Raw genomic sequence first — 144,179 nt, forward strand, 5'->3', positions numbered from 1 at the left:
CTGCAAGAATGTAGATCCAATTGTGTACTGGAACTAGTACATGAGAGCAAGATTAGTTAGATCAATTTGCGTGAATATATAGATTTAAAAACTACACGTACTCAATCGAATACGCCACAACCTGAGAGGTTAATGAATATGACACACCATAATTGAGCATTGAATAGAATCACCATCATGTTTTATGCTATCACAGACAGATAGCTTGTCCAAATTTAAAAAATTTCATGCCGTTACATTCCTCAAGCAATGTGTTTATTTTGACTTACGAATTGTCCTCAATGTCGTTATCGACTACAATATTCTTTCCTTCCCCTTTTACCTTCTACTATATCTCACATCACATCCATAATAAGACCTTCTTAGTGTCTTACTCCAACCTTTCTCAAACTTTCAAATTAGCATTTCTTTCATTAGTCAATGTGTTCTAAGTACCACCCTACGTTGTCTCCTTCCAAACATAATTTATTTTTCTTATGTTTTGAGCATATATTAATACCAGCATACTTATAATTTATTTTGAGCATAAGTTAATACCACTATGCTTATATTTTAAAAACAGTATTAAAATTCTCTTAATTTTATCTTGGTATTAAAAGATGAAAATATATATATTAGTTTCTTTTAATAATTGAAGGCTATTAAGAATATTTTATATAGTTAGGGTAGTAAATTTCAAATTGTCAGTCCTGGGACAGAACATGTAGGACACTTGCCTAATGTAATTTCCAACCTCTGTTTGAGATTCTCAACTATAGTGTACGGTAAGAAATTCATTTTAATTTTATTTTTAATTTTTTGGACTGTTGATCAATTTAAGGAACCACAAGGGAAGACTTCGAGGAGTATTTGTGATCCGCGGACCACAATTCGAGAAACGCTGTCCTAATCAGTTTTTTCTCCCACTTTTTAACATTATCATCACTCTTCCCTCCTCACCTTTCACTAATACTTCGTGTTTTTAATTGTTCACGAACTTTTAATATCATATAAAGTTGCTTCTTTAATAATTATAATAATAAAAAGGAACTATTGTCAATGTTAACACCTACTAGTTACACATTTTAACTAGTAATAAAAAATGAGGGGGGTTTACTTTGGTGGTTATACTTTTTTATATGAACATGTCAGTCTGAAAGTTTCAGAGTTTAAAATATATCGATATAAAAACATAGAACTCCCTATAAAGTACATATGAAGTAAAATGTATGAAAATAATTATTTATATCAAGCAGTAATATCACGTAAGTAAAATAGCTTGCTGCGAAGACACAGTTTTCCACTTTACAATTTTTGGAAACATGTAAAGAACATTTGGAGTAAATGACTGGAAGCCTGCAGCGCTTGGACATTCCGCACAAATGGTGCATCGTATATTGTTAAACCAAAGTAATTTTAGACGTATGTTTAAAACAAGTAGTTATGACTATATTTACATGAAAAGATAAATGTAAAAAATAGAAAGCACGCAAATCACTAATAGCTATTTCTGTTTTAAATGTTTTTACATACCCTACATAAAGAGTGTATGTGTTTGACAATAAAAGGTACACGAAAGTATTCACAGTAAGAAGAATGTGTATTCTGAAAAACTGTGTCTTTACTTTATTGTTATCTGCTATGTATTTAAAGTTGCGTTTTGTTCGGCAAAAATGTTTATATTCTGAAGAATACAGATCTTAATTAATATACACTTCAGTTGTGGACATGGGTGCAATAGTGTTCTAACCAACAATAATTTAAAACTAAGAAACACAGCCTTCAAGTTTCCCAATCTCTTCTGAAAATTATTTTACAGAGCTTATATCAAGTAATTTAAAAAGTACTTAGCCTTTTGTTCACGAGATTGCGTTAATGTTCCAAATAGCAGGGCATATGAGTCGCAGCTGGTCATTTGACAGCAACAGTTGAAGCTAGCAGATGTGCAAAACGTAATGAAATTTTTAAAATCAGACTAAGATATTGTGCCGCCGTGAAGTTCAGTGAACTTTCTGCAAAACTGCGCTACATTTTACGATTTTATTTTGATAAAAACGCAAATGCTGAGCAGACCAATGAAAACATTTGTTCTCTTTATAGATAAGATATGTTACCGAAAGCAACAGACATAAGAAGGTTCAGTAGATTTCATTCTGGAAATATCGATGTTCAAGACGACTCTCGTACTGGGCGACCAATCACAGCACAAGTGGATGAGATTCTGGCAAAAGTCGAGCAACACCAGCATGTGAGCAACATCACCAAAAACCGAAACAGTGTTAAACCATTTGGGGAAAGCTGGCCACAAAAAGAAGCTCGAGTGTTAAACCATTTGGAGAAAACTGGCTACAAAAAGTTCGACATTTGGGTGCCACTTGACTGATTCAAAAACATTTACACTATCGAATTTCTATCTATTAAATCTCTAACCATTAACCTAACGAATTCGAGTTATTTCTGAAGCGGTTGCTCACAAGTGGATAACAATGTAAGAAAAAGACCGTGGTCGAAGCAGAAAGCAGCTCCAGTCTATGGCAAAATCACACCAACGCCCAGCAAGGATATCCTGTGCGTTTGGTGGGACTGGAAGAGAATCGTGCATCACGAGTTGCTCCCGCTGGACGGAACGATAGACTCGGACTTGCACTGTCAACAATTAGCGCGAGTGCACCTAGCAAGTCAAATGAAACGACCAGAACTGGTCAACAGGGAGTCATATACCACGCTGACTTAAGACCGCATACATCTTTATTGACCTGCCAGAAATTGCGAGCAATTTGTTGGAAGGTTTTAATGCATCCATCGTATAGCCTGGACATGGTATCGTCGAACTATTTTATTTGTTTCGGCCTTTGTAGAACTTCCTCAATGGTTTAGTTAGTATAAAAAGAGGTCTGTAGAAATTACGTGTTTTAATTTTTTGACCAGAAACCAACACTGAAGTTCTACAGTGACGGGATTAAAGTACTGATGGAAAAATGGCAGATCATCGAAGAAAGTGATTCATATGTAGTTCCATAATGTATCACAATAAATGCATTCTTAATTTTGACTACAAAAGGCTCAATACTTTTTACACAATCTGATATCTGGTAGCTAGTACAACGAAATTCTCAATTTGTATGCTGTATTGTGATTTGTACTAGTTGAAATGTATTTCGCAATTTGTTGTTGTTGTTATTATTATTATTATTATTATTATTATTATTATTATTATTATTATTATTATTTATGTTGTAGACTTAGAAATGTGGATGTTAGATCACTATGCATCCAGGTCCATAGTTGTCGACGCACTATCTGATTACCGACCTAAATTCGTTTCCAGCCTACAGCAGTTTATAGAAGTATTTTTCGTACACATACTGCAGACTTTTCATTAGGCCTCAGTAAAATCGAACATACTTAAAGTATTTCCTCAACTTACTGAAATAAGTTGCTATATCTCATATTACTGGTTGCATTTACCGAACCACGATTAAAAAAATCACTTTACAACTGAATTTAATGATTTGTAGTTTGATTCATTTTATACATTTCTGATGTATATCTTCCACTTTCACCCTACGAAAGGAGTTCGGAAAACAAATGCTAGTAACAATACTGAACATGTCGGACCCGGTTCTCAATCGGTGAGGAAGGGGTAGGATGTGAAGAATAGGTTAAGTACAAAATCACTAGTTTACCTTGGCTACGGATAATACTTCAAGCACAGCATTCACTGTACTTGACATTTAGTACAACGGTTTGCCTTCTTTTATTAACATTCAAGGTTTCTCCCACAACATACATACATAAACACGCATACACACATACACGGTTTTATACAAAACTTCGGGATAGCATATTTTATTATAGTAAGGCAAAAGAGTATCTTGCACTTTGCTAAGAGACGCTCACCTTTGGGATTAAAAACCGCGGTATACTGTGTTTAATACAAACTATTGAGTCTAGGGTAGCTAATATATCATGTGTTAACAAATTAATAAAGCCACTTAGATTCTCCACAGAATTTCTTCACTACAAGACTTAATATTTACGCCAGATCATATTTCTTCCTAAGTATGAAATATATCAGTTAACTTCCCTCGAGAAAACTTGAAAATGATTCTATTAAGGTACATATTATATTTTACCCATCTTTTATACTTCAAAGCTTCCAACTACTTGTGCAAGTACTTCTTTCCAATACAACCTGCTAATTAATAACGTACCACGAAGAAAGCAGATATAGAAATAAGGCCACACTGTGTTGTAACCTCATTCTTACGAAACAATCCATAACACATTGAAGCATTTGGTTATCGCATCATAGTAAAAACTTCAGAACATTTATACCCATTAAATCCATACATTCAATTTGATTATTGCTTGTTTCTCACGATAAATATTCACCCATTAACGTACGTATGACTGACGGTAGTATTGAATGTATGACTGAACCTCTTTATATATATTATGAAATTATTTTGTTTTCGTTTGTATGTATTTTATACGCTTAAATGGAAACTTCTCGGTCGTGATTAATTATTGTTTTCGTACAAAATCTCTTCTATATATTCTATAACTCTGCTCTGGACAGCCAACCTTTAAAATTAGTGCGTCTTATTTTATTTTCCCTATGTTTCATACTCAAAAATATATAGTACCCATGTTTATCTCATCTGCTCGTTGATATAGTACTATTTGAAATAATTACCTAGTAGCCTTTCTTTTATTTCCATGGAATGGTTTACAACAACGCACAAAAGAAATAGGAACAAAATATTAACAGATGATAAAATAATCATCATCATGCGAGGCTTACGTGGAATAATGTTAATTCCAACACGTTATTAAATAAAGCATTTGAGTAAACAATAAATAAAAACAATAGTCCCTATAATTTCTTGGTGCGCTTCTAATATCTCACATCTACTCTCGTGCTTTGGCTAATGTTGACAAGGCAGTCTAGATACAGAATTAGTACCAGATAATATTGCATTACCTTCTTCACAGCAATTAAGGATACCAATAACTAGCCAATCAAGCACAAAACTACAAAACATCGTAGTACTGATCGTTGCTACTTTTGCACAGTTCACAATATGTATTATATTTATACATACAAAACAAAAGTTCAGAACTACTGCCTCTCTGTATCTTCTTGTTCAGTTTTTGCAGTCTCACTAATCTGGCACGCTGCCATTGTACTTGGTAATGATTGCCATTGATTGTTCGTTAAAACACTAGATGAACTACCTTGATTGCCACTGGGAGCCTGCAAAGAATATCCGTATTTCTCCGTAAGACTCAGTAATGCGGAATTATCATATTCAATGCATTTGTCTTCCGCTATTGGTTCAAACGTGAAGTCACCATGGGTTCCCTGAGCGAAAAGGGAATTTCCAACAACGTCCGTCGGAAGAGGAGGTAAGATCTGTTGTTGCTGAGCAAGTTTATACGAGGCCTGTCGTAAAATATGTGTTCGATTAATTACCTGAGATAAAGGCGTGCCATCAGTCGACAAACTAGATTGCTGGAATGCTCCCTGTTTCTGAAGATAGCGCCTTTTTTGCTGAAGACGGTGTTGCATGAGTTGCTGCTGCAATGCCAGTGGTTTTACTATTCCTACATTTGCTGAATTTCCACCGCTGGCAACTCCCACACTTTCGTTTCCTTGTTGCACTGTTTTTCCTAAAAGAAGCAAAGGATCATCCGGGAAATTCATTTTCTTTGATAACAATTGGTCGTCTATAATGCCCGCATCCAAACGTTCCTGTTGATATTGAGTATGTTGGAGTTGTCTTTGCATAGCTTCGTCTTGAGGCAGGGAACGCTGATATAAATTTTGAAGAACCTGATGCTCCTGATGAACTAAATGAAGCTCCATCACTCCTTTTGCTTTCTCTGTTTTATATAATCTTTCGCTGAATGCTGCCTCTCCTCCTCCTTGAGCAACAAGACCATCAGAAGCCCTTCGCCCTTCTTTAAAGTCCACCGGAGATCTTGCTAGACTTCTATCATACAAGAGAGGGTTGTGCCTGAAGAAAGGTCTTGAAACATGCGAACTTGCATGAATTGCACTTGTGCTTATGACTCCTTTTTCTACAGGTTGTTGTTTGCTAGGGGTGGTGCATGAGGGAAGGCTGGATGCAAGCTCAGAATCTAACTGTGAATCAAAGCTACCTTCAAAGGTTGAGAAAGTACCTAAACCACTATCTAGGGTAAATCTTGCCGAAACCTCAGATGACGAAGTGGAGTCCATGTGGTTACTATAGGATTTGTTCATGCCAATAGAGGAACATGCATATGAAATTCGTTGCGAGAGTTTTGATTGCACTGACAAGGAATCAGAACCAGCTGAGTCCTCCATATCTGTCTCTACCCCTTCATCAGTGCTTGTGCTAGATAAGTATTGCAAAGTAGGTTCAGGTTTATTTGCTATCAGTCGACTTGTTGATATGGCATTACTTACTAGATATCCTTGGTTGCTCGAATGCTTTTTGCTTCCGTTACTTGCCTGTCCGCTAGAATTAAATATATCTACCATCACATTCTCAGCGCTAGTCGTACTTGTTGCAGCACCATGAGTTGGCCTGTCTCTGTGGGTTAAATTCTGTAAAAAGAAATTATCAGCTTGTAATCCTGTCATTGGATTAGTCCTAAAAGTAGTGTGCACATGAGATTTTGAACTTTCTGTAGGTAACAACTGATTGCTTGCAGTACTCCAAATTGGAGTTTCAATAGCGCTGGTAACTGGAGGAAATACATCGGTACTGCATAGCTGCTCTTCCACTATATCCTGTATGGTATGTTTATTCACGTCACCGCACTGCAAAACACATCTAGTAAAATCTCTGGCCGTAACAGGTACTGCGCTTGGAAGTCTACTATTGCATGCTTCCGATGAAGAATAAGTAACAGAAGATGAAACGGGTAGTAACTTTCTCATAGCCTGTTCAGCAATGGTGCTTGCTCGCCGCTTTCGTGCCTCCACTGCTTGCTTCTCGGGTAATGGCAAACTACTTCGATGTTGTCTCAGTCTCTCCAATAATAGAAAATAGATAGCCGCGTGGTGGTCATAGCTTTCATTGCGAAGGGACTGAAAAAAAAAAGAAAGAAAAAAATGAGAAAAATAGTATGTTTCATTTTCTGTGGCATATCACAAAAAATAAGAATTTGTTGCATGTCTTATATCTATAATTATTCAATTGTCACACTTTACAGAACACAATAATAATAATAATAATAATAACAAAATAAAATAAATAGATAACATTAATATATAGGTTTCGAGTTCCAATACAAATTTCGGGTGTATGTTTGTACTTAAACATATACACTGCAATATTATGTATCAAGTAATTAAACAGCAGGTTGTTGAAGTACAGCTTGATTTATTCTTGTTTACTTTTTCTCATTCATTACGCTCTTGGAACATTTTGCTCCGTTTATACGATTAATATTATATGCATTGCTATGTTCCATTATTGATATAGGACACTACTGCTTCTCTTCCCATTTTAAATATTAAACTCGTATTATTACCGTATTAAATATTAAACTCGTAGAAATTATCAAATGAGAAATATATATATTTTTAAGAAATTAACAGATTAAACATGAACACACAAAATCCTGTCAAGTATATCATGAACGCTAAACTCGTTGATCAAATTAAATATTCTGTATGAAAATAAGAGGCCAGAAAAAAAAATGTTAGGACTGATGCTTGACTCAGTTAAACATCCTTGTCGGTCATTGTCCTATGTGGCAGGAAGTTTGGTCATTTTTATTTATCACATCATGTCTATGAGAGACTACTGAAAATGTAGCCCAACCCAGAAGAAGTGGACGTAGACTGATGAAATTTTACAGTTATTGTATAATGTAAATACTCCCCTGAAGTTCAATACTTCCTTGTACGGTGCTCCAATTTTTGCAGACCAGTTGAAAATAATGTGAAGACTGCTCCTTGCACAGCTGTTCGGTAGCACTAATCTCGTCCTTATCAGATCCAAAATGGCGTCGTTTCAAGTGTTGTTTGAACTTGTGGCATAAGTAATAGTCTGACGGAGCTAGATCTAGGGAGTAAGGAGGATATCTTGACACTGAAACCCTAGATTATGCAATGTTACTTATGTCTGCAGTGCTTGATGGACAGGGGCACCGTCCTGAAGAAAAAGAATTTCTTTTTCCAATTTTCCGCGACATTGCACTTTCAATTTATCTTTGTTTTGTGAGTAATGCAGAGTAATGCTCTGCATTAAAAGTATCACCTTTCGGCAGTAATCTATGAGTACGAATCCATCCTTATTCCAGAAGAATATTGCAAAACGCTTTCTTAGCCAGCTTTTGTCTCTTGAACTTCTTGGGGCGAGGAGGACCTGAGTGCCGCCACTCCACTGACGTGTTGTTTCGTTTCAGGATAACAATGTTTCGTCCATAGTTACTATTCATGACAGAAATTGGTCGACATTGCAGTAAAAATGGGAGGTAACTTCCCTTGATTACCTCATTCTTTCACGCTATTGATCTGTTGACAGATTTTTGGGAACCCATTTTGCCGAGAGCTAGCGTATGCTAGTCATAAATTATGCTACCGATGTGTGATGAGATTCTGCAATTTTCATTACTGTCATGAATTTCATCTATGATTTCGGAGACAGTCGTTTTTGGTCCTCCTGCACGTGAAGTATCATCTGTTGAGAAATCACCATGTTTAAACAGTGGCACGTTCTTCACTATTGTATATGACGGAGGAGAGTCCCGTAGTGTTTCATTGTTTTCCTCATGAATTTGCTTCAGTGACTTTCCTTGGTGGAAGGAAATTTGATGATAGCTCTGATCTCGATTTTGTGAAATTCGATGGTTGGGCATACAAGAGCACCTCAGGGAGCTGAAAAAAACAATAAGAATTTTGTCTTTAATATGAAAATTTGCATTTGTACATCCAGAGGTATGTTCTTTAAAAGTGTAAAATTTCACTATTCTACCTGCATTTCTTCTGGGTTGGGCTACAAACTTTTCAGCAGCCCCTTGTAGGCACTGAATCCATCATGCGAAGCATGCCTGTTGTTTACATTAAATACGGTCAAGCCCTGTCATCCTAACAGTAATACATCTGAACAAGTTGCTATGAGGTTTCTATTTTAGGCTCAGAAACTAAACAGAGAAACAAACCAAACGAACCGCTTATTACTTTGTGAAGAACTCACTTCTACATTTATACAAATTTAAAGAAATTAAATTACTTATTGTATTCAACCGTAATCTGATCACTGTCGGTATTAATCTCTTAGTTGCCAGCATGATCATATAATCACAGCAAAAGATCAATATGCCAATACTTGACTCGCTTCCATGGTTTAAGGCATGTGACATATTATGAGATCAATTCCTTGAAATCTCGATTTTCTGTATGTCTGAACACTTGTAACGTCTCGTGCCAGTTTGTATTATTTTAACATTTTAAATCTGGAATCAGGATATAGCACATATTATTTTCTTTATCTCTTTCCTTGTACATGTGATGTAGTATTCAGGGATGTAGCTACCGGGATCATTTCCTCTTCCTTTCCCAAATATTTTAGCAGACTAGTTCTTTGACAATACTTATCTGTTTTATCTAATGATACACGCAAAAAAGCTATAAGTTTGAGATGTATTTCAAGAGCTAGAATTCGTTGTACTTATAACAAGACTATAGAACTATTACATGAGACAAAGTCCCCTTCCCCGTAACGAAAATTGTTGGTTACACTCGTGATAAATGTTATGTACTAAAGTTTCAAATCAGTGTTAACAATTCACAGTAGAAATGTTAGGTCATGTTTATTGTAAAAATAGTAACTGTATTGTGTGTGAATGTGCTGGAACTTTACGAGAAATTTTCTATAATTTCGTAGTTTCTTGATAGTAGGTCTTTTTGGAGGTTCTCATCAAGTACTATCTGTGGGAAGAACATTGAATTTCCAAAATAAAATTTGAATTTATGAGGAAGTGAGGATGTTAAGTATCGTTTCATGAACGGGAACTTATGGTACATGTAATAGAATATGGCTTACACTGCCCTATATACTGTATATATACAGTCATTCGGGAAATGGCTATTGATTTGATGTTGATGGCATATATCTGGTTACCTACAAAATTTTGAAGGTTATCAACGTGCTCAGAAAGCCAAGCACCACACAAATGTTAAAGTGGAAGTAAGGAAACATACAATGCTAAGAAATGATAATTATCATGTTTGCATATACGTCAGTAAAGGTATACAAGACAATATATATCGTGTAAGTAGTTGGTCCAATCAACACTTTGTTAGATGTTTCGAGTTGTATTAAGGCGGAATAATCAGCGTGAAGATTCAAATTATTATGTAATATTGATGTCTTGTGATGTATGCGTCGAGCTATGATTACAAATTACGATTTGTAGTAGTGTTAGAATTTTGAGTACTTAAAAAAAGGTGATGTTATCGTTAGCAACCATTAAGATAGGAAGATTTTACACCCAATGAGTATGCCTAGATAAGGAATATTAAAGCTAAAGTTTCCCTTCTACATATTACCTATAAATCGCTTGTATAACAATAATTGTATTTCATCACTCTTTATTATATCTTTATTTGTATTTGTGGGTAGAAGTACTTTTAAATTATGCCAAGCTGCTCTAGAAAGGAAGATGATGATTATGAAAAAAAGAAAAGATATAGATGTGATTTATTTTCTAGTTGTCATAGCAACGAAGAATATATATATATATATATATATATATATATATATATATATCTTGTGTACACTGCATGTACAGTTTTTGAAGAGTGTAAAGGTTTTTCAGTTGTACAGTTTTTGTGTCACATACTATAATAAAAGGTAATGTCATGACGCAGCGCGTAAAATGAATTTTGTTAAATCAGTAGCCTTAGTTATATATAAATATATGAACTGGTGATTTCGATATACGTTATATAAATTTGGGGTCCTCGCCGCAGGATCGTCGTTATACTTGTAATATCAATTAACAGACAAATTCTGACCAAAGCATATATTAACTAATAAATAATAGCGTTACAGTTTCGGCAAATTAACTTTGCCTTCATCAGACACATTATGAAATACACTTTCTAAGATTACAGCTTATATACTTCTTAAAATGAGAGATCATTCCATGAACCAATCATATTCGTCCTTTTCTTTAACAATTTTTAATTAATACATATGCAACTTTTAATGATCAACTTTCACTTAAGAGATAAATTTTTAATTGACACACCTGTGACATCTTAGAAATTGTATTTCATAATGTGTCTGATAAAGGCAAAGTTAATTTGCCGAAACTGTAACTCTATTATTTATTAGTTAATATATGCTTTGGCCAGAATTCGTCTGTTAATTTATACAAGAAGTTCCAAAGCTAGAATGAGTGTTATTGTAATATCAATTTTAAACTTAATATAATTGGCGCAGTTTGGAGACATTCCTATGCAAGGCAATAAATGTTACCCTCTGTACAAAACAACACAATTAGGCTACATTCATAATATTTAGAGCTACAAAAACGTGAGCTTGAAATAACATTACTAAAGAGAAAGGTTCTTCAACTACCGCTGCAATTAGAGCAAGTAATTCAAGCTTAAGTATATGTAACAGCCATGCAGGTTATTATCAGAAGGAAACTAGGAACAGATATCCAGCTAAGTTTCGATATTGTTACAAATCTATTCAAGTGACACAAGTACAGCAATCTGTGGTGTTAATGAGGAATCAGAAGTCTACATGAGTGTCAATATCATTAAACGAGAAGACGGCTTGGATGATGCTAAACTGAAGTGCCAGCATAATATACATCATACCATCAAGTGTGGCAAGTGCACTTACTGGCATTGGAATAAGCAGTATTGTCTTGCCTACCAAACAATTTGCTGGTCACGTGGATATGTTGCTCACTTAGCAGTTGCACGTAAACGAAACAACAGATATAGAAAAAAGAAATAAAGAATTCCAGAGACTATGAATTTCAACCTAGCACGGATAAACAACTGTAAGTCTACGTCACTAGTGAAATACAAGCCAAATATTGCAGAAAACTTAGAGCAAGAGTAGCAGTAATCAATCAGTTTCTAACTCAAATTTTCCGAAGACATTTATAAGAGCAGTTCATTCTTCTAATACTACGAAAATTTGTGACAGAGAATTTATTTGGAAGATTGTGTCTCACTGTGTCACTGTTGTAGATAGTACGATTGAGTTAGGTCAGGAAAAGAAAGTCAACATCGACAGGGAGCCATTAGTCACGGAGTGTTCAAACTTGCAAGGGAATGAAGTTACGAGTAAGAGATGTATGGGTGTAGGTTGCTATGAGTATTTACACCAGAGAATGCGTGATGAACATAAAGAGCATAATAAAGGTGTTAGTGTGATAGAAATAAGAGAATCAAATCATAACGAGAGAGAGATGTTTATTTAAGTAAAAAGTATATTAAAAAAAGTTATTAACGTTTTTGAAAATTAGATGTTAAGGGGTGATAAGCAACATATTTGTATATAGGCCAGAAATGGTATAAAAGATTATACATGTCGTGTAAGTAGATTGTCCAATCAACATTTTGTCAGATGTTTCGCGTTAAGCAGCGTTGATATTCATATTGGCAAGGGTAAGTCATGTCTTGCAATATTATGGTACACAACATACCTGTATTTATTACAGTACAGTGAAAGCACGTTAGCATTCAAAATATAGACCCTCGACCCTCATGTTGAATAGTCTGTAGTCACCCTCTTGCCAGTTTTTTGATTCCACATCGATACCACGTCTTGTCCTTAGAGGCAGAGAGTCAGTCACTGTTGTCTCCACCTCTTGCTGGTTGGTGAAGCATCGTGATTTCAGGAAGTGAGCCATGGACCGAACCAAGTAGTAATCCAAAGGGACCAGGTCAGTACTATATGCTTGATGCCATCAAGTTTCTGAATTTTTTAATTACATTTTTCAAGTGGAGTGTGGTTTTATGTTATCTTGTCGCACGAGAGCGCGCTTTCAATGTAGGATATTTTAAGTGTAGTGCAGGATACGTCCGTTCCAACTGATCGTAATAAAGGTCGGGGTTGATGATACGACCGTTAGAAACGAACTAATATGAATTATTTCCTCGTAATTCCACATACAGAGCATGATTTTTTATGCTCGAAACGACCCTGTCTGACGACTGGTTTTGGAAGTTGGTTTTTACTCAACTACTGTTTCTGCACATTCAGATTTCTGAAAAACGCCCACTTTTCGTTGTATGTGACAATCTGTTTTAGGAAATGCACATCACGCGGATTTTCCAGCATTTGTGGCACATATCCACTCCGTCCTAACCTAAGCTGAGGTCAACTTATGTAGAACAATGTTGCAGCTCCTGATGGTTTTCCTGAGTTCATGATGGTGACACAATGCACTGAGACATACTGAGTTGGTTTGATAATCGCCGTATGCTGATGGATGTATTTTCCCCAATGGCGTGTCGTATGACCCCAGAATCCGTTATCTGGGTGACAGGACCTGGGCTGATTTTCGACATTTTTACAACCTATACGCACCAACGAGTTGCTGTGCTGTGGTTGACTTTAACTTCCCTGTTCGCATGACAAATATTTTGGGTTTCTGCCGCAGCGTTATGCCCAAGTTCGAACTCGTACAGTAACAGTTCACGTATCAGATGTTGCTGAGCACTCATTATCAAAGCCACTAAAAAATAACTCGATATAATGACAAAGTGGCGGCCTCCGTGTTAAATAGTCCACTTGCCACAATGCCTCTTGGGCCAGTTTGACCTTCTACTTATTGTCGATCATGGTCTATATGGATGCCTGCTGTTTGGGTTGTGAAAATATTACAAGACTTATGACTTACCATTGTATAATATTGATGTTTGAGAGAAGTATGATGTATGGCTTCAGCTATTGATAGTCAATGATGAGTTGGAAAGAAGGTATTATATGGAAAATAATGCAGCGTAATGATTATATCAATCCAATGCTTAAAGAGGTTTTATCATTAGTAACAATTATTAAGATACATTAAGATTGTAGATTTTATCCGTATTGAGCACGTCTACATAAGGATGATTGAGTACGTCTAGATAAGGAGTATGCTTAGATAAGGATAATGATAAAGTTTCCTTACTATATATTACCTACAAACCGCTTGTGCTACCACTTTCAGACTTACAGATACAGTAATGAACAAAACAATTTGATCATATACAATTGATAGATATTCGGCTAAGAATAAAATGTCGATAATTATCAATAATGATGAATTATTGGTAAGTAATCAAGAAATCTATTTATTCCATAATCGGTCGATATCAGAAAGCGACAAGAGCAACTGAATGTCAATCAGCAGTTAAATGTATACGAGATGAATACCAAATGCAGCTAGACGAATACCCTGAACAACAGATCTGGGCGCTCTATTCCTCCGCAATCGTACCACCAACTTCACCAGAGGCTATATTGACTATTTAGCAAAGTACAACAGACCATAATACATGATAGTTCCATGTAAACGCAGGAAAGCCTCAAATTTATTTAAACCTTGGAATTTTTTACTAGTCTTTGAATTAGTATGACACGATAGTCATACCCTATTAACAACGAGGGTAATAATAGTACAGAAGAAAATTTTATTCTTAGTATTATTTGAGGCAAAAACAACGAAATGAATCTAATTTTGAATAATAAAAAGTTACAAAGGTTAATTGCGCATTCTTGCTGTTTTCTAGCTTTGAAACAGCTTAATTAAAACTCTACAAAATGATATCATAAAGGAGTAATATTTAAGGATTTTTTCTACCTTCTTGCGAAAGATCTTTAGAGAGCTCATTAAATTCGTTCCTAAGTAAAGTATTGTGAATAATGAACGTGCTCGCATATTCAAAAACATTTGCGTTATTAAAATTTCTGTTTGTAAGTTTAATTTTTATTCCTTCATTGCCGTAATCTATACCCTTGTCGGTAAACGATGATTTCTGACAGCTTTGCACAAGGCCACGGCGAGAGAGCAGAAGACAGCAAGTCAACCAACCTTAGGCTCAGAACATGTCGTGTCTCCATGATAACCACCGCACATTGCTAAACTTTCACTCACCCTCAACGAGGAAGCACCCGATTCTTCCCTTGCGCGAGAAGCACATGGCAACACCGCATTCCTCAGTCGTCCTTGCGAGCTGAGGTGTCAGAGATCATCGTTCGCCGACCAGGGTATAATAACGGTGTTTCCGGAAGACTAAACATGGTTTATCTATACTGATAGTAAAGAGTCAGGCAGGCAAAAGGATAATTAAATGAACACTCAGCACGCTTCACAACTTTCACCAAAAAACCTTGCATGTTTCAACTCACAATCTGGGCCATGCTTTAGAGACAGTTAAGGTCAAGGAATAAAAGAAGTATGCAGAATACAATAGAGGTGAAGGTTCTCCATGTTTGGGCTCAAGTCAATGTTGACATCATATTATATTAAAGCAAAATATAACGGTAGAATCATCACTTTACCTTCAACTTTTATTTATTAATTTATGCTAATGGTAACCTACATATAAGTTCGTACTTCCACCAAGAAAAAACAGAGCCATGTATACGATCTTTGATGGCATATTCAGTCTTCCTCTACACTATCACCACCCAAGGGTGTCGTCGAACTCCCAGCGATGAATCATTTTCGGGGTACCTTGATTGTAGAAGTAGCATTTTGGATGCCTAAGAAATGTTTCATCTCAGAAATCACATGTTCATTGTTCCGAAAATGCCCACTAAGAATCATAGACTTCATTTGGAAAGAAGGAAAGTTATTGAGTGCCAGAACAGAGAGTATGGGGGTCAGACAGCAATTCATAGAGCAAAGAGTTAGTATCATTGTCTCGCGAGAATTGGAGAGAGGTGCACCTTCCTCGATCCGGATTACTCTTCGCAGCATTAGTGAGGAGATCACAATAATTTTTCCGGCGATCGTCTGCCCTTTACGAGCACAATTTGTCATAGTAACAGAGTGAGTCTAGAAAACACTGAAAATCATCTTCCCACATGACTGAAACACTTTTACTCTCTTTGGGCACAGATAACATTCATCGTGATTCCATCGTGTCTTCATTTCTACTCGTAATGGTATGTGCTGTAGTGATAAATTACAAAGAAATTGTCCCTATCGACATGGTATAGTGTCAGTGTTTCCCGAAAACTGTCAGGTTTCTGCTCCTTTGAAACTCGTCGGTAAGACACTCATCTACAAATTATTGTGACGTGAGCGGACTCATAACTGATGATTTACATGATCTCATTTATAGTAATAGAGCAGTCTGCGAGTGTTAGGACCTCCAATTGGTGATAATGTTTGGTTCCTCAAAGAGTTCCTGGCCGGCTACTTTGCGGTTCCTTTCTACATTTGTTTATCCACATTTGCTGTCTTGCTTATTTTACCACTGTCTCATATCTTGATACGCTCTTTTTATATACCTCGATCATCTTAGCATAAATATCCTTGGCGTTAATCGCCATCAAGCACAGGAAAACGAATCACCGAACAAACTACTACTTGCTGCATGGGTGAAGAATTTGTTCATCAAGCGGTACTACCAAATTACTTTTATCACGTATGGAAGTCGAAAAGACATATTTCACGGATTAGTGAAGTCTAGTGCTCGACTCTTTTATTTGAGGCCATGGTACGAACTTTATGCCCACTCCTCACACTTCTTATTACCTTCTATTTTTGATTTTTAACTGCCTTTGAAAGATGGCTCATGTTACGTTTGTGGCGAAATTTTATGAAGGCATTGAAGAGAGTTCACAGTTACACATAGCTTGTATTGGGAAAACTCCAGCTGTTCATACGGTTTACGATTTCTTTTCCAAAGTTTGAAGACACATTGCAAAGTAAATACATAAAAAATGGAGAAGCCTAGTGGGGTAATTTGATAACATTATAACATATTTGATTTAAGAAACTGGACATATTATTCCTGTGTAACTAAATAGAATGATATATCACGAAGTGGTAGTGTTAGGTTTTTTGATTATACGACAAGACAAAAGGCCAGATTATTCTAGCAAATTATTAAGATATAACGAAATAGCACGAACAGACAATAGAAGATGAAAAGGATACTTACGAAAGTTGAAGCCACGCAAGTAACTTATTTTTATAAACTTTTCTAACTTACTTGACTAACTTACTTAATTTTTCTTAATTTCATTTATCTGTTACTACCATCAAAATAAAATTTGAAATTCCTTAATCAGGAATCACCAGTAACATATTTTTATTAATTTTCCTTAGTTTTATTTCTTTCTTATTACAATCAAAATACTTAAGAATTTGAAGTTTCTTAATCAGCAATTGCTTATCTTCAGATTACAAACAAGAAGAATAGCAAATGAAAAATAAAGGATCCAATAATCGGATAATCTAGAATACGATCTAGGGTATTTAGTGGTTCTTTTCTTCATAAACGATAAAAAGAAAAACTATATCCTCTATATATTTGTGTATGCAAAATCTTCCTCATCCTTTATGACGAAGATATGATGAAAGAGACGCTATGATTACAGTTTTTGTCTTTCTTAGAGAGAGAGGAGTGGAAAATGAACATTTAGAACTGCATGGTAAAAGTTGTTTCAATCCAGACGATACTGTTTGATTATGTTGACTATTAGCTGCTCAATGTTTCCAACTATTGTGGTTAAATATATATATCTTGTCTAAATTATCTTGGTTTAGATATAACTCCATGAAAACTGAGTCAAAAACTGCTATGTGTTAGGATTCCAACTTAATATATATTGAATTATTTTGCTTTCGCAATGGATACTTCCATTTCCCCACTTTTAGTACGCAGTTCTCGAAAATTTCATTAGCAAACTTTTTAACTGCTAACAAACTTAATATAATATTGCATATTACTGTTACATGGATGACACAATGCTACTGTATACAAATAAAGAACTCCATTTTCTGTTCCCCTTAAAAGGTGAAGTTACTTAACATGATCAACCCTAGATTAAAATTTACCACTGAACACGATTGACTGCAAGACTATACGAGACAGAATCCGGAATACTTAAAGTGGGAATTCGGTTGTTGGTTCAATTGGAATTCAGCGTTCCTTTCAGCACCGAAGCTACGTAAGAGTGGACCTACCAATCAATGTGAAATCATCAAATGGAACCCAAGTCTCCCGTACCAAAGACGCGTACAGTCACGAAAAAAAGTATTCTTAAGTTGACAAAATTTCTTTTCCTAATAACTCAAGAATAAATTAATCTATTAGAGTACCGATTTTAAAAGTTATCAAATTATAACTATTTCAAAGATAACGACAAAAAGATCCAGATTAATTCATTTGTTTCCGAGTTAATGAGAAAAAGAAAATTTTTCAACTGAAGAATACTTTCTTTTCCGTATGTACACTAATCATATAGTTACAAGGGAGCTCGAACTATTACTCAGATTTCTATCCAAGTGAAGCACCTACTCCAAGAATAGAAAAGAAATTTCTAAAGGCTAAAGAGACTAATAATTATTTATGACTGAGATTATTGCTGAAATGTGAATGTGGGAGGAAACGGGAAAACCAGAGAAACCCATGACATGATGTTATTCACCACAAACTAGCGTGGCCGGGAACAGAACCAGGAACTCTTCACAACAGAAGTGAGCCACACCAGGAATTGAAACAGGAACTACACGCATATAGTGAAAACAATGTTCTATTATATTTTTGAATTTATACCCCTATAAAACGAACAATACATTCACTATCCGAATTCAGTAAAAGACCATCGAAAGAGAGAAATATACCCGTTTTGCCTTGGCTCATTTTCCGACAACGAGGGGAAATATTTTTTTCCCCACGGGACTATTAAACCTTCCTCCGATCAGAATGATTTATAATTATAAATTGAATATTTGTGTACCTATGTCAAACATCGGATATATATATATACGTATATTTTCGGTCATATATATGAACTTTACAACAAACTTTTCATTAATACACGAAAAAAGTATAAAATTGAACTTAGACACGAAAATCTAGATTGAGTATGGATATCATTTTTTAATAACTACAATTTACACATAAAAGTAAACACAACAGTTGAAAACACTGAATGTCTAACTGTAAACTTCTTCGAACAGTGCTAATCTGGATTACAATAGTTTTACACTAATGTATGAAATTATCATGGCTCACTTCTCTCTCCAAAATCTTACCACAAAACCTCATCAGTATCAGTGCTAATGATTTTTAGCTGCCCAAACATTGCAGAAATTACATTTGCTATCATACAGAGGATATAGTACGGTTAGACCTTTATTCTTTTAGTAAGATAAATATTTAATATTTTAAAGGATTTTAAAATACCTCACGAGTTTTCGCCGAATCAATGCCCAAACTCTGCATCAAGCGAAGAATTTGTTCGTTGGGTTCTGATTTTGTGGCACCAAGATCAGGCACTGTGGAAGGAAGAAGACGAGGCGGTCCTTCATCTAACATCCAGCGGTGACGTTTTATTTGATCCACTGAATACCGTTTCGAAGGATCTAACACCAACATTTTGCGGATCAGTGATTCACAACCTGAAATATTTTAAAGTACCTCTTTGAAATTTTTTAACTTCCACCGTAACCAGGCTAGGAAGTTATTATGAATGGACTCAATAGTATTTACAAAATGTGTGGTTTCATTGTTCCGAGTCACCGCACCTTATTCCAAATGAAAACACACATTACACATGTACAGAAATTTGCAAGTATTAATACTTGAGAACTTACGGCAAAACCACTTTATTAGCATTGCTAAATTTTTTCTAGCCTTAGATAGCCTATAAATGCTTTTGAAATAATAATTTGTTATATTATTTCTAGACCTTTAACGTAAGTTCCAAATTCAAATTCAATTTCCTGATAACCTATTATATATTTATAAGACAAAAAGATTAGTTTCTCTGAAAATTTATTCCTCTGATTAGTTTCTTTGATTGTAACTTGAGTTTTAACAATATTCTAAGGTTGGAAATTATTCTCTGACCATTTAGTTAATATATAAATGTTTTCATGAAACATAACTTAATCTTGAACAGTATTAATTTCATCAAAGATTTCAATGTCATCAGCATACATAAAATATTTATAGGTTAACTTATCAAGTAAATCATTTATATAAGATAAAAACAGCAAACAGGACCCAGGTTAGAACTCTATGATATTCCAGATGTTATGTTATAAATAGAGGAAGTACAGTCATTAGACCTGACTAAATGATACGAATCTAGCCATTTTATACGTAAATATGAATCTAGCCATTTTATTATTTGATTTGACAATTTGTACTAGTACAGCTTACTTATTAATAAATGATGAAGTGGTTTATCAAACACTTTTGCAAAATCAAAGTAAATAACACCAGTTTGACTACCAGAGCGAATAACAGAAAAGAGACTGCATGAAACTTGCCAAGTTTATGATAACTGATTTACCATTCCTAAACCCATGTTGATTAAATCCAACTGATCACAGTCAACGCTATACAAGTACAGTAATTGCATATTATCTTTTCAAAAACTTAAGAAATAACATTCATTATAGAAATAGTCATATAATCATTTATATTAGCACCTTAGTCTTGTGTACTAGGTGTTATGGCTACTCGCTTCCAAGCAACAGAATATATATATATTCATATATTCATCTAAGCTCCAACTAAACAAGAATGCTAACACTGGTGAAATTATTTCAGTCACTCCTTTTATAATGAAAACAGGTATTCCATCTATACCAGATGTAGATTTAACTATTAAGATTTCTTAGATTCTCTTACATTTTAAATTGTAATCAGAGGTAGTTTCCTCTCACAGAAGATCTCTGATGTCAAATAATTATTTGTATTACTAAAAGTTGTAAATGTCTGATAAACTGATGTAAAGTACACAGCAAATAAGTTTGCCAATGGCCTACAATCAGTAATCAAGGAATTATTTTTAACAATTCCAGGTGAAACTTCGTTATTATTGTTAGATATATATATCCACAATTTCTCAGGATTACTATTTAATTGATTTTCTATTTTGCTATGATAAATACGCTTGTCATCTGTAAGTTGAATCTTAAAGGTTTTAAGATAACTGACAAATAATAAATAATCTTCGTAACTGTACGTAATTTTGTATCTTTTATGAGCGAAATCTTAGCTTTCTGTAAAGATGGATATGAGTATCATTGTCATCTCCATGTCCATGAGCATCATCGTCATGTCCACCGGAAATTCAAAGTCATCTTTCTTCAGAATGGGTTTGTGTGTTCATATTAGCTCACTGGTAGAGCGCGGGATTCTCGATCCTCAGATCTTGAGTTAAAATTCTGCAGACTTCTTTATTCGTAGAATTGCACAAAAGTATAATACAAATAGTAGTTGCTACGAGAAAAATTTTCAGAAGTAGCCTGAAACGGACTATTTTAGGAGTTGGGGTCGGGACATTAATATCGTGTCCAAGACCCTTCTACATTTATTCCATGTTCCATTCTTCTAGAAATGGAATCCATTATTAGATGGTCAAGAAATCTATCTCCTTCCCCAACCTCCAGCCATGCCTCGGAAACAAGACCCCACAGGTCATCCCGAGTTCTTAGTGGATTTCCCTCAGGACAACTGTCCCTTACAATACTCTACACCTCTGTCTAAATATTATTTTCCATGGGATTGAGGTCTGCTTCATAAGGCGACCAGTCTATTAAATCAATTCCAGATTGCCCTGCGAACCATTCCTGAACCACACGGGAAGTATATATTGTGGATTGGTCTTATTGAAACAGAATTACACCATGCGGCTAAACTACTCGTACTGATGCCACGATGATGATGTTCATAATGTGTAAGTGCTCAGCACTGTCTAGGTGTTCTTCAATTCTGTGAAACTACCCTGCATCTCGACTGGAAATCCAACACCAACGTGAAATAGATACACGATTCCTCGATTGCAAGCAGTCATATATCCATGGTATATCGGGTGCCTCTTGCACGATACACGAAACCGTGGCCCTTATTCGGTGTTGTGAACATGGATTCACCTGAGGAAACTACGTTTTCCCAGTTACGATCCACATTCACATGTGGAAATGTGAGACGGTAAATTTTGTGTTTGTCTGAGTTTTTCCTTCACAGTAGCAACACGGCTACATAATGTAGCATGACGAAGCCTTCGGAGCGCTAGTTTGCGTACTACCAGGAAAGTGGAAAGCTTCCTTTAGCTGTCTAGACGTCCTTGGTGGGTCTAATAATATATATATTTATAATATTTTATATATATTTAATATATATATTAAAATATCAAACCGTACTATCTTGACCCTGTGGTCTAGGACTAATATCTCGGAACTGGCATTACCCGCTGCCCGTCATCTTGAGTGACGTTTTCTAGAATGACACCTTAACTATACACATAGCACAGAAGATTCTAGGAATATCCCGTTTAGATCCAGCGTTGAATATCCGAGATGTTTTGCGCCACCCCTAACGCACTTACTTTTGGTTTCAGATTCACAAAGTAATCCTGAGGGAAATCATCGCAAATTGTAAGAGGTAACTATTGAAAGCAGTATCCTCGAAAGAGTACAATCATCAAGAGATTTCTGCTAGATTGTGCCAATAGACTCGAAGAACTATTTGCATAGTAGAAAAGGTAACTACATCACAAGAATTCCCAACGGTGTGCTCGTGTTAGATCAGCAGACTACTAACAATTTCATTAGATTCGTCGCTTTGATCAGCCATCCAGATTCACTAGTGTGCAGCGGCACTCCGGTTCATTACTGAAATAAGTGCATTTCTAGGTGTAAGAGAAATAGCCGATTATCCATCACAGACGCTTGCAAATTGAATTAGACAGCGAAACAACTCAATGCGTACCACAGAAATTTATTGTGCGAATAATGAGATGACTGTTCTGTAGAGAGGAAGTTTTGAGCTAAATTTGGAACCATCAATTTAACGTAGACAACGAAAACACTTGTGTCCCTACCGCATATTGAACGCGACACCCTTTGGAAAATGACTAATGAGGAACAATACAGCTGGTCTCTTCTTTGTTTTGGTTAGTGTGAGACATGACTGTCTCACTATCTTAATTTATGATTCCATTTTTAATATAATCACTCTGAAACTAGCAGGTCCTTTCCGTTTGTTCACTTTTTTGCATTTTGAGAATTTACCCATGAGCCAGACCCCTAAAATCTGGACAACGATACCATTTGGGAGGGCAAAATCCCCAATACTTCCTAAGCAGATACGTGGTCCAGTATGTCAAAAGTGCTTGGTGGACTTTCGACCGGCACAGCTTTATGCCAAATATGACATCATCAATATGGCCGCCTACTGATTTTACCATACCAATTTTAAACGAATATAATTGCATTATCGTTCAAGAAAGAACTTAATTCTTGCTTTATTGTCGAGAATATACTCCAAGCCTACATTTCAACACCGAAACTTTTCTAACCGTTGCTGCCATTTTGAAATCTAGAACCTGAAAGTGGAGACATGTCATGGTCACACATTTAATCGCAACTTTTAAAGGTGAATAACTATGAAACAGCTATATTTACACAAAAACACCATGCAATAAGTACAGTTGTGCATTTTCAGAGCTTTCGAACGACACCTGAATCATAACTGTATCTTTACAAATAACGGAAATAAAATTTATTTTATGCATTGCTAGAGGAAAGTTTCTAAGAATTTAAATATCAGAAATACTACGTTGTCAACATATGGCTCTGACTTTATTATACGATATGAATGAAACCTTGTGATATTGATTTCGGCTGAAATACGTAGCACTGACTATGTAGTTATCATTTATTGCATTCCTAGATTTACAATTGCAATCTGCCGTAAAACATTAACAGCAAAATAAGCAAAGATGCATACACAGTAAAATTTAATAAGCGAGTATGAATAGATTATGTAAACGTAAATGACGTAATTACTTATATATTGAAGGTACAAAATATTATTTCCGGGGCAGTATTGAACAGTATTTATATTTTATATTGTGAAGCATCTATGTAGTAATAGTGATGTAACTGTAAGATGACTGTAAACTATTAATTTAATTTGTTAAATTCCATTTCATTATTTTTACGATTATCTTCGACAGTATCATAAACTCTTTAAAATCCAACGGAATAAAAAACCTTTTATTAATGTTGTACATTTCGAGACAGTTTCTGTAATCATGTATTTGTTAATTCTCGCTTTTAAAATTGTTAATAAACACAACTAATTTCCTTCTTGATTTTCCGCATAGTTAATATTTCACCGTTCTCTAAATGCCAAACTCAAGACTTTACAGGCAAACAAAACCACGGAGGACATATTGACAAGGGGTATTCGCCATGAAATTTAGGAAGATGCAGGATCATCGGAGGTAAGTATACCGCACCATTGGAGGACGACCGACTCCATGTCCCAAAAATACCATTCTGTTGGTTTATCGCCGCAAACACATTTGAGTTGAGTTGATTTTAGTTTAGCGTCCCTTTCAGCAGCGAGGCTATATGAGACGTGGACCTACTGATTAACGTGGAATCCGAACCACATGAGCTCCCGCCGGGAATCGAACCCGGGTCTCCCACGGCAAACACATTTGAGTTCAACATCTAAGTAGTGGCATGAAGGTGAAGAAATACATCGTAGAAGGCACATCGCCAAGAAAGAACTCGACGCCCCTAGCAGATCAACAAAATAGAAATCCAGATATTGATTAATTCCAGCATTTCCAGAATTCCTCCAGAAAAAGACATTCATCGTTCCAGATAACCAAAACGACGCCAGTCTCGTTCAAATATCAGGCTAGTGCTCATCCTTTATCTTTTAATCACAACCTATCTCTCTCTCTCACCTATTTCCCCAACTAATCATTTTCAAAATTAAAATATTTAAATTTTATTTAAATTCAACCATAATTTCGCAGTTACGTACCGTATTGTGCATCAGTTTCATCCCCAATTGATACATTAATTTAATAAATATTTTAAAAATTATTCTAAGCTACAACTATCGGCCCAACCTTAAATAGGACCGGAGACTTTCGCTTTGGGGGAGTTGGTTGCAGCGAGTGTGGAAGTGGTTGTTGGAGTTGGATTGCGAGCTGGAGGATGGCTGTTGCATCTGGCCAGTGGACGAGAGTCTGATTCACAAGAGGGAACTTCGACAACGGTTCGAGACCAGCTGACGATTAGAGCCTTTGAGAGAGTAAGGAGCCGAGCCTTTGGATACCGGTCTTGATCATCAAGGAGTGACAGCTTTGCACCCAGACGTCGTAATGAAGGTATTCCCATCACTTTCCTAATCTTCTTCTCAAACCCGTCTCTCATTTCTAGAAAATCATCTTGCTAATTCCTTACTGTATAACCATGCTTTTTTCTCAGAGGACAGCCGTTCGATGCTAGTACCTGTCATCTAGAGCTAGATTCCCCACTTATTTCTTCTGACGGCTAGTGGTGTAGGAGGCGTTTTTTTTTTTTTTTTCAATTTTTCCTCCCTCTTACACACCCTTTAAAAATTAAAAACATTTAAATTTTATTTAAATTCAACCATAATTTCGCAGTTAAGTACCGTAATGTGCATCAGTTTCATCCCCAATTGTTACATTCATTTAAGAAACATTTTAAAAATTATTCTAAGCTACAATTAATGGCACAGCACCGGCACAATATGAATAAATATAAACTCTACAACTCTGTCACACACGTAAACTCATCAATATATAGGCTTAATTACACTGACAAAGTACATAAACGTTTCATTTCAAGTCGTGTGTTATATTGTAAGGTATACATACTATTTTAAAACTATTTTTCTATATTTTGTCATAAGCTTGTTTATTTATTACTCTTACACACATACTACTTTGTATGATGATACACGCACTAAACCCAAAATATTTTTACAATGTGAAATAAAAATTTAACAGTATTGAAATAGTCTTTAAAGTATACGGTAAAACTTTCTGTATTTAATTTACCATGCATTGTATTATTTGAACGTAACTATACTTGGTTTCACACTCTATTTTACAGGTTATTCTATCGATACGTATGCTACTGTACGAAATTTTATCTACACTTTATTTTTATTTTATTTTTTTCATTCATTTGGATTGCCTCTAAGTGAACCATGTATACACTTTAATGCACCTTTCTGTCATGTTACATGTCTTCATCACTGTCCTCATCTGTGTTTTCCTGAATGCAAAGATGATCATCTTCTAATATGTTACAACATGTCTGAAATTTACAGGCAGGTGTGCATTTCAGGTTGTTGCTAATACAATGACAACTAGTAGGTCTACACTCTTCGGTACATTTGCACACCTGAAACTCAAAAATTGCATCTGGAGCTGTAGGACCTTTCATCTATTCAATCTGTAGCTGGTCATCTTCGAATAGCCATCCGTGGCTATCTGATCTGGAAATGTTGGGATACTTTTCGAGGCTTGTCTTCCAGATAGCTGCCTGATAATTAGCTCTTTTAGTGTGAAGGTACAGTGTATCCGCACAAGGTAGCAACTGCCCAGATTCAATATCACCTTTCTTCAGCCTGGACAATTGACGGAGCTCATTGACGTTGGTGATAGATGGATTCGGTGTATATACCCTAAATGTTTGCACATGTAAATGTATTATGTAAATCCCTGTAGCTTCTGACAATTCTGATGTAAGATGCCATTTTTCCCCACGAGCTACAGTTGCTTTTTGGAGTTCATTATCAGTATTTATAAATTTAAGGCCTCAAATCTTCCCACGAGCACTAAATGTACGCACTGAATCACAACCAGTGAATGAATGGAAACCAACAAGACTTCTGCATTTATCTTTTCCCAATGAGGAGGCAACCCGTTTCACATCAATGTAATTTTCTGTTTTTAGTGCCACACTTTATGAATACATTACCAGTATGTTCACTGAAGAGAAGGTTGAGAACAAGAACAGCGTTGTCATCAGAAACAATGATTACAAATGGATGATCGACACTTGCGTGTTTTGCATGCAGAAGCATTCGGGTGTCAGCTTCTTCCTGATACGTCTGAAGATCTTCGCAAGTCATACTTTCTTTACAAGTTAGTCTTATGCATTCGTCTTTCAATGCGACATAAAACTATTTATCAAGTTTCTGGAGATATGTAGGAGATTTCCAGTTTTTAACAGGTTGACTGCCATGAGCACCATATATGATCCTTATGCTCGATATCACAAATTACTAACCTATTCAGGTTCTTGAGCTCATTGTCACAAATTATTGAGACCATGAGCACGACATATGGTGCTCGGCTCCCATTGGTACATTTTCGGGAGAAGCAAAATATCGCGACAAAAATGTGACATGACTATCCATAACTGAGCCAAAGGTAAGAAGAAATTTATGGCCTCCTGGGAGCAGTACCCTCAAATCACCTTGGCAGTCAACCTGTTAACAAGAAGCTCGATAAGTGCTGTTTTACTTGCAGAACAAGCAAGTAATCTTTTCTCCTGTTTGATTTTTTGATTAGACATTATGTTTTTGTACAGCAAACTAGATGAACCCTCAATTAATCCTCTGCATTCGTTATGGATTTATAATCGCGTACATCGAATACAACGTCAATCCTGTCGCTGTCTGATTCAGCTAGTAAGGCTGCTGCAAATATGCTGCTTGGTACCTCTTCGAAAGTCTTCTGCTCTCCGTTTATCCTGTGAACAAGACACATCCCATCAATTATACAGGCTGACGGTTTCAGTATGTTTTCTGCTGCGGACTCTTTTTTCTCAAGATACCTGTGAAGAGTGGCCTTGTTTGTTTTCTTCACGGTTTCATCACAATTAGACAAAGCTCATGGAAGTAGTCCTAATGGATATTGTAGAACTAATCTTATGTCTAGTTTTCTCTTTCCAGCTACTAAGATCATATGACCAATTAGCTTATTATCAGCTCTCAAAACAACTTCCTTATTCGAAATTCTCAACTTCTTGGACGTTTGCATATCACTGAAAGTCATAAGCCTTAATATTGCTGGAAGCGATCATGGAATTTGGTGGATACTTCATTGGGTTTCATTCTGTCTTGTTTAAAATTGATGAAAGCAACTGTTCCCTTCTCTTTGACATTTTTTTTTTTTTTTTTTTTTAAATTTCGGTAGTAACGACTATGCCAGTCGATAATGACAACATTTCTCTAACTGTTCTCCACTGTGTAAAGAAGTGACTGTAAATTCTTTTCATCCTTCTGTATCCTAGAAGTTTCGAGATTAGCAGGTGACAAACCACCTCTTTTTATATCAGTCATTATACTTAGACTCCTAAGGCATGCGCACCTGTACTCTGCTGTTCTGTAATACCTGGCCACTGCACCTGTACGAAAACTACATTCTTTAACTCCACCCGTGGTTTGAGTGTCTGTTAACAGTTTCCTCTATTGCCTGGCCAACTGGAATTCTTGCAAAAGGACTGTTTTCTCCAAATTGTACAGAGAATCCTCCTCTGGTGAAGTGATTATACAACTGCGAGTGGTCAATTTCCAGCCTAGTCATTTCAAGGTAGTAAACCGGTAGGTATCTAGAGAAATTTTGCCTACCATATGCAAAACACCATGGAATCATCTCTTTAATCATAGCAAGATGAAAAAACCAGTTTTCTTCTCTGGAAGCTCTAACTAGGCCAAGAACAATCTATCATATCAAAATGAGAATAAATCACCATTTTCGTTTCGAAGAAATTTCTGGTAGTCCTTGAAGAGATTCAGAATGCGAATACTGAATACATTCTCTAATACACCTTGTAACTTCTCGTAACACACACTGAAGTAATTCAATCTACGTGATAGCGTTGTTAAGATCTTGGATGGCATTTTGGTTATTTATTTCCATCCATTTAAGAAAGCTTTTCCACGCCAATCTCACCAAGGCTTCGTAGAGCAACTTAAGCAGTCTAATTCGCCTATTATAATGTATACACTCCAGTATTGCAGGTAACATGTTAAAAGACTACTGTACCGTGAGCTACACAACCTCTTGCTGTCCTTCCAGTGAGGGTGTATCAAGTGATGTTCATTGTACAAGGATTCCCAATCTAGGGACGTATATTGTAAGAATAATGCATTTTTAAAATTAATATATGCTTCACGCCAGTATGAATATTGTAATGCAAATCTAGAACCACAGTAAATGATCAATTCATATTGAAGGCCGTGTTTCTCCCGAAATCAATATCACCATGTCTCATTCACATTGTATAATTAAAGTCAGATCCACATATTGACAACCTAAAATTTCAGAAGACTCCCGCTTGGTGTAGTGGCTAACACGTTTGCTCTCAGTGGGTGTGGTCCTGGGCTCGATTCCCGGCAGGGGCACACTTCAACGAAAAAAGTGGTTCGGATGTCACTATAATCAGTGGGTCTATGTTTTCTTTAGCCGCCATTACATAATAACCGTGGGAGGCTAAAATCAAGCCAAATCAAAATCAAAGTAAAATTTCTAATATTTGAATTCTTAGAAATTTAAATCTACTAGCCCATAAAATGAATTTTTCCGTTATTTGTAAAGATAGTTATGATTCAGGTGTCGTTCGAAAGCTTTGGAAATCCACAACTTCGCTTACTCCATGGTGTTTTTGTGTAAATATAGCTGTTTCATAGTTATTCGCCTTTAAGGGTGGCGAGCACCAAACTAGTGTAAATTACTCTAGTAGTAACTCTTACTTCTTTAGTCTGGACTACTTTAGTAAATTACTTCCGAAGTAATATACTATTTTAGTAACTGTTGGAGAGCTCAATTTCTATTTACTTCTTTAGTTATAACTAAAGTAGTAACGCCTTTTTACTAAAGAAGTAAGCAATTTCTGCCCGCTGCTGGCACGTGCATTTCGTTTCCTATTGGGAGCTGAAGCTTATCAGAAGTGCCCATGAAAAAAGGCAGAGAACATGCGGTTGTAGTGAAGAACAGCAAGTTGTTGGAAAAAGCAGACGAGTTTCATTCGTTAAAAATGCGTTTAATACGAGAGGAATATAATACAAAAATGTTGTTAATTGAAAGACAAAGAGAAATCCATAGAGACAAGTGGAAGACCATAACCTTAAAATGGAAGTTATGAATAAGAACGAATTCAAGAACGAAATAGAACAGACTTCAGGTTCCGGTTCTTGAGGCAATGTGCTCCAGAAATTTATGTTTTTATAAATGAATGTGAATATATTTTATATGTATGACACATATTCTCTTTGCTTGATATATTTTCCAATGGTTAATATGTTCTTGTTTTTCACATGACATAATATTTGTGTTTAAGCATCAGTACATTTAATTTTTTTAATTACCACATTCTAATATTTATTTGTATCAGCGAAGTTATAAAAGTAGACATCTTATTTTTCTTAGAAATAATCAAAACATCTTTATTGTATAACTCTGTGTACTGAAGAAAGAAATAAAATGAAAATCTTAATCCCCTAATTGCAAAATAAAGAAGAAAGAAAGAAAAGAAAGAAAAAGAGAGAAACATAACTAAAATTATACATAAATAAAATGGGTGACATTTCACTGCAGTAGTGACGATCCAGTGCCTTATTTATTCATTTGAGAAGGAAAAGTATTTATACTAATTTATTATTTTACTAGCAAATTAGGTATAATTTTTCTGACAGCTTGTCCTGCAGCATCTGCTTCTGGCTGAAATGTATATTGGTTCATGCCATTCACATCCACAACACCAGTGTTTCTTCTAGACATGTTTTTTTTTGGGGGGGGGGGAAAGGGGGATTGCCCCTCGGAAGCTCTGAGAGTTTTCTCCGGGAGGAGACGAAAATAATACTTCTATAATATAATAATAATAAATAGAATAGTACCATGTAAAAATAATATGATCCCCTTCGAATACTAAGTGTTCCCTCCGGGACATTTTTTCTGAAAGAAACACTGCACAGCATCAGGGTGAAACACAGCTACTTCTGTTCCAAAGTTGTGCAGAACTGCAGTATCCTCAATAACATTCCCACACATGTTTTGTTTATATCTCATTGTTTTAGTGAGAATTTGGAAACAGTTCTTCCAAACCCCGAATGTATGTTCTATTACACATCTTGTAACAACATGGGCTTTATTGTAGCGCCCTACGGCTCCTGTCTGAGGTCGAAACATAGGAGTCATAAGATGTTTGGAGAGAGCATATCCACTGTTCGTTTTCCAATTCTGGAGGAATTCTACTATTGTCTAGAATGCGTGCATCATGCGTGGAACTCAGCCAGTGGCTTACCACGTTCAAAATCTTCATATTGGCATCAGAAATGATTTGTGTATTGATAAAAAAGAAATTCTTGTAATTTCTGTATAGTTCTGCTTGTGCTCCAAAAGGACAAAGTGTGGGTATAGGTACACAATCCATGACCCCTATGACATTCGGGAATCAACCAATTCGATAGAATTCACTTTTGTCCTTTATATTTTGGTCTAGGAATTAATTCGTGCGGTTGGTACGCACACATTGAAGCTGTAGTACAAACACAAAATACATAAATACCTTAAGAAAAATATTGTCCATCGCTAGCCACCACTTTCGCCCATCTGTCAGGCAATGTACGGATTCCGTGGCGAAAGAAGTCCTCATCCTTGGAAGCGATCCAGTCAGAGACCCATGTTTCGATATCTTCTGAAGAAGTAAACCGCTGTCCAATCAAATCGTTGTTCATGCAATCGAACAAGTAGTAGTCCGAACGAGCAACGTCTGGTGAATACGGCGGGTGGGGTAAAACTTCCCATCCGACATTTTCTAAATAGGTTTTGACCGGTTTTGTGACATGTGGGCGAGCGTTATCATGTTGAACAATAAGTTTATCATGTCTGTTCTCCCATTCTGGTCGTGTTCTGGCCAGAGCTTGCTTCAAACGCATTAATTGTCGTCGATAACGTTCTCCATTCATAGTTTCACCCGGTTGCAGCAGCTCATAGTACACCACACCTTTCATATCCCACCATATGCACAGCATAACCTTTGCACAGTGAATATCTCGTTTTGGTTGTGATGGACCTGGTTCACCTCGTTTCACCCAGGCCTTTTTTCGTTTAGGGTTCTCGTAATGGATCCACTTCTCATCACCCGTAATAATTCGATGCAGAAACCCCTTTCTTCTCTGTCGTTGAAGCAGCAATTCGCAAATGGTTTTTCGTCTTTCAACGTCTCTGTCTTTCAATTCATGTGGAACCCAATGTGACATCTTTTGAATCATTCCCATGGCTTTCAAGCGTTTGGAGACTGTTGTTTGATCAACGCCTAATGCTGCTGCAAGTTGTTCCTGCGTTTGACACGAATCCTGCTCGAGCAATGCTGTCAATTCTTCGTCTTGAAATTTTTTTGGCTGTCCAGCTCGCTCTTGGTCTGCCAAGCCGAAATCACCACTTCTAAACCGTGCAAACCACTACTGACACGTTCGCTCAGCTAGAGCATGGTCACCATACACTTCCACCAAAATACGATGACTTTCAGTCGCACTTTTCTGCATGTTAAAGTAATGCAGCAGGACACCCCGCAAAAACACTTTAACAGGCACAAATTGCGCCATGTTCACTTAACTACAAACTGGTGTTGTTGACGCTTTAATCCACTGCCCTATACTACGAACGATACGCGATGACAGGGGTTTGCAACACATGTGTGGATACACGGAACTGTGGGACGCTCCGTTCGTTGCGCCATCTCTTGTCCACCCGCACGAATTAATTCCTAGACCAAATATATATAAACCTGAGTGTCAAGGAGGGGCTATAGCCCCTATAGCTCCCCCCTTGGATCCGCCACTATATATATATATTTGTTCTGTGGCGTGGAAAAAATGAAATCTTTAAGTTTTACGTCCCACGGTTATGCCGGTTAGGCTAAAGGAGACGGTGATGATGAGAGATGAGTGAAATGGTGGAATGAAGAAAGTGGGAGGAAACGGGAGAACCCCGAGAAAACCCACGAGCACGGTGTTTGTCCACCACAAAGTTCACTTGGCGGAGGCTGGGATCGAACCCAGGACCCCAAGCACCAGAGGTGAACGCTCTACCACTGAGCCACCGCGCCCCCTTCTGTGGCGTGGACACACACACAGTGGCTTAAGGCAATTGAACTGTCTATCACACTGTTAAAAGCTCTTCCAGCAGTATTACGATGTATGTTAATGAGATCCCCTGCTAAGATTTGATAAGTATCCGTGCGAAGGATTCGCAATCTACAAAGAAGTTGCAGCCTAGGAGACAAAGCACGGTTCCTGTCACAATTATGCTGCAGTAACGGCTCCAACATATCAAGCAGCCGCTCAAAATATTCCTTAAGTAACCCAAAACGCTCTTTGAAATCAATGTCACTATACATTCTAGATAGGTCTCTTCTCTCCACTAAAACTCTCATTCTTGGGATGTCTACTTCTTCCTCCATCTCCATATATTCTTCGTAGTCCAGGTAATCCATAGAATTCGATATTTAACACGTAGAAACCAAAGAACTCATTTTACTCTCTAACTTTACTCCTACTACTGCTTAGGAGTAAATTTTGGCCTTATTTACTCCTTAAGTTACTAATGTAGTAGCGTACTCTTTGATGGTGCTCTCCACCAGTTTTCGAGTAAATAAATTTACTACAGTAGTAAACGAAAAATTTACTCCTGTAGTAGTTTACTCCTTTAGTTCAGTGCTCTCGACTGGAAGTCGCCGATTTCCTTCTCTCTTAGTAACTTACTACTTTAGTTTCACTTACTCTCGGTTGGTGCTCGCCACCCTAAAAGTTGCGATTGAGTGTGTGACCATGACATTTCTCCACTTTCAGGCTCTATATTTCAAAATGGCGGCAACGATTAGAAAAGTTTCGGTGTTGAAATGTAGGCCTGGAGTATATTCTCGACAATAAAGCAAAAATTAAGTTTCTATCTCGAACGACAGTGCAATTATAATCGTTTAAAATTGGTATGGTAAAATCAGTAGGCAGCCATATTGATGACGCCATATTTGGCATAAAGCTGTGACGAAAGCCCACCAGGCAATTTTGATATACTGGATCATGTATCTGTTCAAAAAGTATTGGGGGGTACCAAGATGTTGTCTGGCTCATGGACTACTAAGAGCTAATTGAAGGACAGAGAGACTGATTTCAGATTTGGGTTTATTTATTAAGGACTCATGATCATACGGTCAATCTCAATGAAAGCAGTCAATGAGAAACTTTTTCAGATCTTGTTTCAGCGACTCCATTTATTGGAAAGTTTCACTTCTTGTGACTATAAAGCTGATATAAATAAAAAAAAAATAACGTTGAAACAGTGGAGAGGGGTTCTAGGTTGCCCCAATAAAGTATTTCTTGTGCTCCTTTACAGTGAGCGTGGGGTCGCGTTCAAACTTCGTAGGGGTCTTAATTTTAACAGTGGTTCGGAGCTAAATTTACCACAATCTGTAGGAGTCATCCTCAGGAACCCGTAAATTTGTTAAAAGTCAATAATGTAATTAATTAATTAGAGAGGAGATTGGTAGTAATACCAGATGATTATATACGAGAGGCACGCCGGAAGTTTTTCCATACTCTTTCAAAACTCAATTTATTTACATAATACCTTTATAATTTCTAAAAATAATCTCCACAAGCATTAATACACTTTTGCATTCTTAAAAACCCATGAGAGAAATATTTTAAAAAATCATTTTTTTTTTTTAAATATCAGAAATTTTATTATTATACGCTGCGATAGCCTCTTCATTTGTTTGAAAGCGTATCCTCAAGTTTTTTGAGTTTTAGGAAGGAGACAGTTACACGAGCTAAACTTGGAAAATTAGCCGGATGCGGCAGAATACAGACTCCACTTTCGAATAGAAATTCCAAAGTTTTCGCTGATGGGAATAGCTGTGCATTGTCATGACGAAGAAAAAAGTGAGACAATGGATACTTCTGGTGGGCACATTCGAAAGGGAATAAGTAACGTACAACTCTGGTGTCACTGTACGTCGATCATCTAACTGTATAGTTGCTATATGGTCGGTCTTAGAGAAAAAAGATGTCACCATAACTTTACCCACTCTGCGTCCTAATTTCGCTCGCGAACGTGCAGTTTCATTTTAAAAACAGCATGCTGTCGACTGATGTTTTCTTTCGAGGTCATAGTTGTAAATCCATGTTTTGTCACCTGTAACGATATTATAAACGTCTTTTCCTTGTCCCTGCGAAAATCTTTTAAGCATATAGCGGCACCACTCCACGCGGTCATCTTTTTGCTCAGGCGTAAGCGTATGTGGGACCCAGTGACTTCAATGCATAGAAAGACCGAGATAATCTTTTATTATGGACTAGACTGTAGCTGATCCTATCTTCAAAGTTGACTGAATTTCCTCGTATGTGATACTGCGATGCTCTTTCATAAGATTTCTTAATGTGGCAGGATTTTCAGCCGTAACTACGGTGCTATGGCGCCCAGAGCGTGACTCATCTGTCAAGCTTTGTCAGGCGCGTTTAAATTCCGTAAACCAATTTAAAAAAGTTAAAGCGTGAAGCCCAGAGTCCCCGAGATACTTTTCTAAACGATCATGGCACTGCTCTTGTATTAAACCATACTTAAAATCGTAAAAGTCCATTACATACAAATCACGTCGCTCGAGCTCTATTGTTCTCGACTGACAGGTTCAAACCAACCTACATTTCCAGGCTTTAATTTTCAAACAAACAACCCTGCAGCTTTGCAGTTATACAATTCCACTAGAGAGCATACGCTTTTAAACGTGATACGTTTCAATAAGGCAACGCTATTTGAATTTTAGTATCTGTAAACCTTCGACATGCTCCTCGTACAGCTCACATATAAACTCTAATAGAGCGTAATATGGAGTTAATATTGACTGCGCCAAGGAACTTAATGTGGAAAGCGGCAGAAGACATATGTATTAAATCTATCATCTGAGTTGATCGGGAATTTCTTTTTGTAATAAAAAGATTGGCAATTCAACCTTTCCTTGCTTTTTCAACTTTTCCTTTTTCATCATCAATAGTTATTTTTCAATTGGAAAGTTATATTTTATGCATGTCGTTTTCCGAGTTCTATTTCAACTGTTCAGATAATTTTCTTTAATGTTCACTCAGAAAGATGGATATACATTTTTATGTATTCAACAGGTTTTACTAACGCGCTTATATGCACTAGCTGAAATGCCCGTTCTTTGCACAGAGAGAATAGGTTTATGGGAAATATTTAAATCCCCTTCCTCTTGGAATATTTATTTCAATAAAAGTTTAATGAAAAAAAAAAAAAAAAAAGCTCTGCTTTTCACATAAATATTCTAACACCCTACTCCTACAAAATACACCTTTAATCAAACTGATATTACTAAACAACTTAACCTGAAGTAGGCACTGTCACCAGTCACTGAAAACGGATCAGACGTTTCCCCGACTGCGAAAACTATGAATTCGACAAAAATTTCAGTTATGGTTTACATTTTCTTTTCACCCGCTCCCCCTCAATCACTGCCGATGTGGATGAACTTCGACTTAAACGCCATTGCGAACGCCACTATTCCTTTCGGCGACCCAGAAAACTATGGATTGCACATTAATATCAGTCATTTGGATTATTTTTACATGTCACTCCTCCCAACTCCATCCCTTACAGTGTCTTACTACCACAGTATTTTTTTTTTTTTAAATAGATATTCCAGAGTTACGCTGGAATATACATTCATTTACATATATCCAACTATTTACAGCTATGAGAGCAAAGCCTTCGGCGCTGCCCTGTATATTTCAGCTGACATACTCGTTCATGCCTAAACTTGGAATTAAATGTCGTCCCGATTGTAATCTAATAGCTTGACGGATCCAAACTATGAATTCGACACTAATCTCAGTCATTTAAGACATCTTATTTATCACCCCTTCTCACCTCCTTGCCAACGAGAGCTTAACATGGACTTCAATGCTATTGGGACTTTTAATTATTAATTTCAGAAACATCCAGAACTATGGATTTGACACTAACATCAGTTGTTTTTGATTATTTTTTTCATGTTATCATCCCTCTCTCCCCAAAACGTACTGACGGGGATGAATTTGGACTTAAACGGCATCTGAAGTGTTGCTATTCATCTCAGCGAGTCTGAAACTATGCACTCTACAATAATATCGGTCGTTTTCGATCATTTTATGTTATTCCCTTCTACTCTCCCTAGGTGTACTAGAAATCTTACCTCTCCTGGAGGCTGAACTTAACGGTCATCGGAACTGCTACCAATCAACTTACAGACCCTGGAAGCTATGGATTCGACACTAATATCGGTCATTTTTAATTACTTTTATATGCCACAATTTCATATCCCCCTTCAGGGTTCTCACTCATTTTCCAGGATCAAATTCCCTGACTTTTCCAGGTTTTCCAGGTCACTTCTCAGAAATTTCCAGGTACTCCATTTTGTAGCACATATTTGTACCGATGCATAGAAAAATAGAATTTGCACATGAGGGAAAAGAAACAAAACTTTTTAATTATGAAATGTGCCCTACCAAATAGCCGGATAAGACAAAAAGTGAAATTGCTAACTTTAAAAAAATGAAAATAACCTGTACGCTATTTATGTACATTTTCTGGTCAATAATGATGCCAATGAATTTATTAAATTGCAGAATGCATTAGAAATGTAAAAGTCAAACACATTCATGCATTAACCCAGGAAATGTCCTGTTATATATATTAGGGATGGCCAATTCCGGAATTTTTACTTTCCGGAATCCGGAAAGTAAAATCGGAAAATTCCGGAATTCGGAAAAATTCCGGATTTCGGAAAAATTCCGGAATTCGGAAAAATTCCGGAATTCAGAAAAATTCCGGATTTCGGAAAAATTCCGGAATTCGGAAAAATTCCGGAATTCAGAAAAATTCCGGAATTCGGAAAAAATCCGGATTTCGGAAAAATTCCGGAATTCAGAAAAATTCCGGAATTCAGAAAAATTCCGGAATTCAGAAAAATTCCGGAATTCAGAAAAATTCCGGATTTTAGAAAAAATCCGGAATTCGGAAAAAATCCGGATTTCGGAAAAATTCCGGAATTCAGAAAAATTCCGGAATTCGGAAAAATTATTTTTTCTTTTTGTAATCCTAAGAATTTTGTTCAAATGCAAACGAACAAATTTCCTTTTTGTAATCCTAAGAATGTATGATGCAAGTTAAGCTGAAACTTACATCCTAAAGTATACACTACTCAATCTTCCCATGGTTAATGAGATGTAGTCCAAAAGTACGATGCACTCCTAATATTTAATTTTTGTTTTACTGTGATATTGTCCAGAGGTAATACATATATCACACTGAGATAAACAACTTGACAGAATGAAGATATCATACGTAGTTTTCCAGAAAATCGTGAGAAACGAATTTTTATGAAGTTAAAATATGCGTCGCTTGTTGCCAGTGTGATGCAATTGATAACTTTTATGCTGGAATAGTCTTATTATTATTATTATTATTATTATTATTATTATTATTATTATTATTATTATTATTATTATTATTAATCGTTTGTGTACTGTAAAAGAAAAATATGAACCGTTAAGTAGTAGATTTTATCTGTTGTTTTTTGATATCTTCTAACAGTAATAACAAACTGCTTGTAAATACGCAATGATTATCAAGGACAATGGCATATTAATGTAAGGACTACTCTGCAGACTAGCAATAAACAATAAACAATAACAGATAAACAATAGTTCCAAAAAAAAAAGTAACTAACTTGGGCACGTCAGAATGTTCGCGAGAATATAGGGACCCATTGAGACTATACGTGGTGTAATTATTACTCAAAGGGCCGTACAATGGAGGCATTAACGTTAATGTTAATGGTACTAATGAGCACTTACTTGCTCTAACGGTTAACCTCATTTTTGAGATGATTCTTAGAAGTGGGCGTGTTGGCATGCAGTTAGAAGACATATCCATTATTTAAAAAGCACACGTTATCTGTGGAGTACTAACGATTTGCGTCACTATCGAACACTAACATAGCACTAGCGACGTTTAAAGTCGAAATTGGAGTCTGACATAAGTGGCTTGTCAACTTCACGGACATTATATTTCCCTTGAATGCGAGAATTTTGCGCCCAGGAAATTTGCGCCCTACCACAAAAATAGGAAAAAATGCGCTCGCAATATATTTGCACCGGGATGTTTGCGCCCTACCGCAAAAAGAGGGGAAAATGCGCCGGCTATATATTTGCACTGGGATGTTAGCGCCCTACAATTCAACTTATTTTTGTACTGTGTAAAGTAACTTCCACTCACACTTGAACTAGGCTTGTCTCTCATCGTCTCAGTGAGTTACTCCATCCGTTATAATATTCCGAACAAATGAAAAAAAAAATACAATTTTAGTTCACTGAAGGGCAATCCATACAAATACAATTTTTCATTATACTACAAAATTTACAATAAAAGTATAAATGACTGATATATAATTATTTATTAATATAATCAAAGAGTATAATTTAATCTACAAAAGGCTGCTTGGCTCTACCCAGATATCTCTGTTCACAATCCTTGCGAGTTGTTTGGCTTTTTAGGACACAAAATATAGAAAAGAAAATGTAAAGTGAATGTAAAATCAGTTCAGTAATATTATCAAGAAAACTATGTACAATGTGTTTACTTGCTGGAATTACACTTTAAACACACAATTGCGTTCAGTCGTTCTTTCAGAAAAAATGTTCCAGGGGGCACACTTAGTATTCCGGAGGGGGTCACTGCTGGTACTATTCTATTTATTATTATATTATAGACGTATTATTTTGGTCTCCTCCGAGGGGGCACTTTGAGAGCTCTGGGGAGGCCAGTGTTCCCCCAAAATCATCTCTGGAAGAAGCAGTGATTGCGTTGATCCGTTGTGTTCTTTTGGCTTATATTGAAGTTTATTCTCCCCTTATATAGCCACAATGAAAATAAATCACAAATGGCATGGTTGTGGGGGGAGGATTGTTTATGCTGTAATGTCAGCCCTTCCGAGCAAATGCGTAAGCTCGAATAGGTTCTTTTATTTCGCAGGGCTCAAACTTCCCGGTGGAGGTACATTGCAGGCGCAATTTTCCTTGTTCTTGAGGTAGGGCGCAAATTTCCCAGACGCAAAATTCTCGACACCGTTCGAATGACCTCGGAAGACTATATCTTTTTCAATACTTTTTTTATAATTTTTTTACTCGAGATATCTTCATAGCTTCTTATTAAAATACTTACTAATATATCCTCATTTTATTGTCCTAACCAATCAATATGGGTATGTTGTCAGTAAAATATTTAGATTGATCGAGCCTCTGGTGTGTAACCACAGTATTTCATATCATCCCTCCATTAGAAATCTTGGCTAAACGAACCAATATATGTTGCCAATAAAATAATTTAGAATGATTGAGCCCCTGGTAAATAACCACAGTATTTCGTGACAGACCCCCCCCCCCCCTTCCTATTACCATATTCTAGCTACGTGCCTGACTCAGCTAATTCTCTACATTCTTTACCAAGCACACATTTTCTAAAGCGGAAAATGCTCTCTAAATACCTAAGCTCATTATTTTCAGCAGATGCACAAATTGGGTAACATTCTATCTACATGAATGTTATATATGTCGATTACTGGAAACCGTTTCTCGCTATCTATTACCATGTTTACTATATAATGATTAACGTTAAAACCGGAAATGGTTGATTTGTACCGCTTCCGGTTTGAATATTACATTCATCAGGGAACTCGATTCTTAACTATTGACTCTGTACATCGTGGCCAAAATTGATGGTAATCCATCAGATAGTACTTGAGACTGTTTGTTTCACTGACGGACAGAATGAATATATGGCTATAGAGTTTTGATAAACTAAATTCGTTAATGAGTGATGATGGAACAAATATAAGAAAGGGAACCAAGAGTAGGCCTACCACCGGAAAAATTTTCGAACACAAAATTAGCCATCGAAAACCCACATGTCCTGGGTTAGAATACCATAGATGAAAACTCTACCACTGAGTCATCAATCACCCGCTTATTAGTTTTATTAATTATTATATTAATATAAATTAATGAATGCCTGCTTATGTTAATTATTGAACAATTACATTGTATACTTCGTAAAGTCAAAAATTATAAATTTGTATTTACTGTACATACAGTGAGCGCAGAAAGTGTTCGTACACCTATGCTATTGAAACGAGAATGCTTGCGAAAAAGAAACAGAAAATTTAAGAAGTGTAATAACACACACAATATGAATAATGAAAACTAAGCTTTATGAATATACCAATAAAGAACAAAAAGACAAGTTTCATGGTCAGAAAGTAAATAAATTCCGTAGAAAGTGTATAGAGTAGACGCAAAAAGAGATCGTACACCTGACGTACGAATACGAAACAAAGATACCACAACTGGGGTTCACTAGTATTCACCTGATTATACACCTCTGTTTATAGCATGACGAATAACAGAATGAGTTTAGTTGTGAATAGGAGTGAAAAAACTGCACTGTGGGCTGTAAAACTGGGAAGCAACCGAACAGAAACAAATGAGGAGACAAGAAAAGTAATTATTAAATTGTATAAGAAGGGTAAATCTTTGAGAAAGATAGCAAACCTTGCAGACAGACCTCGTTCAACAGTACAAACAATAATTGCGATGTATAATGTTTCTATCACTGTGCGAAAAAAAAAAAAAAAAAAAACCCTGGAAGGCCAAGAGTGTTGAGTGAACAAGATAAACGTTACATTATTAGGGAAAGAAAAAAGGTTCCGAAAAGTAGTGCTGTGCAATTGGCAACGGATCTGGAAACACGCGGTGTTAAAGTATCAGCCAGTACAGTGCGGAATATTTGCAGGGTATCATGCTCGGATAGCCAGGAAAATGTTATGGGTGAACAAGACAAATCGTATAAAGAGACTAAAGTTTGAAAAAGAGTATAAAGATAAGGGATCAGGCTTCTTTCTGGAATAGGGTCATATTTTCGGACGAAAGTAAATTTAATCTTATCGAATCCAATGGGAGGCGTATGGTATGACGCAAGGTGAATACAGAGATGAATCCTCAAAATCTCGTCCCTAAAGTAAGACACGGAGGAGGGTCCGTGCTCGTCTGGGGTTGTATGAGTGCCTCAGGAGTGGGTCGTCTCCACTTTATCGATGGAGTGATGATCCACAAAGTGTATATTAACATATTAAAGGAAAATCTCCATACTAGTGCGCAGAAAACAATTTATTGTTCAGCAAGGCAACAACTCCAAATATACAGTGGAAAATACTCGATTGTGGCTACTCTATAATACCTTGAAATAGCTTCGCACACCTCCCCAATCCCCAGACATGAACCCCATAGAACATCTATGGTCTGTTCTGGTGACAAGAATCAGAAGGCACAGCTTCTCTACTAAAGAAGGCCTGAGAAAAGCTATTCAAGAAGAATGGGACATATTCAGTCCCGAAGCTACTAACTAACTAACTAACTCTATGGCCTATGGAACCCGGAGGTTCAATGCCGCGTTCACAAAAGCTCTCCACTGACTTCTATAGTCCCGAAGCTACAGAACTACGAACTACTACAAGTGAAATCAATGCCACGAAGACTACAGACAATCATTAACGCACAGGGTAATCCCACAAAATAATAAATAACGTAATATATTTTATAAGCATTAATTCAATCATAAGTGTACGGTGACTTTTTGCGTTTACAAAAAAGGAATTCTCTCTTTTCTTCTGAGCAAAACAGTGATTGTCTTTGTTTGGCCTTTCTCTTGTGTATAGAAATAAAATGTATGAATGTGTAATCTTAATTCTGGTTATATATATATTTTCCACCTCCCGTTCTCATGCTAGCTGTTTTCAATATAAAGTATGCATGGTGTACGAGCACTTTCTGCGCTCACTGTAGGTATGTTGACAATAAGCGAATGTTATTAGAATATTTGTTGAGATTTCTTTTCCTTCACTGCCTTTCGCCTGATTAAAAAGTAGTTTGCAGTGCTTTGGAGCAGCTGCAGGTGGGAACGCGATAATGTTTGAGACATACCGGCGACTTTTTTGTGTGTGAAAATAAGACCTTCTCATAAAGCAGTAAATAACTGCAGTAGCAATTGTCTACGTAAGTGATAAAGACATATCCAACTACAAGAAACTAATACAGTATATATATTCATTATTGTGTTTCTCTTTTAACAGCTACTAGCTAGGGATGGCCAATTCCAGAATTTTTACTTTCCGGAATCCGGAAAGTAAAATCGGAAAAATTCCGGATCTCGGAAAAATTCCGGATTTCGGAAAAATTCCGGAATTCAGAAAAATTCCGACATTCGGAAAAAATCCGGAATTTAGAAAAATCCGAAATTTTTTCCGGATTCCGGAATTTTCCTGAATTCCGGAATTTTTCCGAATTCCGGATTTTTTCTGAATTCCGGATTTTTTCCGAATTCCGGAATTTTTCCGAAATCCGGAATTTTTCCGAATTCCGGAATTTTTCCGAAATCCGGAATTTTTCCGAATTCCGGAAAGTAAATTTTCCGATTCCGGAAAACAAAATTTCCGGAATCCGGATTCCGGAAAATTTTGGCCATCCCTAATATATATATATATATATATATATATATATATATATATATATATATATATATATATTTTTAAGTGGAAATATTAAACCACTGTCTCCAGTAGCAAGAGTTGCCACCTCTTTCAAGCATTTGTCATTACATAAGAAATGCCTGCTGTAGCTAAATGAAATTTAAACAGTAAGTTATGAAATTCCCAGACTTTCCAGGACTTTTTAGTGCTAAGCTGGATTCCCTGATTATTCCAGGTTTTCCAGGTGAGTGGGAACCCTGCCCTTCAGTATGCTAATCGGGGCTGAACTTGAATTTATATGGCATCTGGATTGTCACTCGTTATCTAAGCAAACTCACCCCCGCAATTAACTTTGCGACGCTAAAAAGTAATGATTTGACACTAATATCTCGATTTCGATATTTTTAAGTCACTACGTCACCCCTTCTCCCACGATGAAGATAGGAACTTAAATTGGAGTTAAACGGCATCGGGAATGTCACTATTTAACTAAACGACTCCGAAAACCATGGATTCGACTCTAATATTGATCCTTTTTCATCATTTTTATTGTACCCCTCCTGCCACTTCCCATAGATATGCCAGGGGGTCTCACTCTGACAGTAATCTTTTTCAGACTTAAGCAATATGTGTAGGAAGCTGGTTAAAATTGCTCTAGGTGTTCCAGAGTTATGCTGGAACACACACACACATCTCTCTCTCTCTCTCTCTTATTATATATATATTAGGGTGGCAACCAGTTATATGGGAAAATTTCGAAATTTATTTTAATAGGGTCTCACCCCCTAAATTTATTCTTTTGGTTACTTAAGCATGAGTGCAAAATTTCATGAAAGTATTTTAATATTTAAAGGTCGTTCAACACGCTCAAACTTATAGCTACGTTTACATTACTTAAGCATTCATGTGAACCTCAGCGTGTCTTAACCTGGATCAGCCCAACTTTTTCTCTTTGAGGTACAGTTTTCACACTTACAGTACATGCCCTCCGGAGATTCACGATGTATTGTAAAGTTTGATGATGATTTGTTTAGAGGTCTCATATATAGGGTGGGTGACGAGTATATTACATTGGGCGGTTGAAATCTCATTTGACTTTCTCATTTTACTTGAGATTTTCTTCCCAAACCTAGCATTTATTACAATTGTTTGACATTTGAAAACGAGATACATGTGAAACATTTTAGGAATCGTGGATATACTCTAGAATATATGCTATTTAGATCCTGAAACCAAGGAAAATGTGTTTGTGGACACTCTTGATTATTTTTTCGATGTGGCTCATGCCGAAGTTCTTAAACTTATTAAAATACCAGAAGATCACGAATTTTTGCTGGCGCACAGGGATAAAGGCAGACGAGGAACGATGGCAGGGGTGGGTATTACATTGACAATGCAAGAAGAGATAAGAAAGAGATCAGGAAGAGAAAGGCTTTCAGCAAATGCCTCAATCAACAATGATGATGATGATAGTGACAGTTTATGCAAGGCTCCGAAAACTGCGACGACTCAGGTTATGAAGGTCCTACTTCCCGAAGGTTGTCCGTTACAAAGAAGTCCAAGTTATGTCGACCAGCCAATGTCATTACACCAGTGCTGTCTTCAGCACTGGATCGCGCAAAAATCAGTGACAGAAATGCCAGTCATATTCTAGCTGCTGTAGCGGAAGCTTTGGTCCACAACTCATAAGAAACCTGTTTTAATAGGGATCTATTAGAAGGGCACGCAGAACGAGCCGCAAGGTATCGCCAATGGGATTTGTTCGTCTTTTCCATCTCTGGTCCACTTAAAGTGTATCGGGATGAGAAGTTGTTACCTGATCTCACTTCTAAGGAATGAGTTAATTGCATAGTTGTTCTCGTTTCTGGGAATGGTGACACGAAACTATTAGGAGAGTCTGTTTTTTCAAATGGAAGTGGTGCCTCCCAGTCGGAAGTTGTTTTTAAATTGCTGGAGGATTGGAACTTAAGCACACTTGTGCATTTCATATGCTTTGACACAACAGCATCTTAACACAAGGTCACAAAACGGAGCTTGTACCTTGCTGGAACAGAAAATGCAGAAGGATCTGGTCAGAGTTCCTTGCAGGCATTACATAATGGAACTAATTGTGGCAGGGTTCAGCATGGTTTCCGGTGCTTCAATGGATCCACACACAGAATTCTTTCACCGTTTCTCTGAGGCATGGAACTCAATTGATAAGCTGAAGTTCGACATTGGAATCCAGGACGAAGTTCTCTCAGGGGTTTTGACCTCAGTAAAGTATGAACTGATATATTTCTTCAAGCACGAACTGACACACTATCAACCCAGAGATGATTACAAAGAACTTTTACAAGTTGCTCTCATACTTCCTGGCAAAGTTCTTCTAGGAGGTATCACATTCTACGTTCCTGGAGCCTACCATCGTTCACGATGGATGACGAAATTGATTTATTGCCTGAAGATATATCTTTTCCGTGTCACAGTTTCACTTACATCTCGTGAGCTGAACGGACTTCGCGACTTCAAAATTGTCGTCGCAGTGTATTTGAAGGAATGATATTCCTCTCATCTTGCGCTTTCAGCTCCAAGGAATGAGCTAAATATCTTAAGGCACAATCATTTCTACAAGAATGTTAATGCATAAATTGCAGAAGCAGCAACGCACAGTTTTTCACGATATCTCTGGTATTTGAGCGAACCATTTATTCGTCTCAGTTTCTTTGATCCTGAAGTCCACGCAGCAGTGAAGAAAGACGTGGTTACAGCGTTATTTAGGGATGGAAGTGAAGGAGAAGAACACGTGCCCTTAAGATATGAGATCAGGAAGGATAAAGCCCTTAGTGACTTGATTTCCAGAACAGCAGAAAGCTGTTTGAAGCATTGGAGATCTCCACGGATTGTTTCTTATTAGAAAACCCTGAGACGTGGAAAACGAACGATATTTTCCTTCAGACTCGAGAGCGTGTGAGAGCTCTGCATGTTGTAAATGATCTGGCAGAACGAGGAATTGCATTTATTCAAAAGTTCAATGGAAAACTGAAGAATCAGGATAATCAGGGCCAGTTTTTTCTCCAAGTTGTAGAGCAGCCCAGAAAGAAATTTCTCACCCCAAGTAAATTCATTCTCAGTCAAAGCATATTTTGTTTCTTGTGTTGAATATACTTTTGCAAATAAATATTGAAAAAATATACACTCGTAAAACATAAATATTACTAAAGGATGTTTCCAAACATAGTTTTGAATTTCATACTAATTGTATGTGAATTTTCACATTTTAGTAGTTTTAAGTGAAGTTATGGATGCCTTGAGCGACCACTAAATATTGTGTAATTGTTTCAAAATTTTTGTAATAAACATCTGAAATAAAAAGGAATAAAATTTGACCCTGAGACCATTAAAAATGCAAAAGTGAATTTTCGTTGCCACCCTAATATTATATATATATATATGCAGGTAAGAGAGAAAGAGAAAGAGCGACCAAAGTCTCACCACTTCCATACACAAGAACATTTCACAGTATTGAACTGAAACCCACGGCAAGAAGTTCTATCTGCCTTCTTTACTAAAGCACAATTTAGCCTCTTAAAGTGATTTGCGGGAATAGTGAACTTCCTGTAGACATGGTTTTGAAAATAACGAGTTTTCTGACTGGATTAACAATCCGATTTTGGATATTCTATATTCATATCCGCATTTTCTCTTTACGATTCTGACTAGAACGTAAAACATTGAGAGGTAACGTCCGTATGACAAATAGTTACAGACAAATACACTACGCACACTTATTCATTGCTATTACACGATTTTCTTAATTTGTATTTAACATAACATAACGATGTTCCGAAAAACACCCTTACATCTCACATGAATATTTTAAACATAATAATTACTATGTCCTGAAATGATTATTTGAAGATATATACAACTGACTTTTTTAAGTGATTATTTTACATAAATATTCATGCATTGAACTGAAAACTCATGGAAAGAAGTATAGCATTAAATACCAACTTGACCCAAACGAAAATCGAATTCACGACCTTACGATTAGAAGTCCCGTAGTTTACCTCTGATACAACATGAACACTTGTGTCACGCTCCTTCTGAAGAAATATAATTGAATTTCCAAGACAATGACATTCATATCCGTTGTAAATGTTGTTGTTTTCTTTTCTCCTTTGTCTTTTTTTTATTCTATTATGGATACGAGAGGATAATAGTTATAAAACATGTAAGTTGTCAGTCGTTGTAAATAATTAATATTTTATTTCTAAGACAGCCACAAGAGATAAAATGTTTCTATTAATCGATTTATTGAGTGATGCAAAACGTTTGTACTGCATATTTAAGACCAGTTAACTAAAATAACATATTTAATAACAGTTAACTAAAATAATACAGTCAAGTTAAACACGTGGCAGTACAGTTTTCCAAACATCAGACTGGAATAGAAATGTAGTTTGCATTTGGTAATTAAACAGGATTCATAAATATGAACTTGCTGATCTCCAGTATAACTGCAGTAAGCTGAATTATTCTACAAGCTTACTATATTCTTTCCGGCTATATAATTAAACAGAGCTGAAAGGGATGGTTACCTACCTATTGAGTGAAGATCGATAGTGATCTGTGCAGTGATTATTTTCAGATAATTTAGTGGGATAATTTTGGATCTAGTTACCTGACTTCACTTTTACGATGCTATGTTAAGTTTCGTTTTTATTATATTATTATTATTACATCAGTGAACTAAATACAACTGTCCAGGTAAACTGTTCACACCGATTACTTGTCCATATCACAATCCGTGTTAATTATTTATAGAAAAATCAGAATGTTTAGCAATAACAAAACTTAAGTTATCCAAGGTGAAGCAAAAAGGTCTTGGTAGTTTAAAATCTAGCGTCTAACGGAAAATTTACATTTCGATATAACTTGAACTACATTCAGTGTATTAAATTATCTGAAATTGGTATAGAGTAATAGCTAAGAATATTCATTTTCCACGGAAGCTTAATCACAGTTCTCTTTTAACTGATTTTATATTTTACCATAATTAACTCGTTTGCTGCCACTTGACGCCATATGGCGTCATACATACCTATTGCTGTGTGCCATTGACGCCATTTGGCGTCAAGAGGTAGTTCTCATTGTAGATATTCTCCGTAAAGTGGCACGCAGGTATAGAGCTTTTATACTCTTATGGCACACAGTGTTGGCCTGGTCGTTTTCTGTAGTGTGCTTGGTTTCCGCTACATGAGTTACTTTGTTGCAAAAGGCTAAATGTTGCAAAAGTGTAGGTGGCACATTGGGTTGGGGTACCGAAATCAAGATGGCAGCGAAAGAGTTAACGTACAGGCGAGCAATTTTTCCATTAAAGTTTTCCTTTGATTTTTGGTAGAAGAAATAACTTCTCTGCATGTACTTTGGCCTATTATTTTGTATGTGCAGATTCATGTACTTATGCTAACAGAATAATTAGCTGAATTTTTCTTTGTCTTCTTAAATGACGTAATGACAATTGTGTCAAACGAAGAATACTGAATAACATAATTAGTTATTTAACTTGGTATTCGATTATAACATTAATTGGGTAAAGAATAAATAGGTTATATAATTAGCAGCCTAATGAAAAAGTACATCTACACATTTGAATTACATGAATTTTATCACCAAAATGCAATCATAAATGTAATTGTTATATGTACTTGTTTTGTAATCCATAGAAACAATTTCAAATCAAAATGCTTGAGTTGTGCTGCATACATTTTTACTTTGAAATAATCAAAATATGAAAAATGAGAAATACGCATATTTCAAATATTATTTTTCAATAGTTTGCTACGGTTACAGGAAATTTATATGATACCATCTGTTTAAGATTTGTAACTTAAAAAAAAAATAATTTCCACATACTCTATACCAATGTGAATTTATTTTCTCTTCAAGAATTTAAGTATATCTCAACTCATAATAAAAATTGAGTCATAGAAAAGGAATATTTTATTTGAAGTTTCTTTAGCAGCAGCAGGAAGTCCACGGAGTTGTGAAAGTATGAAAGTATCTGAACATACCGATTTTATATATTATATATATATATATATATATATAACAAATATAAACGAGGAAGACTTGACATAGATACTCAAAATATTTATTCATTTGTTCTGAATTTTCAATAAAACAGTTTCAATTATTCGCGGAAATTATGTTAATTCCCTGTTGCTAAATAATCTATTATTATTATTATTATTATTATTATTATTATTATTATTATTATTATTATTATTATTATTATCATTATTATTATTTGTAGTTTTGTTTTCTACACTTTCTAAAAAATTATATAATTTTCGTACATACACGAGTCATTATGTAGATAATATCAGTCGGCAACACGTGTTTTATATTTTGTACTGTCGAAATAAAAGGGGAGGAAAAAATGATTTTAACGTTGTCATAGTATTATTACAATGTTGATAGATAAGCAACTGTTTAATGTTTACAATTTTAAAATAGCTACGAGGGATTTAGACAACGATGAAGAAAAGGAATAAACCCATACATGTGTAATATAATATATTCGTTGTCTCCAGTTTTTAAATGAAATAATGAGGCGGAGAAAAATGTACAGCATCTTTCATGTAAGTACGAAAACAGAGAATATGGTAACAGAGGAACAGCATTCTCTACACACTCACCTGAGCTCATAAAGTACGGTATCCGAAATCTGCCTGATAGAACTCTGTCTCTAAGTGACTGCAATGTAGATCCATCAAACGGAAGTGCACCACACACAAGTACATATAAAACCACTCCTAAGCTCTGAAAAATATGATAAAATATTTTATGTTGAACTAGTTCTCGAGAATGATTGATAAACAGTCATCTTTAAAATAACAATCGTAAACTCTAAACGTTAAGTTTCATATGCTGGGTAAAAATGTATCCCATAGCCTCAATTTTGATTAGGTAGATGAAGACGTCAACTGAGTAAAATTTATTAGCAAACTATATAATAATAAGCTCAAAAGTAATCACTTTCGCTCCTCCCAATTCTTATAGATTGTTTAAAAAATTATGTTGAAAAAGAAATTTTCACTAACTGTTGTTAGCATTCTCAACACTTAGGTAAGAAAAGGTATTTTGTAGGGATAGGATGTGTAGAAGTTAAATCTTTACACTCAAAAGTGACTATCTTTAAGTTTATTGATAAGATTGTCTTCAAACGGTTTAAATTAAAGTAAATAATATGTGATTATACGAGAAAGTTTCGACGCTAAACTGTCGGGGAATTAATCTTTATCTTCCGTTTGCCGAGTGGTTGCTCTAGTATTGGCCTGGGTAGTTTCAGTGATTATTTCTTTAACCTCAATACACCAACCTCTACTGACAAATTTTCTAGAGACAATTAAATATTATTAGATATATTGTATATCGATGTCGATGTTTCTTGAATTGAAATATTGATGAGACCTATGTTAGCTCTCATTGAGCCAAGATAATGTGTTGGGAAAGGGCCTGCTCATTATCAGGTGACCTTTGTACCAGCCAATTTCATCGGACTCAATCCCCAACGTGGTTTGGAGCTCACGTAAATAGTAGACTGTATCATTGATAACGTCGGTGTTGCATGAGAACATGAAACAATAACCAATCAATCAATCAACTGCAAGATTCTCCACGATAGATTGTGTCTACTAACTTGCTAACAAATGGAAAGTTTGAATGAATTGGAGGAATCAAGTTCCAAACAGTGGCAGCTCCAACTGTTCTACGAAATAAAAGTCAGATCGGCAGTGGCAACTAAATTTGCTTCGCCCTCACCCTACCCCACCCCCAAGCTAGCTCTGAGGCCTCCAGTGATATTTCACTTTGAAGGTATTTATTAAATTCTGATTTGGAACAAATGCTACTGAAAAATAATAAATTTGCTAGAATTTGCATACAGAATTATTGAACATTATTGTAAATATTTTATTCAGAGAAAAAAAAGAAAGAAAGAAAAGAAGAAAAAAAGAAGCTTTCAAAAAGTGGAAAACACCTGATGTTGCCAACACTGCTCAACCTTTCTTTAATTTGAATTTTTCAATCGGTTCTATAAAAATCAATCGAATACCACATACCCATGAACATATATATATTTATGAACAGTGTAATTTGAAAGGATACAAAAGCTAAGCAATGGTGAAAAGTTAACTAGCTTCATTTCTCGTATATTTATATTTATTAACTTGCAAAATAGGGACATAATAATATTGGCCTGATCCACTGAAATTCAAGTATGCATTCGATTTCGATCCTTTCTAAGGTAAAACAGTACCTCATTCATTTAATTCAGTTTTAGTGGCAAGATATTGACATAAAATCTGAATCGCACGTGTTCCTACCGGAACCGAATCGTGATATCCCATACCGAAGACGCGTTTGCTAATTTATATATATATATATATATATATATATATATATATATATATATATATATTTATACTGTATGACTGGATCCAGACTTAAACATGCCCTACATGAATTGACAATTGACTCCAATTCACAGTAACTGAGACCTTCAAGCTAGTAGAAGCAACAGAAATTCAGGTTTATGTATTTCTTTGTAAAATTTGGAACTTTATTTCTCGACATTTTTATATTCTGTACTTATTGGTATTTTATATTTATTTATTTTAATTATAAGTTTAACACTTACATATTTGTCTGCGGCTTCACATGCTCGCTTTCATTGTAACATTTCAGTGGTAAATCAATTTAAAATGTAGTTCAAGAATATTCATTCGTTCCCTAGAATGCTTAGGAAAAAAAGTGTTATTAAATCCAAAATTGTAAAATGCATTAAGGAGGAGTTTTATTTTACCCCATAATAATTTCAATACAAACGTCGCAAAACAAACATAATGCTTCGAAAATTTACCGCGGAATTCCTTTGCCCTTGAGACAATATGGGTAAATCTCTCTCATGCGAAAAACACAATCCCTCCCACCTTCCTTGTACGAAGCCGGGTAATCAACACGGAATTTAGATTGTTCCACCTTATTTCCTTGTGTCCTACCTGCCACAAAAAGATAGAAAACTTAAGATTTTTTCAATCACTGTGAGAGTGATTACATTATACATACGGCCAGATGTTTAAAAAGCTATCCTATGATGGTAGGCGAAGACTATAAAAGACAAGCCACAACACGTGAACAGAGGGTGATAACGAGCACTGTGACTTACGTTATGTTGCCAAATCTCCCATGGATATCAATCAGACTTCAGACGCGATATTAAAGTAACGTAACCAGAATTTATATTTGATAAATTCTCATTTGCCTTTTGAATATTCTTCTTCGTATTATTTAGGAAGACATATTAATTTGTGACTACATTATAACTCAATCCTGGCTCGAAAACAGAAATCATTTACCATGTCGGTGGTAGCTCAATAATAGAGCAACCGTTTGGTGAGCAGGGGTTCAAGGGTAGAAGTTGCCCCAATTCAGAGTTCAGACTCTTCTATATATAAATGGTTATCAAAATAATGGTAACAACTAAAAAAAATATTACCTTACTAATACGATGTGGAACTACAGTTAGTTAGCAGAACAGCTCTGGTTCGTCTTGTAATGCACGCATATGTCATGAATGGTTTTCAGAGGAATATTGTATCAATCCTCATGCAGTGTAGCACTAAGTTCCACCAACGAGAATGGAGAGGGATATCTGCTCCGAAGTCTGAGCTCAAAAAATGAACACAGGCGTTTAATAATATTGAGATCCATGGTTAAGACCAATGGAGGTATTGTAGTCATAAAAATGGTCATGAAACAAAGCCTCAATAACGTGAATTGGCGCACTGTCATCTGGGAAACTGCGTCATTGGAAGGAAGCAACATCTGGATGATAGAACGCAGGTGGTCACCTACAATGTCCATGAAATCAATGCTAGTAATGCAACCTGTGAGCGCAATCACAGGACCAACGAAATACAGGGTACAGGAAACTGTGGCCCACAATATGACAGAACAGATGCTATGTAAATAGTAAGGAAAACACAGTTCGGTGCGAAGCGTCTTTGGTCATCCGCTATATATAAACATGGCCTGTTCTTGAAAATAAAGTAAGAGGGCTCATCGGACCATATTACGAGTTTCCAATCTTCGGCGGGCAATTTTGAATATTCTTTGCGTCATTTTCTTCGCGCTAAATCGTTGTTAGTGGTGATCAGCGAATTAGAAATTGCAACCCGGTCGCAGATGTCCAGGTTATGCAACGTACGTTGCACTGTCACAATAAGTTGACACAGGTGCTAATTGAATTCCGCAATCAGTTTCCCCACATCCTTGGTGACAATTCTCTTCAGTACTCTGTTAACCCTGTCATTGATGCTTCTTTTCCATCCACTATTACTCTCTGCCGATGTTGTTTTGTCATGAGTCCTATTGGGCCATTAACATTTGGGCAATGTTCCTTTGACACACCTAACACTATGACCATCTTACATCTGTGCCAACTAACTGTAAACCCACAATTTGGCCTCTTAAACTACATTATCCTTCCACTTCATAATACCGTCTTCTGCCCACATCAACACGTGCATCAGCCGCCTGACGTACTACAAACAATTACCTAACAAATTACTAACAATGGCCAGACGCCGCACACGGACCTTCTGACCCACTATCTCAAACATCTTACTTATGGTTCCCACAGATTTTGTAAATTGTTCTCCCTAACTTTCCCGGACAAAGGTTACCCATTTCCCTGACAAAAGTTTGCTTAATTATTCCATTTTTTCGTAAACCCATTAGTTTAGTTAAATACTAAAACAAACGGTAGGACAGTAACTTCCTATAAAATGAGTCGGCCTAGAAAACACGCCTGACCAAATGTATGTATGTAAGACTACTGTGTTGAAGTTAAGCGTGAGCAGAACACAATGACACAATGAATTACAATATTATCCCTATCAACCGTTGAGGAGCTTCATGGTTTAACTCCAATGACTCTCGTACGATCCTAATGAAATTTGTATGAAACCACCGCGAGAACATACTTTTTTAAACAAAAGGCAAATCAACAAAGTTGGTGCACCTATGTCGAAATTATGAGTGATCATGAACACAATTATGACATGAACACAGTAGGTCATTGAGAAGTTTTATAGTCTAACTCCGAACACTATAATTAGATCTTCATGAAATTTATGTGGAACAACTGGAAAAGAACGCTCTTTCCAATAAAAATAATAAAGAAAAACCTTCAAAGCGGTGCACAAATGTCGAGGAGTTATGCTTAAACATACGTGCAACATTTCCTAACATTAAATAACTTTTCAATAATTCCCCTATTTCCTGACAAAAATCAATTACCTGACATTCCCTGATTTCCAGGTCTGTGGGAACCTCTTACTTTTATTTTTATTTATTTATTTATTTATTGTGTTTAACATCTCATAGTTACGCTCTGCGGTTAAGGAGAACAGTGATGATGAGCGTGAATGATGAAAATAAGAGAATACGGGAGAATCCCGAGAAAACAACTGTACATGGGGTTTATCCACCACAAAATCCACTTGCGGGACTTGAAACCAAACCAGGACTCCACGAACTAGGGGTGAGCTCTCTACTACTGAGCTACCATTACCCACCACACTTCTCACGTGTTGGAAACTGCAGTTGTTTCCATTATTTTGATAACCAACTGTGATTACATCACTATATTCCACATTTAGATCCTTAAAGAATATTTCAAAATTATAAAATACTAACAGAATAAAATTAATTTTAAAAAGTTAAATATGTTCTAAAAAGTCCATGGAATACACTCTTAATGCCAAAAGGAATACACACTTATTTTAAACCAAAAGTTTGATAGCAATACGAGGGCTGCTGGAAAAATTTCTGCAAACTACTACTTACAGTAGCCTATTATTCCGATATTATAAAATTCGGAAAAGAGTTTTCTACGAGAGGAAAGTTCGTAGTCCAAGCAGGATTGCAGGTCGAAATAATACTGTTTTAAATAACATATCTCCGTATGTACAATTACAAATTTTCATGTTAATGACGGAATTCTTATATGAAGTGATCATGTGTATTCAGCCAGCGAATTTTACGAACATTGCGATCACAGCTGTCAACAATTTTTTGTTCCAACAAGGAAAGACATCGAAAACAAATCTATGAAAAAAAAATCAGTGAAACACTACGGGACTCTCCTCCGTCATATGCAATGGTGAAGAAATGGGTCGCACACTTTAAACGCGGCGATTTCTCAACAGATGATGGTTCATGTGCAGGAGGATCAAAAACAGTGCCATCCCCGAAATCATGGGTGAAATTCTGACATGCTTGAAAATCTCAGTAAAACGTGTGACAGAGATTGTGGGTACTTCTTGGGAACGCGTCGGTAGCATAACTCATAATGACTTGGGCATGCCCAAGCTTTTGGGAAAATGGGTTCCCAAAAATACGTCAGCAGATCAGAAGAGTGAAAAAGTAAGGGCATCAAGGGAACTCATCTCCCATTTTGATTGCAATGACGATCAATTTCTCTCACGAATAGGAACCATGGACGAAACATAGTTGTACCACTCGATCCTGAAACGAAGCAACAGTCAATGAAGTGGAGGCACTCAGATCCCCTCACCCCAAGAAGCTCGGGAGACAGAAGTCGGCTGGGAAAGTGTTTGAACTTTCTTCTGGGATGAAGTCGAAAACTCACAGACTACCTGCCAAAGTGTTAGACATTTACTGCAGAGTAGTACTCCGCATTACTCATATAACAGAGACGAATTGAAAGTGCAACGCCGCGGAAATTAAAAAAAAAAAAACTTTCTTCAGGAATTGCGCCTCTAGGGTTTTAATGTCTAGATCATTCTTTTTATTTCCCAGATTTAGCTCCGTCAGACTATTTTTATCCCTCAAAATCAGAGAACACTTGAAAAGGCGCCATTTTGGATCTGATAAGGGGGTGATTAGTGCTACGGAACAGTGGTGCGAAGAATAGTATTAAGAGTTTTTAACGGCCCGCAAAAATTGGAACACCATGCAAGGAAGTGTACCGAACTTTGGGGGAGTATATAGAACAACTGCAAAATTTCATCAGTCCATGTGCATTCCTCCTGGGTTGGGCTACGAAATTTTCAGCAGCCCCTTTTATGTTTACATTATCTTTGTTTAAGAATATTCGTTTATTTTTCACAGCAGTCTGAAGAACCTCAGAAACCGCTCTTCGGAATGCGTCAATAACTACTTCAGGCGGCACAAATAGCTCACCATGCGTCTTTTTTCCTTTTTTTAACATGTGGGAACAAAAAGAAGTCATTAGATGTTGAATCAGGTAAATACGGACAATGAGGTATTCAATCGGTATTTTTACTTTAAAAAAAATCAACACTTTGGTGTGCTGAGTGGCAACTTGCGTTGTGGTGGTGGAGGATGATGCGACGTTTTGGGTTTATTTTTGCAATTTATTGATGACCTCTGGCAAACAAAATATTACATTCCACTTAGCATTTACAGTTATTTGATTTTCTAATGCAATGGTTGCCACATATTTACTATAACCGAAGAAACAAGCAATTATTTGCCTGACAACACCCCTCGAATGAACAATTTTTGTTGGTTACGGCTCACTTTGAACAAAGTTTGAAAAAAAAAGTTTAAAAAAGCCCAATTCACCTGGGCCTATATCGTTTTTTTTTCCTGGAATTTTTGGTTTTTTTCGAAATATTTCAGTGTCTTTCGTTTCGAAATACTTCAATGTTTTGGGGGTCAAATTGTTAAAATGTGATTTATATTTCAAGACTGTCATTGTCACAACTTGCAACAATTTTCTATTCACTGCTACTTGGGAAAAAAAAATGGCCGCCATTTTGAAATGTTACACTGAATCACTGGGCAAATATACATAGCAAATTTAAGATGTCTCATGCTTTCACCCTCAAAATTTCAACTTAAAAGTCCGAAAATTGCACCCTTTAGCGTGGATACCCGCTATTTTAAAAAATGTCAGCCACTTTGAAATTTCATGTCGGGTCATAACCAAAATATATATACAGCTAATTTACAGTGCTTTGTGCTTCTAGTCCGAAAATTGCGCTTTGTAGCGTGGATATAGGCTATTTTGAGAAAAAAAAAAAGGCTGCCATTTTGAAATTTTACATTGATATGCCGCCAAAATTTATACAGGAAATTTAGCGTATCTCGTGCTTGTACTCTGAAAATTTAAACTTAAAAGACCGAAAGTTGTACTCTGTAGTGTGTATGTAGCAGAGGCAAACAAACGAACAAATGTAAATCGAGTCACTCTAGGAGCCTCAATGACGTTCACCAAATATAAATACCAAATATATTAATTAAAAAAAAAAAAAAAAAACATGCTTTATAAAATAAATATTTCAATATGTCTTACATGAAATAAATATTTTCCAGCGGAAAATAAATCATTTTATTGTTGAAGTTCACTTCCGATACCTTGCGTTCAATTACGGGAATTTCCCGAGTACTTGTTCCAAGACGGTTCTTTCCCGAAAATTAATTTAAAACAATTAACAAAGATATAATTCATAAAGTAAATGTTTTAAAATGTAGTAAATGAAATGAATGTAGTAAATGTAGTGAATGAAACTATTTATTTTCTTCCAGCGTAAAATAAATAGTTTTATTGTTGAAATATTCACTTCTGATGCTTTGTGCATTCAATTGAGGGAATTTCCCGAACAGTTTTTTTCACGACGGGTTTTTCCCGAAAATGCAGCTTTCTTTACTGTATATTGAAACTTCCACTAGTAAGGAAGTTTGAATTCAGCACTTGAAGTAATAGTGTTACGCAGTCTTCGGAACTCCGAGCATTAAGCTTGTTAAATTTGACAAGAATTTTTACGCTACTGCTGGTGCTGATTCTACAGAATTTGAAGAGTAGCAACAAATGACTGAATTAAACTTTGTTATTGAAAAACCAAATTTTACTGAATACTTTTGTTACCATCAAAGGTAAGAAATAATACTAATAGTTTTACTAATCTATTTACGTATTTACTGGTAGTACAGGCACCTATGGCCTTAAATCCGTCAAACGCATGAAGGATAACGTCCCTCAGCGTCGCCGAGCACACTCTTCACGGAAAGTATTTTCTAAAATATAAAATTGCACATTTTACTTCAAACAGTTTATAAGCATAATCCATACATTAATTTGTTCTATAATTATCTTAAGCTATTTTTTTATTTATTCAGTGCATTCATAACTTCATAAAGGTCTTATGTTGAATGATGTTGTATACTTTAACGTGAAAGCATCTAATTCGCCCAAGGAAAGTCCAAAATCTGATAAAAATCAACTTTCAATCCGATCACCTTAGTTCGACCAATAACACTAGTTAACAAAGGTTTTGTTACATAAAAGGAAATACCTGTTCTTAAAGGAACTTTTTGCGCTGAATTCGAATATGCACTCGGTTTTTCTCCATCACGTACGATTTTCCCGTAACAGAGGGATTTTCGGGAAAATCCCTCAAAAATTTCCCTTTTCGTTTATTTTACACCCCAAGATCTTGTCCCTTTGCATATACTAACATAGAAATTATACCTAAGTATACTTTGATTCATATTTAACAAACCCTCCAAGTTTCGTAATAATCGCTTTATTCTTTCTAGAGAAATAAATATGTTTGTATGTATACTGTGTGTACTGTTTATTGCACCTTATAGTAATGCTTTCAGATCTCTTAAGTTGAGGTAAAACGTTTTGCTTTATTACCACAAACACATATATAAAATATAATACAATATAATTTACAAGTGTAACAATTTACAATAAACAATAATACAAATGTACCAAAAGATCATGAAAAGACAATCAAAACTATCACAATATATGAAACTTCCATTGGGTTACAAAAACGTACACTACTTCCTTCTTTTGTAAGAAATGTTGCATTCTCTAACAAGACCCCAACAATAGTCCCCCATCATTGAAGGATCCCATCATCCCTGGTACCTTTTCTCCATTGCCATTATATCTTGGTGGAATCTTTCCCCCTGTTCGTCGCTGAGAGCACCTAGGTTAGCCGGAAAGAAGCTGAGGTGGGAGTGCAAAAAGTGGATTTTTAAAGACATCCTACAACCCAACTCTTTGTATTTCTGTATCATGTCCTGTACGATTTCTGTGTAACTCTCAGCTTTGTTATTGCCCAGAAAGTTGCGCACAACACACTTAAATGCTGTCCAGGCAGCTAGCTCAGCACTGTTTAACTTGCTGTCAAAGCTATCATCAAGCATTAATTTCCTAATTTGGGGACCAATAAACACTCCCGCTGAAATCTTAGCATCACTCAGGTTAGGGAACTTATCTCGCAAATACTTGAAACTTTCACCAGATGTGTCCATGGCTTTGACAAAGTTTTTCATAAGTCCTAACTTGATATGAAGTGGCGGAAGTAATATCTTATTAGGATCTACCAAAGGAGCGTATTTGACGTTGCATTCTCCAGGTACGTAATTCACTCTAGGTTCCCATTCCTTCACTTCATAATGTTTGTCATCAGCTCGGCTATCCCATAAACATAAAAAACATTGGTACTTCGTGTAACTGCACTGCAGTCCTAATAAAATACCAACTACCTTGAGATCACAACATATTTGCCAACAATGGTCCTTGTAATTTATAAGATTTAGCAAAGTTGACATGGTGTCATAGGATTCCTTAATCTTCACTGAGTGCGCAAGTGGTATAGAAGGTTTTTTATTTCCATTATGTAAAAGGACAGCTTTAAGGCTGACCTCTGACGCGTCGATAAATAACCTCCATTCTTCTGGAACGTAAGGAATTCCTAGCTCCGCCATCAACCCATTTATATCCGTACATACGCACACATTATCTTGCATTGAGAAATAGCTTGAAAATTGAACATGCCTTTTCCTGTACACTGATATGTTCGTTTCTGCATCCAATAAGTTCCACTGCTGGAGCCTTGATCCCAGAAGTTCCACCTCTTGTTTTGTCAGGTGCAAATCACGGACTAGGTCAGGACAAAACGAAAAAACTTGGAGAATTGTATATATATGTATTAAGATATACATATACTGTACGTTTAAAAAAATATACGTTGGAAGTACATTCTATTTTTATACACGTTTCTAATTTACAGAGAGCAATACAAGTGTGTTGTTGACTATTGTAAATATTCATTTTTATGTCTGTGTTTGTAGTAATAAAGCAAATCGTTTTTACCCCAACTCAGGAGATCTGAAAGCATTACTATCAGGTGCAATAAACAGTGCACACAGTATACATACAAATATATTTCTCTAGAAAGAACAAAGCGATTTTTACGAAACTTTTAGGTTTATTAAATATAAATCAAGGTATACTTAGGTATAATTTCTATGTTACTATATGTAAGGGGACAAGAGCTAGGGGAATAAAATATCTGAAAAAGGGAAATTTTTGAGGAAATTTCCCGAAAATCCCTCTGTTACGGGAAAACTGTACGTGATGGAGAGAAACCGAGTGCATATTCGAATTCAGCGCAAAAAGTTCCTTTAAGATCAGGTGATTTTTCTCATGTAACAAACAAAAAGTTTAAATTTGTTAACTAGTGTAATATACTAACAAAAAGCTCAAAAACCAGGTGCGTTTTCAGATGGGTCTAACCCGAAAAAAACAGCCGGGTATTTTCGGGCTGGGCCCACTTGGGCAAACCCTAACTTTGAAACACTCAAACAATAAACTGCTGCTAAGTTTCGGGCTCGTATGAATAAACCCAATTTCGTTCCCTGTAACGATGCAATCCACCACATTTGACTTACTTCAGTTGATTATTTTGAGCATTTCTTCACACCAATTGACACGAGCCTGGTTTTAAGCTTTGGTCAAGTTTTGTGGAACACAACAGCTCGAAAGTTTCCGTATATTCGGTTGACCATGTAAAATCGTATCTATTGCTTTCACGTCAACGTTCAAGGATGCCTGAATTTCAAGATTATGTCACATGCTGATCTCTCTCACGGGGAAATTCCATTTCTCATACAAAACTACTTAAAACTGCTGTGAAAAATAAACAAATCGCTTACACAAACAATCAAAGGTAATAATTTAAACATAGAAAGTCCTGTACTTCCAAATTTTATAATAGCGGAACACTAGTGCTATTGTAAGGAGTAATTTGCACGAACTTTTCCAGCAGGCCTCGTACAACACAGGAAAACTTCTAGCCCAAAGAAAAAGATTATTATCGTGGACACAAAATTTAAAAAATATAAACAGCGATCAACTTACAATAAAAAATAAATTAAATTTAGCAATGATCAACAATGTTTAATTTTTAATAATGTAATTATTACTTTGGAACAATTTGATAGCTTTTTATTCTAATATATATATATATATATATATATTAATGCTTGAATACACACACACACACAATGACAAATAAAGAAAAAAATATTAATAGAAATTCTTTCAATTTCCTTTTAGTGCCTGCCCAAGTATTTCTGCTCCAACTTACCCAAATATCAATTTCGGGCCCTGTATACTTCTTCCCTTCGAATACCTCAGGAGCGGCATACGGTGGGGAGCCACACCATGTAGCTAGCTGCCCTCCTGGAGTATAGAAGTTACTGAATCCGAAGTCTGCTATTTTGATGTTCATGTTGCAATCCATGAGAAGATTTTCTGCCTATTATAAAAAGAATGTGCATACTTCATAGTGATTACTTTCATAAAATACTTAGTTTACATTCTACAGAGTAGTTTGCCAATTCTCTTACAATTAAATTTTTGTACGTTACTCTTACCTTAAAGCTAATCTTACTTTCCCCTCCTCGGCATTCCACAAAGACGACTTCATCATGTTAAAGTATCGGAAAATTTGAGACATTAAACAAAGGAAGTAAAATTATAAGATAAACGCCTGGACCGCAAACATAATATTATCGCGAGAATATTTACACCTTCTATTTTCATATAACTGAAAATAATAAATGTATATTAAGAATTAAAGGACAGACAAAGATAAGTGTCCAGATGGCAGCCATTTGGACGCTTCTCAGCTTTCCTCTGTTCTTTAATTTTTCCGTTCTTTTCTCTCTACTTGTTTCCCTCCCTATTTGATGAAGTCACGTTTTAGCAAAAGAGCTCATAATGCACTTTCTTAGTGCTGTGATTGTGTTGTTATTTTCTGGCAAGTAATTAATTTTATATATATTCTATATGTATACAAGATGGGTTAATAAATAATGCACAATGTCCCTTAGCAAATATAACTGATACATACAACAATCCTCTTTTCAAATCTTTCAGTAATCAGAATTAAAATATCTTTTTTTATTCTTTTAGATATGGAACCTGAAGTAAACATAAGAATCCGACAACGGTCGATGATCGAGTTCCTGTTTAAATCTCGACATATTTCAGCTACAGTAATTCACCCAAACTGAAACTAGCAAATGAAAACGGACCTTGGGTAGAAGCACAACACAGAAATGGATTCAGAACTTTCAGATTAATGATTTTGATATCAGTAAAAAGAGAAGTCAGGTAGATCCTCTATAGCAAAAGACCATAACTGCCTCGTATGAAAGAAATGGCTAAGAAAAACCGGACAATAACGACTTACCGATTGAAAGAAAAATTGTCAATCTCGAAAGGAAGTGTTCTTAAACTTCTTTCAAATCTTGGATATCGAAAACTGTGCACAAAATTGATGCCCAACTTTCTAATAAGGGACATGATGCAAACCTGAAAAGAAATGTGTTTAGATCTCACCGTACCTTTACTCCTACTGGGGCGACTAAAAAGCATTATAATACGTGATGAGACTTGGGTTTATCATCATGACCTTTCGTCAAAGCGTCAATCATCTAATACAACATCGCCAGTTAAGAAAAAATCAATGCTTTCTATTTTCAAACAAAATCATGATCACCGTCTTTTGAAACTATGGGTTCATCTTCATGGACGTTCTTGGAAAAAAACTCTTCCATCAAGTAGCAACAGTACTATAAATCTTTAGAAACATTAAAAAGGGCAATTACAACAAAAAGACCGGTCCTAAAAGACCCTCAAATCAAATTTCATCAAGACAATGCAAGACCAAACACCCTGCACTAGACGCTGCCAGAAATTGCAAGATATGGGTGGACTTCGATGTCTCACAAAGTTTACAATCCCGACTTAGCTTCCTCAGATTTCTTCTGTTTGGCAGATTGAAGAATTTTTTACGTGGTAGAACATTCGAAAATGTTGCCAAATTACTCCAAGAGGTTAAAGGGTAGTTTCGAAAGCGAGCTCTCTTTGTGAACTGGAAAGAACGCTGGATCAAATGTGTAGAGAGGAATTGTGGATATAATGAATAATCCTGATTTGCAGGAAATATCATTACTCTTAAGTTATCAATTGAAATTTATTAAGGATTATGCATTATTTATTGACCGAACCATATTATATGTGTACAGTTTATGAAACTTACACCGTTTCCAAAACTTATACCACATGTTATATATATATATATATATATATATATATATATATATATATATATATATATATATATATATATATATATATTTGTTTTACCCTTCAAAACTGATGTATCTCAAACTTTACTGTAAATTCGGACAAAAAATTACTTCCAAACATCGACGTCAAAAGAAAATATATTAGGAAAATGAGATTGATTCATTTTCCTTCGCTCTTTTGCAAGTCCTGAAGTACCAAGCCAGTTTCATGTCAGATTTACAATATGGATTTAAATGAATTACAATATATTTAGCTGAGTGTCAAGAAATACATATTTATTTGGAAAAGTACGACAGTAAAGGGAATTTCAAGTAGAGAGATTTACCTTTAAGTACTGCTCAGATAAGCAACATAATTTTTTACAAAACTTTTTAATAAAACAACAAAATATGAGAGGCAAGATGATAAAAAGTCAAACAAATTAAGTTTGGGAGGTATCTTAGACGATGAAATACTAAAATTTCAAGGGACCCCAACATATACAAATTGTAATTCATAATTTGAGATACGCAATACGTTACTTAACACTTTCGAACAAATTCGAAACATCTGGCATCAGATTTAGAGATAATCCAATGTCTCTGCATGTACTTTATGCATAATATTTGCTGCTTGAGATGAGTCTTACTATGAAATCATTCTCGTAGTACAATATATAGTAAATAAATCTACAGATTTTTAAGTCCATTCCACGAGATTTAGTCCTTCCATAACACCAACCCAAGTGGAAATAGCTAAAGAACTCAGTACGTTCAAATAGCATGAATGATTTTTTTTTAGTAATAAAGCAGTACGATAGATGACAAACTTCTCTCAGCAGCGTAAGATAAGTACTGTATAACTAGTAAGTTCATCACCTATACATTTAATTTGAACGCCTTGTAACTGCAATATCTTGCCTTCCTTTACATAGGAGCATAAAATCAAGCATTAATAGATACTTGATCATGAAATAAGACCCTCGCCAAAATTTCTTAAAACCCTCTGAACAACTTCCTTTTGATTCATACCAATTGAAATCATTTACAACCAACACCCGCTCTATCATCTTCATATCCTGCTCTCCTTTCTCTCATTTCTACTATCATCAACTGTACAGCCTACATTCTACACTGTCATTTTCAAGTTGGGTGATCTGAAACAAACAAATAAGAAAGGATTCCAATGACCACAACTTATTCCATTTACCACAAATGAAAACTGTAAATTAAATCATAAACAAAAGAACGAACGAACAAAACAAAGCTATATAATAAAATATTCACACTGTTCTTCGTTGTTTTATAGGGCCGAATTTAAATTGGATTGACTTGGATGTACAATGAATCCATATACTGAAATTGAAGTTTTCATCGCCTACTCATTAATCCTAATTCTCCCACAATTCAAAATAAAATCATCGCACTATATGTCATTTCACTCATCACATATATGTATTAAAACCTACTTATTCATCCTCTTTCTAGTTTTATTAATTTAAGTTTGGCAGCCACGTTTCTTCAACAACTCGCGTCATAAGAATGCGTATAGTTTCAAGTATATCGCACAATTATATCTACCATGAATTAATATCCTTCTGAAATAAAATCTGTTCCACATTAAATATACACTACAGAAAGGATATTTCGAGCATAATAGAAAGACACTACACCGTAAAGTCCAGTGAAATTTTAAATTCTTCTTTTAAAATCGAAATATGAATGTAAACTGGTTGCTTTAAATTAACGGTGTCTCCTAATTTCTCTAGGCTCTTTCTTATTACATTTCAACCCGGGGTTTGAATCCGTAACTTGTAACTTGCATATTCATGCCTAATAATTTACCCACAAAAGCACAAACATAATATCTGTGAGCTTTTGTAATAATTTCATTTATTGCTGGAGGCACAACATTTATCCAAAGTTTATGAGTCAGACTGGAAGACATGTATTTATGAGAACTAAAATATTTTATGATAAACGTGTGAACTTCATCCTTTTAATATATTGTCTTGGTGTTCAGAAGGTGTCAAACAAAATGACATGAACACCAACACCCACTCAAATGAGAATGAAACATTCCTCTTCCTACAAACGTTCCTAGGTCATCACGAATCTCCATCCATATCCTTATTATAAAGCGATAAAATATGAATACTGGCTGATAGAATGTATGGTATTAATATTACAAGATAAAAATAATACTAACCTTTTTGTATTCCTAGAAGCTGAAATAGTTTCCAATATTTCGGATAATAAGCGCGAATCAATTTTCAAGGACTAAAAGGTTTAACCATATTATGATGAAAGATCTTCACTGCACAAGTTCACCATTAGCGGACTTTTCAACAACTATTACGTAGAGGCTTCACAATACTTTTATTATTCCGTATAATTATGTGAAAAGTGCACTTAACGAAACTACAAATTTGTTATTTTTACCTTACAGGTATATGTAAGTTGTACTTCTCTCAACGTGATCTTCAGCCTCCATCAAACAACAATAACTATGAAGTTTAATATTGGTACATCATATTTACATATATATAAGTTATTTGGCAATTTTTTGTAGTTATCCATACATGCATATAAAGAAAATTCCGGAGTATTAAAGAATCGAATTGTAATATTATAAATTGCTTTTGGTAGCAACAGGTTTATAATAATATTAACAGTCTAACACAGGGAAAGTTAACAAGTAGATAAATGTGTACACATATCCAAGTAGATAAATGTGTTTCCTTTTCGATATTCTTTAGTTTGTCATTTAGACTACGAAAAACTGCAATGAAACGTAACTTAAAGGTTAGCCTGAAACCATCTAGGCATTTGAAACCATCTCTGTGTCAATACGAAAGCTACTTCGATGATAAGAATTCTTTAAGCGGTATTTATAAGTTTTCGTATTCCTGCCAAAGTACTTATATTGGTATGACCAAAAGGAATATCAACATTAGATTGAAAGAGCACTTAAGGGAGTTTCGAGACAATAAAGAAGCTATTTCAGGATTGTCTAAACATTTACGAGAAACTAAACATAATGTGCAGAATATGAAGGTTCTACACCGTGCTACATCACTTATTGAAAGGAATGTTTTTGAAGTATATCTCATTAGGACCAAAAATCCAAACTCAACACCGAAGAGTGGAATTTAGACAAAAGAATGGGATAATATTACTACTGATTTCATAAACAAATATTAACAGTATTCTTATTTATAACATAGTTTTATTGTAAGTACATATAATAAGGGAAGTTTCAGCAGACATTAATACTTACATATACCTGTAAGATAAAAATAACTAATTTATAATTGGATAATAATTATCTTAAATGTACCTTTCACGTAACATAATTTATAGAGGAATGAAAAGTCTTGTGAAGCTCCCACATTATAGTTAGCTGTTCAAAAATACGTTAGATCGTACAAATGCATTACTCTGTATAGAAATTTAAAATGTTCACTGATAGTATAGTTATAAGCATGTGAAGATCTTACTGCATAATATCAGGGTTGTAAACGTTTATTTTTGAAACGAGCTTAGCTCAGCTCAGCTCAACTCAGAGTGTTACTCACGTTCAAACTTTTTTTTTTTTTAAACGGAGAGCGCTCAATTTACCTTCAATTGTTAGTTGAACTACGCTTAACTTTATGCCCATTACAAGTAAAACTGTAATTATTTACCAACTAAACATTCCGTTATTCACATGAACAGTGTGCAACCTGCAACTCAGTAGAGTAGTTTGAATTTTCTACAGTTTATATATATATATAGGATGCGGAAAAAGTCCTGGAATGGTCCAATACCTCGCGAAGTATAAAGATCAGCAAAACAAAAATTACAGGTGTTGAATGGTCTTGAAAAAGCTATCCAATGATAGCAAACGCAACCTCCTATTCCCACCCTCTTCGGGGGTACAGAGGTTAAATTTAAAATTTTAAATGGGACTCCCTATTTCTTATTGCACATTTGGATTCTCCATAAAAAGTGACAGTGATTTTACTCCAAATTGAAAACAGTACCTCCGCAGATGGCGCTTGAATCGGGCACACACAAAAAGGCGGTGCATCAAAATGTTACGAAAACACCAACTGTCAGCCTCGTGCTCTGTGGCCGTGCGGTTAGCGTATTGGATTACCGAGTCAGAGATTCTAAGTTCGAACCCCGTTCGAGATAATATTTTTTCTTCTATTTCCCCAAATAAATTCCATACGTTTTAACTTAAATTAGTATTTTTTTGAGGTTACATAGAATACAAATTTCTATAATTGTTTTGCAAACTAGCTTTATGAAGTAGTTCTTATTAATAGAGTTATTAGGGTTAGAGTTCATAGTTATTTGCAACAAAAATAAACCATTAATACCGCCATTGGTATTTTCTTGCAAATTAATAAATATGGACAAATACATTATTTTTATCGAAGTTAAAATGTAGGAATTCATTATTTGGATATAAAAAAATCACATAAGAATGTTACTCTGAGTGGGAATCGAACTCACGACCTCTCATTCCTCAGTCTAGAACGCTAACAGTTTGGCCGCAGAGTACGATACTGAAAGGTCACATTTTCATAACGTTTTGCTGACTCCTTTTTTTATTTGTCGATTCAAGTGCCATCCGTGAAAGCACTGTTCAGAATTTTAGGTCAAATCACTGTCACTTTTTCTGGAGAATCCGAATGTGCAATAAAAAATGGGGGTTTCCATTTAAAATTTTAAAGTTACCGCCCGTACCCCCGATGGGGATGGGAATAGGAGGTTGCATTTGGTATCACTAGATAGCTTTTTCAAAACTATTTAACACGTGTTATTTTTGTTTTGCTGATCTGTATATTTCGCGATATATTGAATCGTTCCGGGACTTTTTCCGCACCCTGGAAATATATATATATATATATATATAATGATTATTATGATCCTGCAGAAAGTCTCCTCCTCCTTTCTCCCAGTTCCACCTCGAGTCGAAAATTGAAAAAAAAAAAATAATAAAATAAAAGGAAAAAAAACTGTTTCCCACCCGATTAAATCTGGTAAGGCACAATCTGCACTGGATTTGGAGCTGGAGGTGTTTTTTTTTTTTATGTGAAAAACTTACACATGCAAACATGTTCATGTATGTATCAGTGTACCTGGAGCAGATTGAAATAAAATCTTTAAGTTTTACGTCCCACGTTTATGCCGGTTAGGCTAAAGGAGACTATGATAATGAGAAATTAATGAAATATTTGAATGAAGAAAGTGGGAGGAAGAGAAAACCCATGCACACGGTGTTTATCCACCACAAAGCTCACTTGGCGCGAGCTGGAATCGAAGCAAGCCCAGGAACCAGAGGTGAAAGCTCCACCACTGAACCACGGCGGCCCCCTGGAGCGGATTGAGAAAAGTCGAGCATACAAATGGAAGTTTTAGAGTAAAAGGTTAATTTATACTTCGTTCGTTATCCTCACGTACAGTTGCTGTCCTATTGCGACACATCGTGGATAGTAGACGATGTCATCACACTCACTACGGAGGCTTATTTATGAAGGAAAGTCGGTGAGGGTAACAGTTTTCTTGTTGCCATATTTTCCTTTTCCTGTTCTTCCTAGAGACCTTAATTAAAACAGAATACTACGAATGTTGCATTTACGTGTTAGGTTTGTCCTACAGATTGTCTAAGCAGGTTTGATATTAGTATATATGATTTTGTTTATTAACTATTGAATAAGCAATGACTTTAAGGAACAAACAATTGGAATTACGCAGACCAAGTGAACATTCATAATTACGATAAAAACACAATAACATGAATTCACATAAACATTCATTGTTAAGCTATATTTTAGGCAAATACTACCGGAACCTTTTTATTTTATATTATTTTCATTAGACTACAGAGTTTTTGCTAGTAGCTTTAATTTTAAGTCTTTTCTACACGGCTATTAAGCTTAATTCATTGTTAGGATGTACAGTATTAGGCTAGTGTTGCCCACGAGATGAGAAGTATCTTTTTAAATTCGAGACAACATGAGGATAATGACAATTCTCGTCTCATTTTCGAGACTACAATTGAGACGAGAAGAGAAATTTCACGAGTCTCAGAGGCAACAGTAGTTTATCCCAGTCTTAGTTCTCAAACACTGTTTTAGATTACATGAATCTTAGCGTAGAAGTCATAAATGAATAGAGTAATTGTACGAATACAATGAAGAATATTTATTAATTTTCAAAAATAACAATTCATTACACCATATACTTCAATTATAAATATGATTTGAATATTGTCATTTCATTCCCTTCACGGTATTCTCTTTACGCACTCAAACTTCGAAGTAGTAGGCTACATCTAGAACTACTGGTTGTAATAGAGGAATAAGATCAAAGACAGAACGTGTTCCTGAATCCATATCAAAAAGCCATTACTCGCTATCCCTTACGCATTTTGTACTGTGGTGATAAAAGTTGAAAGACAAAATTGCGATCACTTTCGGTTTGAATAGAACGTAAAGGGAAAAAGGACTTATTCTTTGACGCTAAATCGATTTTTTTAAAAAAATCTTCTCCATACCTTTTGTAGTTTTTGCTCTATGAAACTCAGTATTGAAACCAGAAGTACTAGTAAATGCAATCATTTCCGGTTTCGATAGTGTTCTGGTTTGTGATAATATACGTACTTTTGAGACGCTGTATCAATTGCAGAAACATGTTTGTCGCTATCTATTACCATTTCTCTTCTATGGCGACAAATGCTGAAACCGGAAATGGTTAATTTGAACCACTTCTGGTTTGAATAGACGGTTAACGGAAAAGATGGAACTTGTTCTTGGGAAGCTGAATCGATTTAAAAAAAAACGCATCTCGATATATCTTACAGGGTTTGCTGTATGGAAATCAGTATTGAAGCCGGAAGCAATAGTAAATTTGAGTCACTTCTGATTTTGAGAGCGTTGTGGATAGTCAAGATATGTTGTCTTGAGACTCAGAATTATTTGCAAGCAGCAGCTTCTCACTATCTGTTACGTTTTCGATTTGTGGCGATAAACGTTGAAACGAGAAGTTGCTCATTTTAACCATCTCCGGTTTGAAAGGAAGATTAACGAAGGAGAAACAACCTATTCATGGGAAGCTGAATCGATTGCAGAAAACCACTCCTCGATATCTCTTACATTTTTGCTCTGATACCTGACGAACGAACGGGCAAAGCCCTATAAGACTTCTGACATTTATGCATAGTATATTATAGTTTGGAAGTGTCATAAAATAAGGGCATAAATTTTGTATGTGAATTTAGAAAACAAGATGAGACGAGGAAAGTTTGTATATATATTTATATATATAAAATCGAAACGAGAGAAGAAAGAATACTTCACGAAGCAAGACGAGATGTGACCTACAAAATTTACAAGGTCTGAGAAGGAAACCTTATTTCTCGCCTAGTCTCATGGACAGCATTGTATTAGATGCATTTATTATTCTATTGGTAATAGCGTTCGATCTGTGTAACATAATAGACTTCAGCGTTTATCAAAATCAGAGACGGCGTCTCGTATACATTTCTCTGGTTTTGTTACAGTCAATAGTTATTCTATTGCTATATATTCAATCAATATACAGGGAAAACTTTTATGATTGTTGTGTTACACTGCTCTGTTTTCGCGGCAAGTATGTTTACTATATCTCAGTTACAAGGAAGAAAAAAGAAATATGTCGTGAAATGGGTTTTTAAAAAAAACTGACAATAAAAAAAGAGGAAAAATAGTCACTGACAATCAGATCTCTATTTATGCAATATATCCTGCTTGGCAGTTTGGAAAGACAAAAAGCAACGTCGTAGAACGCATTGACAGATCGGTTTCGCCAGCGGAAATGTTATCTGTTAGCGTTATTTGAATGCTGTTTTGTGGTTCCAAGGGAAAGGGGTCGAGCCTTTGAAATTCTGAAACTGCACATAAGGAAAACGAATGAAGTATACAAGGAAAGAATAATACTTAGGAACTCATTTATACAAGTGTTAAATCTGTGCTTACAGTAATACGCTAGAAATAATCCAGATGGTATAAAAGTGGCCACTACATGTGCCTCCATAAGAGAATGACCCACAATGGTGATGCGTATGTGGAACAGTACTTACAAAGCATCAACCGAACAGTAGACTGCGCAATGTGGCCACACTATGTTTATCATGTAGGACATATCGTTTGCATGCGCTTGACTTGCTATACAACAACGTTGCCAATGTAAATATGACAATGATAATACATGTGGATTTGTTTCCGTCGAGGATTCCATGGTGTCTGCTGAAGGTTATACTAACGGCATATGACTTTGAATTGGTTTCCATTGACCCAGAACCGCGAACGCCTCAGGGTACAATGGACGATGATACAATTACTGACCTGCTGAGTGGCAAACGTTCGTGCATTTGCACGAATATAGCTTCAACTTTCCGTACAGCAATGGATGCATATGTGTTAGATGCTATCGGCAAACACAATTTTCTAACGTGCACTATGACTGTCAAGTGAGATGGTAACCGGAACCATTAGATACAACACCCGTCTTTAGCGCTAAGTATCGAAGATAACATTATTAGTCATCACTACAAGGTCAGTTCTAAAGGCCGAGGTCATAACTTACAACAACTCAGGAAGCCATGTTTCTTCAGCACAATGACCAGGGCTTCGAGAAGTAAATCCATGACTTACTGGATCCTATAAAGCTGCGTAAAGACAAAGGAGATTCTACTTTGACTAAACCAAGGTCATCTGATTCCACTTGTTATTCACTTATGTTTTACAGACCAGTCTCATTTCCTATTTGCAGAACTGTTTTCTTTCTGGGTGTGGAAAACAGTTATTCCGTTTCCCAACATTTTTCCTTCTACAAGATTCGTCTTTCGCATTTCTTCTTCTTAATCCTACATTTCCAAAGATGATGTTTTGATTTCTTTCACCGATGATTCCATTCCATTTTCCCTGATCCTTTTCAAAAATGAAATGAAATGAAATCTTTAAGTTTTACGTCCCACGGTTATGCCGGTTAGGCTAAAGGAGACGGTGATGATGAGTGAAATGGTGGAGTGAATAAAGTGGGAGGAAACGGGAGAACCCCGAGAAAACCCACGAGCACGGTGTTTGTCCACCACAAAGTTCACACGGCGCGAGCTGGGATCGAACCAGGGACCCCAAGCACCGGAGGTGAACGCTTGATCCTTTTCAAGTACCTTAAATTAGGGAGCGAAATTTTTGATCGGCAGGTCACCATTGGCAATATTTTCGTTTGGCGAAAAACATTTAACTACTTTCAGTAGTTACTTGTTTCGTTCGTTTGTTTTCTTTAGATGTATCACTTTAATTGACTATATGACAATTAAGCTTCCAGTTTTCTTTTCTTCCTAAATTATATGCGGGAAAAAAATAGCGACCAAACTTTCTAACCTAGCTGCTGGATTTCAATCTGAAATTTCGTTCCCTCCTTTAAATTATATTTCCTTTATTCGTACACTGCTTCTATCTTTTCAACTTTGTAGTATAAAGTAGACATCTATAATTAAAATATTATTTATTTCTTCGTTGGGCTCACTATTTAGTATCATTCAATTGTTTTACCTTCAAGCTCCTGTTTGTTCATCTCATTTTTCTCTTAAGAAAATACTTACTCCAACTGCTCAATCTTTCATCAGTATTTACGTTCTTTGTTAGTAATGATGGTATATAACAGGAAAACACAGTTTCAAGCGGAATATGAATCACTTTAGTGCGTTCGGTTCTCTTGCGCCGGGAATCGAACGCGATACTTCGGTACCAATGACACTAAACGAAGACGGATAATATAAATATCATCCTCCGCTCCAAAACTCCTTTTTGTTTCTACAAAATGTTAATATAAATTATACCAATTGGTGATACAAAATTACAAATCCTGGTATGGGATGTGTACATTAAGTTATACTATGTAAATAAAACTGTCGCAACAGAACAGGATACTGTTTAAATCTAGTGACTTTGAATAAAACTGTTTTAAACGGATCTTTGTTTAGAAATCAACATAGTGAATTTTATCGTTTAATATATTTCGAATACGAGTTTTATCGTCAATGTCTTTATTCTAAGTACAACAGTTCGAATTTTGATGTTTTCAATAATCGATAAGCTAAGTCATATTATGAGTTCTGTGGAAGTTTTCTTATGTATCTAGGTATGCGTTCCTTCTTATACATCTCTGACCTCTTAAAAACACTAATTATCCATATTTTTTTCTGGAACTTTAATGCGTTTGAATTTAATTGATGAATAAAATAAAGAGGTAGCAATATGGTCTTTCTCCTACACTGTTGTATCAAACTATGCCCATCTATGTGTAATATGATACGAAAATTCAACAGGAAGATTCACCGTAAATGGAAAGGATATTTCTTGGTGTTTCGATCTATTAGTCTCTAAAATAGTACGTCATTTGTTACTGTCATTGTAAGCATATTTCTATCAGTCTTGCTAGAGGTCAGAAAACAGTAACCTGATATGCAACGATTAGCATTTGGCATGAAAATAGCTAAAATCTGAATTTAGTGTAAAGTTGAGCGTGGTTTTGCGCTCAAACTTGTTATATTTCGAGTTAAACTCAACTCACACTCACCTTTTTAAAAAGTGGGCTAGCTTATGATAAAACTTACGAAAAACGTTCGCGCTCATTTACAACCCCGCATAATATAGGGTCGATGCATAAGTTCGTGCGGTTCTTATATTTTATATTTTATTTTTATTCTGCTGTTCTGTTAATTCAAATACAATTACAACATAGACATAAAATTAACATATTCTAGGAGTATAACAATATATTGCATTCATTTAACTGTCATTCACATTAACTTACAATCATTCAGTGATGTATTCACCTCCACTATCTATGACCTGAGAAAGTTCAGGTAGCAGTTCAATGCCTTGCCTGTAGAATTGTTTTGGTTTTGACTGGAAGAAATCTGTTAGCCATTGGTCAAGAGAAGCTTTTCTGCGCTGTTCTTTCAGCTATTGCTTCATTCCCGTACACTGCACAAATTGTTCTCGCAGCTTTTGCTGCACTGGATCCTCGGTTAAACTCGAAAAGTAAAATATGACAGAAATGATCAGTTTTCTCAACTTGACATTCCATATTAGTTTGTCTGAAATATATACAATAATAAGTTCACAATCAAGAAAACCTGGGTTTCACAACACACAAACTCCAAACTACGGTAAAACAACGGAATAACGATAAACAATCGCTTCATGCCGCATTGTTGCCAACCCAAAAGAAAACCGCACGAACTTCTGCATCGACCTTATATGTTTTAAGCCTCTACGGTCCCTGAAAATTGATTCTCTCTTATGTATTCAAAATAGTGGAATCTATTCCAGCTTCTAGGAATATGAAAACATAGCAATCTGTAAGTAACGCAAATATGTAAACCTTAAAACGTTTAATAGTTACGGGTTGCATAAGCTAGGAGAAAAAGTTAAGAATTATTATAAAAACAAGACACCTCAGTCTCTCAGTTACAATAATTTCTAATAGTTCATAGTCAGGATAATAGCTGTCGTTAGTTGCGTTTCTTTCTACCTGATGCCAAGTGGTATCGCCAGCTCGCAGGTAATTTACAGGCAAGCCAAAGGTTTGGGAGGAACAACTAACACATATAGCGTGAGGCATCTAAATGTACCACCTGAAATACTGAAGAAACAAGGAACGCTAACGAAATAAGGCTTGCGGTAGATAGCAATATCAAATGGGGCTCGTCGAATGGAGGTATGGTATCGTAGGAACAATACTGACAAATAGGGCATCAGAAACGAAGTGAATGTTTTGTAATGGAACGATAGACAAAAACATGAATAACATAAAAGGGTACATGTGGAGATATAGGACGCCGTTTGTCTCATGCTTCTACTGCATATAGTAACGAAAATATGACCATGGAAATGGTTATAAACAGAACGACAAGTGACCCTTCGACCGCCAGTACTGCGGTAAGTATGAGCTGTGAGAAGTCATCGAGGGACGAAGAAATACGAACGTAGAGCGATCGAGAGAAAAAAGGCAAACATAAGATATTGCCGGCATAATTTGACAGTGTACAAAACATAATGACAATAAGCATGTATGTCAAAGAACCATAGAGACGACATGTGGAATAAACGTTCACCTAGTCTGTCAAAGTGTACACTCAAAATGGTGACAGTCCACCGCGATACAGTCATCAAGGCGCACATGCAAAGATCGCTTCACGGAATGTAGTATCGCATGTGGAATGGCTCTACAGGCTTCAGTAATGCGTTGTTGCATATCGTCTGGTGTCGTTAGCACATCCCAGTAGACAATGTCCTTCAGTGTTCCTAACGGGAAAATCTGGAGAACGAGCAGGCGATTCGACAGGTCTTCCCATCTTATCCACCGATTGGAAAACATACTCAAATATGCTGCAGTGAATCGTGCACTGTGAGGTGGCTATTCGTCACGTTGATACCACATTTACGTCCTTGTCTGAAGCGGTATGTCTTCTAATAGTGCTAGAAGTTAATTTTCTAGGAAGTGTATGTATCAGTCAGCATTCAGTGTTCCATATATATAAAAAGTAGTGTTGTAAAAAAACGGTTTTTTTTCTGTGAAGTTTTTTTTCAATAAAAAACATCGTTCTTTTTCATGTTTTTTTTTTCAAAAGTCTGTTTTTTTTCTGGCAACTATTATTTATTGATTTATGTTGCAGATTATTGAAATAATCAATAGAACTTGAGTCGAAGCCCTCGTAACTTACAAATCGTTTGTTTCTTTGTACCTATACGAGCAAAATTGTGTGATTATTTCTTTCGACCCCAGGTCATTTTTGGCGTTTTCCTACATTTCCAGTTAGTGACTTATTGCTCAAAAACTATTCATTCGATTGATATGGTTAAGGCCTTGTTTTTAAGAAAATGGATGTGGCTACTTTTGATGTAAGTTGTATTGCAGTGTTGCCAACGGGTGGGAAATTATTGAGGGAAATGTAGGGGTGAAAATTTACAAAAAATTCCCTAAACGAAATTCAAAATTTTTTTTCTAGCATCACTGCTGCTATATGGGTTCAAGTCACCTAAACAGATCTTTGGTGTGTTGACAAGGTACAGTGAAATCCTGAAGTCGCTGGCTTCCATTCAAAGAGGGAAAGAAAAAATTCTGTCATACACATGAAATTTTGACACTTTTTACGCCTCAGAAGCAAAAATCAAATATGCCGGGGTACAGCTTCTCTAATTATCCTATTGAAACTTTTTATGGTGCGTTCTGTAGGGCAAAGAGGAAGCTTTCAGGTAGTGGTACGTTTGTTTCAATGTAGCCAGTAAGAGGGTAATAATAGAGGGGAAAAGGGAAATTTTCCGAATTTTTCACCTAATAGCGGGAATTAATTGTTTTGGCTGGAAACGCTGCCATCAGATAGACGAAAACTATCTGAAAATAAACCGTAGTGCTCCAAGAATATATCCTACTAGTATCATGGCGATATATAACAAAGTAAGCATGAAATTTTTAAAAAAATCTCATTCTACCTCAGAAATTCACCATTTTCTTACCATTTCCAGAACATGGTTTATTAGAAACCTCAACTGTACTTCCCCTAATTATTCTAGTAAAACTGTTTATGGTGCGCTGTGTAGGCTAAGGATGAGGCTGTTAGATACTGGTACATTTGTTCGAATGTAGCCAACAAGAAGGAAATAATAGGAATAAAAACGAGAATTTTTTCCAAAATTTGCCCCTAAAATCTGGAATTAAATTTTTTTGTAGCTAGCAACACTACTATCAGACACACACAAACTTTCTTAAAATAAGCTTTGGTATCCCTCTAATATATCCTACAAATATTGTGACGATATCTAATAAAGTAAGCATGTCAATAAAAAATATCTCATTCTACCTTTAAAAAATCACAGTTATCTTTCCAATTAGAGAACAAGGTCTACTGTAAACCTCAACTGTGCTTCCCCTAATTATCCTATTGAAACTTTCTATAGTGGGTTGTGTAGAGCAAAGACGAGACTTCCAGATACTGGTACGTTTGTTCCGATATAGCCAACAAGAGGGAAATAATAGAAACAAAACATACAATTTTTCCAAAATTTCCCCCTAAAATCTGAAATTAAAATATCCTGTAGCTGGCAACACTGCTACCAAACAGACGCAAACTATCTTAAATTAAACATTGGTACTCCACTAATATATCCTACAAGTATTATGGCGATATTTAAGGAACAAAGCTTCTAATTACCAAAAATATATTACAGTAAACAGAAAAGTAAGGGAAAATTAGAAAAATCAAGGGCTAGAACCTAAATACGAATTTTACATGAGCCCCGTAATTACCCCATTGTAACGATCTGTACTTTCGTTTGTTAAGTGAGAACAAATGTTCGATTGGCGTAAGTTGACTTGCACTCGGACGTATAGGTACGGATTTATATACAAAAATTCCTAATTTTTTTGCCCAAATATAGGAGAATTTTAATTTCCCTAATTGGCAACACTGCGCGCAGTCCCGCCCATTTGATGTCAACAGTTAGGTATCCATCCGAGGTATCTACCTGGCAAGTCTTAAGGATGTCTTTCTACAACGAAGGAAGCTACAGGAGGGAAAAAAGTAAAGGAAATTCGAAATTAGAAAATTCTCAAATTTTTGACTGGGGTGAAATTTGAGAAGGAAATTCGACACCAGAAGAAAAAGAAATTAATATGTTAAACTATAGTCCAACCACATTTTGCAAGAATAATATCCCGATATCTTAATTAGTGTCCACACTGGAGCGGATTAAACAAGTGACACACCTGTGTGTACCACTTTGGCCACCTGAGCCACCCAGTATACATTTGATTACATTTTTTTGACTACTAACTCGTGTTGTTGTTGTAGTTATAGTCTCGACTAACAATAATATCGTTGTAAACAATAACTTTATAAGGAAAATTTTCTCTCTATTTTACATCTTAGTTCCAACACTGTTGGTGAGAAATGTAGGGTGTTTCAAAATAAATTTTGGGGTTTTAAGTCTTCGTAGTACTTATTACATTTTACGTACAATTATAAGCAATGCATCAAGTAAAACAGCACCTCAAACAGTCTTTGCTACAAGTGTTCAATGTGAGATTCATTCGTCACACGGCACACATCTGGTCGATAGGCGAGAAAGGCCCATAAACTTTCCGCCACATGGCACAAAACACATACAATTTAGGGGAGTTTCGTTTCAATTGTACCATCTCCTGAGGATTTGCTGACGGTCAGATGCAAACATTATGAGTGTTCACATTAGCTCTTAGGTGAAAAGTCGATTTATCACTGAAGACGACACGATCCAGAAAATATTCATTGTTATGCAGGAATATTTCACTTGCGAAATTGGCACGTAAACCGTAGTCTGTAGGCTTTAGACCTGTAGCAACTGCAAACAATAAAGACGTAGTTGCAAGCGTCTCCTTAATATTCTTCACACAGACGGTTGCACTGTACAGGTTCAGAATTTATTAAAACACAAAAAGCTTTCTGCTCTCTAGTCTCCATCTTTGCTACTTGCTCTTTCTAACGGCAGACAGAAGAAACAATGCATGTACATGCGTGCGTACAAAACTGTTTGAGTTGCTCTTTCATTTGATATAATATTTATAATTGTAAGTTAATTGTAATAGATACTACGAAGTTTCAAAACCCTAATATTAATTTTGAAACATCCTGCATTACTTCAAATTGAGTCATCCTATATTCAGGTCCTAGTCAATTTGTCGCCTCGTGCAATGGCATAATTTGCCGCCTCCCCCTTTCTCCAGAAAGAACAAAATCTTAGAAGTCATGATTTTAAGTATGTTACTCCAGCATGAACAACAAAGGTGAGGGTAAATGCAGTCGCACTCAGAAAGGCTTAAATACTAAAAATGCAATTCCGTAGTGAAAGATAAAGCGAACACACCTGCAGATGAAAGATGGTAATCCTTTTTATAGAATTCACTATCGAGCTTCCATCTCAATGTATCAGTTTGCAATTCCAGTGCAACTAGCTCTTTTATCTTTATTTCTTGATTTTTCTTCTACATCTTCTAACATTTAAAAAAAAATGTTTCTATCTTCAATGATAAGGAACTTGCTTCTGACAAAAACAAGACTACTTTCATATCAAAACTGTGATAACTTAATAAATGGAACAGATATTCACTACTATTCGAGAATTGAATTCTTGCATTTGACAACAATCAAGCAATTTGTGCTCGGATTTATTCGACCATTTGCTTTAGCATTGTCCATGTGGCCTTAAACTAATGCAACCTAAACATAATTTATGAATGTAGTATTCTAATAGGTCAGCTTAGTAAATGTAACTACCATCATCATGAAGTCTGTTTTAAACAAGAAATATTTAATTTAAATAATATACTTATGACAGATTTTGCCGGACCATCCAATCTTGCCGTTCCACGCAAATGCACGTGTTGCATATATACAGTGGCGTATTTAGGGGAGCTTCCGGGCTTAAGCCCTCCCTCCGAAATCTTACTTACTATAGTAAAGTATATGAAATATCTTGCAGAATTTTCACATTTTCAGGCAAATCCCCCCGAAAGTTAGCAAAGCCCCTCCCGAAACAAAATCGTAAATACGCCACGGCATATATGGTAGAGCCGGCTCTGCATATCATATATATCTAGTCGACAAATTATTTATATATGACATTTAGAAAATAGTATTAGGCAAATTAGTATTAGTTTTTACCTTTAGACAAGTTATTGGAATTTTATACTGCCCGTGACATTATTTTCGTACTTATTAAAGGCCTGCATTCGCGAAAAAACAAAATTTCATTTCTACTTTTATTTCTTAGTTGATATTGATGAAAACTGCTGAAACCCGAATTGTTGATAGGTATGGTATTCATGTAAATTGTAAAATATTTGTAGCGTATCAGTATCTAGCGTTTAATTTATGTTGCATTTTACGGTGATTACACCTACATAAAAATATTTCATACTTAAATAGACGTAAGATGCATTACAAATGACTGTTTGAAAAAAAAAAACGAAATTTAGAAAAAAAAACGAGAGCCAATGTTTTTTTTCTAAAAAAAACGTACATTTCTGAAAAAAAAATACGAACAGTTTTTTTTTCTATTTACAACACTAATAAAAAGGCCCAAGGAGATGTTCATTCACTGTTCTATACCAGATGTTAACACTTCATGGGCGATGGTGTTCTATTTGGCGAAGCCAATGTGGATTTGTTAGAGACCAATAGTGCATGTTCCTTAGGTTAAGGTTTCCATGATTGTAAAACTTGCCGCCTTGTGACGTATCGTAACACCCATGGTTCACACAATCATTCCTATGTAGTTCCTGATGGATGGAGATATGATATGGGTGAAACTTATGTGTATGATAATCCATAATACACTTTGTTGACTCATACCACAGTCTCTGGCAATATTACGGGAGCTAATGTGTGAATTCACATTTCCAGTTAGAACATTTGTTGCATTCATCTCACCTGTAATTGGCTTGTTCTGCATGCATAATCGTGGTGCTACACTTTAAATATCCCTTAATTTCACAAAGACCTTACCAAAAAGACGTCGCGATGGCTGCTTTCTGTCCTGATCTCTTTCTGTGTACGCATGGCAGGCTTCTGAGGCATTCTTCCTGCACTATCCATTAAATCAGGATCACGTCGACTTATTGTGCATTTGCAAACACTATCGCCTTCACTCTTACCACTACGACTGCCTGCTATGAACTAGCATCATCTCGTGGCTCAGCAATTGCCACCTGCTTCACATCAAGAACTGCTCTGTCGGATACTTCAGACGGCATACGTCCCGAAGTACTGGAACACTTATCTTTCTGTTTACAACCATTCCCATGGTCATATCCCAGTTACTATGTGCAGTAGAGTCATGAGACAAACGACGCTGTATTCTCCGCGTGTGCCTTTCAATGTTATTCATGTTTTTGTCTGTCGTTCCATTACAAAAAATTAATTTAGTTTCTGATGCCCAATCTGTCGATATTGTTCCTACCCTACCATACCTACGTTTGACGAGCCCTATTTGATACTGCTGTTTACCGCAAAGCTAGTGTTTTTCGTTTCTTCGGTATTTCATTTCAGGTGGTACTTTTAGATGTCTCACCCTATATAAGAGAAAATGAATCAATTCCACGAATTTTACACTAAATGCACTTCAGTCTTAACAAAAGGCTACTGTAATCTAATACGTCTCTTTAGTAATGTTGGAGTGCTGATTTAGCGTTGAAGTTCTTCATTAATAAGCGTATAACGAAAATATCGAAGGTTAAATGTTAATTCTCCTAAGAAGAGAACATACATTCACTGTTTCTAGAAATACGAGACCTCTTCGGCCCACAAGTTTTTATCCAATACACACCATTGAGCTAAAGTGTCTGAGTCCACCTTAATACCGAACATACAGTAGTTCGTTTTGTCAAGACTGTTTGAATTCCCACATACAATAACCATCTTTGAAAAATATCTTATACAATTGAAGCATTCATCATTTACATCTGTTTGGAGTGACTATATTCACACAATCATTGAATTATATTCCCACTATCGTAAAAAGTATATGCACCAATATTCATAATGTATCTGCTAATAATAAATTATTTTACATGCAAATTATCTACTACACAAAAATGTTGTTAAGAAACTATCGAAGCGTTTTGAGTCGAAAAACACAAACAAGAAAGATGTCAATGAAAAAGATGTTATTGAAAAGCAGTTCTAACCATGTAGTCAAAGTACAATATAATCAACCAAGTACCTTTAAATCACGATGTACAATTCTCCTATTGTGACAATACTCCACAGCAGATAATATTTGCCAGAACTTCCTTCTTGCTGCACTCTCTGTCATGCGGCCATGCTTTGCAATGTAATCTAAAAAGAACAAAATAATTTATAAAGTAATCACATATAAAAATAAAGAAATTATAGATGTGTTAGGCACTAAAAAGTCTAATTTATACATACCAATGAGTTAAGATTATTACCTACTTCAAAACTACATTGAAACGAAACTTTTAACTTCTGCAAATTACATGCTTGCTAATATATTAATAGTGATATGGATATTTGAATACTCAGAACTGAACATGTTGTGTACATCATAATTAAAACAAAATAACATACCATCGTAGTTGTTCATCATGCATTCTACAAAATTTGCTACTTATTAAACAACTCATACGCAACCTTTCGATACTGAAGCTTGATAAGGCTTCACCGAGGGTTAGATCTGAAGCTATTATTCTACCCAATTTTTTTTTATTTATTTATTTATTGATTTATTTATCACTAACGGTAAATTGAATTTTACGTTGTATACGAGAACTATTTTTCAAAGGTAGATTTCTTTTCAATGGCATCACTTGAATCCAGAAAATTCTCAGTAACAGTTCTGGTATTTTCTTTCTAGAACTAATGGCTAGCAGAGTAATTTGCCAAATTGCTTTCTAAGTCAGGTATGATCCCCATCGATGCTGAAAAGCCATGTTAAATTCTACTTCCATGTTATTTCATACATGAGGGCGGGGTGAAAAGTTCTCGGCCTGACCCAGAGATGGCACTCCAATCAGCAAAATGTTATTTTTCTTGCCTGGAGGCGCTTTTCAGTTGTTCGTATAACAAGTATCAACTTGTTCTTCCAAGTAGATTGTGCGTAGGCATTGCTGAAGTTAGAAGTCTTGCATGTTAGTTGTGAACATGGATAAACTTGAATATCGTGCGGTAATCAAATTTTTCGTTTTGGATGGATTAACCCATACGGAAATTCATCCGAAGTTGACAAAAGTTTACGGAGACTCTGCTCCTTCCATACCAACCGTTAAAAAGTGGGCAGCTGAATTTAAACGTGGTCGCACATCCCTCGAAGATGACCCACTTAAAGGAAGGCCGTAAACCACAACCACACCGGAAACAATCGAAAAAGTGCATGATATCGTGTTGGACGACAGGCGAGTGAAGGTGAGTGAGATAGCTGAGAGTGTGGGGATATTGGAGGAACGGGTCCGAAACATCTTGCAGAAAGAACTAGGGATGCGAAAGCTCTGCGCAAGATGGGTGCCGCATTTGCTGACTGCCGACCAAAAGCAAATGCGAAAACGATTTTCGCAGCAATTTTTGGACCGATTCAAAAGAGATCCGACCGATTTTGTGCGGCGATTTGTGACAATGGATGAGACATGGTTTCACCACTACACGCCAGAAATGAAACAGTAGTCCAAGCAGTGGGTGGAAGCCGGTGGTGCAGCGTCTAAGAAAGCGAAGACGATCGTATCGGCCGTAAAGGTCATGGCCAGTGTGTTTTGAGATGCGAAAGGGATCCTGTTAATTGATTGCCTTGCAAAAGGGAGAACAATTACAGGCGAATATTACTCCAACCTTCTTGACCAGCTGGATGCCAAAATTCGCGAGAAGAGGCCTGGCTTAAAGAAGAAAATAATCATCTTTCACCAGGACAACGCACCTGTGCACAAGGGTGCGTTGGCGATGGGAAAACTGTGGGATTTGGAGTACGATTTGCTCGGCCATCTCCATGTTCTCCTAATTTGGCACCATCGGACTTCTACCTGTTCCCAAACTTGAAGAAATTTCTTCCTGGGAAGCGCTTCACCTCGAATGAAGAAGTTGATGGGGTCGTGGATGACTATTTCACAACCTTCCAGGCTCTCACTTTCGGGAAGGAATACTGCTGTTGGAGAAACGCTGGACCAAGTGTACTGAAGTTAAGGAAGATTATGTCGAAAATAAAATAATTTTTGAATTGAAATTCGCATTCTTTCATTGTCAGGCCGAGAACTTTTCACCCCGCTCTTGTATGGAATAACGTTAGTAGTTTTTATATATTTTCATGCTTTTAGTATGTATGTTGTATGTTCTCCCTTTTCTTCTAAATCAATCTTTACCTCTTTGCTAAGTTTAGAACTAATTTAAAATATTTATTCTCTCCGACAGTGTAACCCAGGACATGGCTGGCTCACTCTTACTATACTTTATTCCATTTACTGAAAAAGGAAGAGACGTTTTCATTATTCTAGATTTCTCTCTCAACCTCTAGATTATAGATTACGCATTCGTAATCATGGAGGTAACTTGTATTATAACAATCTTTATGCTGTAAAGATTGTCGATTCTTCTTATAAAGAAAAATATTTAAGGCAAGTTAGGATACTTCCGTTGTTACAGATCAATTTTTATTGGGGGGGAGAGAGATTTTGATTGAATTAGGGATTTTTTTTTCGCAACATAGCCATTAGTGTAAACATTTTTGTGAATATTAAGAACATATGAGCTTTTAAATCAACGAACTGGATTATTTCTACAAACTACACAGCAGTTAATCTAGTTAATCCAAGATATGCATAATTTCCCGAATTCTGACATCAGAACTATTGATAAGAGATCGAAAGTAAACAAAGGAATTATTTTCACCTTTTTTAAAGAATTTATTTACTTTGTATTATTATTATTATTAACAATATTATTATTATTCACACACAGTTCCTTTTTCTTTTACGAAGAATCTACTTCCAGTTGTTTCACTGTTTAGCTTTAATTTATCTACTTTGTGCCGTTGGCTATTAGTGAATGAAAACAATAACTGAAGTTCGATTGGTTAAAAAAAAAAAAAATGCGTAAGCGAAAGCTCGTGGTTCAAGTCCCGCCATTTTTGTCTGCGCTCTTATACTGTTCTCTGTCTACTGGTGTTTACTGCATATAAAATAACTAAACAAACAGTCAATCTCAATACAACTTACCAAATATTTCACCCTGACTTGCATATTCAGACACAATATATATCATGTTTTTGGTTTCCATCACCTAAAATACAGGAGAAGTTATCAAGATTAAGTACATGTAGCAATATAAAGTACTAAACAATAAACATAAAAGGTAAGTTCATTTGTGAGAGAAAGGTCACTTATTTAAGTCAAAAAACTTATATTAGAAGCTATTTTCATGACTGTTGTTGTTATTCTACAGTAATATAGAGAGAATTATTCTTTAGAAGATAATCAAATTTTACACGAAAATATAGCAATATCTCTGAAGATAATAATGCAATATGCATTCCCTTTTACTTTCAGAAATCACTTTGACAGTGCTAGACTGTCAAAGTCACAAATGTCACACTGTTTTCTTGCTATTCTTGACTGAAGTACAAACTGTCTGTAAAGACATAATAAACGAAAATAATATCTTAAATAGCAACTAAGTCCTAATGGTCGTTTTCCGATTGGACTTTGTTAAAACTTTCAAAAGTGTTCCACTTTCTTCCATTCTTGCTACATGACCCGTCCTCTTGATCCTCTTAGACTTGATGACCCTAACGATGTTTGTTAAACGGTATAAATTATGCAGTTCCTCGTTATGAAGTTTCCGCCACTCCCCATTTCCGTTCCTCTTAGATCCGAATATTAGTCTCATCTTGTTCTCGAAAGATATCGTTTTATATATTTTAAGTTCTAATTCCTCGACAGAATTCGCGACAACAAAAGATTTCGAACTGAATAATAACACTAATTACCTGCTTATACTCGACTTTTAATTTCTTCATGAATATTGTTTTGGTCTTATGTGAAAGTAGATCAGACTTCTACGAAGAAGACTAATTGCCTTCGTCATTTATACTTATATTAAAGCATACAAAAATAAAAGAAATTTAACTAGTAATTTAAGAAAAACTTAAATCGGTAAGGTAAGTGGTTGGTACACTTCTGTTCACGATAAAAGAATCTACTCATCCTCTATGTGCCCTCATGTTTACTACATGACCAGCAAGTTAGTAACGGTGATTCAAAATTTAGATCTTTTGTTATACGTGAACTTAGTATAAACATGTTGTTGACACCGGTTATCATTTTTTGAGTTGGTGAACGTGCAAGTAAGTGAAGCTTACGAAATTATACCAAATACTCATCAAGAGTACATAAAGTGCTAATCGCTCTTTCATCTAACCTACATATGTTCCAGTTTTAATAATCCAAGTGAACTTCACTGACCTGGTACAATTTGATAATATGTGGATGGTCTAGCTGTTTCATGATATCAACTTCACGATAAACTTTTTCCAAATTGACCACATCTAGCTGTGATTTGTCGATGATTTTGATTGCCACCTAGAAGAAAAAAATATTATTATTTTCTGTATGATTTGAGCAAAATACTACAAAAAAAGCAATACTTCTTATCGAATTAAGGCTGAGTCAAAGGCCAGGTTACATGGGATATACTTGTATCTCCTCCTCCTCTTTTAGATTCCTGTACAGCTGAGTGAGTGCAAAGAAGATAAAAGGGTAGAGTGTTTTAGAAGTTGTAATTACATAGGTGCAACAGAGAAATTTAACCGGAGACAGCAAGACAGGGCGCTGTTCGTGTATAATGTAGTGGCAAAATAAGTATAGCGATTTAATAAGGCTGAAACCGTGTCCTAGGAGATCGAAGACTGCCACAATGAACAGATGTTAACCAATGTGTTTGCAGCTGTGTGGAAGAGATCAACGAAGAGCTCACAGCGTACGTGAACCCATCGTATCGCACTCCACAGAAGAAGTGGCTTCTATGTAAAATCCAAATGCTTCAACACTTCAATGAAGATGACTTACTGTTGCGCACATTCTATGAGTGACTACGCAACCAGATCAATGAGAATCCTATTTTATTTACGTTAGTGGGGAAGATAAACATAACTGAAGGTACTGAAGTGATACATGTCCTCCTTGGACAGATTTTTCGATTGAAAATCCAAAGGGAAGATGGGGTCATGATTTGGTCCAATCCATGATGTAAGTAGCTACTGTGCTCGCCAGACCTGACACCGATGGATTTCTACCTTTGGAGTCATTTAGTGCCGTCAGTCTATCCAGTAGCATTGAGAATATCTAGCATCAGTAGGAAAATAGTGCAATGTGTAAACCGGAACTTCTACCTAAGGTTCTAGAGAATTGCTAACGTTGCGACTCACCTTGTGTGTAAGTTGAAACAAAAGTAGGTTTGGAAAACTATTTTCTTGCCAGAATTACAGAGAAAAAAACTGGGGGTGGAACACAATAACATAACACAATTTAACGAAAGCAGAATAGGCTCCTTATACAATCCAGTACTGAGTGAAGCGACTATAAGTAAGCATTTTGTACTGAATTTAGGGTGGATTGATTTAAATCAGACTGATTTAAATCACCTGATTTTTACAATAAAAATTACTGATTTAAACCAAATCCCGAAATAAATTAATTTGAAGCGAAAATAATTGAAATCCCTTCACTGTTCTGGTGCACTTTCCCTCCTGAGTTACACAAAAAAGTGAGGTAAGTTAAGGTGTGTGTATGAAGTAATGATATTCGAGTTGAGCTCATTTTGAGTTTAACATCCCTTTCAGCAGTGTGGCTATACTTTAGTCCTACGATCTAATGACTAACGTGGACGGCGATGGGACCTACTGATTAACGTGGAATTCGAACCACATGAGCTCCCGCCGGGAATCGAACCATCTCCCACGCCAAAGGCACGTACGCTAACCCTTAGCCACGAAAGAGCTCGTAATGGTGTTTGAACCCCTCCCCCCCTCTGAACCTTATTAGTGCCCCACTGAGTATAAAGTCTGAATTCGACACTGCTAGGAACCTATAGTTTAATGTGGATCTCTAACCACTTTAGTACCAACCAGGGTTAGAACTCGGAACCTTCTTGATACAAGGTGATGAGCTTAACCATTGCTCCAGCGATGAAATTACCATTGGATATTCAAGACGAAAATTATTGTGTGTGTGTATTTCGATTATGGAAGAAAATAATCGTAAGAAACAAAAATATTATAACTGTAAAACAGCCAGTTTGTATAACTATAAAGTATTAAATTTCAGAACAGCTGAATCATACCGGACTGAAGTCTAGGTCAACTTATATGCTAGGCTTCTAAAATATCTGGCATAAGTTCCTAAGTGCAATATATTTTGTAATTAATTCAAGATGTATGTACAAAAAATGCTTTATTAAATTTCGTACATGTTTACTTTTTCATTTAGTTTTATTCATGTTACAGATTACAGACAAATTTCTGTTTCAGCTTTGGCACTTAGCCACTTAATTCACTACTACTTTCATCGTGTTATATTAGCCCTGCAATATTTTTCTAGTATTAAGAGCATTAGTAAGGGACAATCCTGTTTTCTTCTTTTCGTAACATAGGGCTTATAAATCGTTAACTATTCCACCGAGAAAATCACCATTCCACATTTAAGAGAGTCATTTTTTCAGATGATAAGTATTTGGGAGGAGGTCAGGTCCTTCCAGAAAATTAAAAAACTTGTATATTTTACATAGCTTTACGCGAAATTTATGTATTTTATACGTATTAAATCACTGAAGAAAGTAAGTAAATTTGGATTGCTTTTGACTTGCTTTATACTCACAAGTAACACTTCCGAAGTGTAAACTTCGATTTTGATCAAATTTGGCAGGTAGGTACTACACATGAAATAAACGATTACGTGTTTTTTTTTCTATTTTCTGCGGAAAAACGGTTTTAGGGGGTAAAAGCCCCTACCCAAAATTTTGAAAGTTGACGCCCGAAAGGCAAAAACAAATGAACCTAAGTCAACGAAATTGTACACACATATATTGTAGACAAAGTGAGGGAATACGTGTTTCGCATTTTCCCACAGTATAAGTCTTCTTGTTTTGGATGCTGCCAATCTTAGAACAATTGTGTCCAGATATGATAAACATTGCTAAAATTTGCAACACAGCTTAAATCGTGTAATTGTGATATTTGCAATAGTTTATTAACATACAGAATTACTTTGTGGCCTCAGCAGCAATTTTTAGCACCTTGCCTTCCTGAGATATTACGCCCCAAACATGGCATCAAAATCACAAACTTTCAACTTTCGGACCCCCATAATTCTATGGTGCCAGTAGTATCGTAGGTGTGGATATTTCTACAGACTCTTTACAAGCAATAGTATTCAGTACAAAATGTATGAACCCTTCATTTTATACCATTCGAAATTACAGCCCCTTTAAAAGTGTAATTTTCTGTACTTATTCTAGTGATTTCATGTATTGGTTTGCAACCCTATTCATTTATTTAAGAAGCAAGAGTATATGTTCTCCGTGTACCTCAGTCTCTCCTCTAAAAATTCGTTTCTGTTTCGCGTTCGTCTGATACGTACGTCCTGAGTAACTGTTGTTTTCATAAACGCTTGCAAGTGCAAAAAATGGCACTCCACCGACAACAAAGATGGCCGCCATTCAGGAACACTTGTACCTACGACAACGTGAATAGTGTTATTGACCATCTCATACACAAGGTTCGTTACACTCGAAGTTTTATAAATTTTGGAGATGGTCGAGCAACCATTTTTCCCATCTTTGGACTACTTCATGGATTGACCCGTATGGAAGATGCAAAATACATTATGGTCCAAGATTCATTCTTTAATTGTGAACAATTCAAAAAAAACCCTTAGTTTGGGACCATATATACAACGATAACGTGTATATTATTTTATTTTGTTCACTTTTACTTATCATTTATGGCAAAAGTCCATATTATCATACATAAGCTTTATATTAGAAGAAGAAATGTAATTTCTAATAATGTTGATTTGGTGATTTCTATCTTGCCTTTGTTTATTGATCGATTGTTATGGCAATAGGTAATTGTTGAGTTGGTTGCCAGGGAAATGTTTATAGCTAATTATCAGCCGTTATTCAGTACAGACGTATGTTGCGCAACTGTAAAAATAATTTATATTAATGGGAAATATAGTGTCTCATCTAAGTGAAATAAAAGTGTACGGATTGAAAATAATTGTAGTAGTGAATAATAATTCGTCGTTATATAGATACGACTACACGATCGTAATAATTCGAATTCTGGGCATTTGTTATAATTAGTATGGATAAAATTATGCAGAAGCGAATCCAGTAGCAATAAAACCTCAAAAACTACAGTAATGCATCCATATACAAAACAAATTAAAGTGCATGCAAAAATTGGATATACTGTGAAAATTTCATGAGTCGAGGAATAATATGTAGTTTATTGCGAAGTAATAATTTCAGGTCGAGCAGGGTGTCAACGCAATTGAAAACGAGTCAAAGCGGGCCAACCGACAAGAAGATTAGGAATTAACAAGAATACACCACAAAAAGGAGAATTCGGAGCTGCAACCATATGCAAAAGATAGGCATGTATGAAATGTTTATGTCCAATCTGCAGTAGAGGACTAGAACTCCGAATTCCTAAGCGAGGTTTAACGACATGCAATTTATTGTCACGTGATAAGTCCCAATTCAACTGCCATTGCTGCAAAAGACGAGTATTGAACACCGGCTAAAGATCAGTGCAAGGCAGGAGCTTTAGGAGTTCAAAACCATGAAGAACTACATTTTTTACCACATTACCAGAAATACTCACAAGGCTGGGGATCCAACAAAATGGAGAATGGAGCCAGCCGTAAGTGGAGAATAGCATTGCAACAGAAACTTTGAACTAGAGTATTGTGAGATGCGCGTATTACTAAGGCTAATAAAAGCACTTTTGGAGTGAGGATCAGAATATGGGTAATATTATGTCATAGAGTAATCTAAAGCTTGAAGAAGAGCAAGCAGCTCAGCACTAAAGACAGTCATAAGGGAAGGGAAGCGGTACATAGTGGCCATAACCAAGGACAAACACACAGTAAACAGAGCCATCTTCTTTCAATACATCCGTACAAAAATGCGAAAAGTTAGTATGGTGGTGTAACATAGAGCGAAAGTTTTGCTGATATTTGTGCTCAGAGTGGTAGGGCTAGTACGAAAAGCACCTACAAACAAATATCAAAAAATGACCAGATTTTTTTTTTTTTTTATTTTTTTAGAAAAAGCCAACTCACCTGAACCCACATGAGTGTTTTCGAAAATCTTAAATCCAAAGATATTAAAATGTGATCTATATTTCAAGATTGTCATTCTCACAATTTGCAACAATTTTCTATTCATTGTTGTTTTGAAAAACATGGCCGCCATTTCGAAATTTTATATTGGGTGACCGAGAAAATCTATACAGCAAATTTAGAATGTCTCGTGCTTCTAGCCTCAAAATTTCAACTTTAAAAAGTTTGAAAATTGCACCCTGTAACGTTGAGTACCTGCTATTTTGAAGTTTTATGCTAGATCGGCACCAAAATGTACACAGCAAATTTAGTGTGTCTCATGCTTCTACTCTGAAACTTACACCTTAAAAGACCGAAAATTGTGCTTTGTAGCGTGGATGGTCCATGTTCCGTTAAGGGGGTCCAAAACTACACTGGACCCCCTTAAGCTAACCTAACCTAACCTGACCTAAGCTAACCTAACCTAACCTAACTTAACCTAACCTAATAGAACCTAATATAACGTTATATTATGTAGTCAAACGAAAATCAACAGAAAGAAGTGGTGTCAAAGACACTGGACCCCCTTAATAGAACATTGACCGCGTGGATATCCGCTATTTTGAAATTTTGTGTTGGATGACCGCCAAAATATATACAGCAAAGAGTCTTTCCTAGTAAGATAGTGAAATTGGGTTGATCCAAATTGGGTTGCTATTGATCCAAAAGGTTACCCTTGACTTAAAACTACCTGAAAAAAATTTTTTGACCCCCTACCATATGCGAAGATCATGGGAACAACAATAGATGGTCAGATTATCCACATAAAGAAACCATGAAAAGGAATAGCAATACAAGACATTACACTATTCACAGACACAGCAAAAAGTTCACATTCAAAACACTAACTACCTTGAGGGACACTATTCTCCTGAACAAAGCGATCAGAAATGGTAGAGCCAACCCGTACTCGTAAATATCGGTCATCTAAAAACTAAAGTTCACATTCAAAACACTAACTACCTTGAGGGACACTATTCTCCTGAACAAAGCGATCAGAAATGGTAGAGCCAACCCGTACTCGTAAATATCGGTCATCTAAAAACTGTTTTAGAAACAGGGCTACAGGGCCAAGCAGTCCCCAAGAATGAAGTTATTGCAGAATTCCAGGGCACATAGTGGTATTCGAGATCGAAAAAGACAGCCATTAAATGTTCCCCATCACGAAAAACATCCTGAATGATAGTTTCAAGGTGGGCAAGATGATCAATAGTGGAACGCAACCGACCGTGTTCACATGGAAGAAAGTAGTAGCCAGTAAACATACAATATATTCAATTTTATTTATAATTTCATTTTATATACAATTATAAATTTAGGCTACACAATTCTACTTTTTATTATTATTAAATTAGATGCTTTTCTTTCTCTTTCGTGATTGGCTATATGTTGGATGCTCGCTGATCGTTCACTGCAGAAACAATTCTTAAATGAACCCACTTTCCTTACACTTTAAACTAACACTATAACACGTGCAACAGATTAAGAAAAGGATAATTTCAAGAGGCGTAGCAGCAGAACAAGAGAATGCAAATAACAAGCACGCAAAAGGGAAAAAATAAATCGGTCTATGATAATTAACGAATATGTAGTGAGAAAAGAAGGAAAAGACTGGATTCATTCGGTATGTAATCAGCAAAGGACACGAAACTGCAAGGGAGTTCTTTAAATAAATATGGAGGTAAGAAAGTATTATGAATTTATGCTATTTCTTAGGCCTAAGTCTACAATAACTTCATAACTTGGGAAAATATATCACTTTCTTATGTTGAGCATTATAGTTCTGATTTTTCTGAAGATTGTTGTTTTAATAAATTGTATGAGGAATTTACTTTTTAAAAATCGTTCATTCTTTTATCCTAGATCACTGAAAGAAGGTTAGTCATCCTGCAAACCATTTCGACCCTGTAATGTCAAGAATACATCAAGATATAAATTGAAAAGCAATAACATTTAAAAAGTACCAGCGGTTGATTACAGAGGGCCTACACCCAATGACAGAATACTGAAAGGGCAGTACTTCCTAGTTTGCAAGCAGCGAAGCGAGTTACTAGAAGGCAATGACGAAAACTTATTCTAAAAGAACTCCAAACTGATGATTTATTGGTGGGTACAATATTAAGCTTGTCATTCTTATTCATTCTTTATTACCCTCAATATTCCATTTTTCAGTTCAGTTGTCACATTCAATATTCCTGGTATTAATTTTTGTTTACATTGTTTCAAACGACGAATGGGCTATAATTGTGTACGAATTTCTCTATTATATACCGGAACTTACCTTAGCGTTCACTCTTTCAGGAGGGAAGTAGACTACGACAGGAGGATCTCAACCATGTGAGTTTCTGCTACATCATAATTTATTGTCCGCAAGCAAAAAATAGGATCTTACTCTCCAGCACAGATGAGCAACTGTTCCATCTAGGGATGTTTCAAGTTTGGTATACAGGAAGTAATTTGTCATTCGACCGGATCTTTTCAAACAAGTATACGTAAATACAGCTTCTCTTGGAGACATTGCGTTACTTCTGTATATGCTTTCCTTCCTGGAAAAAAGTTGGGCCATCTATACAGAGACCTTAGAGAGATTGGTAACTAAAGCGAGAGAGAAGTCTACGTTTTTTTAACCCTGAGGATATAATGACATAGATTCCGACATTTTCTTTCTGCAGGCAGCGAAAATAGTTTTTTCTAACAGTGTTATTGTGCGCGGATGCTATTTCCCTTAACTCAGTGAACATAGAGAAAAAAATCAAGCACTTGGACTTCCGGGTTGTACAAATAAAGTGACTAGATCAAACAATATTGTGGAATGTTGTTAGGTGCTCTTGCTCTCCTGTCACTAGATTCGATAGAGAAAAAAAAATGATTTAATATTGAATTCAGTGTCCCTTTCAACAGTGAGGCTATATGAGATGTGGATCCACAGCTTAACGTGGGATCCGAACACGAGCTCCTGCCGAAAATCGAGCCCAGGCCTGTCACGCCCCATTCGATAGAGAAAGAACTACCTTATTTGAAGGAAATTTTCCCAGAAACCTTGCAATGTTTATCCTATTTTGATACTATGTTCATTAGCGATAGCTATATTTCACGTGTAACAACTTACACCAATAGGGTGCTCTTTTCCAGATTCAAGAGGTACCTTCCTATGTTTCTAAGGGTACGCAAAACGTGCACGAAGCTACATTAACGGGATAGAAAGACAAGTAACTTAAGTGAGGGCTGAACTAGGAGATTTTCCGACCTCGTTAACATAAGTAGACGATCCCTCTGGAAGGTTTTGAACAACATTAGGAAAGATCCAGAAATATCATTTAATTACGGACTTTTCCTGCAAAATGTCAGAAAAGAGAACATTAGGTCAAAAGCTGTTTCTGGGTAGAGAAACCAGAGATGACAAAAGTAGTGTCCAGATCTTTTTGTGAGCTATTGGTTACACTATCAAGTTTTAATTTCTATTATGGCATTCAAATTTCGTATTACATACTACTTCGACATAGGTATGCTGCAAAATGTATTTTAGATTATGCTTAATGCAAATAGTGTATGGTGAATTGAATAATCTCTATCACTGTGCAGCAATACTAAAAATAAAATAATCCTTAGCCTATATTTGTTTGATATGCTGTTGTGTGTGTATATAACTAACTAACTAACTCTATTGCCTATGGAACCCGAAGGTTCAATGCCGCGCTCACCAAAGCTCTCCACTGACTTCAATCCTTAGCCAACTGGATCTAGTTTCTATTTTATATTCCTACTTCTGCGATATCCATCTCAATATTGTCCTCCCACCTGCGCCTAGGTATATATATATGCTTCACATGTTCAAGTGTTATACAGTTATCTACAAGAGTCGTCGGAGTGATTAGCTCGGCCTCTGCGGAGATATTTCCCACCTCGAGAGATTTTAAGAGGGCTCTTCAGCTCTCTAGTACCGTCAATGATTATTATTAGTATATTTACCAGTAATCATTATTGTACTATTATTTATTATTCACTAGCAGTAGTGCACGGTTTCGCACATGAAACATAATGTTTACGTACAATATTTGAAAATAAAGAGCTGAACAGAATAAATAACGATGAACAATGCTGAAGGCGTTGCCTCTGTGAATTCTCAGGCCAGCTGACATGCTCGATCTTGATTAAACTTAGGCTTAAAAATTATCTGGACTGTCATCACTCAGCTTAGCGACTTCGAAAATTATGGATTCGACATTAATTTCAGACATTTTGAACATTTTCCAACTCTTCTCACCCTAATGCTGATGGGGGCCGAATTTAGACTTAAACATCATCAGGACTGAATATAGTCGATCTCGGGTAATCAGCCAGGTGCATTTCATGTCGTCCAACATGTTTTGATAACTGACAACATTGTTCTCGTTTTCAGGGTAAAGCATGAGACCACTAGCAGGTCTTTCTCTGGAACAACTTTGAGAGCACCGTGTTCAGGATACTGGAAACAGTAAGTGAGGGAAGCAATAGCAATACTAGAAGGAGGCAGCACCTCAATAGGGATACCTGTCTTCAACAAAGCCAGACATGACTGTCCTTCACTGGAAGAAAACGTATACAAAACCACCAATAAGGGATAGCTAACCAATCCAGTGAACCAGCCAATCACAATTGAGGCCAAAGACTGATTCTCATTGGACGTGGTTATTGACCAACCAAATCCCGCCTCATTCTTGCCACAGCCAATAATAAATGTTTTTGGTGTCTCATACTTTATTCTGAAAACGAGACCAATCTTGTGTTGTCGAAACTTGAACGACGTGAAATTCACCTGGCTAATTGCCGAGAATAACTATATTCATCATGACACCAGAAAGGTTTCAGTTCTTACAATCAGACACACTACTCTTCATTTCACTGACCCCGAAAACTGGTAGGATAGTTTCCGAATATTTTTACATGCCACTCCCTTCCCAACAACTGAAAAAAAAAAAAAGTCATCCACAATTTCTTTTTTAGATTCTACGTCATATGAATATGCCTAGTTTTAAAAATGAGTTTACACACTTTACACACCGAGTTTCATTTTCCTAACATTTTTCTATTTTTGACACATTTTAAACAACCACTTCCTCCAGAAGGATACGCACAAAAAATTCTAAATCCGACGGCGTCTTCCAGACTTCTTCGATAGAGTTCTAAGTATGTTAAGCTAACGATGTGGACTTGTATATTAGACAAACAAATATCCATCTATATTTATTTTTGTTATTTAATAGCAGAATTGTGTTATTCATAGTAAACTTTGTCCGCTTTTGCATTAATACAGGTGAGGTTATGGTCCGCGACCGGACTCAAGGTTGGAGCGTTTTTTTCACTTCTGGTGCGAGGGGTTCCTGGTTGTATCCCAGGCCATGTGAGTGTGATGGTCAACATTGTGTGCCTGTGTTTTATTGAGGTACAAAGCTAAAATAAAATTATTCACGTTAAAATGCCTTTTTTTAATTTATTTATTTTGGACCGGAAGGGAAAATAATATATTAAAACTAACCCGATTTTATAGTCCACATAACACGTGCCAGTAAGTGACCAAATGGAAATGAAGGTGTTTTCTGTAAGGCTCCGTATCTGATGTAAGGTATGGTACTAAACTTCTGATGCAAATCTGAATGCTGCTGCTTCGGAAAATATTAACATCGTACTGGTTTACTTTCAGCGCACCACTAAAAAGAATTGTTGAAATATTATAATTCTTTCACTAATCTCCTTATTGTCCCCTAAATGGGTTTCTGCTGGGCGACATGAAAATGTTACTTGGTATAGAAAAAATACAAGGGGGCCAGTAGAATTGTAGAACATTTATAATTCTTTTACGACTTGCGTATAAATACAACTTCCAGGTGTATGGCATAAAAACTACAATGCAAAAACACAAATTAGCCCAATGCTACGTGGCCACTAAAAAAGCACGAATCCCATCTAAACGAGTCAAGGCAGGGTGAAGCTGGTGAGCCAGCGCGGTATCGTAACCGAAGGGAGCATGCGCGTCAGTAATGACAGTAGGTGCGTAAACGAGGGCAGTGAAAAGAAGTGGGTTTTGGTAATGATACGAGTCTCAATAGCCCTTGTGATAAGTGTGTACTTTGTGCAGAACAAGTGATTTTGGGTATCGTTTACTCTCTCCCCAATCTTGCAAATACGAAATTTCCAATGTTACTTCACAAAACATAGCTGACCGAGTAAAGAGGATTAGAAGCACCGCAAGGCTCTTTAATTATTGGTTCCTATCAATAATCTGCACAGAGTGCATCTTTACCCCAATGATCATAGTATCATGTAATAACGCTCCATTTGTAAACATAAAACACGAGTTCTGTTACACTGTGCAGATACCTACCGCCGCTGGAAAGTAGGATCTAACTGTTATCTTTCATATGCACTTATTTCATCCCTCGTAAAGAACTTGTAATGATTTTGTACTAGTAACCATATAATTGTAAACATAAAATGCAGCTGTATTACTTTGTATTTAATTCTGTCTTTCCATGAAAAGTATTGAATTTTACCTGTAAATCTTCCAAAATGTAGTGCGCCAAAACTACAGCAGCACCCCTATGCAGTAAGTGAATCTCGTATAGCCTCGTGCTGGAAAAGGGCTCTAAACTACAACTAACCCTTTATCACCTTATATCATATTACGTTGCAAATTATTAAATATTCGTTTTAATTTTATTTAAAATTGAAATCAATGTTCTTTTATGTATAGCTAAAGTTGCAATATCCCGAAATATTTCCAGAACAAACATATACGGTAACCAATTTGCTCATATGTTACTAAATATATATATATATATATATACAGGAACTACAATATGCTACTATAAAAATTAACGGAAAATGGGGGTTAAGTTCCAAGTTGGTCGTCCGTTTCTAGCAAAATTTTTAAAATTTACCAGGAAGAGATAATAATTTTCTCGTTTGTGTGCTTGCTAATAGGTACGGAGAGCGGAACTTGTCTTTATTTATATATATATATAGGTGGGTATATTCATGACACTACTAAGCTTTCGGAGGGAACTACCGCATGTTTGGATTGTGGGAAAGTAACGAACATTTGTATTCTGAACATGGATGCAGGTGGGGAAGGTTCTAGAACACAGGTCCCCCGTATGTTAGTAGCTAGGTTGGTTTCTTTTGATACCAAAGTTTAATATTTAATGCACATAATATTGCCGAGCGAGTGAAGGCGGGTTACAGCCCCGCAGGGCATGTAGTTTTCTGTCTTTATTGTAGTTAAATGGGAAGGGGGACCTGAGTTCTAGAACCTTGCCCTGCAGGTGCACAGACACACTTCAGTTGGTATCCTTACGCAAAGACGAGAACTTACACTCTTATTAATTTTAACAAAATGGGTCCAAACATCCCCTACCCTACCCTACTTTTCCCTACCTTACTGTATTATACATTCTAAAGCGGTAATAAAAAGTTGATGTTCTTAAATTTTCGCATCTGTTATTACATTTTTTGTCAAAAACCAGGCGGACGACCAACTTCGGGGATTGAGTATAGTCCGCTCCCCACAGTGATTTTTAACGAATCATAGTGATTCTAACGATTCATACTAGTTCATAATGAATCGGAATCGCATGTTATAAAGATTTAAGATGTAAATCTTGTGGTAAGGAAGCTCTTTTAGTATAAGTAGTAGTAGTAGTAGTTGTAGTAGTAGTGGTAGTTAGTAGCAGTAGTAGTAGTGGTAGTTAGTAGCAATAGTAGTAGTAGTAGGAACGGGTTAGAAGCCCCGCAGGGGTTGGTTGGGTTCTGTTCTCGATATAAGTAGTAGTAGTAGTAGTATTAGTAGTAGTAGTAGTAGTAGTAGTAGTAGCAGTAGTAGTAGTAGTAGTAGTAGTGACTCTTCCAGTTCCGGTGACAAAGAACTGGGGGGAGCGGGCTATACACAAGCCAACTTCGGAATAAATACTAAAAAATTATAAATGGATTATAGTACCAAACTGCTTTCCTGAAAGCTTTGTCAAGAATTGCATTTTGGTCAGAGTTTGATCTTAAAAGTATTTTTATTTATGCATTCATAAAATAAAATAAAAAAATCTCTATTCCAGGAAGTAGCAGATAAGGCGCCAGAAATGTAAACACTACATTGTTCTCATGTTAGATATATAGTTTGCATCTGATTCATTTCTATTCAATACTCCTATGATCAATAGTGACCCTTGCCCTTAAAACACACAACCGATGAGACCGATCTTGGATAATTTCCTTAATTAATTTATCTCATTATTTTAAACTAATTCATTTTAATATATTTTCCCTCTCGATGCTTGAAAACTTTGCACTAACAACTAGGAAAATGATTTTCTATAAACAAATACTATTATGAGACCAATCATCTCTTTCGCTGTCATTAGTGGCAGCCTACATACGAAGTCATTGTCTATCGATAGTTTTATCAGGGTTATTTCTTACTAATGCCATAAATGAGCTATTAAGTAGATTACGATACTGTACCTCGGTTTTTGTGATTCTATGTCTGGCTAACTTTACAACCGCAAAGTTTCCCTTGCCAATAGTTCTTTCTATATCGTAAAATCCAACACGAATCGGTGCTTTTTGTCTTTCAGCCATTACCATTTTATATTTCGTTGTTTTCTTTTTTTCTATACTTTGGTAGGTGTTAAAACATTTTGCAATGTTTTCTCACCAACAATTATAAGACTTATCTTGCTTCAATTTTCATTATCTCGCCCACCTCAAACCCAATCATCACGCTCACATGCACATCAAAACCACAATCAAATTCAAAACATTTAACACATTCCCATGTCCGTCTGCACATTACGACACACCAATGTCAGTGTTGCGAACTAAATAACAAGAACTTACCACAAAATACCACCATTGACTGCATTACTGAATGTGCTCAGCAGCGCAAAATTTGCGTTTCCCTGTCGGCAGATAGCATAGCAGTCATAAGATCAATGATGATTTCAAGGGTTGACTTGGAGAAGGATTTGCACTCCAAGTTAATACATTAATCCTGAAATAATTATCCGACCGTGCTCAACCTGGGTTTCCAGTATTTTGGGAGCATATTTCACTCCAGTTTATTCAATGTACCCTGGAAAAAGCGTTTGAATCACCCTAATCATAATTACAAGCTGTATCTTTTGCATTATCTTAAGAAAAATTTTTGATTCAGATCCCAATCAGTCTACATAAAATTTGCGAACCGCAACACAAAATGACTTAAAACCTTACGGTAATAAATCTATTTGAAAAAATAGAGATCATAAAGTTTTTGTCACTGACATTATAACCCTTACTCCGGAACGATTTACTTAACGCGACATAAAAATTTGCGTTTTTGTGGACCGAATAGGCAAAGGAGTTGTAATTGATTTTTGCTTGTTTTCCGTAGTACTTGTACGCAATTTTTACGAAGGCTTGGACGGAATATGGCCTCATATCGCAATATCAGAATATAATGTCGAATATTAATCACTAAAACACTAATTTTGTGATGAATGCCATAGAGGTTCTAATTGCTTCTCGTGTCTTTTGCATTGCGTTGCGATCTATAAATTTTGCGAGGTATCTTATGGGGTATGATAAAGAGCTCGTGTTGAGAAATTCGTATTCATATAGCTTCATCAAAGTTATTGTTCTTCTTATTTCGTTTTCTTGTATCTTTACTATTGTTAATTAAGTGAAATTTGATTTATCTAAGATAAAGTCATATTTATTTAAATTATAAGTATTACCTACTGAGCCCCACACAGTAATTTTTCTAGGATATTGCAATAATGTTATCCAATGATGTCGTTGTGCTCCAAGTGACTTCTAATCAGTTCTATCACGTTCATTATTCTCGCAAAATATTGCACCAGCTTTTCTTAAACACGGCAGAAATATCGCTCTACGTGGCGGGTCCACACGGTGGAACGCGTTCCTCTTTTAAATGAAAATATTATTGCTTTCGTTCTTTCAGCGATAGGTGCCGAGAACACATTTTTTTTTCTGAAAATATGTTAGACCAAATATGCTCTCAGACGGAATAGATATGAGGGAAAAGCCTGTATAACAATAAACACTTTCTTTCATACCTATTTCGTTTATCACTACAAAACTTGGTACGTAGTGCCCCGAACTGCCCAAAGGTTCTAAGACACTAGCATCCTTCAGTGTGGAAACACTGAAATAAAGTAGGGTCGCCATCCTGCTATTTTTGATGAGCACAGGAAGACTCAGATAAGAAATTGAAATGTAAAAGCAAAAATTTTAATTGCGACCTTTACGGAAGCGAACGGATAACACCAGACTTAAGCGAGGCTACCTCTCGCTTAATCATACGAATAAGTAAGAGGGAACCCTTATCTCGCAATTGCTCTAAGAACCTCACAGGTTTATCTATTGACTTAACCTAAGGCGACCTGAGACAAAGATATATACCAATAAAACCTGAACATAGGATATTTGTTTGTCTTTTTATTATTCAATGAGAAAACATAGTACTCTGGGATTGGGATGACTCAAATATTTAACACAAATAAAAATATAATTGAGCAAAGTAAGATAAAATAAATAAAAATTTAAAAAATGATGAAATTTTTAAATGCAGTAATAATTTCGTTTCTACCTTTTCTCCACTTTTTACGCAGATAGTCAACACAAATATAGCCGGATTATCCAAAATGAGAATAATACAGAACTCCTTGATACAGAAGAATTATTCACCACAACAAGACAAGAAACTATATCAAAAATTGTAATGATAGTATCATATCTTCTACAAATGGTATAGATTACTCCAATTATACGCTTCTTTACGAGTGAAATAACTAGCGTTAACATTGGAAACTTACATGTGAGTAAATAAAAACAGTAAAAAAAAAAAGAAAAACAGAATAAATGCAAATAACAAACTTTAGCAAAAACACTTAAAATGTATACACCACAAAGAAAAAATAATAAGAGCGCTCTTACCTGTGCACAGAGTTTCACTAAGACATTATTAATTGGTACCAGTGGCGGCGGTTGGACGTTAAAAGTGAGGGGGCAAGACATGATCTGAATATTTGTATATAAATGTCAGTTTTCCTCGTTGTTTCTAACATTTTGTTTGACGAAAGGTTGTATAACTAATAGGATACTATATTTTCAGTTAAAATACCGTATATCGTATATAATAGTTTATTAAGTAAATTGAGAAGAACAACGCAAGTAGATACTAGCCCTTTGTACTCTTAAACAACGAAAGTGTAAGAAGAGATTTGATTCCTTGCTCATGAACATCTTAAAATTCTGTCTGGAAAATTGTGTGATCAGACTATTTAATAAATTTGCAAAACAAATAAATAGAAATAATAATATTAATCATAGTAATGAATAATGATGCTTGTTTTGCAAAAGTTATATTGAAACTGAGGATTAATGAAAAACTTAATATTTAATTCCACACATGCTATTAAATGTATGTTATTACTTTTAGAAAATGAAAGACAGTAAATACTACAAGCATATGCTACGACATTTAAAGAAATATTTGCTTTTGCAACTTCTTGAAATATGTTCGTTGCCATTAGGTGCAGATTTCACTTTCTTGGAACACATCAAAACACAACAATACTTACAATCCACACTTCAGTTATCTATATATATAAAAGAGAACGCACAAATCCTTTGTGAACTCATCACGCTAATACGGCTGAACCAATTTCTTTCATTTTTGGGGGGTTATTATGATTTGGACCCTAGATGGTTTTTATCATATCACTTTAATTTTTAATTACCAGTGTCTTGAGATAATTGACCATTCAAGTGTCCATACGTACAAATCCTTTGTTATTAGTTCATCATAGGTAAAAATAAACGTATTTATATGCAACCCGCATGACCATGTGACTCGGCGGGTTAACATAAATGACAGGCGCTGTAAAAATTATCTAAGTAACAACGTTTATTGCGTTCCGGGGTGACCGCAGCGAAGCGGGGTGAACGCTGCTAGTACAAAATAAACTTAAAACCTAGAATTATGTTCAATTTACTAAATTTTATTGTATATACACTCGTACATCCTTAAACACAACACTTCACTCGTATATTACACTACAAAACAATGGAAAAGGTAGAAGTTGTTTCTTATCACACTCTTTTTAATCGATATTCCTTACTTTAGAAAGAAGAAAAGACATTTTAGGAACTGTCAATTTTTGTGCAATTAAAAAATAACTTGTGAAATAGGCCCTACTTTTTTGCATAATGTTCTTTCGATTAGCTTCAAAGCGGCTCACTAACATATCGAGCCCTTGTAAGAAGAAATGAAAGTATGCTGAAATTGTGCTCCAATAGGTTATTTTTGGGGTTATTTTCTGTGGCGATTAAAACGCAATTACTGTACACCAATACGTATTCACGCAACAGCAAATATTATATGGCAGCATTTTTTCCTATTAATCAGTAACACATACAAAATCGTTACATTTCCAAATGAAACTATATACATTAATTGGTTACTTAAAAAAGTGCGGGGGCAACTGCCCCCCTTTGCCCCCCCTAATCGCCGCCCATGATTGGTACATAATTTCTCTTAACATTTCCATTACAACATTCACAATCGGAGTTTTCTTAATGGCCAAAGAAATATTCCATCTTCAAGCAATTAGTAAACATACTCTACTACCGCTCCGTTGGAAATGACACTCAACTTGAAGCAGTGTTGGGTAAATTACTTGTAAAAATGTAACGCGTTACTTGCCCCAAAAGGTAACTGTTACTTTACTTCGAAAGTAACGCGTTACTTTTAGGTCCGAAACTTTAAATATGTGGAAAAAATATTACTTCAATTTTCCATACTACTATTACTACCTCTATTATTATTATTATTATTATTATTATTATTATTATTATTATTATTATTATTATTATTATTATTATTATTATTATTATTATTATTATTATTGCACGTTCTGAATCGCTTTATGTAAATGCAAGGACAAATTTTTACTTGATATATGAACATTTTCATATAATGTTGTAACATTGATAAAAAGCCATATTGCGTTACTCGTAGAAATGGGCGCGAACGAGTTCAAGCGAGTTTTTTTTGAAACTCGATTCGACTAGAAACAGACATCTTTGAGCTCGACCCGAAAACTCGGCTCGAAAAGTTTCCTCCAACTCGACTCGAATTGGGGTCGAGTTTCGAGTCGAGTCGAGCCAAATCCGGTGTGTAGTTTCGAGTACTCTCTTCAAGTATATTACATAGACAATATAATTATCAATGACACTACTACTGCTACAACTTATATTATTATTATTATTATTATTATTAATTATAACAACACTATATATAAACATGGAAGATGAGTGATTTGTATTTGAATACTAAAAAACTAGTTGAATGAGAACCTCGGTAGTCGTGAAGTCTAGGAGTCAAGGAGATTATTCACGAGCTTCTGAATTTGGGTTGAGGGCCTAGGTTGAGTATTCGGGCTCGAGCCAAACACTATTAAAACTTATAGGGCACTGATCAAACATCTTCAAAACTGCTCGGCGCGGTTTAGAATTGTCAACGACTCGAGCAGCTCGGCTCACAGCTCATTCACTATCGACCCGAACTGAGAAGTGAGCCGAGCCAACAGCTCACCCAACCGACTCGGCTAGAGCCCTCGGCTCAGTTGAGCCGAACCGAGCAGTTGACTCATCCCAACCAAGCCAGCTCGAGCCGATGGTTCACCCAAGCGAGCCGGCTCGAGCCATCTTCTCAGTTGAGCCGAGCTGAGCTGAGCTTGTTATAAAATATCTTGTGGTCTCGCTATCGAGACGAGACGAGATGTGAGCAGTGTCCCGTCTCCTGAGCAACACTAAAATATTCCATATAACTACTTAGCTTACATTTCTCATGGCTTTCGCTTGCCGTGATTTCAAGACGAGTTAAAACGAACGAGCCATTTATGAAACTCGACTGGACCCGAAACTCGACGCGAAACACTGAATCAGCGGAACTCGACTCGTGCTCATCCCTATGCGTTAGAAAAAATGGTTGTTTATTATTATTCTGCTAAACTAATTATATGATAATAAAAATGTCGTTGTGTAAAATTAAAAATACAGAATATAGAGAAACATTACACTACAACTAATAAAGTGAGAACACATGAACTGGAGGTGAATCAAAACTTGCCAGTAACTCTAAAGTCAATACATGCTTTTTAAAGCTAGTTTCAAACTCTATAATGAACGGGACTCTAGGATAAGCAAACTGATCTGAAAGAATTCCAATATTACATATCATCAGGGAACTTTCTAGTAATAAAGTAGACCTGCTCATCAGAACACAGTTTATTCATATTAACCCCTTACTCTATATCGTTAATTACGGCATTAGTTGTTGATAAATATTTTCCGCCGGGGCACTTCAGACACTTTACTTTTAAATTCTGTCCACCATCATTCTCAGCTTTTAAGAAAAAAATATTCTTTCAAATGTTCGAACGGTAAAATATTTTCGTTCTCCATCTTTATAAAAACAACACCAATCAAAGTAAAATAGACTACCGGTATCATTGCACTCCTAGTTTACTCACTGAATGTATTGATTCGGAGCTGTCAAAATCTAGGACAAAATCTTCCAGGTTCTTGCAATCAGTACACGTGATTTCCCTTAGGCTGTCCTCATCTTCCAAAAACAGCAAGTGGCACTACGAACTTATCTGTTTCTCTATGTGTCGGCCATTATGGGTCACTGACATACGTAGTTCATGCTCCATTGTTTCATTCTGAGAAATTCACTTACAGGAAAGAAACATTTGTTTCCGAAAAAAATATACATATATTAAAGTTACTCATCCGAAATGTAACGCAAAAAAAGTAACGCAAACTAGGTGCGTTAGTTAAAAATTTGTAACGCGTTACCGTTACAGTTACTTTGGAAAAATATAACGCGTTACTGGCGTTACGTTACTTCCCAAGACTGACTTGAAGCCCTACATAACACTCAGTGTCGCAATCCAGGACAAGGTACAGATAAAGTGGAATCACTTAGGATGCAGGCACAGGCCTGTAGACATAAAAAAGCTTGATATGAAAGTCAAGCACACTTGAAGTAAATCATGGATACTTCAAAATATTCTTTCACTGCGAAAGAAGACAGGAGCACATAATACTCAGGGTGGCAATCCACAGCATAACACAAACGAGGGATGAAGGCTTGGGATGAAGACATCAGCCTGTAGACATATAAAGTCTTGATATAAGTCAAGCACCCTTGACGTAAATCTTGGACGCTCCAAATGACTGGTTGTCGCCAAAAGGAGACGTATGGCGAGAAAAATAAGGAAATTACCAACTGAAATCCACATTCCTCCACGGCGGAAGAAGACAGGGACACAAACAGCTTCTGTTGGGATAAAAACCAGTAATCATGAACTGGCTTAGTACGAAGGCTAAGCTAACCGGTAGTATAGTTCCATAAATAAATAGCTTAGTACAAAGACTAAGCAACACATAAGAAATGTCCCATAAATAACAAATGGCTTAGTACGAAGGCTAAGTTAGCAGTAAGGATGCTCCATAACTAATAAATGGCTTAGTGTGAAGTCTAAGCGACCATGAGTTCCATAACTAATAAATAACTTAGTACGAAGGCTAAGCGACCATAAATTCCATAACTAATAAATAGCTTAGTACAAAGGCTGAGCGACCAAAAGTATAGTTAATTACTCGGAAGCCTATAACTATTAACTGTTCCAAAAAGACAAAAACTCATATACAATAATGGGCTTAGTCCGAAGGTAAGCCGGTACACTGAAAATCCGAGGAAGTAATGCAGACACGCATAGTAGATAACAATGTTACAATCAGGTGCAAGTCTATATTGATAGAAAGAAACGAAGTATCTTCTTATGGTCTAACCATCACAAGTAGAAGATAAACAAACAATTACTTTTATAGCATTTGAAAACTAGCATAATCACTGTTGAAATATCTGAAGTGAAATTTGAACTAAGATTGTAACTGCCGCACGTAATACTGCTGGTATGTATAAAAATATCGAGGCACGAATTAGGTCGAAAGGCCATTGGGCTCCACTAGAAGTTTACACAAGCATGATTTCACTAGATGAAGTGTTGAAGAAAAATGTAAAAAAATTAGTTTTCGAGATAAGATAATTGTTATTTTTTTAAACTGCAATTGCCCATACGAAAATCACAATACCATCAATGTCACTTGGATTGGATCTCTGGTAGAAAAAGACACTTCTCACTTCAAGATAGTTAATATACGAACATTGTTAACATGTGCTAAACTCGTTGAATATAGTAGGTTACTTTGGTCCTAAAAAATATTATGAATTTCACACTTTTAACAGCCACTAATTATGTCCTTTGACCATTTAAGTATCCAAGTTATCAACCATTATTAAGGATACATGTTGTATATCCAAAACTAAGAGGAAATTGCAGGATTCATTGAGGGTTCGTACACTATTACTTTTGTCGGTGAACTACGATCTTTTGACTCTCTAACACATCACTTCCCTTAAATTCCGAGGGAACATGGAACATTTTTACAGAGTGGCCAGATCAATAATAGAAAAAGTACTAAGGTTAAAAATATTACAGACCAAAGTTATCGAGAATGTAGTGGCACTACATCTTCGCCCAGGAGAAGTAAAAAAACTTTGAAGGCATGACAAGTTTTTTTACACATAAGTGTTTACTAATAGTTCTTGACGTTTCTCTAGAGAGCAATTAAATAATTTCACATTATCGATATTCTGATTACCAACCCATTCGTTGTTCAGATTTACTAGACTTACTGAATTATTTTCCACACCAATTACTAGAAAAAGACCCAAATATCTTACAAAGAATTTACGAATTGTTTTGTCTGAAGCAGAACTGTGTTTATGATTCCTTACAAACACCAAATCACCGATTTTGACCTCTACATCTTTCCTGTTTCCTTTAGATTCATTCTTTTTGTGACTCTTTTTAGTGTTTAACAGTTGAGACTGGTGTCTTAACACATAATCAAATTTACCAAATTTTTGAGGCCAATCTAGTTCCCTTTTGAAACTTTCTAAGGCTGAAAAATTTAAGAACAGCTCGGAAGGAGCATAACCAGTTGTCAGAGATACAGAATTATTTGATAAAGATCGAACTTCAGACAGCTTTTGGCTCCATTGTGTATGATCATTACTTATAAACACTCTTAATAAGCGAGATACCTCAGAATGGCAACGCTCTACAGGGTTCGATTTAGGATTATAAGGGCTTAATAATAAGTGCTGTATTTCATTTCTAGGAAGGAAACGCCGCAAGGCAGAAGACAAAAATTGTGCTCCCCTGTCAGTCACGATTTCGTGGGGAATATGATAATGATATAAGTACATTCTTGTTATGATAGAGATGATTTCAATAGCGCTAGCACTTCTTACTGGATATAATACCAAAAACTTACTATAAACATCTAGGATAGACAATATGTAGAAATAATTGTTGTTTTTTTTTGTAGACGACCAATCAGATTAAGACAACTTTTGGTGAGGACGGTCAGCGTCCACATAACAAATCTGATGAAACATCAAATGAGAACTGGATTTTGTTTTTGCGCAGATTTCACAATCGTTAATAAATTTAGCTATAACACGTTTCATATTAGGCCAATAGAATAGGTTAATACTTTGCAAATAACATTTTCGAGAGCTAAAATGGGCTTCTTTATGAATTTCATCAATTACCACATTTACCAATATTCTTGGTACAATTAATCTCCAAGTGTTTTCTTGTTTCATATAAATTAAACCTAAAGGCTTACAAAAATTTTGATTACCTTGCTCTAACTTAGAAAAAACACTTTTAGTAAAGACATCAGATTTCTGATTTTCAAGTAATAACTGTACAAAAGAAGATTGAGTTAAGTTTCTAAATACAACTTTACAACATAAGTAAAATTACATGGTTCATCCTCGTCAGGAGGGTTACGAGAAATAATATCTGCTACAAAGTTCTCTTCAGAAGAAAGATGTTCAAACTGTATGTTAAATTTTTGTAATTTCAACAGTAACCTTGTAGTTCTAGAATCTAGATTTCTAATAGTTCTCAAATGTTTAATGGCTTTGTTATCTGTGTGTAAAAGGACTTCTTTACCTAAGATATAGTCAACGAATTGTTCAGGCAAGAACGCAACAGCTAATAATTCAGTTTGAAAAATTGATAAAGATCTTTTAGTGAGTTTAATACGTCTACTAGCATATGAGATACTCTTAACACTGACCTATATAGCCACCAATAGCTACTACCGATGAATCCGAAAAGATGTGAAATGTTTTATTCATGTCAGGAAGTATTAATGCATTCGGTGATACCAAGGCGTCTTTCAGTGACTGAAATGACTTCATTTGTTTGGTCAGTAGCATAGACCGCATATATGTCCTAAATGTGTTGTCCTAAAATTAAACTATCTGTTTTTGTATTATTTTATTAAATATTAACTAATTTTATCGTATTTTATGGTACAATTTATGGTGATTTTATACAATTCATGATGATTTTATGATAATTTTATACTGTTTTTGGTGATTTTTATCAGATTTTTGCAACTTCTATAGTGATTTTCAGTGTTGCCATTCAACAAAAAATTATTGTAAAATATTTTTGATAATATACTATGATATCTAAGTTGGAAACACACAAATAGTTGAGAATACAAAGTTAACTTATCATTCTTCCTAAGCCTCTAAAGAAACTTGTTCCTTCCCTTTTTTGTCCTTCCCTCAAGCGGTGAAGAACAGATGAATGAATTTGAAGAAACTACCTGAAAAGGGTGGGAGGAAGGAGACACAATTGCATGAAAAAATGCTAGGAATTCCTTTGTTCACGGAGTAGAAGTAACTCAAATAAGTAGTTCAATCCTTTAGGTCCAAAATGAAACATCTGGCAAGGTCTATTGTTAAGAGAAATTTTGTTTGTTCTTGAGTACGCATGTACACGTGTGAGAACAATGGATGGCGCAGATGTTTGTATATGTAATAAATTAGGGTCATTGACATGTCGGTTTCCTTTATCCTTTGTACTCAAGAAGGTAGTTGAAGAATGTGGGGAATGGGGGTGAGACAAGTGTGCATTGTTTATATTATTTTTATTGTTGACAGAGAAATGCCTGGAGTGACTGGATGCCTGTACGCAGGAGGAAATTGTTTAGGGAGCGCAGCTGTATGTTAATTTTTTCTATTCATGACAGGAAAGTGGTTGGAATGATTACGTGACTGGATGCACGTACGTAAGGTTGAATGTTTTGATTATATTCAAGAAAGTAGGTGGAACTTCTGATAATAGGATGGAAAGATAAATTATTTAAGTAATTGTAGGCAATGCAATTATGTGGAGTGAGTGTGGAATTGAATCTTAAAAGCTAGTTAGAAGAACAACGTGTCCTTGTTGTGTTGTAGTATTGGTTATTGATATTTTTATAGATAGGTAGATAAAATATTCATATTATGTCTAGAGAACATATTGATAGAATAGAGGAAGAAAATCTAATCAATTATGTTAATTTGTATTAATTTATGTTTAAATTTGCATGAATTATAAGCTGTTTTTGGTTCTTAGGAGATAGGAACATATACCCTGGTAAGAGGTAGTTATTTCTGTTCTAACTTGTTTGAGCTTTGAGGCAGAAGGTGGAACTTGTATAGAAAGACTCCAGCAAATGAAAAACCAGAGTTAGAGAATGGATTTACAACTTTATATTCTGTCCAGAAACTTGTAGGAACCAATAATAAAAGGAAAGAGGAGGGACTAGGCAAGAACGAACAACGAATGATAATTTGATTCCCATTGCTTGAAGGAAATGCTTTACGGCTTAAAGAACCCTTTTCAATTGGCCTGTCCCCTGTCAACCAGCTTGTTTTATGATCCTGCCACCCGAGGTTAGGGAAGATCGACCCTTCTTTACCTGAGATTATTTTTATTGCAGGGGGCTAATAAATTCGTTACCTGCTTTAGGTTTCTTAGGGGTGCAATAAAGTCTTTACCTGAACAGTCTTCCTTCTTTCTTTTGCAGGTAGGCTTCAAATAAGATTTCTTTAACATATTTTTGCATAAATTAGATTAATGAATTAATTATTCATGAATATTAATTAACTGGTAATGAAAGGGTTAGAAAGAATGATTTTTTCGTATTAAGTTTATTTAGTGGTATATTATGATATGTACAATATAGACTAGTATATATTGTACATCCATACAGCAGATATTGTGGGAGGAAACGGACACAACTCTAAGGAAAGTATCTTATGAATTTATACGGTCTTTTCACTGAATGATACGGAATTTTGACGTAGAATAATATCTTTTCATTCATGTTTGGGTATAATCGTGTACAAAACACAGTTGATCACAGTTGGTATGTGTATAAGTACATTTTCTCAATGGACGTATATATACGTGTTCCTGTTGATATGTGCATGCATATTATGTTCTGTATGCATGTAAGTGTTTTATCATCACCTTGAATTAATGTGGAGTTGCATAACCTCTTGTTAGAGTTATAATATTGGGTTATAATATAATATAAATAACATTTTCTAAAATTTTACTTTCTGCATTTTCAGTTTCAGTTTTACATTATTGTTTGTTAACTTGTACTTTTAAATTTAATTTTGTATTTCAGTTTGCAACAATGATCTTAAAATTTTTACTTTCTGTTATTTCATTTTCCGCTTCACATTATTGTTTTTTAACTTGTACTTTTACATTTTACTTTCTGTTTTTCGCTTGCAACATTGTTTTAATTTTTTCTTTCTGCATTTTCATTTTCAGTTTTACACTTTTCAAATTGTACTTTTACATTTTACTTTTTATATTTTATTTTGCAACTTTGTGTTTTAAATTTTTACTTTCTGTTTTTTCGTTTTCAGTTTTACAATTTGTTTCTTAACTTGTACTTTTCCATTTTACTTTTTTGTATTTTAGTTTGTAACACTATGTTTAAAATTTTCTTTCTGCAATTTCATTTTCAGTTTCAATTTCATTGAGCATATGGCAGCGAGCTCCTATCTCTTAACATGGGGAAGTGGACTTATTCTTGCATCGCTCCTATCTTCCCGTATTGCTCTCTTGCGGTCGCACATTCTTCCGCAACTGGTCAGCTTCTGTAATAGTTACGAATTTCTCCGCTTAGCAGCGCTTGACTCAATTGATAGGGTGAGGGAGATACAGATGCTTGGAAAAAAGAAGTTATTCACAAAATATAAACTCGCAAAGAACAAATATAAGTCTGGTGGTAGCAGGGACGGATCCAGGCTGAGAGTTTGGGGGGCGGTCGTTCGAAGTCAATAGATTTTATTTAACATTTATAATACAAAGGTGAAAATTCTTGGGATAGATTTTATTTTTTTAAAATCCTATTGTGGGGGGTCAATCGAGTCTCGAAAAAGAAAATGTCTTACTACTGGTCTAATTCCTACCTCTGTGTCTTTCGTGCACATGATTCCGTGTTCGATTTCCGGCGAAGAGCATAAATTAATATCAAAACATTCACTTCCAATACTCATCTTCCTTCTTTAGACTAATTTGCTGGAATGTTAAACTATTTTTTTTTATTTTCGAAGGAAAACATCTTAGATTCCATGCTTCTTTACAGACAAAAATATGTAGTTTCTGAAAATGGACTTTTTGTGCCGTATATTTATACAAAGAAATGCTAACAAATGCATATTGTCGGAGGAGAGAGGTGTTTCTGGACCCTAAAGAAAATAAAGCGGAAAATATTTGCGGTAGCGATGCTTTCTATTCAGAGAAACTTGGCGAGCAGCATTTCAGATTTCAATAAAGTCATAGAAAAATTTGAAGCCCAAAAAATCGAAGAAAGACTTCCCATTTTAAAATAATGCATAGTTTATATAATTAAATAGTTTTATTTAACTGCGTGCATGTAATTTTCTTGCTTTTTCTTCTTTTCGGATTAACACCATCATTCATGGCTTACAGCACATACTATATATTCGATTTATCTCGTGTTCAAACATGAGTGTATTGGTTTTGTATATTGATAGTGGTTATTTGAAAAAAATGAAATAGCTTATTTATTAAATCAATATTCGAGAAATAACTTAATCAATAATATACAAATAGAGCCTAAAATACTTTCCTCTTCATATTTCCTGAATATTTTTGGATAAGACTCAAGAATGCTGGGGGAGGGGAACACTTGCGCGTACCTATATACCTTTGATATTGCAACATTGCAATCGGCGCTTGTACAGACTACGAGCCGCTACTGTTGATAAGTATAACAAATTGATATGTGATTAAGTTCTTCACAGTAACGGAACCCTCGTACAGAGGAGTTCAAAAATGTACTCGGTATTTGCTAGTCCATACATAATGACAAATTTTACTTGACGTTACAATTTTTAACACTGAGACAGGGTTATGGTATGTGTTGGAAATGACCACGAGCAGTTTTTATACAAACCGTGCATGACGCCGAACTGCACATCGATCTACGGCTCTTAGTGTTTCTGACGTAATGGCAACACATGACTACGATTTTTACACGTAGCTTCATACACGCTATTCTTGACGGTTCCTCAGAAGTAGAAGTCCAGGGGTGGCAAAAGAGGAGACCGAGGTGAGTGCTCAACTTGATCTCTGCACATCGATCTACGGCTCTTAGTGTTTCTGACGTAATGGCAACACATGACTACGATTTTTACACGTAGCTTCATACACGCTATTCTTGACGGTTCCTCAGAAGTAGAAGTCCAGGGGTGGCAAAAGAGGAGACCGAGGTGAGTGCTCAACTTGATCTCTTTGACCAATCCACCGTCCCGATAGAGTTTATCGAAGTACAACCCGACATCTCGATGGTAGTGAAGTGGGGCTTCGTCTTGTTGCATGTAAAAATGTTCATCAATAGAGAGTTTTTGGATAGCAGGCAAAATCCTTGTCTGAAGTATTTCAAGATACGCCTAATTAATTACGGTACTCTGAAACAAGAAGAGACGATCACACCACGCACTGATACTCCACACCATAAAAAAATGCTTGATAGATTCATGTTCTGTTCACGCGACTTTAGGATTTTCAAGAGCCTAGTAGCAACAATTGTGGCGATGCAGAGTACGGCTAAATTTGAAATGCATCTCGTTAGTTTACAATAATTTCAATGCAAGTTTTGTATTCTCACCAACCATGTACTGAAACCATTCACAGTACTTCATCCTTTAACCTAGGTTGTCCTCGTTCATTGCGTGTAACATTCTTGGAATATACACTTTCCTCTTTGCCCTTTTCTAGTGCAGTCAAAATAAGGTTTAAGATAGACATTTAGAATAAAAAGATGGGACCTTCTGGAATTTGTTCGTGCTCTCTTCCTCATTAACCTCCAGAAAATAAAAAAAATCCAGTTACGAGTTTTCCGCCATTTTGAATAAAGTCTGCCATCTTGGATTTCTCACGTGCTCTTACTTTATGATACATAACGTCTAAACTAATTAAAGTAGAAGGATAATTCTTTGTTTATTAAACTTCTAATATTATAGGCAATATAACAAGTTATTATCACTTTTCTCCCAGTAACCATTTTTGCATGACTTTAGGATAAAGTGAAAAAATTGGATCTGTGTTAGGAGACATATTCTTTTCATTGCCTCATACAACTTAACAGAGCAGGAATATGAAATAAATACTCGAATAAAAGTTGTTGGAAATTTCATAAGCTTTAAAATGGTGTATATATTGTTACTATATACAATGTCAGAGACGCGCAACAAAGCTTCAAACATCATCGGACTGCACACAATTTCTGTAGAAACACATGAATGAATCATTTAACATGAGGAAAAAGATATTTAGTGATTTGAGACTATTTTTATTGCAATTTCCGGTAAGTATCAACAGGTTTGGAAGTCCGGCTAGTTTAATAAATAGTTTGTAAACAGTGGCGTTGCCAGAGAGTGTGCAAGAAGCCTAAAAGTAGACATTCGTACTATCTTTCTGTATGTAGGCCTATATGTCCATTGAAATTAGTGTTTGAGATAAACGTTTCAAAAAGATTAAATCTATTGAAATATATTATACTGATATTATTATCCTGCTAAAATATCCAGTTATGGGTTTTCCACCTTTTCGAATAAATAGCCCTAGTCGAGTGCAATTACGACAAAAATCGATCAAACTTAGAGTTTTTGAAGAAAAGATTAAACCTGTTAGAATATGTTCTATGTATTGATATTGTACTAAACCAGCCCCACTAGTTGCTGGTTTCCTGCCAATTTAAATAAGTAGTACGTAAGCTTGAAATTTTCTCCAGCACTTAGTTTTTGCCTTATGGCTCCTAAGCCAATAAATGTAGAAGTATTATTCTTTCTTTATTATACTTCTAATATTATGAATTCTATAACAAATGATGACTTTTTCCGCGTTAGCGGCACTTAGCTCGGATTTGGTAATAGGGGCGGGAGGTCCGTGACGTGAAATACTATGGTTATCACACCAGGATGTCGATCAATCTAAACTGTTTTACTAGCAACATATATTACTTTATTAATACAATAAAATGAGGGTATGTTAGTAGTATTTTAATAACAAACTATGAAGATATCTTGAGTAAAAGAATATAAAAAGTATTGAAAAATATTCTACAATATCTACGTTCCTTACTCTGTCCATTCAAATGTAACAATTTTTTTTCATTATGACCTCAACTATTGTAAAAAGTACATATCCAATAACATCTTGTAAACTATTCCACTATATCTGCGTTCCTTTCTCTGTTGAATCAAATGTTAACAGAACTTTCTGATCACATGACTTTTCCATTTTATTATTCCGTCAATTACTGTCTGTCCAAATGACAAATATAAGGCGGATTTTCACAGGGCCGGCGCGAGGGGGGGTCGAGCCGTGCCACCGCCCAGGGCGGCAAGTCTAATGGGCGGCAAAATTTGAAAAAGAAAAGAATACTATCAAAATAAAATTCTTCGTAATAGCCCCACAAATGGAAACATAAAACTATATTCACCTGAGAATTAATTGAACTTACTTCAGTCACATTCAGGAAATTACTTACTCAGGAAATTCACAGCATTCCCCTCATTTTCAATTATCGAACTACTAGCCACAAGTATCTCGTTCAATACTTCCCTTGCAGCGGCGAAGATTTTCAGCTAGGGTGGGTAAGATTTTCAAGGTGTCTTTTATATTTTTTTCTATTCAGCCATGTTCTAACGCTCCACTCCAAATATGCAAAAGGTACACTTCCACTTGAGGCAGAGCGTTTAGCCTACAGCATCTAGAGACATTTAGGTTCTAGCAGTGAGTTTTTAACTAATTTACAAATTGGTTGAAAACTCGTTGGTTTCGTACCGGTAACAGACACCGCTGGCCTAGGACTGACAGAAGTACTAATAATAAACATCTAAAGGAAATGAACATTCCTATCGAAGACATGAGGGGCCAAGGATATGACAATGGTTTCAATATGAAAGGCAAACATTCAGGTATTCAGAAGAGAATTTTAGAAATTTATTCCCGAGTCTTCTACGTTCCTTGCAGTAGTCATTCATTAAACCTTGTCGTTAACGATGCAGCCACAGCACTTCAGTACGCCGTTTCAGTTTTTGTATAGTTCAACGTTGGGCCATACTAAAGGAACATATTAGCAGCCTAATTTTAAAACCATTAAGCACCACAAGGAGGGAGAGCCGAATTGATGCTCTGACTCAACTTACGTGTTAGATATCAAATAGGGGAGGTTTATAATGCCTTACTTCAAATAAATAACGACAATGGTTCAGATAGAATGGTCACCCACGATGCTGTGTGTATAGCAAACCAGCTGCGTGGCTACTTTCCTTTGCTCACTCGTTATCTGGTATGGCTTTTTACTCCACATAAACATAGTAAGCAAAAGTCTCCAAAGCATTGATTGTCATGTGCTGGATGCAGTCGGGTTTCTTGAAAATGTATTTGAGTACTTTGAGAGGAGAAGAAATGATGCAAAGTTTAAATCTTACATAGTTGATGATAGAGTTGGCATCAGCATTAGATATGGATGATCCACGGGTAGGTAATACAGTGCAAGCTCGAAATCGAAAGAAAAGACAGTTTCAGTACGAGGCAGAGAATGAAGATCCACAAATAAGATAGATTTTTATTACAAATTCTAGACGTGATTGTGTTAGCTTTAAGAGAAAGGTTTGAGCAACTTAAACATCACAGCGAGTATTTCGATTTTCTTTACGATATAAGTAATCTTAAAGATATGCCACCTGAACTTTTCACGAACTGAAAGTGTTATCCGCTATAATTAAGCCTGAAAGGTCACCAAAAGAGACTTTAAAATTAATTAAGGAACATGACTTTGCTCCTATGACTTAGGATTCTGTTAACCTTACCGGGAACAGTGGCAAGTGGAGAAAGAAGTTTCTCGAAACTTAAGTTTATTAAAAACTATCTACGTTCTTGCACGTCTAAAACATGCTTGTGTGGTCTAGCGATATCAATAGAACACGAATTGGCTGAAACATTGGACTATGCGAATGTGATAATGGAATTCGCTCGTATCAAAGCTAGAAATTTCTTTCAATTAAAGTATAATCACTTAGTTTTGCCATATTATCTGATTCACTGTATTATCGTTATGCTCCATACTCTATTGGAAACATCTTTTGATATAAAATAAGTTTAAAAATTAAAATTCTTAGCCATAACTAAAGCATTTTTACTTTATTTTCTGTATGCGCTGCTGTACATCACAGGTACACAGCGAAATCGAGCATACTAAATATTGTGTCATGTATGGAGTATGTAAGCAAAATTTAAAAAAAAATCTTTGAGTTTTACGTATCACGATTATGCCGACTAGGTTAAAGCAGACAGTGATGATGAGAAATTATGAAAATGGTGGAATGAAGAAAGTGGTAGGAAACGGGAGAACCCCGAGAACCCACGCACACGGCGTTTGTCCATCACAAAATTCACTTGGCGCGAGCTGAGATCGAACCACGGACCACATGCACCACAGCTGAACACTCTTCCACTGAGCTAACGTGGCCCCTCAAATATTACGTAAGCATTTTTCATTTCATACATGCTTTTAAACGGGGCATCTTTTTCGTGACACTTGAACACCTTCTGTCAAAACAAGGTTTGCGGATTAAAGGGGCGGCATGTGATAGTACCGCCCAGGGCGGCAAAACTGCTAGCGCCGGCTCTGGATTTTCATGTGTCCTTTACCTCCGTGAGTTGCGAGCGATTGTGCTAAACAGCCAATGAAATCACGCATCGGAGATGGCGCGCTACACTCGCGTCAGAGTAGAAATTTGTTCAATTCTGACGGAAGTAGCGCGCGTACACTATTGTATTCACTGACTAACATGGCGGAGGTAAGAACAACGTTTGAAGAACTGCTCGTAGAACAAGTAAGAGAAAACAAAATTTGGACAACCTTAAGTATCCGAAATACAAGGATTCAGTATTAAGGACAAAAACATGCCATCAAATTGCTGAAAATATTGGTATCGATTTTTAGTACTTTTATATTTGTGTAATTAATTAGTTGTATTACCGGGAACAATAGATAGTTCATACAATAACTGGTATGTACAAATTATTAATCCCTATATAAAATAAAAGCAATGTAATTTGAAACATGCTTTAGTATGATTTATAAACATTTTTATTTGTTTTATAAAATTTATCCGGATCGGATTTTAATTCAAAGAAAAGGTTCCTGTATATTCCGTATTCTCGTCGAAGCTGGAAAATGGGGTGAACCCACCACATTTTCCTAACATACTTCGGACGGCGGCGTTTTGAAATATAATATATTCCAGCTAAAACGATAGCTCTCCTTCAGGAATCCATTATCACAAACTAAAGTCGCAAACTTTCTATTTTACGCATGCGCATTAGCTAGCGAGTAGTAATTTGGTGCAATACACGCACGGATGTATGAAAACGAAAATAATTTACGATGAATACGCTACATGTGATGCTTCCGTTCTAACGCGGGCATGAAAATCCGCCTTAAAGATATAGCATAAAACTGTTTCTCAAATAACATGTTTGATACCGCAGAGAACCAATGACGAAAAGTTATTACAAAAATTGTCCACACTATTACAGAACGATTGCTGTAGCTTTTTTTTTTAATTTTTAACGCTGATTCTTCTTTTTCTCGTTTTATTTTTGTTTCATCTTTCATTATGTTTTTATTTCTGGTTTCGAAGAAGGGTCCGGAGCCCCCGGACCTCCCTCTTGGCTACGTCCCTGCGAGTTACCAAAAGTTCAGTGTACTTTAAAGTTTTGAAAAAAAAATTAAATGAAATGAAATCTTTAAGTTTTACGTCCCATGGTTATGCCAGCGAGGCTAAAGGAGGCGGTAATGATGAGAAATGAATGAAATGGTGGAATGAAGAAAGAGGGAGAAAGCGGGAGAACCCCGAGGAAACCCACGCACGTGGTGTTTGTCCACCACGAAGTTCACTTGGCACATTATGGGTTGGAACCAAGGACCCCATGCACCAGAGTAGAACGCTCTACTACTGAGCCACCGCGGCCCCCCAACTTTAAAGTTTTGTCTATTCGTGCTTGAAAATATAAATTTAGGGGAAAATGGCGATTTAAACAAGGGATTAATTAATAAAAGTGAAGAAAAATATACTTACCGGAATTATTTGAGATGAATTTTGTATCCGATTTACGGCAAATACCATCATATACTGTTTTACGATTTTCACTGTTTCACCCTAAGTACTAGCTTTTATACTTGTGCTTAGATTCTTCTACGCATCTATTAAACTGCTAAACTTAAATTTATAGTAGTTATAAAAAGGAAGACGATATACACTGATCACCAGTTGAATTACAGACGCCTACCTAAAAGCATGTAATACCACCTTTCGCCTTGATAACGGCGGCTACTCGGAGCGGCATGGACTCCACGAGGCGCCTGTAGTGTTGTGGAATCTCAATCCGTATCTGCTACAAAGTCTCCCACAGAGCTTGCAGGTTAGTTGGAAGAGGGTCCACAGCCGAAGAAGTCGTTTCATGGCGTTCCAGATGTGTTAGATCGGATGACCATGTTGCCAGGGAAGTGTTGCCAGATCAGAAAAGTGCTCATCAAAACAGTTTGCTGCCATCCTAGACGACTCGCTCGGGAGAGTATGCTCCCGGAAGTACGTTTTTTCGCGCGCTACTGTAGCCAGTTGTTTTTCACGCTATCCTAGCCAGCTGTTTTAAGTTGGTCACAAAATTTATATCATGGAGTACAAGGGGAACAAAACGAACCCTGCGGGGCTTCTAACCCGTTCCTACTACTGCTAATACTTATCTGCACAAAAGTATGTAAATCACTTTTTTGAGTATTATTTTCATCTTTTAATTTAAAAAGTGGTATAAAAATGTAAAAAAACTTACCTTGGGCCGGGTTTGTACTCATGCCAAAAGAGAATTCCGTTACTAGCATATAGCGCTAACCCACTCGGCCACGAAGACCGACAAGAGCAGTTGTTTGATCTATGCTATTTGAATGCAATGTGGCAAGAAATAAATAACGCCAACCAATCAGAACTGTCTTTCGTTCGTACTTCCGGGAGCATTACTCTTCTGAGCTAGTCCTCATCCTAGAGTCGTGGGCCGGCGCATTGTCTGCTGCAAGATGAGGTCACCACCTGCATGTAGCAGCTGAGCAAATGGCATGACACTGTCGTTCACAATATCGCGGTAGTGTTTACTTGTGAGCGAATGTGTTGCACGTGTTAGGGGATCTATTTCAGTCCACGTAAACATGCCCCCAGATGAGAATACCACCACCACCGGGCTACACAGTTCCCTGTTGTCACGATTGATCCATTTTCTCTTGCGGTTGGCAACGCACCCTTACCGGTTCATCGGCATGTACCAATCTAAAACTGTCCAGGCAACCTTTTTCTACATTTCCACGGTCTAGAGGCAGTATTTCTTTGCTCATGATAGACGTTGTTTCCTGTGTTGTGCTGTTAGAAAGGATACTTCCGTAGGCCGATGGCTTCTGTATCCCATGGCGAGCAGGTGGTTGCGAATTGTGTGGCTGCTGACATGGCGTTGTTGTCTTGCATTGAACTTCTCCGCGATTTGACTCACTGTGGCCCGTCTATCGGCTGTTACGATGTGGGCCACTCGGCGTATACTCCTGTCGCCAACACGTCCCTGACCACGGCAGTTTGCCCGTATGGGTGCGGTTTTAGCGAAAGCCAGGTACTCACGATACACCCTTGACACAGTTGCCTTTGAACATCCGAATGCCGCAGCCACTTCCGAAGTCAAGTCGCCCAGTCGTCTGGCCCCTACGATTTGACCACGGTTAAGTGCACAGAGGTCCTTCGACTTGCTCATCACACACTGCATTGACTCGGATACCGAGAGAGGAGTACACGACAACAGTACCCTCGCGATGCATTTCATTCAGATGCACTGGTGGAGCCTCTGCAGGGTGGTTTCTGTAACTGTCCTGTTGTTTCTAATTCAATTGCTGATCAGTATATATGGCACCGTAAAAAGCCTTGCGATGATAAATGAAAGTACAAACAAAAGTTCCAAATATACCAGGGTACTTTGAGACTTACTTTTCTCGATTGCGTTTTGCAGTTGAATGTCCACAGCTTTCGTTAACTTCCTTCTCAAAGAAGTTAGTTTTGGTGACAACTGCATCTTCACTTCATCTGCATCTTCATTTAAAGTAGTGCTGCTACCACTTTCGTATCCACTACTCTACCTACAAAATGTACAATCTAGCTCTCTTCTTTTGCACCCACAATTGGTACCGCATTTTGTCTGGCAGTTGTGTGCTACAAAACTTTAACAAATCTTCTGGAGCAAGTTGTTCAATACAGGAAGAAGGCAATCATCACAAACTCTCCAGCCCCAATCATTTAGAGCCATATCTTGATTTTTCCACTGCTGAACTTGATAGAACACATGGAGACTATGGTGATTTGCAGCAGCCGTTGCTGGAGATAGTACTGCTAAGTAGAAAGTGTTACTAATGCGTTGTTTGGATACAATCTTCTTGCACATGGAAAATCTTGTACAATCCAGATTTTCTTTCTCTCCACATCTATATAACGATAAGAACGTTTTTTCTTCAGCTGTTGCCACATCATCAGCAGATGATGAAGGGTTGTTGAAAACATCCATTTATCGATGCTTCCCCAGTATTTTGTACGGAACTTTCTACGGAACTTTCTTCCCCAGAAGCTCTATCACAACAAGTGAAAACATTCAGAAATAAAATACAGTTCATTTTATTTTCCAATGTTCTCTGAAGTTTGGTACTGCTGCGTATCTTATGTGGCGGCTCCGAACCAGGAATAAACACGTAAGTCTCAGCTGTTGCGAGTACTACCATCAGAACCAAAGTATCTGAATTTTCTCACACAATTACTGACGAGCAAAATTTTGCAAGATTTGTTGCGATTAAGAACTAATGTGTCTGCATTTCCGGGTGATTGATGTACGGTAAAACCAGATTTCTCAAGATATTTCGTCAGAAGTGATATCAATTCAGATTGATTTTTTGTGTTAGAAAGAAATTCCTGTTGAGATAAACGAACAACGTCGATGTTATCCTCAACGATTACACGAATTCATGGTTTCTTTCTTCATGTCCAGTCTTATATATCCTTTACGCTAGGTCCATCATCGTAACCATCAAATATTTACCATAGTGTTTTGTGATAAACCTCACATATTGCTCATATAATTGGTACCAAAAATTATGGAAAACGCAACAACTAGAGTTTGGGGACTGTTATAGCATAATATCAATACATAGAACATATTCTAACAGGTTTAATCTTTTCTTCAAAAACTCTAAGTTTGATCGATTTTTGTCGTAATTGCACTCGACTAGGGCTATTTATTCGAAAGGTGGAAAACCCATAATTGGATTTTTTAGCAGCATAACATATTTCAATAGATTTAATCTTTTTGAAACGTTTATCTCAAACACTAATTTCAATGGACATATAGGCCTACATACAGAAAGATAGTACGAAAGTCTACTTTCAGGCTTCTTGCACACTCTCTGGCAACGCCACTGTTTACAAACTATTTATTAAACTAGCCGGACTTCCAAACCTGTTGATACTTACCGGAAATTGCAATAAAAAGTAGTCTCAAATCACTAAATATCCTTTTCCTCGTGTTAAATGATTCATTCATGTGTTTCTACAGAAATTGTGTGCAGTCCGATGATGTTTGAAGCTTTATTGCGCGTCTCTGACATTATATATAGTAACAATATATACACCATTTTAAAGCTTATGAAATTTCCAACAACTTTTGTTCGAGCATTTATTTCATATTTCTACTCTGTTAAGTTGTATGAGGCAATGAAAAGAATATGTCTCCTAACACAGATCCAAATTTTTCACTTTATCCTAAAGTCATGCAAAAATGGTTACTGGGAGAAAAGTGATAATAACTTGTTATATTGCCTATAATATTAGAAGTTTAATAAACAAAGAATTATCCTTCTACGTTAATTAGTTTGGACGTTATGTTTCATAAACTAAGCGCATGTGAGAAATCCAAGAAGGCAGACTTTATTCAAAATGGCGGAAAACTCGTAACTGAATTTTTTGGATTTTCTGGAGGTTAATGAATAAGAGATCAGGAACAAATTCCAGAAGGCCAAATGTTTTTATTCTAAATGTCGTGTTGGCCCGTTTTTGATGTAATTTGACGGGACTATTTAGAATACGACTTACACTTGATCGTCTCAAGCGCTCCCTGGTACACTGATTTTTGCGATGATCGGATGAAATGGTTGAACACTGTAGCACTGGATACCGGACTTGTATCTGTTCGTGTCAGCCGGATTTAAGAATATTAAAAATTTTCATTTTATTTCATTTCAATACAGATTGTTATCAAACTAATAGAAATGCCTAGAAATATCAACTTACTAGATTAATGTGGCGTTGGACCACCTTTGCATTCAAAACTGCAGTCATAGAAGTGAATGATAGCAAGTGAAATGTTGCATAAGTACGCATGCAGTACATCACACAGCTCCGTGAGAGGATGAAGACTGAAAGCTATGCCTATGAAGAAAGGATTCGTGTTCTCTAAACGGGTTAGAGATATTCATTTATGTTCAAGTCTGGGAATTGCTCCCCAGGAGAAAAGTTTAATATCATTCTGATACACTTGAAACTACAATGAAACAACTCCAGTTATGTGAATGGGACAGGTACGCACCGAGAATTTCTTGTCTGGAAGGGTCCAACAGGGGCGGACTGGCAACCATAGAGCCCACCCTGCTAAACTGAAATGAGGGCCCACTGTATAAAAATGTAAAAAATGTACTTGGCATTCTTCATATGTATTACATATAGAAGTCCATCTTCGAACCCATAAATAGTATCCCATATATTCATACAAAAGGAAAACATTAATTACAAAAAATCTGAAGTAGGAAGATTTTAATAGTAACTCATACTGTGTGTAATTGGCATTATCATTTTTATTGTAAACACACACAATACCGGCATTGGTGCTTTCAGTTATTTATATAGTGTTATTGTTTTTTTATGTAATGAATTTAAACCATTTATTTAAACAAATGAATGTCATGTTTTATAAAACCCAAAATATATACATGTGCAATAAGTAAAAACTAATTCCAAGTCAGCTTTGAAACACTAAATAATTAAAGCACTGACAGAAATAATATAAGTTTCTTTCCTCATAAATCAGTTCTAATATCAAATTGGTTGAAATTTTCTACTGAATTGCATACTGTAACCGGGTTAAATTCCGAAGTTGGGCGTCCGTTTCCAGCGAAATTTTTAAAATTTACAGGAAAGATATGGATAATTTGATCGTTTGTGTGCTTGATAACATATAAGAGTCTCGAAAAACCTGTTTATTTGTTATATATAAGCGGTTATAAACATGGGACTATACGGCGAGCGGACGGAACTACTTGGCGCAAGGTAACCGAACACTTGCATTGTGGGAAAGAAGCGAGCATTTATGTTATCAACATGGCGAATGTACAAGGGCAATGAACTAGCAGTTTTAACATTTGTGAAGCAATACGTTGATAACGAGCAAAATCTTTTAAAAGTTTGTGAAGAGCATGGATTTATGAACCTAATAACAAATTGCAGAAAGTGTGGAAAGAAGATAACAGCGAAAAAACTTGACGAAAGCGGACGCCCAACTTCGGAATATATGCCCTGTAACCTAATATAATATAATATTAATATGAATGCCAAAAATGTATCCTAATATTAATATCTTCATTATGCCCCAGTTACACTCACAATTTCAAATATCTACCTAATTCTTTGGAGCTAGATACAAGATCGTCAATCACTTTGTCGTAATCAAACGTACATGATCTTTCTATGTATAAAAGAATAAAGTCTTCCAACAAATCTTGTCCAAGCTATGAACGCAATCGATTTTTGATCACTTTCAGAATCGAGAAAATTCTTTCACATGATACTTGGGTACACGATAGTTAGAACATACTTATACGCTTTATACAACGATGGATATAATGGACCATAAAGATTAAACTCGTGAAGCAGGTGCAGTGCACAAACTAGACACACTTTACACTGTCTTGCAGGTTTGCATTTCCATTCATCTTCCTCCTCACTCTCAGCTTCATTATCTTCCTCTTCTTCATTCTCCTCTTTTTCACTACTATGAATATTGCTCGTTGCCATGCTCATTTCTTAAAATATCCTGCTTTTTACATATTGGTGGATTATAGTCCCTATAATGACGAGCAAATTGGAGCAGTTCCTAATTTGTTCTCTTTCCACTTTGCAATAATGTGGTAGAGTATTGAGAGATGAATCAGGTAGTTCTTCTAAAGTAATTATCTCATGGAAATGGGTAGGATCCAGCCATGCAATGTCCATCATGAGACTGTCATTGCAGATAAACCGAGAATGTAATTGCTCAATTGCAGTATCGAAAATAACATTGAAAACATTTAAACATTTATCTGAAACACTTTTGATGGAGAATCGAAAATTTTTGCCTCATCATGGGAAAGCTCGTTTGCTTGAAGAGTTGCTACTGGTATTATCTTTGCAAGGAGAAAAGTTTCAACTGCAACATCGTATCCTGCATCCTTCAATTGTCTTTTCAAGTCCTTTGCAAACTCAATAGCCTTAGTTTCAATAGAACAAAACACGTTCCGTTTTTGCTTTAAGTTTGATTGTAACGTACAAATCATTTTTGTAGCCGTTAGATAATCCAAACTAGATTTTTGCAAATACTGCGAAGTAGGTGTACATAGGTGAAAAAGTTGGCTGAAAACAAAAGCCACAAGAATGTGTTACCTTATACATCGTATAATGTAATATGGCCCGGAAGTTTTGGGCAACCAGTGTATATATGAATTTAATTTTATTTTTAATATATATAATTAATCAATGACTTGATTTGAAGTAGACCGCAAAATTTGCGTTAAGTTCCTTGAACTAATGATTTTAGTATATTTAGAGGGAAATATATGGTAATATATTTACATTGAACAATTATTTGTATATTTAGCTAAAATATAATATTATTTTGGGAAATAAGGTAATTTCTGGTCGTTTTTAGTCTTTTCCAATCAATTTTCATTCATATCTTGGCTTAGGGAATCTTCAAAAGAATTCAAAAATTTTGTTTCAAAAATCTTCTTTAAAATTTTATATTTGCAAAGTCAGCCATAGTAGCTTCTTGAAGCATCTCTTTGTTTGACCTAAATTATCTGTGATTGGATCTTCCGCAATCACAGGTGTGGTTGAGATTTTTCGGCTTCTTTGATCTTGAGAGAAACTCCTATCATCGTATAGTTACGTCACAATGAACCTCCAATTAGGGATCTTCTTCCCGTTGTCATTGTCTTTTCCAGAAGCAGTGGTAAGTGATGGACGTACGATAATCTCCGTCCATAAAAACGTGGAAAAGAGAAGTATTTAAAGGTTTCGACACAAAATAATTGATACCATTGATATCTGTGGACATAATATGGAAGGCAGTGAGTTGGTTGCTGTGCTCAGTGGACTGTAAAGTTGTGGAAGTGAAAACAAACGAATACATCAGAGCGTGCAGGACTGACGCCAGCCTTTTGGGTGAAACCGTGTCGGGAATCGAACGTGAAGGCCAGCAAATGCCTTTTGTGTTTTGGATTCGCTATTAACCCACTCACTTGAATGGGAGCGAAAAAAAAAATCTCTTCTTCAAGAAAGTCTGGCTAGGAAGTAGAGACCTAGAAGGTATCTATATTTTCTTTCATGGAATCCAAGTAAGTGATAGCATCAAAATTTACTGTTGTTTTGGGCCACGTGAGAACCTCTAAATTCTAACCTCTTTCGTATCAGAAATGTTTTTATCTAGTGTTGTGATGTCCACCAAAATGTGCTAAACGCTGCGTAGTTTTCCCTAAGTTATACAATATACAAACTTAGTAATGTGACAAATCAGTCGTTCAATGGGGGGGGGGGGGGAAATTGTACTTTTGGAGTTTCAGTGTGGATGTTTGTTACCAACAGTCCATGAAATGTGTGTACTTTCGAGTATATACATTTCACCCCAAAATTATATTTTGAATATGTACTCTCATATATTTTTTTTATTTATTATTTTTCCGTACTGCTATATTACAGAACAAAATCCATTCTCTGGTTTGTGCTTACCTTCACTGTAGTTTGAATACGATGAGACAAATATATACAAAGTTTCGGCTCACATTGATAATAAGGGTGCTTGCATAGCTATTGGTAATGGGAGATGCTCGTCAACAACAACACGTTCGTTATGTATTTTGAAATTCCTTTCACCAGAAACCAGAAATTCGAATTTTAAGCACATAGTTTAAGACTTTTTTTTTATTTTAACAATATACAAAATTAAAGCTGAATGGTCGACGTCCCATACGTCCTCGGTAAGAAGCAGGGTGTGTGCTATATTATTAATCTGTTGAATAAAGTGATTTTTATATGTTTTAGGTTAAGCCAGATAGTTAGGCTAGGGACTAGGTTAAGTGTACTTTCTTTTCATGTAGATTTATTTAGTGTATGTATTGTCTCAAAAGAAATGTTTTGTTGTGGAATCAAAGTGGATGAGGTCTGAGCTCATACAAGGGAGGTCACCTTGTTGGTATAAATCCTCCGCGCTGACCCTACTTTCACAACGGTATCCAAAGGAGAAAATACTAAGAAAAGAAAGTAAAGTATGTAGCACACAGCCGTAATGAGTAGCACATGTGTAGTGCAAGGCTTACGTGATTTTGTAGTAAATGTCCTTATTTTCAAATTTTTTTTTTGACTGAACCAAACGTATGTAGAATTGTTCATGATATGTGAAGAGAGTATGTAATGCAATGATAAACTTACCCATTCAGCTATGTCAAGAATTTTCCTCAATTTCCAACCTTTACGATTTTTTTTAAATGTATTCTCGTGTTATCTCTTATCATATAGAAAGTTAGTGTAAATAAAGCGTGCGAGTCGAAACAAAATCTTTCATTGTCCAGTGCAAAGCTAATTATTTTAAAGCGATGTAGTATAGTAACTTCAATAGTATTGTTGGTACTCAGAAAGTAGAGTGTTTAAAGCAGTACGTGAACAGTGTGACGAAAGTATATTATAGCATCTTGAGACGTATAGAATCGTTTTCACTTAGTGTGACCGGGGTTGGAATCACAGACCTGCCAGGAAATTTCACTTCGTTAATAATATCAGCAAAATTCATTTTTTGGCATTTAGTTTTCTTTTTCGAAATTCCATTCCGTTGCGTGGTTTAGATCCAATTTGAGATTTTTTTTAAAATTTTATCTGGGTTAGTAAACACACACATTTAGATTTTCGAAGCACTCACCGTCAGTTTCACTCTTGGGTCAGTGTCTTGTTCTGTCGGATTGTGGTTTGTAACCTTATCTCGCGATGGGATGCAGGCTATGAACTGCGGATCGGGATACTGGGCTGCGAGTGAGAATGAAGGAGGCTTAGAAATCTTTATATTTAGGGTCAACTTGAGTTCTATTTTCCGGAGATGATTGGTGTAGTGGATGGGTCAGTGAGTGTTGATAGCTTACTCGTCTGGGCCCGGTGGGTTCGCGTTCAGCGGTCAGTGACACATTCACGCAGCCATAGTCTCGAGGAAAGGGAACATCATACAGAAACACAATATCAGTATCATCAACATTATTTTTATTTTTATTTTTATTTTTACATTTTTTTATTTTACATTTTTATTTTATTTATTTATTATTATTATTATTATTATTTTTATTTATTTTTTTTGTAAAAATTGGCGTTCCACAGCCAGGATCTGTTATTTCAATCTTTCGCGAGTGCTAAGTGAATCATATTGAAAGAGCAGTGTAATGTAATGGGGACTGTTGTGACAAACGACTCCTTGAACGATGTGTAGTCACTCTTGAGTTTGTATATGTGTAACTTGGGGAAAACAATTTATATGAAATGGAGATGTCTGCTGGTAGCAGGTCAAGTACTGAATCCCGTAGCCCGGATGAATATGTGTGTTGTAGTGAGGAAATACAGGGCTTCAGTGTGTATTGTGACGGTTGTTCTGGATGGGTGCATGCACAGTGCTATGATATAACCGACGAGCAGGTAGAAGAATTAAATAAGTGTAGTGAGCCCTGGTATTGTAAAACGTGTGTGGCCAAAAAGCTGACTGTGCGCTCGCTTTCCAAGTCACAGGAAAGTGAAAGTGAACCGAACACCGCGACGCACGACTCGGGAGAGAAACTCTTACACAACGGTGGAGAGAATGTTGGAACTGCAGGTTCACCTGCATCCGTGACAGACCTTGCAAAAATGTTAGAACGTTTTAGTCAAACCTTAACTTTAACTTTGGACCAAAAATTTGAAAAGGTTGACAGTATTATGGACCAAAAATTTGAAAAGGTTGACAGTATTATGAACCAAAGATTTGAAAAGGTAGATAATAATTTGTACGCGATGAATCAAAAATTTGATATGTTAAAGTCGGAAATGATGCAAATTGTAAACGAAAATGTCGATAATGTAAACAAGGACGTATCGGACCTCCGTAACGAAGTTCGCGATTTGTATACTTCGGTGGGGGAATTTCAGGATACGATAACAACGCGGGTAGAATCTCCGGTTGTCAGTAGAAAAGCAAAATCGCAGATGTGATCAGCTCGCTAAAGAACTATCGCATCTCGAGTCGAGCACCCGGAAATCTTATAACGTACTCGAGGCTAAGATCCAAACTTTGGTGAAGGATCGGGAGCAAAATAAACCAGGTCGTGTCGGTCGCAAGCGGTCACGTGACTTTGTTGGTTGTGAGGGGGTTGACTCTGACGGAACAGACTCTGACACCCGAGTGGATGTACCAGTCTCTTCGGTTGGGGAGACTCGTACTGTCCCAACGGTGACAGTCTCTGTCTGTCAGCCGACCAGAGTTCACGCTAAGAATGTCTGGCCGTTTGACTTAAATTCACATTCGTTGGTTACGAACAATTCCAGTCCCACCTGTGGGAATATCATGAGTGGTCAGGTTGCCTCTAGGGCTTTAAATCCATTATTGACGTGGTCTCAGGCTTCGGTCTCGACTTCCAATGTATGTAGCTTAAGTAATGTAGTGTCCAGTACTGTTGCAGATAGGACTCCTTCGTTTGTTGGAATTCCGGAGGGAGTATGTAGTCACACAGTGGTATCGATGCCAAGCAACTTACCTTTTGGACCAAATTATACCTCTTATTCGAATTTTGGACAAAATTATTCTAATGCAAAGAGCACTGTGATTCGCTGCAACTCTCCCCTGAATCCCGGCAGATATGAGGGATGTTCGGGTAATAGGGCGTTAAATTTAAGGCTGTCGGAGCTGAATCACTTACCGAAATTCGCAGGAGAATATGGTTTGGCCAGGTCTTTTCTAGAAAACTTAGAACAGGCGTTTAAGATAATCTCCGCATCGGAATACGAACGCATGGTTTTGGTACCGTGTTGTTTGTCGGCTGGGGCCAAAACTTGGTACCAAACGGTCTGTAAAGACATCAACAGTTATGCTGACTTTGTGCGTCTATTTAAGGAGCACTACTTCTCGGCCAGGATGGAACGCCTGCAGAAGAAATTCATACAAGGAATGAAATTTGACCGGTCCAAGTATAACCGGTTAACTGACTTTGCCTGGAAGGTCATAGCCGAATACTATGCTGTGGCACAACATCCAGATGAGACAGAACTCATTGAGATTGTCCTAGATTGTCTGCCGGCTGGAGATGCTAGATTGTTGCGAGCCGTGGAGCCCAAGAATATCCAGCATCTGATTGTTAAGATAGCCGAAATAGAAGGTCATCCGGAACCTATGGAACCAGTGACAGATAAGAAATTCAAGCGTCTGCACATTCGGCAGGCCAAGATAGGGAAAAAAATAGAAAAGAACGGAAAGTCTCAACAGACAAAAGACACTTCTTCGCAGACGGAGGAGGACGAAGGAAAGAAGAATGGTGATGGCAAGGGAAATGGAAATGGCAATCGATTCTTGGGGAACCGAGGTCGAAGAAGAAATTTTCAGGCCAGAAGACCCTGGTTCAACAACCGAAGGCAAAACTGGGGGAACGGAAACCCGAATTTGCCTCCGTATGTTTCCAACCCAAACTATCAATCGGGAGCGATGAACTTTGGATGTCATCGAGGTGCATCCCAACAGTGCGCGCCGAGTTCGAACCACATACCGGGAGCGCAAGCCTATCCGGGATACATGCCGAATTTGCCTCCTGGAGGAGGAGTGGCAACTCCCACATCCACTCCTTCCCCAGCGGTGAACATGGCTATGTCCACTGGTTGGCCTTCACCGTATACGACGTTCATGCCGCCGATGGCGCAGTCATCTGAAGCGAATGGGAATAGTTCGGGAAATGCATGTCGCAGCCCTCATTAGGGGAGACTGTGGACTGCGATATGAATTTCTCGACTCCCCAAAAAGGAGAAAGTTCGGTAACGGAACATCAAAATTTTTGTTTGGCATCAACCTGTCCAGTAGTTAATCTCGAACCTCAAAATTCAAAATTAGATGTTTTGGTAACTTCCGGAATTCGGGGAAACAAATCGGGCACGCCTCTGTTCTCGGTTCGTTTCGTGATAGACGAGAGGGAGTGTGACTCCAGTGCGGAAAGGGGTGTTCTTTTATCCTATCCCTCACCCACTCTAACTTGTTCGGTAGGAGAGTTATCTTTGGTTTGTATCCTAGATTCTGGAGCGGATACGAATTTGCTCTCGGGAGATGCTTGGAGACGAATAAAAGAGATCTATCCTTCTGCCAAACTTCGACCGAAAACTAATATCTCTTTAAAAGATTTTGCGGGAGACGAATCGTTCCAAGTTAAAGGTTTCCAGATCTTAAACTTCACTATCCAAGGTTGCATTTTCGAAGTCCCAGTCTATGTTGTTCAGAAATTAAAAACACACTGTATCTTAGGATTCCCATTTTTCGTTCGATACAACCTTTCTCTAAATTGTAAGTCTAAAGAAATTTCGCTTGAATCAGACTCGGGACAGATCATTTCTATTGACATGGAACAGCAGCATTGTTGCCAGGTTACTGTCTCTGAATTAACTTCAGATAAAGAGGACGACTCTTTATTTCAACCCTCGGTTACGAAGGAGGAACTTCGGGACTTTGTTTCTCAGAGAACCGATCTCGATTCGGATTCTCAGGAGAGGTTGTTTTCATTATTAGTACGATTCAGGTGTCTCTTCACAGAGAATCCCCGTGTCATAAAGGTCGAGCCGTATAGAATACAGCTTTCCGACGACGTCCCGGTGGTAGGAAAGTTGTATCCTGTACCCATTCATCTTCAAAAAGAGTTTGAGGAGGTCTTAGATAAGTGGGTAAAACTTGGGATTATCGTTGAAGGTCCTTCACCTTACAGATGCCCTGTACATATTGTGCGTAAGGCGTCTGTAGAGCTAAGGCCCGTGATTGATCTGCGTGGTATCAACGAGCGTGTGATTACACCAAAGATTCAGGTCGAGCCGATCTCCGATCTAATCGCGCGAGTCAGTGGTGCAACCATTTTCACCTCGTTGGACTGTACGCAATCATATCATAGTGTCCCGATCCATCCAGACTTACAAATATGTTAGTTTTGTTTACAAAGGACGTCAGTATCAAATGACTCGTTTAACAATGGGTTTGAAATCATCACCAGCGGTTTTCAAGTCTGTCATGAACACCTTCTTTGGATTAGAAACCTTCAAAAATTTTCTTATAGTTTACCTAGACGACGTTCTTTGTTTTTCATCTTCCATAGACGAACATTTCCAGCATTTAGAAAAGGTCTTCAACACTCTTCGTTCGGCTAATCTTTCTCTCAATTTTCGGAAATGCAACTTCTTCAAATTCGAAATCCCTTTTCTTGGTCATCTTGTTTCTGGATCTTCTGTAAAAATAAATCCTAAAAGTAATGAGGCCATCCGTCACTTTCCCCTTCCACGAACTAAGGCTCTACGGAGATTTCTTGGTCTCGTGGGATGGCGAAAGCGACATTTTCAAAACTTCGCAGGTTTAACTGCTCCATTTTACGATCTTCTTAAGAAGGACCGGAAGATAGAATACTCTTCGGAGTTATTAGAAAAGTTCGATCATCTAAAAGAACTTCTAAGTAGTCCTCCTGCTCTTGCTCAACCTGATTTCAATTTGGATTTTCATCTGTTCAGTGATGCCTCTGCGGAGTCATTGGCTGGCTACGTGGCTCAATTTCCCCCGGGACAGGCTGACCCGGAGGTTATTGCGTACGCGAGTCGGCGAATAAAGCCGCATGAGGCCTCCTTATCAGTCTTCCAGTTAGAGTTGGCAGCTGTCCTTTTCCTTTGCGAAAAGTTCTCCTACTTCATTTTGGGTCGACGGACTACGGTCCACTGTGACAATGCTGCAGTCACATATGCTTTCAGTTTGAGAAATCTCGATGCTCGAACTACTCGTCTTCTGCTTAAACTGCAACGTTTCGATCTGCAATTTGTTCACATCAAAGGCTCTGATAATGAAATCGCTGACCTATTGAGCCGTTATCCTCCAGAAATTCCTGAGGCAGAAGAGGATCATTTTATAAATTTTTTGACCGCGGAGGACGCTGACCTCTTGGATGTCGCGGAACAGGCGAGAACAGCGGAAAGATCCGTATTGTAGAAAGCTACACGCCATTTGGGAAGATTCTCGAGACAATGACAGGATACGTGTGGAGAATCATTTAGTTTATATTAGAAATACTCAAAATTCTGTTTGGCTGCTGGTCATTCCTGCCAGCTTGGTGGAAAATATTGTTTCGGCGATTCACAACAAAGGCCATTTTGGTGTAAAGCGATGTTTGTCGTTCGCTAAGGCCATGTTTCACTGGAAAAGTATGCGTGCGACTTTTACTAAGTATATTCAAGAATGCCTTCCTTGTGCACGAACTAAGTACTCGTACAGGGTGATCAGAAAGGAACCCTGCCATGTTGAGGCCTCTGCTTCCTTCGAGAAACAATGCCTCGACCTGGTCGGGCCCCTTCCTAGGAGTCAGGGTTATAAGTATATCTTGTCTATCTTGGACGTCTACAGTCGCTTCGTGTGTTTCTTCCCCCTTAGGACGGCTCACACGAGGGAGATTGTGGCTGTCTTCGAGAAAAGATATTACTATCAACTACCTTATCCTAAGTATTTGGTGAGTGACCAAGGTCCGCAATTCTTGTCGCGCGTCTGGCGAGAATTTTGTCAAAAACATCGAATCAAACACATACTTACCACGCCATACCATCCTTCCTCCCATGGCATTATCGAGCGCAGACATCGTGACCTCCACCGCATTCTCCGCCTCTATTGTAGCGAGAATCAATCCAAATGGAGTACCTTTCTAAAAGCCGCCCAAGATTTGTGTAACCATTCCTGGTGTGATGCACTTGGATGCACACCGGCAGAGCGTTTCCTATGCTACTCTGCGTCCAAGAGCTTCAAGGAGAACTTTATCTGGCCAAAAGAATCACTTCCTGTCAGTGAAGACAAGAAACTCGTCATATCTAGTCCAGCAATGGTGCCCAAGAAAGAACGTAAACAGCAGAAACATCAGGATACCATTACTGAAGGCTCATTATTAATGGTTAAAACTCATCACGTGTCATCCATACCAAAGAAAATATTTGCCAAGTTTATGGATACCTATGTGGGACCATACATTGTTTCCGCTATAACTAGAAATTCAGCGAGATTACAAAGTTTAAAGGGAGAGAATATTGGCACTCAGAGTTTCGACAATCTCAAATTATTTCGATGCTCTGAAGAAAAGAGGAGAGAGCTGTTGGGAGGTTGAACAGAAACAAAACATAGTCGAGAAAAAAAGAAAGAGAATCGTAGGTTAAATTTAGATTAAGGTAATTTTTGTTTGTTTTGTGTCTTACTTTGTGTCCAATTTTCCTTTTTTCGTATAGAGTAGTTATAAATTCTTTGTTAGGGTTAAGGTCTCTGAAAAATTTTCAAAACATTTCCTATACTGATTGCATTGCATTAGTGTATTTTATGATTAAAATGTTAGGAAAAAAAAGGAGCTTAACTTAGGACTTCTAAGTTTTTTTTTCTTCCGAAGCTCCCGGAGGATGTTACCTTATACATCGTATAATGTAATATGGCCCGGAAGTTTTGGGCAACCAGTGTATATATGAATTTAATTTTATTTTTAATATATATAATTAATCAATGACTTGATTTGAAGTAGACCGCAAAATTTGCGTTAAGTTCCTTGAACTAATGATTTTAGTATATTTAGAGGGAAATATATGGTAATATATTTACATTGAACAATTATTTGTATATTTAGCTAAAATATAATATTATTTTGGGAAATAAGGTAATTTCTGGTCGTTTTTAGTCTTTTCCAATCAATTTTCATTCATATCTTGGCTTAGGGAATCTTCAAAAGAATTCAAAAATTTTATTTCAAAAATCGTCTTTAAAATTTTATATTTGCAAAGTCAGCCATAGTAGCTTCTTGAAGCATCTCTTTGTTTGACCTAAATTATCTGTGATTGGATCTTCCGCAACCACAGGTGTGGTTGAGATTTTTCGGCTTCTTTGATCTTGAGAGAAACTCCTATCATCGTATAGTTACGTCACAATGAACCTCCAATTAGGGATCTTCTTCCCGTTGTCATTGTCTTTTCCAGAAGCAGTGGTAAGTGATGGACGTACGATAATCTCCGTCCATAAAAACGTGGAAAAGAGAAGTATTTAAAGGTTCCGACACAAAATAATTGATACCATTGATATCTGTGGACATAATATGGAAGGCAGTGAGTTGGTTGCTGTGCTCAGTGGACTGTAAAGTTGTGGAAGTGAAAACAAACGAATACATCAGAGCGTGCAGGACTGACGCCAGCCTTTTGGGTGAAACCGTGTCGGGAATCGAACGTGAAGGCCAGCAAATGCCTTTTGTGTTTTGGATTCGCTATTAACCCACTCACTTGAGTGGGAGCGAAAAAAAAATCTCTTCTTCAAGAAAGTCTGGCTAGGAAGGACAGACCTAGAAGGTATCTATATTTTCTTTCATGGAATCCAAGTAAGTGATAGCATCAAAATTTACTGTTGTTTTGGGCCACGTGAGAACCTCTAAATTCTAACCTCTTTCGTATCAGAAATGTTTTTATCTAGTGTTGTGATGTCCACCAAAATGTGCTAAACGCTGCGTAGTTTTCCCTAAGTTATACAATATACAAACTTAGTAATGTGACAAATCAGTCGTTCAATGGGGGGGGGGGGAATTGTTCTTTTGGAGTTTCAGTGTGGATGTTTGTTACCAACAGTCCATGAAATGTGTGTACTTTCGAGTATATACATTTCACCCCAAAATTATATTTTGAATATGTAATCTCATATATTTTTTTTATTTATTATTTTTCCGTACTGCTATATTACAGAACAAAATCCATTCTCTGGTTTGTGCTTACCTTCACTGTAGTTTGAATACGATGAGACAAATATATACAAAGTTTCGGCTCACATTGATAATAAGGGTGCTTGCATAGCTATTGGTAATGGGAGATGCTCGTCAACAACAACACGTTCGTTATGTATTTTGAAATTCCTTTCACCAGAAACCAGAAATTCGAATTTTAAGCACATAGTTTAAGACTTTTTTTTTATTTTAACAATATACAAAATTAAAACTGAATGGTCGACGTCCCATATGTCCTCGGTAAGAAGCAGGGTGTGTGCTATATTATTAATCTGTTGAATAAAGTGATTTTTATATGTTTTAGGTTAAGCTAGATAGTTAGGCTAGGGACTAGGTTAAGTGTACTTTCTTTTCATGTAGATTTATTTAGTGTATGTATTGTCTCAAAAGAAATGTTTTGTTGTGGAATCAAAGTGGATGAGGTCTGAGCTCATACAAGGGAGGTCACCTTGTTGGTATAAATCCTCCGCGCTGACCCTACTTTCACAACGGTATCCAAAGGAGAAAATACTAAGAAAAGAAAGTAAAGTATGTAGCACACAGCCGTAATGAGTAGCACATGTGTAGTGCAAGGCTTACGTGATTTTGTAGTAAATGTCCTTATTTTCAAATTTTTTTTTTTGACTAAACCAAACGTATGTAGAATTGTTCATGATATGTGAAGAGAGTATGTAATGCAATGATAAACTTACCCATTCAGCTATGTCAAGAATTTTCCTCAATTTCCAACCTTTACGATTTTTTTTAAAAATGTATTCTCGTGTTATCTCTTATCATACAGAAAGTTAGTGTAAATAAAGCGTGCGAGTCGAAACAAAATCTTTCATTGTCCAGTGCAAAGCTAATTATTTTAAAGCGATGTAGTATAGTAACTTCAATAGTATTGTTGGTACTCAGAAAGTAGAGTGTTTAAAGCAGTACGTGAACAGTGTGACGAAAGTATATTATAGCATCTTGAGACGTATAGAATCGTTTTCACTTAGTGTGACCGGGGCTGGAATCACAGACCTGCCAGGAAATTTCACTTCGTTAATAATATCAGCAAAATTCATTTTTTGGCATTTAGTTTTCTTTTTCGAAATTCCATTCCGTTGCGCGGTTTAGATCCAATTTGAGATTTTTTTAAAAATTTTTATCTGGGTTAGTAAACACACACATTTAGATTTTCGAAGCACTCACCGTCAGTTTCACTCTTGGGTCAGTGTCTTGTTCTGTCGGATTGTGGTTTGTAACCTTATCTCGCGATGGGATGCAGGCTATGAACTGCGGATCGGGATACTGGGCTGCGAGTGAGAATGAAGGAGGCTTAGAAATCTTTATATTTAGGGTCAACTTGAGTTCTATTTTCCGGAGATGATTGGTGTAGTGGATGGGTCAGTGAGTGTTGATAGCTTACTCGTCTGGGCCCGGTGGGTTCGCGTTCAGCGGTCAGTGACACATTCACGCAGCCATAGTCTCGAGGAAAGGGAACATCATAGAGAAACACAATATCAGTATCATCATCATTATTTTTATTTTTATTTTTATTTTTACATTTTTTTATTTTACATTTTTATTTTATTTATTTATTATTATTATTATTATTTTTATTTATTTTTTTTGTAAAAAATGTTTTAAAATTTACACCAGTTCTGAACCAAACACTTGGCTTTAAATGTGGCTTCTGTTTGAAAATCACTCATACTTGCAATAGTGAGTAGACATTTAAGCGCAAAGGTGTCGAAAAATGATCAAAGATACTCTTTAGAGCTCGATCTTTACTCCACCACCTTGTCAGATTTATTTTTTGTAATCGGCGAAGTAGCTGTCTACCACTTGAGTTTTCTTCATTGTACTTAATCCACACTTGCATTCTTTTATATGAATTGCAGATGAAAGTAACTGTCATTTGAAGTAACCCAAGAAAGTCTTTTGCGACTTTGCCACATTCTGTTGCATTTATCATTACCAAATTTAGAACATGCGCGAGACAATGCACATGCTGAACATTCGGATTAAGTTTTTTAAACTGTGCTTGGACACCGTTATACTGGCCACTCATGTTAGCTGCACCATCGAAAGAACAGCCTACAATATGCGACGTTGACAGTTTCAGCTTACTAAGTTCATCCTCAATTTGTTTGTAAAGATCCAGTCCAGTAGCTTTGTCGACAGGAAGTAGTTGTTTCAGAAGTTTCACTCTTACTTCACCATGGAGCACATACCGAACACACAATGCTAACTGTTCAATAACAGTAATGTCCTGAGTACAGTCAACTTACACTAAATGCACCAGCTGCTTTATTTCGTTAACACTATTAGTTTGAATCTGAAGAACAAGATAGGCTACTAACTTCTTGACAAATGTCTTCGACAAAAAAGTTACTAATGAGCCTCTTCCTTGTGAACTTCCTTCACCACACTTGTCTTGGCGCAATCTTCTGTTTTGACTCTTCATAATCGCCTCTAAAACATGGTTCTTTAAAATATCATCATACTTGCATACCAATAGAACCAATTCTAAGAAATTTCCATGATTAACTTTTTTGTTGTTGAAATCAGCGGTGGCTGCTTCGCGCTTCCCTCAAAAAGCTAGTCCTTGTCGTTCAAGAAAAACAACTATATTCAATATACGTTTCAAAATGTTTCTCCACAGTTCAACTTGAACTTTTCTTCTGTCCATGAGACCTTTATCGACAAGTGTATTTATATCTGCACTTCTAGTTGCCATTACATAAGCTGCGGAAGCATTGATACATGAATTTTCGTGAACTGTAAGGTCTTTATAGAAATGTTTCTTAATGATTTTCTGGCCTGTTACAAATGGACTCGGGTCAACTTTCTTATGCGTCGTTTCGGCTAAAACCTATTCGGGTCATGAGTCGGGTCAGGTTGACGTTCAACTCGACCCGAGAAGGATTTAGCCGAAACGGCGCATAAGAAAGTTGACCTGACCCGACCCGTGTCTCAAGCAGGCTTGACTCAACCCCTGACCCACGAAAGCTTGATCTGACCCGTTTGAAAGCACTACGCGGCAGCAAACAGTTCAGTTAATTTCGTGTTCGCCTGTTAAAGTTGTGTAATTTCAAGTAAAAATAGCCATAAAAGATAAGCTACAATTGACTGAAATCATCCAAAGACGTGGTGTATACATGATAATTTATAAACACCTTAGACAGAAAAACAAAAAATACCTGGCAACCGTCCTGCAGTACTCGAATGAGTCACATCATGCTCATTTGTTTCTTGGGGCTTCACAGATTCAAATAGCCTACGTTGTTTTGGGTCAGATGCAGCGTTTTGTAAATCACATCTTCGTTTGTGTTCTCGCTTTTTAGCACCACTTTTATATTTTTCCTTTAAGGCGGATTTTCATGTGTCCTTTACCTCCGTGAGTTGCGAGCGATTGTGCTAAACAGCCAATGAAATCACGCATCGGAGATGGCGCGCTACACTCGCGTCAGAGTAGAAATTTGTTCAATTCTGACGGAAGTAGCGCGCGTACACTATTGTATTCACTGACTAACATGGCGGAAGTCGCAAACTTTCTATTTTACGCATGCGCATTAGCTAGGGAGTAGTAATTTGGCGCAATACACGCACGGATATATGAAAACGAAAATAATTTACGGTGAATACGCTACATGTGATGCTTCCGTTCTAACGCGGGCATGAAAATCCGCCTTTACAGTAATCTTACAATCACTCCTACCATCCATACTGACACAACCACATCTGTCTTCCACGACAAACGACACGTAACTGGTGTTCCAATAATTGAATTGCTGCTATCGGATTTGCTCTTCGATGTAATATAGAAATAAAACACTAGCAGAGGGCAGCAACTTCATAGTAATTGTTTGAGGTTTGTATAAAACAATCGTTGATAGTGGCGACTAATTTCGTTTCGCTTTACCGCACTGAAAAAAAAATACAAAGCCTGACCCGATTTCTTTATTTGAAGCTTGGTCCTAGGACAGTGCAGGTCAAAAGCGTGCCGGCTCCACCTCCACTTTCCACAATAACAATATCTACGAAACTATTGTTTCTTTAAAACATCGCCACTCGCCGGCTTGTAAAAGGACCGGGGTAGGCAATGGTATCCAAATCCAATAACAGCCTGAAATCTACTGTGTTTCTTATATTTAAAAAAGTAGTAGTTAGCGTTCTCGTTTTTAACAGCTGCTGTATCACAAACCCCGCAGTGTTTTAGGGCCTGATTCTCTTATAGATGGAACCTTTTCAAGTCGATAATCGTGAAGAAGAATAAGGTTTGTTCATGAAATTTTAACTTTACGTCTTTTTTGTGCAAAACACGAGTTTGCGGGAATTACCCTGCCATATTTTTGATGCTGATAGGTTTAATTGAGCACATCTTTTTAAAATTGGTAGAGGGGGCCCACCTACTTGGGGGGCCCACCCTGCATTTGCAGGGTAGCAGGGTGGGCCACTCCGCCCCTGGGGTCCAATACTATAAGCCCCTACGACTATGTAGTATTGAATAGGTATTTCTGCACCCGAAAAGACGATAAGTAATTGTAAAATACACCCATCTATATTTTCAGAAAAATGATAAAACTAGATTGTTTGGATAAGAGAAAGATACAGATCAAATGTGTTATGCTCTTTTTCTCGAAAAAGAAAATTAGTTTTATAAATTCCAAATGGGTAAAGTCACTTTATTATATGCACTTGAAAGGAACGAGAGGGAAAAATTAAGTGTGCCAAAGGTTGTTTAACCCAGAACTTATGAAAGAAAAATTTTAGAGGTTCTTTTTAGAATAGTATACCAGCCATAAGATCCGGAAAAATTATTTATCATTTCTTTATATTTCTAACTCTACGAATATACTGTATATGTATGTATGTAGGTATGCATTAACTCAATAAAATGCTTACTCGAGATATAAAGTTAATTAAAACAAATTGCTTTTATTACTTTCATATAGTATTAATGTTACAAGCCATGGACTGTATCACTTCAAACATTCAAGACAAAGAACAATTGTAATAACTTCATGAGAAATAATCACAACTGTATTGAAAACTTCAGCTCACACATGTCTATGCTCTCATAATATTTCTGTTAATGCTTAAATTTTGAATGTGTTACTCGATTGGATTAATTACAAATAAATAAATTTTGAAACATTACGTTATTTGACTTTCATTATTTAGCTAGATCGTTCACATTGGAGCTTCTGTTTGTTATAGTATGATAGGTAGCCATCTACGGAACCTTACTAAGACTGACTAAACACATTATACATATATAAACTATGAAATTGATATGGGTTGATCCAATCAAATGACTCTCTGATTATTATAATATGAATGAATACAACCGAAACATAACCGTTAGTCACTTATGCATTAAATATATTGGAGGTACGTATCAGTAGCGTAGCGTGATATTCCGAAAGGGGGATGCCAAAGTTAGTCATTTGTGCGATATAGTACTACTGCAAGCAGCAATACATAGCTATTCCGAATAGAAATATAGGGTTATACAAAATTTAGGAGGAAGCCCCCCTAATTGGAGGTCTAGTGGGGCATAGAGAAGCGAATGCGTGGATTACGTTAGAATTTAATAACTAATTGTCTCAGCTCCTTCTTGCCACTACCGTTGTGACGAGAAAACTAGGCCCCACTTTTGTATGAACATTGTTTCCAGTATCGTTCCCTTCATTTCTTTCTCGTGGGTGGCTTTTTTCTCCACATACCACACGTCAATCTCGTTCTTTCAAAAAAAATCGCCCCTAGAAATTTGTCATCTTGGGTCTGGAACTCAGACGCCCGTTCGTGAATATGGGCCTGATTGTATATATCATTTGAAGATGTAAATACAAAGCACTTAAACCAACTCTGGGGGCCTGTTTCTGTATCCAGATACTGAAGTCAAGGGCGCAAATCTGTCTTCAACGTTCGTGGGATGGGTAAGACTGTTCCCATAATCCTTTCCTTTTTTAACGATGTTCAAAATATTTATGAAGTTGAAACAAATGCTGTGGAGGATTAGGGAAGTAGAGTTGTCTATAACATCGGCAGGAGGGTACATTTTAAGGCTTATTGTGGGGGGAGGGGAGAAGAGACTCATATTACAGTAGATGAATCAGATTTCTGAGGTAAACCTGTTGTACTCGTATATTATATACCAAATGATGTAG

At 36.3% G+C, this 144,179-nt stretch overlaps 2 protein-coding genes across 2 annotated transcripts; both read right to left on the reverse strand.

The window, feature by feature from the left end:
- Positions 1-4,674: 4,674 nt before the first annotated feature.
- LOC145695179 (uncharacterized) lies at positions 4,675-100,895 on the reverse strand. Its single transcript, XM_081772144.1, has 8 exons — positions 100,555-100,895; positions 87,145-87,261; positions 85,900-85,963; positions 82,905-83,020; positions 62,112-62,282; positions 50,304-50,427; positions 19,370-19,584; positions 4,675-7,063 (listed from the first exon to the last, which is right to left on the reverse strand). Exons 1-8 carry the CDS (start codon positions 100,675-100,677, stop codon positions 5,105-5,107), a joined length of 2,889 nt encoding a protein of 962 aa, XP_081628270.1. The 5' UTR covers positions 100,678-100,895; the 3' UTR covers positions 4,675-5,104.
- Positions 100,896-122,027: 21,132 nt separating this feature from the next.
- On the reverse strand, positions 122,028-122,447 carry LOC145661078 (uncharacterized). Its single transcript, XM_081726520.1, has one exon. The coding sequence runs from the start codon at positions 122,445-122,447 to the stop codon at positions 122,028-122,030; it is 420 nt and encodes a 139-aa protein (XP_081582646.1).
- Between the last annotated feature and the right edge of the window lie 21,732 nt (positions 122,448-144,179).

Source organism: Thermobia domestica, chromosome 9 (genome assembly GCF_964235325.1).
Source record: "Thermobia domestica chromosome 9, izTheDome1.hap1.1, whole genome shotgun sequence".
Taxonomy (NCBI): Eukaryota; Metazoa; Arthropoda; class Insecta; order Zygentoma; family Lepismatidae; genus Thermobia; species Thermobia domestica.

What these genes read in the sequence shown, in the direction of transcription:
- LOC145695179 (XM_081772144.1), bottom strand. Translation starts at nt 100,677, where the DNA reads ATGGTAATGGCTGAAAGACAAAAAGCACCGATTCGTGTTGGATTTTAC. An exon ending in ATAGAATCACAAAAACCGAG is followed by an intron (nt 87,262 to 100,554) that starts GTACAGTATCGT and finishes TTTTTCTTCTAG; the next exon opens with GTGGCAATCAAAATCATCGA. An exon ending in TTGTACATCGTGATTTAAAG is followed by an intron (nt 62,283 to 82,904) that starts GTACTTGGTTGA and finishes TTTTTATAATAG; the next exon opens with GCAGAAAATCTTCTCATGGA.
- LOC145661078 (XM_081726520.1), bottom strand. Translation starts at nt 122,447, where the DNA reads ATGCAGTGTGTGATGAGCAAGTCGAAGGACCTCTGTGCACTTAACCGT.